The sequence below is a fragment of the Bos javanicus genome, chromosome 7 (assembly GCF_032452875.1).
Source record: "Bos javanicus breed banteng chromosome 7, ARS-OSU_banteng_1.0, whole genome shotgun sequence".
Taxonomy (NCBI): Eukaryota; Metazoa; Chordata; class Mammalia; order Artiodactyla; family Bovidae; genus Bos; species Bos javanicus.
This window is the reverse complement of record NC_083874.1, coordinates 97,580,468-97,724,646: the sequence shown is the minus strand read 5'-3', so window position 1 is coordinate 97,724,646 and position 144,179 is coordinate 97,580,468. Positions and strand designations below refer to the sequence as shown.

The 144,179-nt window shown below is 37.8% G+C and overlaps 1 protein-coding gene and 1 non-coding gene across 5 annotated transcripts; one reads left to right on the top strand and one right to left on the bottom strand.

The window, feature by feature from the left end:
* The first annotated feature begins 34,978 nt into the window (after positions 1-34,978).
* On the top strand, positions 34,979-105,744 carry CHD1 (chromodomain helicase DNA binding protein 1). Of its 4 annotated transcripts, none has more exons than XM_061424464.1 (36): positions 34,979-35,178; positions 58,678-58,879; positions 59,883-59,993; positions 60,989-61,053; positions 63,226-63,375; positions 63,513-63,787; positions 64,680-64,905; positions 65,068-65,168; positions 65,380-65,558; positions 66,414-66,541; positions 67,416-67,632; positions 68,283-68,372; positions 69,245-69,435; positions 70,122-70,310; positions 71,580-71,742; positions 72,604-72,756; positions 74,661-74,732; positions 75,536-75,685; positions 78,462-78,610; positions 79,000-79,096; positions 79,208-79,303; positions 80,736-80,912; positions 83,890-84,050; positions 85,316-85,357; positions 86,039-86,169; positions 87,278-87,416; positions 87,634-87,784; positions 89,071-89,193; positions 89,989-90,117; positions 90,561-90,824; positions 91,177-91,317; positions 93,171-93,349; positions 100,717-100,813; positions 101,765-101,813; positions 102,560-102,770; positions 104,207-105,744. In XM_061424464.1, the coding sequence occupies exons 1-36, from the start codon at positions 35,126-35,128 to the stop codon at positions 104,550-104,552; spliced, it is 5,397 nt and encodes a 1,798-aa protein (XP_061280448.1). In that variant the 5' UTR covers positions 34,979-35,125; the 3' UTR covers positions 104,553-105,744. The 4 variants fall into 4 exon arrangements, with proteins under 4 accessions (XP_061280448.1, XP_061280447.1, XP_061280450.1 ...); XM_061424463.1 differs by having other exon boundaries at positions 101,762-101,813; XM_061424466.1 differs by lacking the exon at positions 58,678-58,879 and having other exon boundaries at positions 101,762-101,813.
* Positions 105,745-135,295: 29,551 nt separating this feature from the next.
* Positions 135,296-135,509, bottom strand: LOC133252245 (small nucleolar RNA U3). Its single transcript, XR_009737861.1, has one exon. It is a non-coding gene; the product is annotated as a small nucleolar RNA U3 (small nucleolar RNA).
* Positions 135,510-144,179: the final 8,670 nt, after the last annotated feature.

Sequence of the window (144,179 nt, the reverse complement as noted above, 5' to 3'; positions counted from 1 at the left end):
GTGCCCCAGCTATCCCATTGCTGGTCCTCGTTTAGTGTTTAAATCTTCACTGACCGTCGGGTGTCAGTCAATGTGTGGCCAGGGGTCAAGGCAAAGACCCTGCTGGAGTGGCTGGGAAGGGGGTCTGGGGAAGGCTGAAGCTGATGACGCCCAGGAATGGAGAGCACCCTAGTCTTATGGCAGCCATTGGCCGCCCTGGAGCCGATCCACTCCCCAGGAGTCACTGTTCACCTTGGAGTGGATCCACCATCAGGAAGCCGCTGTCCACCAGAAATCCTGGAATGTCAAGTCAAGTGGGCCTTAGGAAGCATGACTACCAACAAACCTAGTGGAGGTGATAGAATTCCAGATCAGCTATTTCAAATTTTAAAAGATGATGCTGTTAAACGCTGCATTCATTGTGCTAGCAAATTTGGAAAACAGCAGTGGCCACAGGACTGGAAAAGGTCAATTTTCATTCCAATCCCAAAGAATGTTCAAATTACCATACAACTGCACTCATTTCACATGCCAGCAAGATTATGCTTAAAATCCTTCAAGCTAGGCTTCAGCAGTACATGAACTGAGAACTTCCAGATGTGTAAGCTGGATTTAGAAAAAGCAGAGGAACCAGAGATCAAATTGCCAACATACACTGGATCATAGAAAAAGCAAAGGAACTCCAGAAAAACATCTAGTTCTGCTTCATTGACTATGCTAAAGCTTTTGACTGTGTGGATCACAACAAACTGTGGAATATTCTTAAAGAGATGGGAATACCAGACTACCTTACCTGCTTTCTGAGAAACCTGTACACAGGACAAGAAGCAACAGTTAGAACCAGACATGGAACAACTGACTGGTTCAAATTGGCACAGGAGTCATCAAGGCTGTATTTTCCCACCCAGCTTACTTAACTTATATACAGAGTACATCATGCAAAATGCTGGTCTGGATGAATCACAAGCTGGAATCAAGATTTCCAGGAGAAATATCAACAACCTCATATATGCAGATGATACCACTTTAATGGCAGAAAGTAAAGAGGAACTAAAGAGCCTGTTGATGAAGGTGAAAGGGGAGAGTGAAAAAGCTGGCTTAAAACTCAACATTCAGAAAACTAAAATCATGGCATCTGGTCCTATCACTTCATGGCAAATAGATGGGGAAAAAGCAGAAACAGTATCAGATTACATTTTCCTGGGCTCCAAAATCAATGTAGACGGTGACTGCAGCCATGAAATGAAAAGATGCTTGCTCCTTAGAAGAATAGTTATGGCAAACCTAGACAGTGTATTAAAAAGCAGAGACATCACTTTGCCAAAAAAGGTCTGTATAGTCAAAGCTATGGTTTTTCCAGTAGTCATGGATGGATGTGAGAGTTGGACCATAATTTAAAAATAAAATAAAATTAAAAAAAAAAAAAAAAAGAATTGACACTTTTGAACTGTGGTGTTGGAGAAGACTCTTGAGTCCCCTGGACAGCAAGGAGACCAAACCAGTCAATCCTAAAGGAAATCAACCCTGAATATTCATTGGAACGACTGATGCTGAAGCTGAAACTCCAATACGTTGGCCACCTGATGTGAAGAGCTGACTGATTGGAAAAGACCATGATGCTGGGAAAGATTGAAGGCAGGAAGAGAAGGGGATGACAGAGCATGAGGTGGTTGGATGGCATCACTGACTCAATGGACCTGACTTTGAGCAAACTCAGAGAGATAGTGACAGACAGAGAAGCCTGGTGTGCTGCAGTTCATGGGGTTGCAAAGAATCGGACACGACTTAGCAACTGAACAACAACAAAGATAAAGAAAAGCTGATATTCCTACTGATTAGAAATAGACTATGATAACCATATATATAAAATATTCATTTCATTCTAAGAAATCTATCATAACAAACAACCATTCAGTCCTTGTTCGGTTATTCAACACTTTCGCAGCACTGTATATATATTTAAAGTTATTAGCCATTAGTCACTTAAACAAAGATATCTTCAAACTTATTCTTTTTACATTTAGAATGTCAAATATTCTAATCTTTAAATTGCCTATATTAAAATAACAATTAAAGGGAATTCTCTGGCAATCCAGTGGTTAGGACTCTGTGCTTTCAAGGTCAAGGGCCCAGGTTCAATCCTTGGCCAGGGAACTAAAATCCTGAAAGATACATGGCATATCCCCAAAAAAAGTAATTTAAAGAAATAATTTTTTAAATGAATTCAATTAAAAATTCTAAACTTCATTAGGTTCTTTCTAAAAAAAAATCTAAATAATCAAAATACGTGTTTAAGAAATCAAATAGTTTTGAAAGGCTAAAAATGGAAAATAATACCCTGGGCCTCATCTCCCTTCTCTCCATCTCTCATCACTGTTTCCAAGAAGCAAACACTTCAACTATGTAAAGCTATTTCTTCCATTAGCAATCTCCATTTTTCTAAATAATACATATTAATGTGTATATATATTATTTACATATTTTAAATATCTCTTGATTTGTTGTTAAGAGAGAGTTCGATTTCATCAGTTAGGATGCCTCAACTTCTAGTAATGCCAATCCCACTTGGTTTAAGAATTAAGAAGTACACAGATTCCCACAGTTAGAAGCCCAGAGTTTGTAGTCAACCTGAGTCAGCTTTCATTCAGTGGCTCCAGCTCCAGTGCTATGTGATTCCCTTGGTTCCATTCTCCTCTGGGTGATGTCTCCATCCTTAGGATGTCTCCATCCTTAGACTGCTTCTCTGGTGGTGGCAAAAACCCTGTTAACAGTTTCTGGTTTCACACTGACACACCCAAATCCAGAGAAAGAAAGAGGTTCATTCTCTGATCTTTCACATTGGAACAAAGAAATCTTTTTTCTGAATTCCTAGATAGTTCTGGGCTTCCTTTGGTGGCTCAGACGGTAAAGAATCCACCCACAATGTGGGAGATCTGGGTTCGATCCCTGGGTTGGGAAGATCCCCTGAAGAAGGGCATGGCAACCTATTCCAGTATTCTTGTCTGGAGAACCCCATGGACAGAGGAGCATGGCAGACTACAGTCCATGGAGTCGCAAAGAGTGGGACATGACTGAGCGACTAAGCACAGATAAGACAGTTTTACATTAGTACTACAAACTGGGTCACAGCTCATCCCCTGAACCATCCCGTATGGCCTAAGGAATGTCATGAATGTATTGGCTAACACCTGCCTATCTATAAATTTATTAGAGTGGCAAGGGGAATTAGGTTACATGAGTCAATTAGGATTAACCAGATCCACTTTTAAAGTTGAATTACATGACCATTAGGCAATAGGGGAAAGGTGGAATGGATGTTGAAGGACAACGCTGACTTTTGCTGTAGGCATTTAGTATTCACGTGTCACTTCTACCCTAAACACACTGAATTACAGCATCATATTTATTTAAAATAGTAACAGTGTTAACTTTATGATGATTCTGGAAAAGATGGCGATGAGTCCTAGGATTTTACTTCCTTTCTGTAGAACTTTTAGACTTTAACTGTAACTTTTTAGTTGCTTTAAAAAATTGTACAAAACTTACTGTTCACATAGCCTTTACTTTTCCAAATGTTTCACTGTGGCAGAGTATTAGGGAACTTTACCTTTTAGTAGGGGAGAAAGGAAAAGGCAAGTAAGACAAGTAAAATGAAGAAATTGTAAATCATGGTCATTGCTATGAAGAAAACAAGGTAACTAGAAAAGTCACTGAGGAAGTCTCCTTTAGAGTATGTTGTTTAGAAAACCGCTCTTAAGGATTTGAGAGACCTGAAGGATAACGCATAGCCTGCGTGAGAATAGCTGAAAGAAGGAGAACAGGCCTAGAAACAACCAGAGCAAAAGCCTGTGAGTGGAAAAGAATTTGGCAGGCGTTGAGGACAGAAAGGAGGCCAAGTGACTGGAACGTAATGAGTACAGGGGAGAAAAATGGGGGGTCTGGAGGCTCTGGAGAGCTAGACTGAAGTGAGATCATGCAAGCTCTTGGAAGACCACGGACAGGAGGCTGGCCTTTTCTGAAAGGGTGTTAAACAGAAGAGTGATATGGTTTATGTCCTTAAAGAACCCTCTGGTTGCTATACTGAGAGTGGCTGGAAGGATGGTGGCAGGGTAAGGCAGCAGTGAAACTAGGGAAAACAAGCAGGATACTGTGGTCACTCTCTTTCTAATAGTGATTCTACTGGAGTGTACTTTGTGTTCTATAAAGACAGTTTGTTTTTTTTTTTAATCTTTACATAATTGTATTAGTTTTGCCAAATATCAAAATGAATCCGCCACAGGTATACCTGTGTTCCCCATCCTGAACCCTCCTCCCTCCTCCCTCCCCATACCCTCCCTCTGGGTCGTCCCAGTGCACCAGCCCCAAGCATCCAGTATCCTGCATCGAACCTGGACTGGTGACTCGTTTCATACATGATATTATACATGTTTCAATGCTATTCTCCCAAATCTCCCCACCCTCTCCCTCTCCCACAGAGTCCATAAGACTGATCTATACATCGGTGTCTCTTTTGCTGTCTCGTACACAGGGTTATTGTTACCATCTTTCTAAATTCCATATATATGCGTTAGTATACTGTATTGGTATTTTTCTTTCTGGCTTACTTCACTCTGTATACTAGGTTCCAGTTTCATCCATCTCATTAGAACTGATTCAAATGTATTCTTTTTAATGGCTGAGTAATACTCCATTGTGTATATGTACCAAAGCTTTCTTATCCATTCATCTGCTGATGGGCATCTAGGTTGCTTCCATGTCCTGGCTATTATAAACAGTGCTGCGATGAACATTGGGGTACACGTGTCTCTTTCCCTTCTAGTTTCCTCAGTGTGTATGCCCAGCAGTGGGATTGCTGGATCATAAGGCAGTTCTATTTCCAGTTTTTTAAGGAATCTCCACACTGTTCTGCATAGTGGCTGTACTAGTTTGCATTCCCACCAACAGTGTAAGAGAGTTCCCTTTTCTCCACACCCTCTCCAGCATTTATTGCTTGTAGACTTATGGATTGCAGCCATTCTGATTGGCGTGAAATATGTGACTACTTAAAGTTTGATGTCCTACAGGTCTTCATAGTTCAATAAACATTTAATTTTAGATGACAGTACATTAATACTTAAAGCTGAATAGAAATTTTCAAAACTGTTCAAAATCCTTACAGTTTTGAAAATTTCTATTCAGCTTTAAGTATTAATGTACTGTCATCTAAAATTAAATGTTTATTGAACTATGAAGACCTGTAGGACATCAAACTTTAAGTATTCACACTTATTTTTCCTTCCATTGAAATATATCTATTAATCTTTGCTAATTATTTCAGACAAATCATGTATGCTCACTTTTTCTGAAAGTTTTGCTAGTGATACATATGAATTGATAGTTTCACGCAATTTTTACCTACATTTGTCTAATTAAAGGGATATTAAATGCTCAGAGGAAAAAAATAGGTGAACCACAGTAACAAGTAATACCAGAAACCACAGAAGCAAATTGATTTCTAATTTTTTTTGAAAAAAAGAAAAAACCTTTATTAAACTGTTACACCAAGTCTCCAAACACTTCAAATTTCAGGTTGAAAAATTAAAATCTATGGAGAATTTAAAATATGAAAAGAGAGAAGCTTCTAGCTAAATAAAACACTTTCTCAAATTTATAACTTATTACAAAAATTAGTATAAATGAAAATAAACACTTTTTAAAAGTTAGTGAGTGCTCACTCATACTCCTGAAATCACATCAGATTCCTTGCTGCTCAACAAACAGAATAAGTATACTCTAGCCTTATGATTTTTTTCCTCACTCTTCTACATGATGGAATACCTCTGCCCCTGAAACCTATCTGCAAGTCTCTCTTCTTTACTTCAGATGGTGGCTCACGTCTATTACTGTATCAGAGAAGCGCTCTGTGATTCTGTTTAAAGTACCATCTCCATCACCCTCTATCCCCCCCCCCATATATATTATATATTTTCTTCATAGCATGTACCACTATTAGGTATACCATATGTTTATTTTCTGGCTCCCCTCACAGGAATATAAGCTCCAAACAATGTGGGGGCTATTTTGGTTGTTGTTGATTGCCATATCTCAAAACACTTAAAACAGAAAGCAAAAAACACAGATGTTCAACACATAGTTGTTGAATAATAGTGTGTCCTTTTCAAACTAAGCCCTGCATTCTTTACATTAATAGAATCTAGGTTGTCTTAAACTCATAATGATTCAGCTGTATAATTTTTAAAGTGAAGACTTTCTTTGCTCCTGTATGATGAATTTCAGGGTTGGGACACCAGGTCCCAACCCTGTCCTCCTTGTCTCCAAAATATATGCTCCTTTGAAGCCAATGTTATCAGCTCTACCACAGGTCAGTCCTCTCTAGCTCTTCATTTCAGTTGCTCTCTTATGGTCAACTTTAGTTCCTGTTTACTATCATGTTTTCCCTTTTCAATACAATATACAGTCATTTTCATTGACTTAAAAAAAAATACATGTAGATGATCCATCCAAAAGCATACTCAATTTTGTGTCAGTGGGTTTTTTTGTTTGTTTGTTTTTGGTTTATCTCTAGCACTCCTTTTTGGTTCTTTCTTAGGATTTCCACTCTCTGCTTCCATTACCCATGTGTTCTTCCATGATGTCTACTTTACTAGTCAGAGACCTTAGTATACTAAACATAGTTGTTTTAAATTCCCATTCTGATAATTCCAACATCTTTGCCATGTCTGGGTTTGATGTTCTTTCTCTTCAAATTATGTTTTTTGCCTCTTGACATAACTGGTAATTTTTTATTGATAGCTGGATATGTTGTATTAGGTAAAAGAAACTGCAGTAAATAGATCTTTAGCAATGTGGCAGCGATGTGGGGGAGGGGAGGTCCTATGGTTAGGTATCAGTCTTTCAGTGAGTCTATGCCTCCAGACTGTGTACTTCATAGTGTTTCTCAGGTTTTTCTTTTTCTGCCTTCTTAGGTGGGACAGGATGGCTAGAGTGCACTGGAATTGGGTATTTTCCTCACCCTAGGTCAGTTAGGCTCTGATAATATCCTAGGAGACTGGGCTCTGGTTAACTAGTTTCCCCAAGGGCAGGCATTCTTTAGACCAGAGTGCTCTGAGATATTCCAGAATGGGTCCTTTTCCTCCTGCTGGAAGCTAAGGAAGATTTTTTTGTCAGATATTTACTACAGGAACTCCTGGAGGTAAATTTTACCATTTTGTCCTCCCTACCCTCCATGACTGAGCTCCCTGAAGTTTTTTAACTCTTTAAGAGTTGTCTGCACTGAGCTTCCAGCAATTCACAATTATAGTTCAGATTTTCTTCTCCTGGATGGTTCCCACAGTGGTTTATGCTCATCTCTACTTAGGTAAACTGTAACTACCAAAATTCTCCTGTCTCTCCAATCTGGGGACAGAGATCTGTCCTGAGTCCTCCCCACACTTATGGATCCAAGAAAAGTTGTTGATTTTTTACTCCATTAAGACAAAGTGAAAACTTGTAAGCTCTTTACACACAGAACCAGAAAAAAACGAAATTCTTTAACTTCCTCACCTCCAAAGACTATTACATAGCTTCAATTCATATCTTAGACTAACCCTAGACCATGTAACGGAGAAGGCAATGGCAACCCACTCCAGTACTCTTTCTTGCCTGGAAAATCCCATGGACAGAGGAGCCTGGTAGGCTGCAGTCCATGAGGTCACTAAGAGTTGGACATGACTGAGCGACTTCACTTTCACTTTTCACCTTCATGCATTGGAGAAGGAAATGGCAACCCACTCGTGTTCTTGCCTGGAGAATCCCAGGGACCAGGGAGCCTAGTGGGCTGCTGTCTATGGGGTCACACAGAGTCGGACATGACTGAAGCGACTTAGCAGCAGCAGCAGACCATGTAAGCCCTGATAACTGCACTACCCGTGAAATGTCAGTTTGGGGCATCTTATTGTCCACCGCCTCACTTTATACTGGCAATAAGCCTTTGGCCTCTGAGAGACATCCAGTCCACTGATGCCCCACCTCCCACCCCACTACTTTTTAATTATCTGTGTTTACTCCCATGTTTACCCAGGTTGGATTTCACGGTTCATCACTATATTCATTCTTTTTCAAGCACAGTAACTGCCTTGGCTCCCGTGTCTCTGTCTGTTGAATTCACTTAACAAAACCCTAAACCTGCTTGAACTCAATTTGGTTCTTTGTGCAGAAAACCAAGCAACTTAAAGAAACAATACAATGAGCTGAATGACTTCTCTTTAAATTCATAAGCACAGACTGCAAATTAGCACTCAAGACAACCTGGCAATCCGATTGTGCTTTCCTAGGGAATTCATGCTCACATTTTCTAAGGTAAAAATGTCATTTCCCCCCCTGTTATGTCAAACTCCTTTACTCTGCCTATTTGCAGTTGATGATCCTACTTCATAATTCATTATGAATACAGAAACCGTGAGAGGATTTACTTCATATTCACTCCAACAAATACTCACACCTCTGTATCTGTACTCAGCTTCTTAGCATTTTTTTCCGTTCAAAATTGAAAGAGTGTCATTTTTCCTATTATGGGCAATTCTACCTCTTAATACCTATAGTTTCTTTTCTTCTCAATATTTTGCTTCTTCAGTTATTCCATTTCACTACTGCTACTGCTGCTGCTGCTAAGTCGCTTCAGTTGTGTCCGAATCTGTGCGACCCCATGGATGGCAGCCCACCAGGCTCCTCCGTCCATGGGATTCTCCAGGTAAGAGTACTGGAGTGGCTTGCCATTGCCTTCTCCGAAAGAACTGAGGAGCTTTTACTTAAAACCAACACACTGTATGGTACATTTTTGAAAAAAAATGTTCAATGATGAAAAGATCCATTAAATCAAAATTTCCTTCTCTGCTTATTATTCATGCCAGTCTGCCAATGTACATTAGTATGTCCTACTTTAAAAAAAAATCCTTCTGATTTCCTCCATCGATAACACCTCTCTGACCTTTTCACAACAAAGGTTACACATACACTGCTACTGCTGCTAAGTCGTTTCAGTCGTGTCCGACTCTGTGCAACCCCATAGACGGCAGACCACCAGGCTCCTCCATCCCTGGGATTCTCCAGGCAAGAACACTGGAGTGGGTTGCCGTTTCCCTCTTCAATGCATGAAAGTGAAAAGTGAAAGTGAAGTCGCTCAGTCGTGTCTGACTCTTAGCAACCCTATGGACTGCAGCCTACCAGGCTCCTCCGTCCATGGGATTTTCCAGGCAAGAGTACTGGGGTGGGGTGCCATTGCCTTCTCTGACACATACACACATTTACACAATTTTTATAACAAAGAATAGCATTCCTCTCTCCCACTTCTCTATGCCCAACTATATTCAATATTTCTAGCAGTTTTATATGTCTCATTTCCAAATAACATGCTTGTATTGCTATTTATCAATGAATGGTAAATGAGGATCTCAAATGTTTTAACACTCCCAGTTTATCTTGTTTCCATCATGTCTACATCTCCAAAGCTAGTCCTCTGATTTTAACAGCCATTATACTTAGAGTAGGCTTCTAAGTGGACAGCTAGAGTGTGGAGAGTCACTCCTGCTACTACTACTGTCCATTTTCTACACAGCAACTAGAACAATCTTGTTGAAAGCAAATCAGATTATGCTCTTCTCTGGCGTGAAAAACTTTCAATGGCATTCTGTCATGTTTGGGATTAAAACTCAAGTGCTTTCCATGCCTACAAAGCTCTAGATCAATGGAGGTTCCTTGACTGTCTCTTCAATCTCAGGGTCAACCCAGCTTCAACTATGTTTTAGTTATATTCACCTCCTTCAGTCCTTCACATGGTAACAAACTCTTCCTTACCTTAGGGTCTTCGCACTTGTTCTCCTTCCTACTCTTCTCATAGTTCTTGCCACAGTACACTCCATCTTACTCTTTCAATTATAGCTTGAAGAGCCTTCTCTGACCACCCATTGCTCTTTCCATCTAAGCACGTCATTCTTTACTCTGATACTACACTATTTCTCCTTTATAAAATCCATCCCAATTTGTGAGCTTATTTCCTCACTCATCTCTCTCTCTTCTCCCCCTTTCCCAAACTGGAATGTCAATTCCAAGTAAGAAACCCTTGTTCACCTTGACACTATTTTCCATATAACTAACCCTAGGATAGGTATATAAAGATCATACAAGAAATACTTCAATTAAATCTGGAGTCTGTAGAATAAATTTAACTAGCTTGCTAAAGCATATACTGTACCCAGTAGGAGTGAGACAGAAAACTGTTGTTTAGTCACTAAGCTGTGTTTGCCTCTTTGTGACCCCATGGACTGTAGTCCTCCAGGTTCCCCTGCCCATGGGGTTTCACAAGCAAGGATACTGGAGTGGGTTGCCATTTCCTTCTCCAGAGGATCTTCCTGACCCAGGGATCTAATCCACGTCTCCTGCATTAACAGATGGGTTCTTTTCTGCTGAGTCATGTAAAGATGTGAGAGTTGGAACATATAAAGAAGGCTGAGTGCTGAAGAACTGATGCTTTTGAACTGCGGAGCTGCAGAAGACTTTGAGGGTCCCTTGGACAGCAAGAATATCAAACCAGTCAACCCTAAAGGAAATCAACCCTGCATGCTCATTGGAAGGACTAATGCTAAAGCTGAAGCTCCTTACTTTGGCCCCCTGATGTGAAGAGCTGACTCATAGGAAAAGATCCTGATGCTAGGCAAGATTGAAGGCAGGAGGAAAAGGGGATGACTGAGGAGATGGTTGGATGGCATCACTCACTCAATGGGCCTGAGTTTGAGCAAAGTCCAGGAGATGGTGAAGGACAGGGAAGACCAGTGTGCTGCAGTCCATGGGGTTGCGAAGAGCTGAACACAATTCAGTGGCTGAACACCATCACCAGAGAAGTCCTTGTAAACAAGAGGCCCTTGAAATCTTATAAGGCATGAGCTAATTGACCCACTGCCAAGTCAGTTATTTGAAAATCTGTCTTTACCCAATTTGAATTCTCTTGTACTGAGTCCTCCAGGGCCACTCTTGAGAAGGGACACTATGATTCTTCATCTGGTGTAAGGATACCCACTTCTAGCTGGTGCAGAATCTTTTGTACTGGAAAACAGGTGTTTGAGGGATTGAGGTAGTCTTGTGGTCCCCTGGTGGCTCACATAGTAAAGAATACGCCTGCAATGTGGGAGACCTGGGTTCAATTCCTGAGTTGGGAAGATCTCCTGGAGGAGGGCAGGGCAACCCACTCCAGTATTCTTGCCTGGAGAATCTCCATGGACAGAGGAGCCTCGTGGGCTTCAGTCCCTGGGGTTGCAAAGAGTGGGACACAACTGAGCGACTAAGCACTACAGTCTGTGGTCTGAGTCTCCTTTGGGATTTTATGGCATGCAACTGCTCTGCTGTGGAGGAGTGCCTAATTTTCTTTTATGAAGATTCCTTTCGTGTAGCTAGTGTGGAAGACTTTAGCGGGTCTGGTTTCTCCTTGTCAGTTCTTCTGGACTTGTTTCTTAGCAACAGTTGAGACTGTCCACCCCACTGTTCTCTGCTTTAGCCTCAAAGCAAACAAGAGAAGAAAACAGGCAAGGCAGTTTGCAGTCTGCCATTTAGTAATATACCCAGACACATACTGCAATCCAATCCTAGCAGCTAATGATAGGCAATGCAAAGGGTCACCACACTTTTGTGAGGCCTGACAGGGGATGGGAACTGGAAAATGTTTTGGAGGCAGCTGAGGAACTGGAGTCCTTAATATCACTTATTCTTCCATGAGAGTCCTATTCCTAAAGTTTCATTTTCTGGTATTCTAGCGTTAGAAACAGGTGGGAAAAAATTATGTTGTAATTCAATGAGCCCCTTCAGTCATTTCTTGATCTGGTTGTGTATTCTCAGACCAAAGGCAAATTGACTTCTAATAATTTGCTAAATTTGGCACACGTCAACTCCAATCTACTTTCATCTAGGAACTTTTTTTGGAATTCTTTTCAAATATACTTTTCAAAACTCTACACATAGAAAGCAATGCACCAGTGTGTTTTATATTTGGCTACCAAGATCTCCATGCCATACAACAGTGACTGTATTAGTCAGAGTTCTAAGACAATACCGGAGAAAGCCTGGCTAAAAGATTCACTGCTGTGTAACAGAAGCTAACAGTTTACCATCTTAAGGCAGGGAAGTCGCTATTGCCTGCAGCCCTACCTTGATTCACTCAGTTTTGGTTTCTCTGAACTTTGTTATTTGCATTCCCATTCAAAGTCAAATTAGAGCAGGATTCTTTCAGTTACAACTGGCTGATCCACTTGGGCAAACATGAAATTTTATTATAAGAATAAATTATGACAAATAATTCAAAGATAAGGAGCAGATTCCGCTTCACAAGGGACTATGATCAGGAACTGGAAAATTATCAGGAATCAAAGCAGCTATTAGGTCTGACATGTCAGCACTGCTTCGTGAAAACACAGACTGGAATCAAACTGCCTGGGTTTTATTTTAGCTTCAAAAAAAAAAAAAAAAAGAGAGAGAGAGAGAAAAGGAAATAAAAACATTTCATTTACTTCTCAGTTTCCTTACCTGTAGAGAACATAACTCTGATTCTCCACGTGCTGCTCCCAAAGTAGCCTTGGCCTAATTTTATGTTTCTCAGGAAAAGACCAGCTGTCTAATACTTTCTCAATCCCAATTTTAAATTCTCAGAACAACCTGATTGGTTCAGATAGGGTTCAGCTGTTCACCCTAGCTAAAGCTAGGATAGTGTTACTATGAAACATTTTGAAACCTAAATGATATAAAGGTAAGAAGCAATTACCTTAGGACACAACTTGCTAAGGGATGTACAAAATTAGTGGAAATAAAGCACGGATGCTCAGAGACACAGTTTGAAGTATGATGACTTGATGCTGAGAGGCTGAGTGTCTTCTCAAGGAAGGAGTTTAGAAGTGCCACTCTCGCTGCTCAGGGTACATGCCACCTGCTGTAATAGCTCACTACAAAACAAATGCTGAATGCTATTTTCACTTTTTGTGTTATTTTGTAAAAACAAAAATCCTCCTTGGATTTCTTTTGCTTAATGAAAACAAGCACCAAGGTACATTTTTCATAAAAGTGAAATGGCGTCAAGTGAGCTTTCGGAAAGCAGGGGATTCCTGTACATGTATATATAGCTGCCGAGGCCCACCCTGAACGTCTGTGGCTATTTCTCAGTAGTGGGGGATCATGAACCAAGCCTAAACTTTTTAAGAATTTTTTTTTTATATTTCTCCCAACTCATCCTCTGTTCTTCCAGTCACAAAAACTTCCAATGTAAGGGACTTGCCTTACGTCATATAGTAATAATGAAGCTGTGCTGCAAAATTAGGTCTGATTTCAAATCCAAAACTTATTTTCACTAACAGTGCACTAGAGTTGTTTTTACCTATTGAGAACTTGTTAGGGAGCCGGCCCTGTGTTTAACCAAGTGTTTTAAGATATAACACTTCAAGTAGTTCAAAATTAGGTTTCCTTATTTTTTTCCATAATTAACTAATTTTTAAAAATTGGGGTACATCACATGTAAAGTTCACAAAATTTAAATATTCAGCTTGATGAACTTCATATGTATGCTATCATTTAACAACCAGTAAGATCAAGATCCAGAACATTTCCATCATTTTACAAGGCTCTCTTGTGCCCCTTCTAAGTCAATACCCATGCCTAGAGAAGTAACTACTATCTTGACTTCTATCATCATGAATTAGTTTTGTTTGTCCTTGAGTTTCATATAAATGGAATTATATAATATGAATTGGTTTTTGTCTATTTCATTTAGCAAATACCTATGAGATCCATTCATGTTATGGTGTGTAGCAGTTTATTCTTTTTTATTGCTGAGTAGTATTCCATTGTACAAATACACTTCACTTTGTTCCTGTTTGAGGCCATAATGAATCAAACTACTATGAACATCCCTATATAAGTAGAAATCTGCACTCATTTTCTGAGAAATTGATGAATTAATGGCACCCTACTGCAAGTACTCTTGCCTGGAAAATCCCATGGACGGAGGAGCCTGGTAGGCTGCAGTCCATGGAGTCGCTAAGAGTCGGACACGACTGAGCGACTTCACCTTGACTTTTCACTTTCATGCATTGGAGGAGGAAATGGCAACCCACTCCAGTGTTCTTGCCTGGAGAATCCCAGGGATGGAGGAGCCTGGTGGGCTGCCGTCTATGGGGTCACACAGAGTCGGACACGACTGAAGCGACTTAGCAGCAGCAGTCCTAAATTCAACTGTAACGAATACTGTTACAGTATTCGTAAAATACATCAATTTTCCAAAGTGACTACAACCAATTTATACACCCAACAGCAGTAAGAGTTTCAGCTGGACTTTTTTTTTTAAAACAAACTAATGCTACCAGTCTATTGTGCTAGTCACACTGCTTAGTTCTACAAATGTATTTTATTTGAGGCTTTTTTGTTGCTGTGTGTAAGCAAGGCTAAGCTGTTAGGTACAGCTAAGTTGTCAGGTAGATCCTTCTTCATTACCATTCTTACTAAACCACAGGCCACACCTGTTAAGATTTTACAGTAAGTCTTCTATATAGGAACAAGTTTTGAGAGTGTATATTTTAAGTCCAATCTGTTTGTTAAATTCAACAAAGTTAGCCCAGGTACCCAACTAACACTACTGGCTATAGAGTACTGTACTCATAGTTTTATAATAGTTTTCACACACACACATTAAAAAAAACAAGCAAAAAATAAAACATTCTGAACCTTACAGCACAGTACCTTGAAAAGTAGTACAGAACACCAGCTGGCATGCAGGGACAGGTGTCAAGTGAACAGGCAAGAAGAGTTACTGCAGGAGGGAGAAAGGAGGTGGGAGACAGTAAAGCTGAAGGATCGTCAGCACCAACAGACGGAGGGCGAGCTGCGACTTCATCCACGCCGGATGTTGATGGAGCACACATTCACATCTTTGAAGGTTCACAACTTGGAAGGTTCATATGTAGGGGACTTAATGGCACTAAAAAAATAACTACGTGGCTTGCTATCCTATTTTATAGCAGGGTTTCTCAACAATAACCTATAGTCCTTTTGGGCCAGTTAATTTTTGATGTGGGGGGTTGTCCAGTGCATTGCAGTATCTTCAGCAGTATTGCTGGCCTCTACCCACTGTATAGCAGCAGCACCAAATCCCTTCCCGATTCCGTGACTACCAAAAATGTTTCCATATTTTGCCAGATGCCCCCAGAGATGCAAAATCTCTCTCCCTATTAATGATCACTGTTTTGAAAATAAGCAACTGGCCTCTCTGCACTTCATCTAAAATAAATGTTGAGTCAATGCAATATCAACAAGATGATGTGTTTTTAAATGCCAGTGATGCACTAGATTAACATTTTTTTAAATTTTGTTTTATTTTTAAACTTTACATAATTGTATTAGTTTTGCTAAATATCAAAATGAATCCGCCACAGGCATACATGTGTTCCCCATCCTGAACCCTCCTCCCTCCTCCCTCCCCACACCATCCCTCTGGGTCGTCCCAGTGCACCAGCCCCAAGCATCCAGTATCGCGCATCGAACCTGGACTGGCAACTCATTTCTTACATGATATTCTACATGTTTCAATGTCACTCTCCCAAATCTTCCCACCCTCTCCCTCTCCCACAGAGTCCATAAGACTGTTCTATACATCAGTGTCTCTTTTGCTGTCTCGTACATCAGGTTATTGTTACCATCTTTCTAAATTCCATATATATCCGTTAGTATACTGTATTTATGTTTTTCCTTCTGGCTTACTTCACTCTGTATAATAGGCTCCAGTTTCATCCATCTCATTAGAACTGATTCAAATGTATTCTTTTTAATGGCTGAGTAATACTCCATTGTGTATATGTACCACAGCTTTCTTATCCATTCAGAATGCATATGCCTAGCCCCCTCCTCAGAACAATGGAATGGAATCCCTTGAAGTAGGACTTGAGTAATTTTGTCATGAATCTCCTAAGGTGATTGTAAATTTTAGCACAGTTGAGAACCACTTTCTTAACAGATTACTTTCCCCATGAATATATGCTTTAAAATAGATTTCCATCAACTTTTCAAACACTAGTAGAGCATAAGGCATGTATTTGAGGAGTAGAAGGCTCACAGAAACTCTTAAATCCTAGCAATTAGGGACCACCGATAGCCCATAACCATAAACAGTGCTATCTAATGTTGTTTCTGATTGAAAAAAATTTCCTTTTCCTGAATCACTTTTAAAATAATGTAATTTATTTCTGAGTGATTATGTGGTAATCCCTCCAGCTAATTCTTGTAGCTAACTCATATATTCAATCTTTCTCTCATGAGGACATTTTCCGTTGTGTCTGAAACACTCTAAATCCCTCACCTAAAAAAAAAAAAAAAAATCATATTCCCTTGCAAGCCAAAGTCAAATCATCTGAAAGAGAAATTGAGGCTCACTTTTGCATTTATCACATTCTACTCCAATCTGGCTTATTATTCCAATAAAATGTTAATAGTTCTTGCTAAGGTAACTGATGACTGCCATGGTAAGAAATCCAGTGGATATTGTTCTGGCCTTATTTCACATCATGTCTCAACAGCACTGGACACTATTCACCACTCCTTCCTGAAGCACTTAGGCCTTTGTCCTCCACTGCACACCCTTCTGACATCTGCAACTCCTCATCCAGCTAATATTCCTCTACCTAGCGAAAAATTAACTGAAGTTCTTCATTATACACTCCAAGGCTGTCTTCCAAGCCGAGTTCACGTACACTAAAGATTTATCTACCCCCTACACACTTAACAGTTTCTATTTTCAGTCCAGATCTCCTCAGGTCCAGACTTCTATTGAAAAGCTTCTCGGATGACTTAAAAAGACAGGAGAAACTCAATTATAAACTAAATCATCTCCACACATACACATTTCTAAACATACTGCTATTCAACTTCATTCCACTGTATGTACAGCTTCTCTCCTTCCCCAACACAGAATCCTAAATGCATCAACAAATCCTATGGACACTTTCTCCCAAATCTACTCTCTCTACTTCCACAATATTACTCTGGTTCATTAAAGTTATTTCTAACCTTTTAGACTCCTAATTCAAGAATATTGTGACTGCTTTGATCTGCCTTTAAATTTTTTTTTTTAATTTACAGTTAAAATTTTCAATTTCCAAATCCTATCATTACCACCCAGTTTACAATCCTTCAAATGTTTATTCCAGGGAAATAATTGACTTCTTTCCCCAGCCTTTGAGCACTTAAATGCCCTGGCCCCCATGAGCTTCATCTTCCTCAGTTATTGCTCCAGCCGTACCGTATTTCTTGTAGACCCCTAGAGCAACAACGTGTCATCCAAATCAGGATACTTCTGAAAGTAAGAAAAGGTCTATCCTTGGCAACAAGGCATCAGAACAAGACCCAGTTTCCCCCTCAAATCAGTCTCTCCCATCAAGAAGCTTCCATAAGCCTCTTATCCTTATCCATCAGAGGGCAGACAGAATGATAACCACAATCACAGAAAACTAATCAAACTGATCACATGGACCACAGCCTTGTCTAACTCAACGAAACTATGTGCAATGCCGTGTGTGGCCACCCAAGACGGATGGGTCATGGTGGAGAGTTCTGACAAAACATGGTTAACTGGAAAAGGGAATGGCAAACCACTTCAGTATTCTTGCCTTGAGAACTCTATGAGCAGTATGAAAAGGCAAAAAGATAGGACACTGAAAGATGAACCTACCAGCTTGGTAGGTGCCTAATATACTGGAGATCAGTGGAGAAATAGCTCTAGAAAGAATGAAGTGACAGAGCCAAAGCAAAAACACCCAGTTGTGGATGTGACTGGTGATGGAAGTAAGCCCAATGCTGTAAACAGCAACGTTGCATAGGAAACTGGAATGTTAGGTCCATGAATCAAGGTAAATTGGAAGTGGTCGAACAGGAGAGGGCAAGAGTGAACATTGACATTTTAGGAAGCAATGAACTAAAATGGACTGGAATGTGTGAATTTAACTCAGATGGCTACTACTGTGGGCAAGAATCCCTTAAAAGAAATGGAGTAGCCATCATAGTCAACAAGAGAGTCCAAAATGCAGTAGTTGGATGCAATCTCAAAAATGACAGAGAGGTCTCTGTTTGTTTCCAAGGCAAACCATTCAACAACACAGTAATCCGTCTATGCCCCAACTAGAAATGCTGAAGAAGCTAAAAGTTGAACGGGGGGGCAGTCCTAAGATGGCTGAGGAATAGGACAGGGAGACCACTTTCTCCCCCACAAATTCATCAAAAGAACATTTAAACGCTGAGTAAATTCCACAAAACAACTTCTGAATGCTGGCAGAGGACATCAGGCACCCAGAAAAGCAGCCCATTGTCTTCGAAGAGGTAGGAAAAAATATAAAAGACAAAAAAAGAGACAAAAAAGGTAGGGATGGAGCTCCGTCCCAGGAAGGGAGTCTTAAAAGAGAGAAGTTTCCAAACACCAGGAAACACTCTCACTGCTGAGTCTATGGCGAGCCTTGGAAGCAGAGGGCAACATAACAGGGAGGAAAAATAAATAATTAAAACCCACAGATTACGAGCCCAACAGTAACTCCCCCAGTGGAGAAGCAGCGCAGACACCTGCATCCGCCACTAGCAGGCGGGGGCTGGGCAGGGAGGTGAGGGCTGCATTGCTTAGAGTAAGGATCGTACTGAATGCCCCGAGGGTAATCAGAGCGAACTAACTTGGGCTAGCAAACCAGACTGTGGGATAGATACCACATGAAAAGCTCTAACCTAAGACACCGCCAGGACCGCGCACAGAACAAAGGACTGAACAAAATTAGCCGGCTGCAGACCATCCCCCTCCAGTGACAGGCAGCCAGAGCCGGAAGGGGGCAATCGCAGCCCGAGACATTATCTACCAAACTGCAAGCAGGCTTCTTTGCTAACTAAGACTTCTTGGGGTTCTGGACAGTCATCATCCGCCTGAGAAGGTGCGCTGGTTGTACACCGAGAAAACCAAGCAGCAGGGACGGGAGAGGTGATGTCGCAGCGACCACGCTTGCCAAACACCTCATCACCTGAGCTGTTCGGACCTGGGAAGGGCACAAAATGCAGGCCCAACCGAGTCTGCGCCTCTGAGGACTACCCGAGTGCCTGAACCTGAGCAGCTTAGACCTGGGAGGTGCATGCAGCCCAGGGCTGGCCTCAGACGGTTCTCAGTGGAGCAACCTAGAACCTGAGCTGTGTGAGCAGGGAGGGCACACGCACCATGAGCGTGAGCAGGCCCAGTGTGGCTGAAACACTGCAAGCACACACCAGTGTTATTTGTTTGCAGCATCCCTCCCTCCCCACAGTGTGACTGAACAAGTGAGCCTTAAAAAAGTGTCTACCACCGCCCCCTTTGTGTCAGGGCGGAAATCAGACACTGAAGAGACCAGCAAACAGAAGAAGCTAAAACAGAGGGAACTGCCTTGGAAGTGACAGGTGCTGTAGATTAAAACCCTGTAGTTAGCACCGACTACATAGGAAGGGGCCTATAGATCTTGAGAAATATAGGCCAGACCAAGGAACTATCTGAAAATGAACTGACCCCACACTGCCCACAACACCACCAGAAAAAGTCCTAGATATATTTTTACTATTTTTATGATCACTTTTAACTTTAAAAAATTTTAAGTCCTGTATTACTCCTTTAATTTTCATTTTTATAACCTACTATTACTTTTCAAAAAAAGACCCTATTTTTTAAAGCAAACTTCGTATATGTATATATATTTTAATAATTTGTGACTTTTTTTTCTTCTTCTTTTAATATTGTATTTTTAAAAATCCAACCTCTACTCTAGATTTTTAATCTTTGCTTTTTGGTACTTGTTATCAATTTTGTACCTTTAAGAACCCAATCTTCAGTACTCATTTTTACTTGGGAGAGAGATTACTGGCTTGACTTCTCTCTCTTCCTTTGGACTCTCCTTTTTCTCCACCAGGTCGCTTCTGTCTCCTCCCTCCCTCTTCTCTTCTCTACCCAACTCTGTTAATCTGTGTTCCTGACGGTGGAGAACACTTAGGGAACTGATTACTGACTAGATCTGTCTCTCTCCTTTTCATTCCCCTCTTTTATCCTCCTGGCCACCTCTGTCTGCTTCCTCCCTCTTCTCTTCTCTATATAACTCCGTGAACATCTCTGAGCAGTCCAGACTGTGGAGCGCACATAAGGAAGTGATTACTGGCTAGCTTGCTCTCTCCTCTTTGATTCCACCTCATCTCATTCAGATCACCTCTAACTTCCTCCTCCCTCTTCTCCATGTAACTCTGTGAAGCTCTCTGGGTGTCCCTCACTGTGGAGAAACTTTTCATCTTTAACCTAGTTGTTTTTATCAATGGTGCTGTATAGGAGAAGTCTGGAGACTATTGTAAAAATAAGACTGAAAACCAGAAACAGGAGGCTTAAGTCCAAATCCTGAGAACATCAGAGAACTCCTGACTCCAGAGAATATTAATTGATAGGACCTCATCAAATGCCTCTATACCTACACTGAAAACAAGCATCACCCAAGGGCCAACAAGTTCCAGAGCAAGACTTACCACACAAATTCTCCAGCAACACAGGAACACAGCCCTGAGCTTCAATATACAGGCTGCCCAAAGTTACTCCAAACCCATTGACATCTCATAACTCATTACTGGACACTTTATTGCACTCCAGAGAGAAGAAATCCAGCTCTACCCACCAGAACACCGACACAAGCTTCCCTAACCAAGAAACCTTGACAAGCCATCGATACAACCCCACCCACAGTGAGGAAACTCCACAATAAAGAGAACTCTACAAACTGTCAGAATATAGAAAGGCCACCTCAAACGCAGTAATATAAACAAGATGAAAAGACAGAGGAATACCCAGCAGGTAAAGGAACAGGATAAATGCCCACCAAACCAAAGAGGAAGAGATAGGGAATCTACCTGATAAAGAATTCCAAATAATGATAGTGAAAATGGCCCAAAATCTTGAAATAAAAATAGAATCGCAGATAAATAGCCTGGAGACAAGGATTGAGAAGATGCAAGAAAGGTTTAACAAGGACCTAGAAGAAAAAAAAAGAGCCAATATAAAATTAATAATGCAATAAATGAGATAAAAAACACTCTGGAGAAAACAAATAGTAGAATAACGGAGGCAGAAGATAGGATTAGTGAAGTAAAAGATAGAATGGTAGAAATAAATGAATCAGAGAGGAAAAAGGAAAAACGAATTAAAAGAAATGAGGACAATCTCAGAGACCTCCAGGACAATGTTAAATGCTCCAACATTCGAATCATAGGAGTCCCAGAAGAAGAAGACAAAAAGAAAGACCCTGAGAAAATACTTGAGGAGATAATAGTTGAAAACTTCCCTAAAATGGGGAAGGAAATAATCACCCAAGTCCAAGAAACCCAGAGAGTCCCAAACAGGATAAACCCAAGGCAAAATACCCCAAGACACATATTAATCAAATTAACAAAGATCAAACACAAAGAACAAATATTAAAACCAGCAAGGGAAAAACAACAAATAACACACAAGGGGATTCCCATAAGGATAACAGCTGATCTTTCAATAGAAACTCTTCAAGCCAGGAGGGAATGGCAAGACATACTTAAAGTGATGAAAGAAAATAACCTACAGCCCAGATTACTGTACCCAGCAAGGATCTCATTCAAATATGAAGGAGAAATCAAAAGCTTTACAGACAAGCAAAAGCTGAGAGAATTCTGCACCACCAAACCAGCTCTCCAACAAATACTAAAGGATATTCTCTAGACAGGAAACACAAAAACGGTGTATAAATTCAAATCCAAAACAAAAAAGTAAATGGCAACGGGATCATACTTATCAGTAATTACCTTAAACATAAATAGGTTGAATGCCCCAACCAAAAGACAAAGACTGGCTGAATGGATACAAAAACAAGACCCCTACATATGCTGTTTAGAAGAGACCCACCTCAAAACGGGGGACACATACAGACTGAAAGTGAAGGGCTGGAAAAAGATTTTCCATGCAAATAGGGACCAAAAGAAAGCAGGAGTACCAATACTCACATCAGATAAAATAGACTTTAAAACAAAGTCTGTGAAAAGAGACAAAGACGGTCACTACATAATGATCAAAGGATCAATCCAAGAAGAAGATATAACAATTATAAATATATATGCACCCAACACGGGAGCACCGCAATATGTAAGACAAATGCTAACAAGTATGAAAGGAGAAATTAACAATAACACAATAATAGTGGGAGACGTTAATACCCCACTCACACCTATGGATAGATCCACTAAACAGAAAATTAACAAAGAAACACAAACTTTAAATGATACAATAGACCCGTTTGACCTAATTGATATCTATAGGACATTTTACCCCAAAACAATGAATTTCACCTTTTTCTCAAGGACACAGGAAAGCTTCTCCAGGATAGATCACATCCTGGGCCATAAATCTAGCCTTGGTAAATTCAAAAAAAATTGAAATCATTGCAAGCATCTTTTCTGACCACAATGCAGTAAGATTAGATCTCAATTACAGGAGAAAACCTATTAAAAATTCCAACATATGGAGGCTGAACAACACGCTGCTGAATAACCAACAAATCACAGAAGAAATAAAGAAATCAAAATATGCATAGAAATCAATGAAAAAGAAAACACAACAACCCAAAACCTGTGGGACACGGTAAAAGCAGTGCTAAGGGGAAAGTTCATAGCAATACAGGCACAGCTCAAGAAACAAGAAAGAAGTCAAATAAATAACCTAACTCTACACCTAAAGCAACTAGAAAAGGAAGAAATGAAGAACGCCAGGGTTAGTAGAAGGAAAGAAATCTTAAAAATTAGGGCAGAAATAAATTCAAAAGAAACAAAAGAGACCATAGCAAAAATCAACAAAGCCAAAAGCTGGTTCTTTGAGAGGATAAAAAAAATTGACAAACCATTAGCCAGACTCATCAAGAAACAAAGGGAGAAAAATCAAATCAATAAAATTAGAAATGAAAATGGAGAGACCACAACAGACAACACAGAAATACAAAGGATCATAAGAGACCACTATCAGCAATTACATGCCAATAAAATGGACAACGTGGAAGAAATGGCCAAATTCTTAGAAAAGTACAACCTTCCAAAGCTGAACCAGGAAGAAATAGAAAATCTTAACAGACCCATCACAAGCAAGGAAATTGAAACTGTAATCAGAAATCTTTCAGCAAACAAAAGCTCAGGTCCAGACGTCTTCACAGCTGAATTCTACCAAAAATTTAGAGAAGAGCTAACATCCATCCTACTCAAACTCTTCCAGAAAATTGCAGAGGAAGGTAAACTTCCAAACTCAATCTATGAGGCCACCATCACCCTAATACCAAAACCTGACAAAGATGCCACAAAAAAAGAAAACTACAGGCCAATATCACTGATGAACATAGATGCAAAAATCCTTAACAAAATTCTAGCAATCAGAATCCAACAACACATTAAAAAGCTCAAACACCATGACCAAGTGGGCTTTATCCCAAGGATGCAAGGATTCTTCAATATCCGCAAATCAATGTAATTCACCACATTAACAAATTGAAAAATAAAAGCCATGATTATCTCAATAGATGCAGAGAAAGCCTTTGACAAAATTCAACATCCATTTCTGATAAAAATTCTCCAGAAAGCAGGAATAGAAGGAACATACCTCAACATAATAAAAGCTATATATGACAAACCCACAGCAAACATTATCCTCAATGGTGAAAAGTTGAAAGCATTTCGCCTAAGGTCAGGAGCAAGACAAGGGTGCCCACTTTCACCATTACTATTCAACATAGTTTTGGAAGTTCTGGCCACAGCAATCAGAGCAGAAAAAGAAATAAAAGGAATCCAAATTGGAAAAGAAGAAAACTCTATTTACAGATGACATGATCCTCTACATAGAAAACCCTAAAGACTCCACCAGAAAATCACTAGAGCTTATCAATGAATATAGTAAAGTTGCAGGATATAAAATCAACACACAGAAATCCCTTGCATACCTATACACTAATAATGAGAAAATAGGAAGAGAAATTAAGGAAACAATTCCATTCACCATTCCAACAAAAAAATAAATTACTTGGGAATATATCTACCTAAACAAACTAAAGACCTATATATAGAAAACTGTGAAATACTGGTGAAAGAAATGAAAGAGGACACTAATAGATGGAGAAATATATGATGTTCATGGATCGGAAGAATCAATATAGTGAAAATGAGTATAGTACCCAAAGCAATCTGTAGAATCAATGCAATCCTTATCAAGCTACCAACGGTATTCACAGAGCTAGAACAAATAATTTCACAATTTGTATGGAAATACAAAAAACCTCGAATAGCCAAAGCTATCTTGAGAAAGAAGAATGGAACTGGAGGAATCAACCTGCCTGACTTCAGGCTCTACTACAAAGCCAGTCATCAAGAAAGTATGGTACTGGCACAAAGACAGAAATATAGATCAATGGAACAAAATAGAAAGCCCAGCGATAAACCCACACACCTATGGACACCTTATCTTTGGCAAAGGAGGCAAGAATATACAATGGAGAAAAAATCATCTCTTTAACAAGTGGTGCTGGGAAAACTGGTCAACCACTTGCAAAAGAATGAAACTAGAACACTTTCTAACACAATACACAAAAATAAACTCAAAATGGATTAAAGATCTAAATGTAAGACCAGAAACTATAAAACTCCTAGAGGAGAACACAGGCAGAACACTCTTCTGACATAAATCACAGCAGGATCCTCTATGATCCACCTCCCAGCATATGGGAAATAAAAGCAAAAATAAACAAATGGGATCTAATTAAAATTAAAAACTTCTGCACAACAAAAGAAACTATAAGCAAGGTGAAAAAGACAGCCTTCAGAATGGGAGAAAATAATAGCAAATGAAGCAACTGACAAACAACTAATCTCAAAAATATACAAGCAACTCCTACAGCTCAATTCCAGAAAAATAAACGACTCAATTAAAAAATGGGCCAAAGAACTAAATAGACATTTCTCCAAAGAAGACATACAGATGGCTAACAAACACATGAAAAGATGCTCGACATCACTCATTATCAGAGAAATGCAAATCAAAACCACTATGAGGTACCATTTCACGCCAGTCAGAATGGCTGTGATCCAAAAGTCTACAAGAAATAAATGCTGGAGAGGGTGTGGAGAAAAGGAAACCCTCTTACAGTGTTGGTGGGAATGCAAACTAGTACAGCCACTATGGAGAACAGTGTGGAGATTCCTTAAAACAATGGAAATAGAACTGCCTTATGACCCAGCAATCCCACTGCTGGGCATACACACTGAGGAAACCAGAAGGGAAAGAGACACGTGTACCCCAATGTTCATCACAGCACTGTTTATAATAGCCAGGACATGGAGGCAACCTAGATGCCCATCAGCAGATGAATGGCTAAGAAAGCTGTGGTACATATACACAATGGAGTATTACTCAGCCATTAAAAAGAATACATTTGAATCAGTTCTAATGAGGTGGATGAAACTGGAGCCAATTATACAGAGTGAAATAAGCCAGAAAGAAAAACACCAATACAGTATACTAATGCACATATATGGAATTTAGAAAGATGGTAACAATAACCCTGTATGCGAGACAGCAAGAGACACAGATGTATAGAACAGTCTTTTGGACTCTGTGGGAGAGGGAGAGGGTGGGATGATTTGGGAGAATGGCATTGAAACATGTATAACATCATATAAGAAACGAATCACCAGTCCAGGTTCGATGCAGGATACAGGATGCTTGGGGCTGGTGCACTGGGATGACCCAGAGGGATGGTATGGGGAGGGAGGTGGGCGGGGGGTTCAGGATTGGGAACACGTGTACACCCGTGGCGGATTCATGTTGATGTATGGCAAAACCAATACAATATTGTAAAGTAATTAGCCTCTAATTAAAATAAATAAATTTAAATTAAAAAAAAAGAAAAAGGACGCACTGGTCATAGTAAGCACCCTCTTCCGACAACACAAGAGAAGACTCTACACATGGACATCACCAGATGGTCAGTACCAAAATCAGAGTGATTGTATCCTTTGCAGCCAAAGATGGAGCTCTGTACAGTCAGCAAAACAAGACTGTGAGTTGACTGTGGCTCAGATCATGAACTCCTTATTGCCCAATTCAGACTTAAATTGAAGAAAGTAGGGAAAACCACTAGACCATTCAGGTATGACCTAAATCAAATCCCTTACAATTATACAGTGGAAATGACAAACAGATTTAAAGGATTAGATCTGATAAGAGTACCTGAAGAACTACAGACGGAGGTTTATGACATTGTACAGGAGGCAGTGATCAAGATCATCCCCAAAGAAACGCAAAAAGGCAAAATGGTTATCTGAGTAGGCCTTACAAATAGCTGAGAAAAGAAGAGAGCAAAAGGCAAAGGAGAAATGGAAAGATATATCCATCTGAATGCAGAGTTCCAAAGAATAGCAGGAGAGATAAGAAAGCCTTCCTCGGTAATCAGTGCAAAGAAATAGAGGAAAACAATAGAATGGGAAAGACTAGAGATTGCTTCAAAAAAATTAGAGATACCAAGGGAACATTTCATGTAAAGATGGGCACAATAAAGGACAGAAATGGTGTGGACCTAACAGAAGCAAAAGATACTAAGAGGTGGCAAGAATACACAGAAGAATTGCACGAAAAAGATCTTCATGACCCAGATAACCATGATGGTGTGAGCACTCTCACATACAGCTGGAAATCCTGGAATGAAAAGTCAAATGGACCTTAGGAAGCATCATTACGAACAAAGCTAGTGGAAGTGATGGAATTCCAGTTGAGCAATTTCAAATCCTAAAAGATGATGCTGTGAAAGTGCTGCATTCTCCAGGAAATTTGGAAAACTCAGCAGTGGCCACAGGACTGGAAAAGGTCAGTTTTCACTGACACAATTGCACTCATCTCACATGCAAGTAATGCTCAAAATTCTCCAATCTAGGCTTCAACAGTATGTGAACAGTGAAGGAAGTTCAAGCTGGATTTAGAAAAGGAAGAGGAACCAGAGATCAAATTGCCAACATCCGTTGGATCATTGAAAAAGCAAGAGTTCCAGAAAAACACCTATTTCTGCTTTATTGACTATGCCAAAGCCTTTGACTGTGTGGAGCACAACAAACTGTGGAAAATTCTGAAAGAGATAGGAATACCAGACCACCTTACCTGCCTCCTGAGAAATCTGTATGCAGGTCAAGAAGCAACAGAACTGGATATGGAACAACAGATTGGTTCCACACTGGTAAAGGAGTACGTCAACGCTGTATATTGTCACTCTCCTTATTTAACCTAAATGCAGAGTACATCACATGAAATGCCGACCTGGATGAAGCACAAGCTGGAATCAAGATTGCCAGGAGAAATATCAATAACCTCAGACATGCAGATGACACCACCCTTATGGTAGAAAGTGAAGAACTAGTCTCTTGAAGAAAGAGTGAAAAAGTTGTCTTAAAACTCAACATTCAGAAAACTAAGACCATGGCATCTGGTCCCATCACTTCATGGCAAATAGATGGGCAAACAATGGAAACTGAGAGATTTGGGCGGGGGTGGGGGTGGGGGGCTCCAAAATCACTGCAGATGGTGGCTGCAGCCATGAAATTAGATACTTGCTCCTTGGAAGAAAATCTATGACCAACCTAGACAGCATACTAAAAAGCAGAGACATTACTTTGCCAACAAAGGCCTGTCTCATCAAAGCTATGTTTTTTTCCAGGAGTCATGGATGTGAGTGTTGGACTATAAGGAAAGCTGAGTGCCGAAGAATTGATGCTTTTGAACTGTGCTCCTTGGACTGCACAGATATCCAGCTAGTCGATCCTAGGGGAAATTAGTCCTAAATATTCATTGGAAGGATTGATGCTGAAGCTGAAACTCCAGTACTTTCACTACCTGATGCAAAGAACTAATTGGAAAAGACCCTGATGCTGGCAAAGGTTGAAGGCAGAAGGGGACGACAGAGGATGTGCTGGTTGGATGGCATCACCAACTCGATGGACATGAGTTTTGAGTAAGCTTCAGGAGTTGGTTATGGACAGGGAAGCCTGGTGTGCTGCAGTCCATGGGGTCACAAAAAGTTGGACCTGACTGAGTGGCTGAACTGATCCTTGGCAGACTGGGATATTAAGTAGAAACCATCCCTCTGGCCCCAGAATTTTTTGCCATATTACCTTTACCTGTTATGAAGCTCTTCACTTCCCTTTTATCTAATTCACATTAAATACTTAAGTTCTCAAACCATGTCACTTCCTTTTCAGACTAGGGTTCTGCATTACGAATTCTCATGGCCCTAAATGTTTCTTCATACCATTTTTCTGAGTTATGATCTCCAAGCCTGATTGTTTCTTGCACTAGACTTTAACTTTTGTCTGTTTTTGTTCTATTATAACCCTCCTTCCCTGTTCCTGCAGAATGCCTGGTATGCAACACAGTGAATGAATGTCAATATAATGCGATGGGGACAGGAGCTCACACTGTAGTATGGAAGTAACTGTTTATTTCAATATAATGATACGGTGTACCTACAGAATACAAAATTTTAATGTCCTAAAAGGGAGGTGAGAGAGCTGCATTACATTTCTCATAGGGTATGAGAAATGTAATGCAGGGTACTGGCACAATTGTGACAGGGTACTCAACAGCTGTTTTATTTACACCTAAAATAAACTGATTCATAAGATAGAGGGACTACATCCACTTATGAGACTAATACCTTCCCAATAACCTGAAGAAATGTGTGGCTAGAATATTGTCTCCCAGGTATAATGGGATGCAATGCTGGAATCAGACTGTGAAGGAAGTAATTAAAATATTATGTATGGAAATACATGTGGTATTAAGTAGTGGGGATTAAGCAGAAAAGCTGAACAACAACATATATGAGGTAAAATGGACAATATACAAAGGATTTGGCAGAAAGGAATGATACCTTATCAAGGCACTAATCTGATATTCTGAAGCTAGCTACTTAAACAACTCCCTCCCACCACCACCTCTGCACACTTCAATTTTTAAGTAGAATCATTGAATCCACTTCAATACCTGTTTTATACACAGTTGCTTCTTAGTGTCATCTCCAAGAATTTCACATCTGAAATTTAACTATGATTTTAAAAATTAGTAAAATCTCCAAATACTGTGGCCATCAACAAGGTGGGCGAGCTGTTGGTGGTTATCAGAACAATCTAGTTTTTCCAAATACTACTTAGAACCTCGAAATTGTGCATTTCAGAAAGGGACAGTTTGGCACGTGTAATTAAGAAAAACTTCCCAAGGTGACTGACTCCTGTCCCTGCCCAACACTGGGAACCACGGCTCCTCTCCTGATTTTTATGATCAAGCAAACAGAAAATGTCCAGTAAATTTTCATTATGAGGTGGTTTGGGATTTCATGGGTTCTGTTTACGAAGGACTTTGTAAATTTAAGTATCATATTTGGAGGGCTCTTTCTGTTTGGCAAGAACATGGGGAACAATGTCATAGATTGAGATTCTAGGGTATTTTAATACTGTCCTGATTGTTTTAGCAGCTTCTTGTACACAAATCTTCTAAGCAACGAGAACAAATCTGGCATGTAAAACATCAACTGAAAAGCAAGAGTGCTCATTGTCTTTATGCTGTGCATCTCATAATTCTGGTAAGTGGCTTTCAATCTATTCCCATCTAAGGATACCCACTGGTAACTAGTCCTAGCAGAGCATAACAGAATTAAGAACCTACAAAGTGCTTTCCTAGATTGTGTAATATTCTTTACAAAGAATATGCAATTTCCCAAATGGAAGATCAGACAATAACAATGACCTTTTGTTAGTGTTAGTTCCTCAATCGTGTTGGACTCCTTGCAACTCCATGGACTGTACCCACCAGGCTCCTCTGTCTATGGAATTCTCCAAGCAAGAATACTGGGTTGGCATTCTCTTCTCCAGGGAATCTTCTCAACCCAGGGATTGAACCTGGGTCTCCTGCCTTGCAGACAAATTCTTTATTGTCTGAGCCACCAGGGAAGCCAAAGACCTTCTAGTTGATACTGATTTTCAGGGATTTTTGCTAGTCAAGTGCTCAGATTATTTACTGTTGTCTATTGTTTTTAGTACCAAGAGGTAAACACACAGTTTGTTTAAACAAAGTGAAAATGAGAACTTACTGTACAGAAAAAATGTACTTTTGCCTTTATTTACCAACCGGCTTAAAAAAAACTGTTTCAGTTTTCCACTTACCTTGTATTTCTCCACAGTCTCAACAATCATTGTAAAATTCTGTGGAATCATAAAGTATATTATGATTTTACCACAAATATAAATCTCCAAGGTTTAAGTATTTTATTACAAATTTGGCAAGGTTTTTTTTCCTGCAAAAAAAGGTGCCTCGAAATTATATGAAGCATATCATACTCAAATGGCAACTCAGTAGTTTAAAAAGGCTTGACATGAACTTTCAACAAACATATAAAACTCCATACATTAATCACTTTGTAAGACAATAAAATGCAGTACGGTTAAACTTGAAAACTTTATTATCCGAACCACACTCATTTCAAAAATCTGCGATGTTTTCTCAGGCTTTTTTTTTTTTTACTTACCACTCTAGTAATCCAATAAAGAAATTAGTCTGACCCCTTTATCAAATTTTTAAAGCATGGTATTAAAAATTAGCACTTAGTTCCTATTTCCAGGGAATTCGGAGGTGGAGATTTGCATGATCTTATTATTCCTCATAACATTACAGCAATTTAACAACTAGCAAGCAAAAAAAAAAAAAACCAGATCATTTTGTAATCTATAGTGGTGTTTCATTTTGTCACACTATTCATTGACCACACATTTTTTCCCCCCGAATAGACTATGTACCTGTTTGCCTTACAATACTCTCCAAGGGTAAATATACCTTTCCACATAATAAATATGCATTTGGTGTTATGTTTGGATATCTTCTTGAAGGCTGTGAACCAAACTGTTTAAATAGCAGACGAAAACTGCAGTACTTCCCATGTATGAAAACAATTATTTTGGGAAGCAGATACCGCCAGTTCACTCATCTGACTTGGAGGGCAGGCCTTTATCAAATAAAGTAACTGAAGAACGGGATATTAGAAAGTTTCAAAAATTATCATTAACCTGGAATGACTCAAGACTGATCTGTGGGCGAGAAAAAGAATGGAGCGTAAAAGAAGTCCAACTTTAAAAGAGGTGAAGCGGAACACTACTACCGGGATTGAAAAAGTGTTTCTTTGGGCAGATCTATTATAAAGGGGGGTGGGGGGCAGGGTAACGGAGGCCCGCAGTTACAGTTACGAAAGAAACCGTCAACTAAATTGCAGTTACGTTAACCTGAGACAGTTGCCAACGTCTCTCGTTGCATTTTTTTTTTTTTTTAATGTAGCGATCGGCGGCGCACCCTCCAGTACCCCGCCCTCCAGAGACCTGGAAGTTTTTTTCCTGAGTAAGGCATATAGGCTATACTACGAATGATTCCGGAAGGGTCACAGGGGGTGGACAACTCGGTCTGTTTCCCTCAGCCTTCTCAGGTGCCTGGTTTCCCCTCCACCCCTGCCCCCGAGGCAGCCTTTGTCTCAGGGCAACTAAGCCTAGGGAGCGGCGGGAGACCACAGTTGCCCAACAGTTGGGTTCCCAGGCTGCCTCGTGTGACGCAGCGCCCCTACCTCCGCCCCTTAGGGCGGGCGCTCAGAACCGGCGGCCGGCTGAGGCCCGGGCGACCAGACCCCCCACGCCTGCCCCAGCCCCCGCGACTCCGCCAAGCCCGCTCCGTCTTCAGCATCTGCCCACCTCCCCCCCTCACCCCCACCACGTTTCCCTAGTTCTTTCTCGGCCTCTTGTTTCCAGACGTCCTCACGCAACCGCCCGGAGTGACAGGAGCGTCCATACCCGCGAGTAGCGGGACTGCAGCTCCCACTTCCCGGACTTCAACTCCGGGACCGCTGAGATAGGCAGCCCCAAACCCAGGATCAGCGGCCCACCGCGGTCGCTAGAGTCCGGCAGCCTCTGCGCGGCCGGCGTGCGCGCTCCCAGCATCACGCGCGCGCCCTCCGCCCCAGTTACAGAACCAATCGGCTTCTTCCTAAGCCTCCCCCTCTCCCCCCCACCCCGTTCCACCCCCACCCCCGGCTCCAGGACGCAGCCCCGCCTACCTCCGCGCGCGCGCACGCGCCAGCCAGCCGGTAGAGTTTGGCGTGCGCGTGCCCGCGTGCCCGCCCGCCCGCCCGCCTCGCGCCCGGTGGGGAAGGGGAGTGAGCAGAGTCTCTTACGTCGCGGGGAGGCGGAGGCGACGGCGACCTCGGTGGCGGAGGCGGCGGCGGCTACGACGGAGACGGTTGCGCTCGCTCTCTCGGCGTCATGGCGGCGGCCGGGAGCCGATAAGCGGCAGGAGTGGGCGCGCGCGCGTGGCCGCGGGGAAGACGGTCGCTGCTTACTTGTCGCTTTCGCTGGCCCTCGCAGTTGTTCGGTGCTTCGATAATGAATTGATTGTTGGAGCCGCTCTGCAGGGGGATCGCGGCGCGTCGGAGCCGGCCGCCGGGGCTTTCCCTTCCCCTCCGCGTCCTTCCCCTTCCCCCTCTCCCTTCCTCGCGGACTGCTGCTTTACCGCCGCACCCCTCCACAACCCACACACGCCCCGGAGCCCCGAGGACGCCGACCGCGGGGCCCGGGCGCCGGGGAGGCCGCCTCTCCAGTCGGCTTCTTCCGCCCCGCCAAGCCTGCACGCCCTGCCGGTAAGAAAGGGGGCGGCGGGCGGGTCGGGATGTGGCAGGGAGGGAGGGACGGGAGCTGGCCCGGCCGAGGGCCGGGGCAGGGAGGGGGCGGGGGTGCCCGGGCGGCGGCGGCCCAGCGGGCCGGGACACCGTGGGCACAGGCCCGGGGGGCGCCTGCGAGGGCCGGCGGAGCGGGCCGGGCGCGCAGGGGGCGTGTGAGCGGCGAGCGCAGGCCGGCGCCACCGAGCGCGCATCCTCCGGGCCGGCCGGCCGGGCGGACGTGCAGCTGGCGGTCGAGCCCCGGCCTCCGTCGGCGTGGGGCCGGCCGGGCCGCGAGGCATGAGCGGCGCGGCTGGCCGGGGCGTGGGTCCGGCCGCCACCCCCGGGGCTCCTTCCCGGCACGTGGGGAGCGGGCCCGGCGGGGGGAGGGGACCCGGCCCGAGCGCGCCCGGGAGGACGCGGGCCGGGAGTGTGGGAAGTTTGAGGCGGGAAGGGGGAGACCCCGGGACTGGCGTGAGGAGTGGGGGGGGGTTGGGGTTGCGCCCCGGGGTCGGGGGGTGGGCGGCGCAGGCTGAAGGGAGCCGAGCGGCGGCGGAAAGCGCAGGGAGGGAGGTTTCCAGGCTCCGCTCGAGTCCCGCTTGGAAAACTTAGCCGGAGGAAAGCGGCCGTGAAGAGGCCGGGGCGGAGGACGGGCGCCGCGGCGAGGGCGACGGGATGAGGGGAAGCGGCGGCGTCGCGCCGTGTGGAGGGCCGGCGGGGGCCGCGGGCGCCCGGGAGCCTCACGGAGCGTGGAGGGTCTCGGCATGAGGACTCGACCGCGCAAAAAGGAAGACGGGGAGGAAAAAGGAAGTTAGAAAGTACCAGAGAAAAGCCATTTTGAGGGGGGCAAACGTGAAAGGTGAAAAGGAAAGAAGGAAAAGTGAACTTTTGTTTTTCCTCAGCGAAGAGAGACTTTCGGGAAAGAGATGCAGTTTGCTAGAGTGCCCAGATTTTTTTTTTTTTTTTTTAAGACCTGATCGTTTTAATAGGGAAGCTCTGGCCCGGTGGCCTTCATCTTTAACGTGAGGAACGAGTGTTGCGTGAAATAATTTTTTTAAGGGGGGAGGGGGTTTAACAGTTTGCTGCCAAGTCGACGGGACTCTAGTCCCTGGGGAATGAAAAACCGCGATCTCAATGCAGAGTTTGCGGTAATCGAGTTGGCAGCAGCCTGTTTCCCCCTCTTTTTTTTTTTTTTTCTTGCGGAATGGAAATAATCGTAGGAGTCAGTTTTGTGTGCTCATGTCGGAGGGGCAGCTCTGCTCTCAGTCGCCCGTCTCGGTCGGTACTTTCTGGCTGGGGAAGGATCTGACGTCTCCTTCCCCCCGCTTCTTCCTCTCCCTCCCCTGCCAGAGATCTCCTTTGTTTATTCGTCGTTGGCTTGTAGGTGACTCTCCAGTGTTGTGCTGGTATTTTGAAAGGTGGAAATGTTGGCTCTTTAGTCTGCGATTTCTGCCCCGTACCCTTTTACTTAAAAAAAAAAAAAAACAAAACACAGTGTTTATCCTATACCTTTTTTTCCCCCTCCAGTAGAATCTCTGCACGTCCGAACTGGATACATACTGTATTATTGAAACAAAACTCTGCTATTTAGTTTACCGGTAAATGTGAAAGAACACGTTTATTTTGATATGTACTTTTTTTTTTTTTTTGGCACAGATTATGTGATACACTTTTTACTATCCTGTTCTTATGTGAGCATTTTCAAAACTTCCTCACTCTAGTGTATGAAGCCCTTGGTGATAGGAATTAGTGCTGGATTAACAGTAACCTTCCTCCCCCCTCCCCCCGCCCCTCATTTATTTGTTTGACCAAGTATCTATTAAGACTCCGTTTTTCTATATTTGGAACTTAGGTAGATGTTAGGTACTACCACTCTGCTTTAGTTATTTGGCCATAATGTGTGGTGTATACTGTACATACACAGTTGCAGTTGGTCTGAAAGTTCTGTCACTCCACAAGCGTTTTCATTTCTTCTGTCAAAAATAAGCAGTGGTGTGTTCTATTCTAATAAGTAGTCAAGAATGTAGTTAATAGAAGCCTAGGTATTTTGAGAAAAAGATCCCTACCCATTCCTTGCCACATCTAATCTAATTGGTTTAGGTAGATTAGTATAAATTCTAAATAGACTTCTTCAGTGTTTTTCTCTACAGGCAATTTTCTTCTCACTGAATTTTTTTTTTTTTTTTTTTTAGGTGAGTCAAAAAGAGTCCTAGGAAACCTGTGAATGTTGAAGAAAATTCATCTGTGAATTTTTAATATTCAAAGAGGAGTCAGTATTTATACTCATCTTTTAAACTGGGAAGATTTATATTTTATTTTAAAACTTCTTGATATTTACAATGAATGGACACAGTGATGAAGAAAGTGTTAGAAACAGTAGTGGAGAATCAAGGTAAGCATGTTATTACCAAGTATTTATTATGACAACAATTTAAAACTTATGTGACTGTAATTTTTAGCTTTTCTAATAGGTGGCAGAGTTTTCAGATCAGATTCACTCTTAACTTTCCACACAGTAAAAAAGTTTCTAATAAATGATGCTTTGTTGAAAATACAGATTTTAACTATTTTTTCCATTGAGATACACAAAGGAAAATTTAGGTGTAGAAAAATTGGGATCCTTAAATCTCTTTGAAGGTTTATATTATTTGGTTTAATAATTGAAACTAGAGCAAGTAAAAGAAGACATTTAAATTGATTTGGCTGTTATCTGCATTTTCCAAATAAAAGGAATAAGAATTTCTTTACTTATTTTTTTCTGGCATTTTGTCTGCTATATGTGTGCTGTCCAGTGTAATAGTCAGTACCCATATGTGGCTATTTAAAAATTACAAAATGTTTCAAAATTCAGTACTCAGTCGCATTAAACACATTTCAAGTGCTGAAGAGTCACACATGGCTAGTGGCTACTGAGATGGAGAGACCAGAATAGAAGACATTCCTATCACTGCAAAGGTTGTTTTGAACATTTCTGTCCTGTATATTTGTTAAAGTGTTGCTGCAGCCCCCCCCCCCCCAATTGGTTTTTCAAATTTGAGTTTTAGTTATATATGAATGAGTTAAGAATTCTTATTTGGGCCATGTCTTTGCAAAGAAGATAGGATTTATCAGAGTAAGCAACCTTAAGGTATTTTAATGTGTAAGAAATGCAAAAACCTTTAAAATTCTTCTGTAGCACCCAAATTTTAAGTTACTGGCTATATTTATAATACAATCCATGTAGTTATATAGACTTATCATATAGGGAGATCAAGAATATGGATATTGGGGTCAGACTGCCTGATTATTTACCCAGTTGTACTTATTAGCTTTGTGAATTATGGCAGATTTTTTAACCCTCTCTGAAGCTTTGGGTTTTGTACTTAATAGGCATTATAGTATTATTTATCTTATTTGAAGTTGACGATTAAGTGAGATGCTGTATTTAAAGGTCTTAAAATATTTCCTGATATAAAGAGCACTCCAAATTAGCATCACATTTTTTATAACATAGAATAGTACATAACTGAAACATTAATTACCGTAATGGAGAAATGTGAAGGACAAGGAACAGGAAACCCTTGGCAGTTAAGAGGGCTTCAGAAAAATGTTGGGTAGAAAATAAAGCAGTGGTATATGTATTTGACCTGAGGCTTGAGGTTTTCTGGTTATGCTGGGTGTACTTTATCAGTTTGAAAGGCAGATTGTTTGAATAACAGGAACATCATAGAAAAAATGGAGCAGTTATGGAAAGCAGAATTATTTAGTAGGACAAGTATTGGTCTTAGGAGTTAACACACCCTGAGTTGACACTGTCTCTGTGCTAACTTAAGTTCTCTGAATGATTTCTGAACTGTAAAATAAGAGTCGAATGGAATAATGTTGAAGTATCATTCTGCTACTTAATATACAAAGTATTTAACAATGTAGTGTAACTGGAAGGACCAGAGTTGAGGGGTTAAAGTAGAAAACCTTTGAATTTCAGCTTTGATTCAAATCTCTACAGGTGAATTGACTGTAGTAAGTGAATAGGAGAGTCACATTGTCCACATTCTCTTATTCATTAGTGAACAATGAAATGGTTAATAGGTAGAAGTATCTAGAGGAAACACAGGAGCCTAACTACCCGTGAAATAGGAAATAAGACTCTTGAGAGTAAATTTTCTAGTTGAGTATGTAGAGAGATCACATACTTAACACATACTGAACCCTTGCCTCTTCCAATAATTCTGTGTATTTTGCCGTTGTATGTAAAGTAAAGGGGGAGTAGTGAATAAAATTTGATATTGTAGAGATGACAAAAGTTAAACCCTGTAAAGTCAGATTTACCTAAAGGAATTTTTGCAGTGCATACTCATTTTAAATAATCGCAAAGTATATTCTCTAATTTATTCTGAGTCATTATTTCTACCATATATGTTTTATGTACTTCTGAGAATTATGGCTGTCAAGTTATCTAGTTGTTGCAACAAACTACCGTGGTGTTTATCAGTAGAAGGGAGACCTGCCTATGTTTTCCTTTCATTTTCTTCCTTACTGCTGTTATGCTATGTCACTTTGCTTTGCTTTGCTTTACTGTTGTTACTAAGCCTCAGGGCCCCCACACCAAAAGTTTTCATAACAAGGCAGTACAGAGGAGGGAGATTGTGCCTAGTTAAGAGTGATGAAGTGAACTATATAGATGCAGGGAGTTTCTTGCAAAAAACAGAAGTTACCGTAACTATGAATATTAATATAAAATGATGAAGGGAGAAATATTTTTGCTTTTAAAATCAATATATGTTATACAATTTGATTGTTATTGGCTAGAAGTTTTTACATGTATTTTTGCTTCAGAGTTCCTCTTTTCCTTTGTTGAAATTTATGAAATGAAGTAGAATTAAGCAAGAAGTTGTTTGGCATTTTTAGTTGGTATAATTAACTTTCTACTCAGAAGTGTTTGCTTCTTTTCATGTGAAAACCTTTCTGTAACCATTGACAGAAAGGAAGAAGAATACACAGGAGAATGTCTGTTTGGCTATGTTATAACTGACAGTTTTGAAGCTTATTTACGAAGAAATGTGGGTCAGGATGCACCTGTACCTCAGTTTCAAGTTAGGGCAAAGTTTGTTGTATAACTGAAGTTAAGCTTTCTGAAGATAACTATTGAAAGATTTCAAAGCATCAGTTTTCAGCTATGTGGATTTGTTATTTGGAATGAAATTTAGACACTTTTTATCTTAAGGTTACCTATAATGATGATTTGCTCCACAGATAGATTTGTGGGTAAAGACCAGAAATACATAGTTACATTTTGCTGATTTTTGGATGATTGATAAATGTTTAATACTCAGAAGAATTTCTCTGCTTGCCTACAGATTAGATTTTCAATAATGCAAAGTTGTTCATGTAAATTTGAGGATTTATTTTAATCACTTTATATAGTATGCTCATGAAAAATTATTAGAGTGAAGGAAATTTTGGTGATGTGTTATGATGGTCTTAACTACTTAGAATTGATCCAGAGCTGATAACTATAACTACGTTATAGCTATGTAATGTTGAGCTGGTTCTAAAAGAATTCTTTTCTTTTTTAATTGTATTTATTTGTTATCTTTGGCTGCACTGGGTCTTTGGTGCTGTGTGCAGGCTTTCTCTAGTTGTGAGTGGAGGCTGCTCTTTCATGCTGTGTGCAGGCTTCCCGTTGTGTTGGCTTCTCTTGTTGTGGAGTATGCGCTCTAGGACGTGCAGGCTTCAGTGGCTGTGGTGTGTGGGCTCGGTAGCTGGTGCACAGGTTTAGTTGCCCCTCAGCATGTGGAATCTTCCGTGACCAGGGATGGAACCCGCGTCCCCTGCATTTGCAGGTGGATTCTTAACCATTGGACCACCAGGGAAGTCCAAGAATTCTTTACCTTGATATAGTGTACCTTTTTATACCATTCACAGTGTTTGACTTAATAAACTTATAAATACGTTTTAAATGTATATGTGTGTACACTTTACATTAGAGGAACTCTGTTACAATTAAATTTCCTTGGCTTATTCAAAATATTGTCACTGTTTTATGCTTCAAGAATCTTTGGATCTCAACTTTTAAAAGTGTTTCCTCAGTAGGAAATATGATCAATGGAAATATTTTAAGTGAAAATCTCAGTTTTAGAAATTCAGAATCTCTCAAAGACTTTTTAGAGGCTTTGAGAAAAAAGCCAGGTTAGTCTAAATGACCTGTTAAATTTAAAGAACACCAAGTCAAAGTTAATTTGAACACAAGGCCACATATCTCACCAACTATCTGTTAGTGTCTTATTAAAGACTTCTATGGGATGCCATTTTTGTAAGCATTGCTTTTATGTATACACGTACCAGAAAGATTTGTTGCCATCAAAATAAGTTTTTATAAATGAATTTGAATAATTTTTAAAGGCAATAAAATCGTGTTTCCTAAGCTTAATTTGAAGTTATCTCAGTGTTTTTTAAAAAAGGATGTTTATTCTTAAATTTCAAAAGTTTGTGCCAAAGAAGCATTTTAAGGAAGACAGGAAAATGTGCAATCACAAAGCCAGAATGGTTTGCAATCCTTGCGTTAAACCGATTTTTGAAATTAACTATGACGTCATTAATTGGGCTTCTCTAGTGGCTCGGTGGTAAAGAATCCACCTGCCAATGCAGGAGACACTGGTTCGATTCTTGGGTCAGGAAGATCCCCTAGAGGAGGAAATGGCAACCCACTCCAGAATTCTTGCCTGGGAAATCGCATGGACAGAGGAGTCTGGCCGGGCTGCAGTCCACGGGGTCACAAAAGAATCGGACATGACTTAGCAACTAAACAACAACAACATTAATTGTAGGAAAGTATGACTCTTTGACGTCTCTCTCTCTTTTTTTTGCTAATCCCTATTGCTTGATTCAGTATGTACTTTTTTTTTTCCATCTTTTCCTACTAGTTTTTTTCCCCTCATGTGTCTGGTATGAGGGATATCTAGGGTACCATGTTGCATTAGTTGTTAACACACGCTGCTGAATCTCAGATCACCTCAGGTCATTTCGTAGGCTTTGAAAATTCAAACTGTTAGGAGCTTTGGTAATGTGTTTCTCTCTCTTCACCGAATTGACAGAACTTCTAAGGTTGTGCTTAATCTATATCACTTTAATGTATTTAGACTAATTTTTAATTGGCAAAGATAAGAGAATTGTGTGTGATTTGATTTTTAGTGATGTTACTTTTATTCTCATTGGTGTGAGATAATGTAGGAGCAAATACTGACGTGTAGTTGCCCCTTTTTTATGCTGCTTATGTCATTGCTTATTTAAGATATTAGTGACCTGTGGGTTATAGTTGGTACAGTTCTCTGTTGAAAAATATGAGTATTTGTGGTGACGATATAAAAAATTGTTGGAGAAAACTTTTTTTTACATTTTTTATGAAAAAGTTTAAAACATTACAGAAGTAAAAATGTTGTAGTTCCAGTTGTGGTTCTTGGTCTAGCAGCATTAACATCACCTGGGAGCTTGTTTTTTTTTTTTTTTTTTTTTTTTAAGTGTTATTTTATTTCCTTATAAGTTATATGCTTTTTCATTAACGTGCATCATTTTGAAATAAGTATGCTATGTTCCTAGTCTATGGGTCAAGAACCATGGCATCAACAAGGACTTCTACTATAGACAAATACACCAAAAAGAGGTTCTCACACGGGCAGCAGTAACTGTCTCAAACCTGTTTAGCCTAACTGATTAATGATGCAGTATAATGTTCAACCTTGGGTCCCATCCCAGACCTACTGAATCAGAATTTCCTTTTAATAAGATTCCCTGGTGATTTGTATTTATATTAAGTTTGTATGTATTATATATGAAGCTGTTTGCATGGGGTCATTTACCACCTTTGTTACTTGTTATTGTTGATGTTATTACACATGCGTCCTATTTTCTCAGAACCCCCAGATAGCTGTGTCATAAGCCATGCAAGCAAGAAGCAGGGTACATTTCATTTCTCTAGAAGCAATAATGATGGCAGCTGATAATTATTGAGCTCTTACTCTGACTGAGCCATGGTGTATGTACATAGTGCATTACATGAGTTTATCCTAACTCATCCTTCCAAAACTCCTGTGATGTATACAGTACTGTGATTCCCACTCTCCAGAAGGGGAAACCAGATTTATAGCCACTTTAAAGTCTTAAAAACAAAACAAAACCCAGCAACTATTAACTGAATTCTGGACTTTAGTTGGATTTTATTGGTTTTTCAATTAATGCCGCCTTCTTATTCCAGATTAAATCCAGGATACCATGTTGCATTTAGTTGTTAACTTTCCCCAATGTTCTCTCATCTGTGAAAGTTTCTAAGTCCTTCCTTAATTTTTTCTATCAGTCTTGAGAACTACTGGCCAGGTATCCTGTAGAATGTTCCGCAATTTGAATTTCCCTGATTTTTTTTATTAGGTTTAAAGGTTAAAATAGGGTTATCAGTTTTTAGAGAGAGTGTCAGTGGAGATGAAATGCTCTGCTCATCACATTATATCGGGAGCATAATATCCACTTGTTGTTACTGATGATGTTAATTAACCTTTATCACTTGGCCAAGATAGTGTTTGCCAGGTTTCTTCACTATAAATTTACTGTTTTTCCCTTTCCATTCTATATTCTTTGGAAGTAAGTCACTATGTGTAGCCCACTCTCAAGGGATGTGGTAATTGGTCGGGTGGGTGAGAATTAAGTTCTGCGTCCTCCTGGAAGGGAGTATCTGCTGTGCTTAGTCGCATCTAACTCTGTGCGACCCAATAGGAGTAGCTCACCAGGCTCCTGTGTTCCTGGGATTCTCCAGGCAAGAATACTGCAGTGGGTTGCCATGCCCTTATCAGGGGATCTTCCCAACAACCCAGGGATCGAACCCAGGTCTCCCACATTGCAGGCAGATTCTTTACCGTCTAAGCTACCAAGGAGGGAGTATCTACTATCTACCTAATATTAAATGGAATTCTTCTATAAAGAAGTAATTTCTCCCTCATTAATTCCATTATCCACTTAAATAACCATGGACATGTATATTTTATACTTTGAATTATAATCCAGTAAGTATTTTACTGCTCAAATTGTTTTAGCCTTGCCCTTTGGGATTGCTTTCAAGTTGTCTTCTGTATTCATTTTATACCCTCCCATTCTTTTGTCCTAGAATCAGCCATTTCCCCAAAGAGCCCTGGTTCCTTATTGTTGGAGAAGAGGATGTTAGAAACCACGATTTGGGTGCTGAGTTGCTTCTCAGGTGTCACTGCTTCTAGGCCCTCTCAGTAGACAGAGCAGACAGAGCTAGGTTATACCAATCCATGTATGTTTATATATGTTAAACCATGTGTGTTTATAGTTGCTTCTATATCTGTCCATCTGTGTGCATAGTAAGATAAACATGAATTAGGACTGTTGTCTCCAACTCTGATCCTAGACACAGGATTCATCCTAACCCTCCTTTCTTGTACCTTTGTAACTTCCATCTGTAGTAAAAACCTTGCTCCCACTGTCTACCATCCACCATGCATACATTCCAACCTTAGTATACGAATGAAGTACTGAATAGTATTTTTAGGCCATACCCCCAGAAGAAGCAAATTTACCAGGCAAAATACAATAGCTTGTGTATGGTTCCTATTGTATATAGCCTTACGGTTTCAAGTCAGAGCACTGTTTTCCAAACTTTTTATTCAAGTTAGCTTTGCTCTTGTTTATTCCCTTCAGTGGGCTTTCCGTGTGGCTCAGCTGGTAAAGAATTCAACTGCAATGCGGGAGACCTGGATTCGATCCCTGGGTTGGAAAGATCCCCTGGAGAAGAGAAAGGCTACCCCCTCCAGGATTCTGGCCTGGAGAATTCTGTAGACTGTATAGTCCATGGGATTGCAGAGTCTGACACAACTGAGCAACCTTCACTTTCATCCCCTTCAGTGTGGTTATGTCATAAATTTGTAATAAAGTTAGAGTTATCAGTTTACATTTCATCCTCAATTACATGGGTTTCTGTTTTAAACTTGTATATGTTACATTTACTCTGTGATGTATAGTTTTGTGGGTTTTGACAAATGCACAGAATCATTTATCCTCCATCCCAGTACTGTACAGAATGATACCTTCACCCTAAAACTTGGCCTGTGTGTCTGAGGTCTACTGAATCAGAAATTTCGATTAAACTAAATTCCCAAGGAGATGTATGAGCATATCAAATTTATACACAAAGATATGAAACTGTTAACCTGGAGTCATTTAGTTTCATTTAGTTTTGAAATTATAAATTAAGTTGAAGAAAGATTATTTTGATCTATAAGTAAGAATGGAATGAAGTGAAGTGAAAGTCACTCAGTCATGGCCAACTCTTAGTGACCCCATGGACTGTGCAGTCCATGGAATTCTCCAGGCCAGAATACTTGAATGGGCAGCCTTTCCTTTCTCCAGGGGATTTCCTCAACCCAGGGATCGAACCCAGGTCTCCTGCATTGCAGGCAGATTCTTTACCAGCTGAGCCACCAGGGAAGCCCAGTAACCAAGTTTAAATACACAATCAAGATGCAGACTCATGATGTTGTATAGACATGCAAGTGAGGTAAAAGAAAAAGAAATTGGGCAAATTACTGGAGTGAGGAGATGGGCTGTGTGGGAAGTTTTTATGGAGTTTTGAAACTTCTGTAATCTTAACAGTGACCAGAAATGCTGTGATTTGAAAAGGAAAGAATAACAAATGGGGTATATTAAGTAAGGTGGAGAGGAAGGTTTTCACAAGGATCAGGATCCCCCCAATAAAGAAGTGCAAGTTCCCTAGAACAGAGAATGTGTTGGACATCTTAGCTTTCAGTTCTTTACCCTGAGGTTTGTTTATTGTCACACGGAATTTTTTGTATAGTTTAGTCCTGAGTGGAAGGAGGATAAAAGAAAGCCTAGCTGAATAAACACTACATGTATTAAGAGACATCCATGAGGAGGGACTGTATTTTCCATGTGAATGAACTGGTTAGACCTACTGGTTTCAGAGAGACTCTAGATATCTCTTGTAGCAGAATTAAGTTCTTACGTTTTAATGACTGAGAAAATAGCTGTTTATAATTACAAATACATTATCTATCATTGTGATATGAGGGGACTGCTTGGAAGCCTACTTTAAATAAATGTTTAACTGAATTTGAAAGTTTCTTCGCTGTGGATAGGTTGAGATCTCAGTGATTGAGGTTAAAGTGCAGAGACACATAGTTGTGGCCAAGCAGTACTGGCTTATGGGATCCACTGTTGACAGTGCCGGAGCTGTGGCATAAGCGCAAATGTGGTGGAGAGCTTTTTCCTTAATGAAACCATTCCCATTAGCTGTTTCACATCTCTCCTGTCACTGCATTTAGAAATACAGTTCTCTACTCAGATGGTTATTTAGTTTGGATTGTTGAGCAACTACTATGTGATGTTAAAATTTGAGATTTTTTTCTAAAGCTTAAAGTTGAGAAAGAGAACGTTTGAGTTGGGTATGGTAAATACAAGGAGAGTTTGCAACTCTTCAAAGGTAGAAGACAGGGAAGTTTGATCATAAAACAAATGGTTAATCTGTATATCATCAAGCCCAGTATCAAAATGAAGTTTTGTGGGTTTTGTTTATTTTTGAATTCTCATTTAAAACCCTGGTAGATATAAATTTTATGCATGTTAAATGTCTTTGTAATGTGACTTTTACGGTGGTAAAGATGTTTTGACAGACTTTGGCAGAGTCCCATGGACTACAAGGAGATCCAACCAGTCCATTTTAAAGGAGATCACTCCTGGGTGTTCTTTGGAAGGAATGATGCTAAAGCTGAAACTCCAGTACTTTGGCCACCTCATGCGAAGAGTTGACTCATTGGAAAAGAGTCTGATGCTGGGAGGGATTAGGGGCAGGAGGAGAAGGGGACGACAGAGGATGAGATGGCTGGATGGCATCACCGACTCGATGGACGTGGGTTTGGGTGAACTCCGGGAGCTGGTGATGGACAGGGAGGCCTGGAATCCTGGAGTCCATGGGGTCTCAAAGAGTCAGACAAGACTGACTGAGCGACTGAACTGAACTGAAAGAGTAATTTTTTATACCCAGGAAATACAGTGTTACAATACATTATGCTGAAGAACTTTTATGTAAAGGAGTGGGGCTGATGGAAAACAGTTAGATTAGTCTAAATTCCCTCAGAGAAGATGGTTCATCTTTCTGTGCTCTGTGTGTGCTCGGTCATTGTTTGACTTTTTGTGACCTCCATGGACTGTAGCCCACCAGGCTCCTCTGTTCCTGGGATTTCCCAAGAAAGAATACTGGAATGTGTTGCCATTTCCTTCTCCAGTAAATATCATTAAGTTTTGCCTACTGGTTATAATTATAAATAATAGGAGGGTTTTATCACATCAATAATATTATAACACATTTCATATGTGTTTTGTGAAACTATTGTAACTTTGACATCTATGTATACATAGTCTTGATTTCTAATCTGATTTCTGGATGCTTACTAGAGAAACTTTTGAGTTTACTGTCTTTATCTCAGATTTAGCATAACTAAACTTGATCATCTTTGAAATTAGTCTTGCTAAATGTTACCTTTCTTAGCATCTATTTCTGGCAGTTTTATTCTCATTTATTCAGTTAGAAACTTTAAGAATAATACTGTACTTTGAGTGTACTTTCTGATAGAATTTTTTGGGGGTTGGTAATGTAGAATGCTAAAAGGAGCTGTTGTGTTTGTCCTTTAGTCCCTAACAAAGGCGTTAACTGGTTTTCAGACCCATGGGGATGAATGCTTCACAGATTTTCTCAAATTTTGATAATTATTTTATGGCCTGTCGTAAAGGATTTGGAGGATAACATTTTAATACAATGTAATTTTATAGAACTTAAAGGTGGTCTGATCTTAGTTAGCATCTAGGTGAACCCTTCTCATTTTTAAGTGACTTATTCTAGGCTAATATATTGTAAATAGTGAGTTGAAACACACATTAGAGTATCATAATTGGATTTTTAAATGAAAGAATAATGTAAGCTAATAGTGTTCTTTTGTAGAATATTATTTCATCAAACTTTTGTTATGTTGCATGTGTGCACTGCATCAGTATATAAAATGTATTATGTAAGTCATGCCCCCAAAAGTTTGAAAGCCTTTGACTTCTAATTTAAAAAAAAAAGAATTTTTTAAGTACTCAATATCTGCTAATTTCCATATTGTTTCTCTAGGCCTGTTGAAGTGGATAATGGTCTATAAAAATAACTACAGGCCCCAACTTAATGAATTCCAGGATGTAGTTAGAAGAGAGATACATGTATAAGCATAATTGTGATATTGTGAAGGAATTATTAGTAACATATGAGCAAAATATTGTGAACACATGGGCTGGAGCAATGACCTATCCCTGGAGATATTGGAGAGGGTTACATGAAGGATAAGATATTTTTGAGTAATCTTAAAGAGTGAGAAATTTTATCGGTTGCTTCAGAGAGGAAGTGTTTTCTAAAGGGCAAGTGTGAGAATACACCAGTAGCCAGCTCTAAAGTTGCTCCCTCCCTGAAGCCTTACCCCTAGTCTCATTTGCCCTACCTCCAGTTCCTCCATCAGGAACCAGTACATCCTTGTATCTTGCCCTCCCTGCCTCCCCAACTTTGTCCTTATATCTCTGATTTCTCAAGTTTTACTTTTCCCATGGCATTTTGTCCTTACTAGAAACTCTTGCTCAATACATGTTAGTTGAAGAGATGAACAAATGAATTCAAATTATCTGTGTACAGGTCTTATTTCAAAAAAGTTTTTTGCAAAAACATCATTGTAGCAAATCAGAGAACCAATTAAAGTGATATATACTAGAGTCTTCAGAGCCCAGGGTCTCAAAAATGTTACTTTTTTTTTTCAATAATTAAACTATTATCAAGTGACTAAGCTCTACCCCTTGACATTACTCAGGTGCTCAGGGCTAGTGGGACAGCTTTGTTAATATGTAACATACAGCTTATCTTGCCCCAGTGATTGCCAGCAAGAAGATGGATGGGAGTGCGGCGGGTATAAGGCAAACCAGTTAATGCTTAAGGCTAAGGTGTAAAAATTTCACATCACTTCTAGCTGTAATCCCTTGGCCAAAACCTGTTCACATGGCCACACCTAGCTGAAAGACATACTGGGAAATCTTTAGCTGGGTGGACGTGTGCCGTTTTACACTGGAGTGCCAGTTATGTAATACCAAAGGGCAAGCCAGTGGATGCTAGGTAAGTGAGGGGGGCAAGCAGACAGCATACATATGGCACACAAAGGATTTTTATTTTAAAACAGTTTGTATCATCCTAAGAATTTAGTGGCTTTCATTTTTCTGAATTTTCTTTCAATTCTTCATAATATTAGTATTTGTTTCTTCACTTAGCCTTCTTTGAACCTCAGCTTTGTTATTTGAAAAGGAAAGGATGAGACAAGAATCCAGTGTTTGGTACATAGTACCAGTTAGTAATGACCATGTCTCCCCCCACCCCCCCACCCTTTTTTGTATTTTAAAAATCAATTTGTTTGAAAATGTTAGTATTTCTACAGGCTTCATTCATAGATAGTTTATGAATTTATACTTATAATTATGACAGTCCAGATAACACCTGAAACAAATTTTGAAGTAATGATTCTGATCTTGAACTCCAAAAAAAAATATCATTTTTTAAATTCTAAAATAGATATTAATATTGAGCTCCTGGAGAAGGCAATGGCAGCGCACTCGAGTACTCTCGCCTGAAAAATCCCATGGATGGAGAAGCCTAGTAGGCTGCAGTCCATGGGATCACTAAGAGTCAGACATGACTGGGTGACTTCCCTTTCACTTTTCACTTTCATGCATTGGAGAAGGAAATGGCAACCCACTCCAGTGTTCTTGCCTGGAGAATCCCAGGGATGGGGGAGCCTGGTGGGCTGCCGTCTATGGGGTAACACAGAGTCGGACACGACTGAAGTGACTTAGCAGCAGCAGCAGCATTGAGCTCCTAGTATAGGTCAGATATTATGCTTTACATTTTTTAAAGATCTTCACAGTAATCCTTAAGTATGTTTATTATTTCTGTGTGGTAGAAACCTAAGGCTTATCTAATGGGTGTTGTTGTTCAGTTGCTAAGTCGTGTCCGATTCTTTGCTACCCCATGAACTGCGGCACGCCAGGCCTCCCTGTCCTTCGCTATCTCCCTGAGTTTGCTCAAACTCATGTCCATTGAGTCAGTGATGCCATCCAACCATCTCACCCTCTATCGCCCCCTTCTCCTCTTGCCCTCAGTTTTTCCCAGCAGAAAAATACGGGTGTACATATATAAATATAATGAGACAAAAAGGCTAGGAGGCTAGAAGAAGAAAAGTCGAATTTCAGAATACTGTCAAGTTTCGAATTTCCTCACAAATGTCTGTCAAAAAATTCTTTCAAAAACTCTCTGAAAGATGTCCTTTTGAATGTTTTTGATGTTAAAGCAGTAGTTAAGGTGGGTGGCAGAAAGGCATAAAGTGAGAATTTAGTGCAGGATACTTGTTCTTTAGAGTAGTAAATACAGTTTTTTAATTGTAAATACAGTTCTATTTATTGTAATTTAATATGTAAATTATTACTGTAAATGTCAGGCACACAATCCTCTATTATAATAATCTGTCTAAAATCCATTACCTTCTGTTGATGTATCCTGTAACTTTTCTTCCCCTCCTCCCCAGAGTCTAATTTATCTAAATTCTACCAGTTTAAAAAAAGGGGGGGAATGGGATATGTATTAGAAAGCAAATGTTTATTAGGAAAGAAAGACGTACATAAATGGATGCGTTCTTAAACTGAAATCGTTGATCCTAAGACTTTGATACAGGTAGTCTAACTTACATAGGATGTTTAAATAGTCTTTTTTCTTCTTCATTAGTGCTACTGTTTTTGTTTGTTATGAACATTTATTTGTTTGATCTTTCCTTGTGGTACAGGGCCTCTTACTGTGGTGCGTGGGCTCCGGAGCATGCAGGCCCAGTGATAGCGGGGTGTGGGCTTAGTCGTTCTACAGCACGTGAGGTCTTCGTTCCCTGACCAGGGGTTGATCCCGTGCCCCCTGCATTGACGGCATTGAGTCTTAACCACTGGACCAACCAGGGAAATTCCAGCTTTACTTTTGATTTTTCTATCTTTTCCAGGATTTAGCCGGGCTATTTCTTCTGTTGGTGATAGGAAAGCAGCTGTCTACTGTTAACCCTTTCTTAGAAGGTCATTATTTTATTCATTCTTCCTTTATGTTCCATTACAGACTAGTTTCCAATATCTGTGATAAAAAAGCTTATTTTTCTTTGTAACACAAAAGACTCTTTGTTTATTCACTTGAGAATACATCATTCTTAAGTACCCAGTATAGGTGTTAGTGTTTTCTTTAGTTCCCAGGATTGATTAGAGTATAAAGTTGAATATAAAGAAAAGGAGGTATTGGTATTCTGCACAGGTGGGGCTGAGCTAACATGGACTTGCACTCCAAAGCACTTCTACCCACAGACACATGAAAATGCTAAATAATACAGGGCAAAGGGGGGAAGAGTATATGTGCTGCTGAACTTTAGAGAAAGCTTTGATGTGCCAGGCACAGAAGGGGACTCAGAGCAGTAAATTCTGAGCAAATGTCACAACACAGGACATTTGGAAGGATACAGACTCTCCAGACAGGATGCTGGGGTTGGGATCAGAACTTAGTATTTGACTACAGAATTAAGTCTACTTATTGCTGGGTCCTTAGAAGGGTTGTCTCCTCTAAAAATGGTCTATAAAAACTGTGTGCCTTCAAGGACATTTTGTTCTTGTTGTGAGGATAAAATGGATTTCAGTACCAAAATATTTTGAAAGCTATAAAAAGGTATTAAAAATTTTGTCTTAATTGGAACATAAATGAGAAACAGCCAAAGGGCCAACAGATAACATAAATGTATGAAGCTCTCCAGGTATAAGACATTTGTTTAGGGGAGGCAACTGGCTGAATTGGAGGTCAAATCCTTCATCAAAAGGAACCAGTGCTACTTAGATATAAACAATTGTGACCATGTGGGAAGTGGACCTAGTGTTTTCAGATCATCTGATTCTTAAAAAGAAAGCTGCTTCTTAAAATTATTTTCCCCCAAACACTTCTAATTAGATGACTTGGAGGAAGAAAAAACCCAAAAGAGAAAAGTAAAGACAGAGAAATCAGAAGTAAGAACAAGAAAGTTTCTATGGAAGACTTATGCTATTTTTGAAGAAGTAATGAGAAGGTGGTATTAACCATTTATTAATTCACAAATACATTTTCAGAGTACATGTCAGGTAGAGTGCCAGAAGGTAGGGATACAGTTGTTAGTATAAACTGCAGTGCACATACTAGCTTATGTTCAGCGTGCACTCTGCCAGATACCATGCTGGGTGTCTAATGCAGTCCTGGGGGAGAGGTCTTGAACTAGGGACGAAGGTGGGACGGGGATTAACAAGTTTCCCAGGCCTATGAGGTGAGAAGGAAATGGCAACCCACTCCAGTGTTCTTACCTGGAGAATCCCAGGGACGGGGGAGCCTGGTGGGCTGCCGTCTATGGGGTCGCACAGGGTTGGACACGACTGAAGCGACTTAGCAGCAGCAGCAGCAGCATGAGGTGAGAAGGTGTGGCAGATTCAAAGACTGAAGGAAATTAGCGAGCCTAGGGTGCAGAATGAAGTGAAATGAAGTGAAGTCGCTCAGTCATGTCCGACTCTTTGCGACCCCATGGACTGTAGCCTACCAGGCTCCTCCCTTCACGGGATTCTCCAGGCAAGAGTACTGGAGTGGGTTGCCATTTCCTTCTCCAGGGGATCTTCCTGACCCAGGGATTGAACCCAGGTCTCCCGCATTCCAGGCAGACGCTTTAACCTCTGAGCCACCAGAGAGATGTTTAAGATAAATTGGAAAGGTAGGCAGAGGTCAGATTTTAATCATTTTATCCCAAGAACAAAGGTGAGCCATTAAAACCCCTTGAGGTGTGACCAAAGCCTCTGAGATGGGACCAAAGCATGCATAATTGTAAAGTCAGAGAGGGATATTCATTTTGATGTTTGTTTGTTTGAAAAGCATTTCTCAAAGCTAATCCATAGATACAGAATCATAACATTTTAGTTATGTGGAACTCATGAGGAAGTACACTGTAGATGATAGTGCGCTAAAGCTCCTAAAAATTTAACTTGAAAAAACAATTTAAAAATGGATTTAATGTCTTACTGAACAGAGTACTAATTTTTTGTGGTCACTCAAGTCATTAAAAACACTGATGTACCATAACCTTGGGAACATTGGGAAAAAATGTTGGCTTTTATACTAAAAGAATCTGTGCAGATGTGAATTTTGAGCACTTTCCCTCCTGTCAGACAGCTGGAAATGTTGGAGGCAAACAAGGGCCAAGGAAAGGGAGCATCTCCTAGCTGAGTCAGCCTGCTTGAGTAGCCTTCTGGGAAGTACAGCCCAACATTTCTGCTTATATCTCATTTGTTGAAACTTTTAGCTAATAGCCATACTTTGCTGCAAGGAGCTTGTGCTATCCACTTTTTATACTGGGTGGACCTTAACCTTGAGATTTCTGTTACTAAGGAAAAGAAGACATGCTGAGTTAGGCGATCAGCAGTTTCTGAGGCAGCTGTTGGAGGCAGTTGGTTTTTAATCTCCCCTTCTTGGTATTTTTACCTTTTCATATCTCTTAAGGAAAAGCTTTAGGTAGTTTTTATATTTCTACCTGTACAGCTTAGCCATTTTATTGACTAAATTTTTGATACTTTTATTTTCCATGCTACTGAATGTTTACTTACTTGCCTATTTCATATGCATTTGGCTTCTGCAGCTTTAAAACTTCCTCACCTTTGTAGCTTTTATTATTTAAATATGAGATTTCACAATATTGAATATTAGTGACCAAAACTTGTGGTGTTGGAGAAATTTTTTTTTATTAACATTTTAATTTTGAGTTAATTTCAAATTATGGAAATGATGAAAGAATAGGTACAAGAACTTCATGTGTGTACTCTCTGCATGCACTGATTGTTAGCTTTTCCACTGTTCCCTTTTATCCTCACCCTTCATACATGTTTATATATATGTAATACATATTTTTCCTGAAGAGTTTAAGAGTAGGTTGCAAACATTATATCTATTTATGCATTAATACTTCAGTATATGTGTGTGTGTGTGTGTGTGTGTGTATATATAAAAGCCCAGGAATTCCCTTATATAAACCCTGTATAGTAGTTAAATCCAGGAAAATTTATGGTAATATACTCTAATGTTTAATCTGTATTCCAGTTTTGTCATCCCAGTCATCTTTCAGTACAGGGTTCTGTCTAAAATTGGATTTGGTTGTTACGTCTCTTTAATCTCCTTTAATCTGAAGCAGTTCTTCTTTGTCTTTCTTGACATAAGCATTTTGAAGGCTACATATAGGCTAGTTATTTTATAGAATATATTTCACAATTTAGATTTTACTTGTGTACTTATGATTTGATCCAAGTTATACATTCCCTACACTTGGGTCCCCTACCCTGGGCCTCTCCTACACTTGGATTCCCTGGCTGAAGGACTGTGTGAGTGACAATACATCTTTCACAAGGTATCAAATCTGGAGGCTCATGATGTATGTCTGTCCCTATTGATAAAACTAGTTTTGATCACCAGGACAGGGTAGTATCTTTTTTTTTCCCCCACTGTAGTTTCTAATTTATCCATTAATATAGCTAATAAGCAATTTGTAAGAAGATACTTTGAGACTGTAAATATCTCATCAAAGCCTCCTCCCCGCCTCCCCCCACATTTAGCATCTTTGGTGGTTTTTGCCCAAATCACTGTTTTCTATGATGATTGCAACATGGTAGCTTTCCAGCACTACCACACTGTCCACATTACCAGCTGACATTCAGAATTCTATCAGCCCTCCCCTGCCATCTGTCTTTCTCCCTGTCTACCTGTCGTCAGCACGGACTTGAGGATTCCTGTTTTATTTACTAGGTAATTATCTTTTACTATTTGTTTTGATGCCCAAATCAGATTTAGCCAGTGGAAGCCCTTCAGATTGGCTCCTATATCGTGTTTTTTTGTTCTGTTTGTATTTAGTATTTTGCTTTTTGGCACAGCAAGCTTATTTAGTTTCATCTGGTACCTTCCGTGTCCCAGCCTTAGAATCTGCCATTTCCTAAAGGACACCTAGTTTACTAAAGTGTGGATTTGTATTTTGGAATCAAGATCTGGGTGCTAGCTGATGATAAGTTTAAAACTTCAAAGGTGGTATATTTACATTGGTTGATAAATAGCAAATACGGTACACTGTCATAAATGCAAAATGATACATAGGGTTTTTTTTATATCATTGTGGTATCAAAGATTGGTTCATCTTTGAGGGACAGGTTGAAACTATGTTGTTTCTACAAAATGGAGAATATGCAGTTGCATAAAGGAGAAGGGAGTATATCTACTGTACACTGTTGTGCAGTGATCTCCAGGATACAATGTATATACAATGTGGCATCGATTATTTAAGATTATAAATAAGTTAATAATCATTTATGAAAGGGGAATATAAAAATACTCTTATTTATAATTTGCTTTTATCGATAAAGGAAAAATAAATGAAACTTAAAAAATAATTACTGTAGTGGGAGGAAGGTCATGATGTAGAGAAGATAAAAGATAAAAGCTAGATTTTGGATTTTAACTTTTGTACCTTTCAAATTGAATGTAAGTAAATAAATAAAGCAATGTTAAATCAAAGTGAATAAAAGCAGTTCCTAAAAATGAAGTAAAAGCAAATGACCCTAATTAAACAAAATTAGTGACCATACGGAAATAAACAATTTTAGTTGGCTTCAAAGCAATAGTTTAATAGTAAGGGTGAGTATTCCTGAAGGCCAAGAAGAATTGTGAAGAAATATTAACTTTTAGTAATCATATAATAATGATATTACTGTTTTGCAACTGTTATGTGTATTCTAAGATAAAGCAAATAAATGATTTTACTAGTGTCATTTGGAACGAAGAAACTGAACCCAAGTGATGGTATAAATAGAAAAATCAAAGAAGTAAAAGACCTACAAATTTAAATTGAAAATATTGGTATTAATCCTTAATACATTGTATCTAAAAATACACATATCCTAACTCATCTTATTAAAAAAAAACTTAAAAGCTATAACCAACCCATTCAGGTTGCAGTTTAATTTCTAACATAAACAGAAGCAAGGCTTTTTGATGAAATGCCTGAGTTACAATTTGACGCAAGAAATACACAAGATGAGCCTGGTTCATCTTGTCAGACCAGAAAGTGAGGAAGCTGTCAGAGACAACTTGAGGTCTTGTGAAAAGGATTCAGGAAGTAATAAAGGGTTTCCTCTTTGCTAAAGAGGGGACAGTTTGGGTATTAATGATGATAATGGATTGTTAAAACTCATCAAATAATTTCAATCCATGAGTTCATAGTGAGATTTAGAACATTACTGGTCTTCTTACCTTGAAAGGATGCTAGCAATTTAGCTCATTTTGAAAGCTGGAAAAGAAGGAAAATAAATGAAAATGCCTTTCCTGTATGAACTGTACCTCAAAGTTAACAAATATAATGAGGGAAAATTTCTCATTATATTAATAAGTATTCCACCTATTAGTGGAGAAATGATATAATGGGTAAGTAAAGAATGACAATATCACCATTTTACTGCCTTTAAATAAATAGTGAATGAGCTTGTGTAGGGCTTATGAAGAACTATGTAATGGAGGAATAAGGCTGAAAATAACATGAGCACACACATCAAACAACCTCACACAAAAAGAGACAACCAAACATTGTTTTTTTCTACTAGAGGTCCACAGCAACTTTTCAAACATGTTCTTGCCAAGGAAAACTGAATTAAGTCTGAGCCTCTAGGTCTGACAATTTATAAGAAACACAAGGGACAGAAAAATACGTCACATAATACCACAGAAGTGCAGTTAGTAAAATCTGGAAAGCAGGAAGCGTCTGTAGGGAAAACTGCCTAATTTATTCCACAAAATAAATTGCAGGGGAAAAAAATAATTTCATATTTAACATTACAAAAATGTGATTTTTTAAAAAATATGGTACTAGTTTTGTGGATGTTTAAAAATAGTGGAGTTTTTATTGTTTGTTTGTACATATAAGTACTAAACTATTTATGGATGAAATTTCAATATGTTTGAGATTATGTGTTTGTGGAAAGCTGGATTATTTGAAACAAAATTGTTATGAGTTGATAATTGTGAAGCTGGTTGATAGATAAATGGTTATTTGATTGCTCTTGTTTATATTTGAAATTGAGCATAAAAACAATCTTGAAAAGAAACTTTAATTTGAATTGCTGTTTTCTCTTTTAAATGTATTTTTTTTAACTTAATTTACCCTAAGAAAACTCTTTTATCTAAGTACCCATATGATGAGTTTTCTTTTGTAAATTGAAAACGATAAGGGAAAGAATTAAGTATTTTTAATAATCTTCTGCCTTATACTATTGGGCTATTGAGATTTAATATAATTCATAAGGATAACTTGTAAGTGGTATACAGATACTATATTAAAAAATCAGTGGTATTGGTTACTACCTAAATAAATAAAATGCTAATTAGACCTGAGAAATATTTTTATAGTCCAAATCTATTTGTGAATTTTATATAAGATATTATATCCATAAGCATCTTTGATTTGTTTGCTTATGTATATATCCATCCACTCACCAAACATATGTTGAGCCCTTCATTTAGTGTTCAGCATACAAAGAACAAGTAAAAATTCCAGCACTCTAGGAACATATGGTAGAATACCAAAAAATAAAACAGAAACTACAGTGAATATTACATTATGTGCCTATAGCTAAGATAGTAATAGGTACAGGATATTGTGGGAATACTGAGGTAAGATTTCCTGCTTTCATACTGTGTGTGTGTGCGTGCGCGCGCGCGCGTGGTGGTTGCTCAGTCATGTCCGACTTCGTGACCCCATGGACTGTAGCCCACCAGGCTCTTCTGTCCATGGGATTCTCCAGGCCAAGAATACTGGAGGGGGTTGCCATTTCCTTCTCCAAGGCATCTTCCTGACCCAGGGATCGAACCCTGGTCTCTAGCATTGCAGGCAGACGCTTTACCATCTGAGCTACTAGGGAAGCCTTCTATGGAAGCTTTAATGTTGGGTTGATTTGACTTTGGAGTCAGGAGAGATTTGTCAGAGAAGTATCCATGAAGTGAGGCTCAGGTAGAAATTATATAGTGAAAAAATCTTTAAAAAGGAAGTAATTGTGCAAAAGCAGAAAGTGGAAAGAGAAACTCACTTTCTGAGAATTACAAGTAGTATGCCATCACTAAAACTAAGGGTTTAGACAGGAAACTGGCTGGAGATAGGTTGGCAGAGACAGATTCCTGCACCTCATAGATGTTTTACTTTTGTTACAGAGCCACTGAAGACTTACCCATTGAGGGCAGGTTTGATTTTTATTTTGGAAAGAGCATATGCAACAGTGGGTTGAAATAGAACTACTTCATTACGGAGAGGCTTTTTACCTGTTTTTCCTCAGAATTTTATGTCCCACTGTTCTCCAATCCCCCAAACCTATATATATATTTATCTCTCAAGTGTTAGAATTTCCTTTTAAAATAAATTGTGTAAAACATTTGCATGGTTCAGAAATTGACAACTCATTTCAATCCTTGTTCCTTCTGCTTTCTTCTTTCCCCTCTCTTTGTAGGTAACCATTTTTAACTTAATTGTTTTATACACCATTATTGCTTTTGAAAAAAGCATAAGCAAATATGTGTAAACATTTCTCCCTTCATACACAAAGGAAGCATACTATAAATGCAGTTTTGTAGCTTGCCTTTTTTTTTTCACATAACTCTATCTCATTCTATGGCAGTATATAAGGTATTCCTTACTTATTCTATGTATATTCTTAGTCCTGCTATGAACAATTGAAGTGAAATAAATATTTCATGCTTTTAATATCTAAGGTGAAGACATTCTGATAATAAGCCTATTTGCCTTTAGAGTGGTGTAGGCTCAGGCTGTTTGCTTTTTTCATCAGGCAGAACTACTTTCACCTAAAGATTATGAAAGGAAGATTTCCTGCATTCACTTAAGAATATTGATACATTAACAAGGAATCTTGATACATTAAGAAGGAATTTTGACTAGCTATTTTCTCAAGATACAGTTAAGAATATAGGCCCATGATAGCTCCCAGATTCAATTATCCATCCATTTACTTTTCAGGTATTTACTGAGCATCCACCAGTGTAAGATACTCTGGGGAAAAAAAACAGTACCTTCAAGAAGCTTATAAGCAATTAAAATGATACCCCTTCTACTTAATTCCTCTTTCTAAAGGATTAGTTCATCTTCACTTTCTTCTAAATGTTCTCCAGTTACTGTGCCTGACTTGTTTGTGTTCTTCATACCTCCTGGTTGAATTATTTTAAATATAGCCCAGAGAGGTATTTATTGGTTGACATGACTGTCTTTCCATACTAGGTTAGATGTTCTTATAATGGTAAGGACTTTTTGTCTCATCTCAGTCTTCCCAGTGCCTAACAAATGATAGTTTTTGCTAAAGTAATAAATGAAAAGTGTTGCTTGCCTAGTGGGTTAAGGGAAAAATGAAATTGTGTGTTAGGAAAAATATCTTCTCTGATATTCTTACTGAAATTTCAAGGGCCAAAATAGAATGCAGAATGGTCACTTTTGCTTTTTAATTAAAAGGCACTATGCTATTGAACCATGTGTCTGGAGGGTAGAAACTGGCAGAAATGGTTTTGATATAGCCTTTAAGATGGAACTTTTTGTTTACTCTTTCTATGAAGAAAAACTTATTCCACTAGATTCCCAAATTTTAAAAGTAGGTGTATGTTTGTTCACATTGTAAGCAAAACTTTTAGAATCAGATGTCTTCTTGAAAACATATATCTGTGTTTCCAGGTAGAAACTATTAATGCCTTGCTCTCAAAAATTACTTTTAGGAAGGGTTACTGTTCGATCTTGTAGTTTTTGTAGAGTAATACCTCCATCTAGTGATGTTTTTGAGAACTACAGCAAGAGAATAAGAAGCTTGAGTTTTGCTCCGTGTGTGTGACATTACCTTATTGTTTCTCATAAAGTCGGTTAAAATTACATCAAAAGCTGAGTCTGCCACATATTTAAAAAATTTAATGCCTTGGTTTTCAGCAATCCAAATGTAAACACCAGTTAACAAATGGCCTTTCGGATAATATTGATTGACACAATCAATTAGGTATAGACCATTTCTAGACTACTTTGGACAGGAAATAAGTGCTGGAAAGTGTATGTGTATGTGTACAGAGGCTAGGAAAGATTGTGAGAATTTACTATTTCAGACGTATTACTATGGAACCATAAAAAATTGAATAATTTTCTCAGAAAAGAAATTAGTAATCTTATTTTTTAGTAAATTGTACTTTATCATAGCTTAGTTGTAATAAGTTACATTCCTCTGAGATGCTAGAACATAGATGTGGACTTGCAAACAAGTTGAAACTCAATTTAATTCGTTTTCTACCTTTTACTAAATGAGAATTTTTATCACATTTTTTCTTCACACAATTTCTTCTTTATGTTCACTATATCAAATGACCTTTTAAGAATAGGGACTGTGTCTTAAACATTTTGTTATTCTAAGTTTCTAGCCCAGGATTCTCTGCCTGGTAGGTTTTGTTCATTACCCTTGGAGGAAGATTGTGATATAATTATCTTTTAGCCCAGGCTACTAAATTTATCAAGTCAGTTATTGCTGTAGATTAACATTAATTCCTTTTTCTATTTGTTTGGCTATACATGGTTGACATACTAAACAAACAAGGCTTAATGATGTGGAGCTTTTTGCTGAGTTAAGAAAAGCTAAAATTTGAATTAATTTTGTTTGAAATCTATTTATTTTTAAATTGTAGCCAGTCGGATGATGATTCTGGGTCAGCTTCCGGCTCTGGATCTGGTTCGAGTTCTGGAAGCAGTAGTGATGGAAGCAGTAGCCAGTCAGGTAGCAGCGACTCAGACTCTGGATCCGAATCGGGCAGTCAGTCAGAGTCTGAGTCAGACAATTCCCGAGACAATAAAGTTCAAGCAAAACCACCGAAAGTTGATGGAGCTGAGGTAATGAATAACGTATCCAATGACAGGTAGATTTCCTGTATTACTTTGGGAAAATGTATAGCATTGGTTTAGAGCATTCTTGATCTAGCTTTTAGAAAAAGTTGATTTTAAGTATTAAAATGCACTTTAAATTGTTCTCGAACTTGGTGTCATCTGTGGACTAATTGGCTTGAAAGAGAAGCAGTCTATAATTATTGATGTATAAGACAAGTATAAAATGAACATACATGAAACTTTCTCTTTTTGAAGCACAAATTGTTAAATAAATACTCAGGGTCTCATGGATAAAAATGTAAGGCTTTTGAGGTCTTTTTGTTAATTTTACAGTGTTATCTCTACTTTCAAGATCTTCAGAGGATATAATGTATTGCCAATAGGAGTATTTAATAGAATTCTGCTTCCTTGAAGATACGTGGTAGAATATGCCAAGGGCCATTCTGTTTTAAAAAAGCAATTGTAAGATTTAGTAAAACTTGTCTATACATCAGAATGGTATACAGAGTGTTACTTAGAGTACCAGTCATGATAAGATGCTTGGGCCAGAATATACAAATAGTTTCCTTCATGTAGGAAGTTTTGCTACCAGAAACAAAAAAGTCAGTCGAACTAAAACTGTGCTTAGTTAATTTGCATTCTGACTCTAGCTCCTCATCTTCACCTCACACCAGTTTAAAGGATTGGTAGCCACACTTTGAATAGCACTGGTAGCATATATTATCCTGTTGTTTTTGACAATAGTCCTAACACCAAAGAATACATTGATTAAGGCTGTCTGTCTATGAACCTCAACACACCATAAATTATTTATATACATCTAAAGCTCAGCATTTATTTTAATTATATTGCAGCAATATTGTTTTACATATATGTGAGTAAGGAAAATAGTCTTACTATTATTTATTATTTGGAGGCAGTGAAAATGTTGATATTGGTTTTCAATAGATTATCCTTTTTCCACTTTTCTCAAAACTTTGTTCTTCACTTGTGTATATCTCTATTACAGTTCTGGAAATCTAGCCCTAGTATTTTGGCCGTTCAGAGATCTGCAATGCTTAAGAAGCAGCAGCAGCAGCAGCAGCAACATCAAGCTTCATCTAATAGTGGATCAGAGGAGGTGACTATTCATTGTGAAAGCTATTATCTGAAAAGTAGTCTTGATGCCTAATTATTTAACTGGGGGCTGTTTATGAAATTATTAGAAACAGTAAGGATATTAGAAGGATAGGAAAATAACTACATTTAAATGTGCATCAATAGCCTTGAAGTGTAGACATACTTTTATTATAAACAGTGTAGTTCGTGTGTACACATGAGCTTGCATGTGTGTGTGTTTGCACAAAAACATTCAGGAAGAACTGTAGGTTTCCCCACCTATCCGAAAATGGAATGTCCTTTTTCCTGAGCTAAGGGGTATGAAAAAGCAAGGAGGCTGCTTCCTTAGGCCACATCTTGGTAACTGTCATGGGCAAAGTGAGGAAAGCACAGATGCTCACAGGCACAGTTCAGAATCCTGGCAGCTCAGTGCTGAGGATAGTTCCCAGGGAAGGAGCTTGAAGGGGCTGCTCCACGTGCTTGCCACCTCAGTAGCAGCTTGCTGCGAAACAAATGCTGAGTGCTCAGAATTGAGTTTTGTAAAAGTGAAAATTCTCTTCATATTTGTTTCAGTTAGTGAAAACAGTTACTGGTGTAGGTTCTTTTGTAAAAGTGTAGTGGTATAAATTGAACTTTCAAAGATTGGGGGGGTATCTGTATATCAAAAACTGCCTATTGAGGAAGAAAAATACTAAATGAGAATTTGACATACCAACAATTAGGATTCCTTTTTGAGGTCTTACTAGGCAACAGTAGTAGTATCCAGAAATGGTAGATTATAAGATTTTATACAAAATGCTGACCTTGTGATGTTTACTTAATTTCACTGGCTGTTAACATATTTGCAGTAAAAATGTAATTACTTTATATGCTAATTTATGGTATAAATGTAACATGGAAAAAAGTCTTTAGAGTTTTATTAGTAAAGTGAATGTTTAATAGTATAACAAGAAAAAATGTTACTATAGTTGAATTCTAATCATTAGCAGCCTTAACTTTGTATATTTTTCTGTACAGGATTCCTCTAGCAGTGAAGATTCCGATGACTCATCCAGTGAGGTCAAAAGGAAAAAGCATAAAGAGTATGCCATTTTGTTCAACTGGTTGCTTTTATATCAAGAAAATCCTAATGATTTATATTTCTTCCTTTATGACCAATTGTTGCCAGAAGTGAACTTCTTGGTTCATGGCATTCTATTAGGTTAATTTAAACCATTAATTCTTTTATGTTTCTGTGACAACATGGGTTTTTTTTTTGTGCCACTTGTTTATCTCCTATAACACCTCTCCTGTATATTTTTTAAACTTCAAAGATCTTAGTCACAATATCAGAAGATCTTAATAACTTGAAAAACTTATATAGAAATGTTGGGACTAAAGATGTTGGATTTCAGATAGTTCGGATGTTAATAGTTATCCTTAATTTGTCTGCACATGAAATTTACTTCCTTTTTAGAACTCATTTAGCAACTCACTGTAATTTCCCAAAGATCTTGACCCAGGAAGTGTTAAAAAATACTTCAGGTCTCAGTTCTGATACTTTAGATGGTCTGAGTTGTTTTCTCTCTCTCATTTCTTCAAAAACATTGTTCCACTGTCTTGTCTTGTACATCCAGCTTTGGATTTGTTATTTATTTATCCCACTTAATGGAGAAGGCAATGGCACCCCACTCCAGTACTCCTGCCTGGAAAATCCTATGGACGGAGGAGCCTGGTAGGCTGCAGTCCATGGGGTCGCTACGAGTCGGATACGACTGAGCAACTTCACTTTCACTTTTCACTTTCCTGCATTGGAGAAGGAAATGGCAACCTATCTAGTGTTCTTGCCTGGAGAATCCCAGGGATGGGGGAGCCTGGTGGGCTGCCGTCTATGGGGTCACACAGAGTCGGACACGACTGAAGTGACTTAGCAGCAGTAGCAGTATCCCACTTAATGCACTTTACTTTATGCATCTTTAATGTGAAGATTCATGAGTTTTACTAGTTTCTAAAAATTCAGTCATTGCATCTCTTGGCATTTTCTCTTTTTCATTCTATCAATTTGTGTTACTACAGTTAACAGATATTTTATCTGTCTTGGATCATACCTATTATATGTCTGTTGGATCATCCTTCTGGTCTACCATGAGTCTTACTTTACCATGTGTTTTATCCTTTTGTTGCTGTGCTGTATTCTGGCTGATTTCTTTAGATCTGTCTTTTGTTTTACTGAGTGTATTTTCAGCTACTGTGTCTTATCAGCTGTTCAACTTTTCCACTGAATTAGTAATTTCTAAATTTAGTATGAGTGCAAGCAAAGAATATTTTTAAAATATGAGTAATTTAAGATGATGGATAGATTTTGTTGGATATAAAAATGATTATAGTACTTACTATAAAAGTATAAAATGGAGATTTTTTTTCATATATGCTGCCTATTGCTATGTCTCATGTGCAAACTCTGAAAAACAATCTCAAGATAAAAAATTAGCTTCTCCCATTATGGTTTTTTTTTAATATCATAAACCAGATTTTAGCATGTGGCTTGCTTATGCAACCCTTAACATGACATAGTTGTAATTGGTATAAGCTGTGCAGAGCACTGGAGTAGAAACAGTGCCTTTAATATAGAATGTAGTGTATATGTAAGAACTTAATGTATATCTTTCATTTAAAGTTAATACTATGGTAGAATATTAACAGTGAATCCAACATTTTTTTCTTTCCATGTTATTTGAAATTAAATAGACTAAAAATAGTAATAAGGGTAAGGTAGTTACTGAATGTTGGTTAAGATGGAATGTTCTTATTTTTTCTTCAATTTTTTGATACCTTATTTTAAGTTTCTTAATGTATAGTATTTTAAAATTTTTTTAAAGGGTATGTTTTTAAAAATCACAATCTCCACAAAATTAGAATGAAAGGAATTATTATAGAATCTGTTTTGAAATGGCAAGTATAATTAGACAGAATTTTCAAAATTAAGCACTGTGACTCTAAATTAGCATACTGTGTTTTCACCTAAACTCCACTTACTTACGTTACATTTTGAGGTATGATTAAATGATTAACAAAAAATTCTGTAGTTAGAGAAATCTATGAAGAATATTTTCCAGCATTTTCTTATTCTACAGATATTTGAATATTTTTATAATGAGTGAAAATGATATTTTTTATATTAGCTGGAATGTAATTTAGCTTGATTATTTTTATATTTTGTCAGACAAAATTTGCTATATATGTATAAGTAAACATATTGTATATTTTATATACAGTGAAGATTGGCAGATGTCTGGATCGGGATCGCCCTCTCAGTCTGGTTCGGATTCAGAATCTGAAGAAGAAAGAGATAAAAGCAGTTGTGATGAAACAGAATCAGATTATGAGCCAAAAAATAAAGTTAAAAGTAGAAAACCTCAAAATAGGTAAGTATAGTATGTTCTTGGTTTGATTCTGAAAAATGTTGGTTATAGGAGGTATTCATTCTTTTTCTTAGAGTTTCTCAAATCTTGTTTTATGTCAGTATTTCTGTAAAATACCTCTTTCCTTCACTTTTCCCTAGATCTAAGTCAAAAAATGGAAAAAAGATTATTGGACAAAAAAAGAGACAGATTGATTCATCTGAGGAGGAGGATGATGATGAAGAAGAATATGATAATGATAAAAGAAGCTCTCGTCGCCAAGCAACTGTCAATGTTAGCTATAAGGAAGATGAGGAAATGAAAACAGATTCTGATGACCTCCTGGAAGTCTGTGGAGAGGATGTTCCTCAACCTGAGGAAGAGGAATTTGAAACAATAGAACGGTTTATGGATTGTCGGATTGGAAGAAAAGGAGGTATTTAAAGAAAAAGAAAAGAAACCTTCATTTTTGGTTTTGTTTTTCACTAATATTTACTAGAGTGAATTTTTTCCTGAAGACTTTTCAACTTTGAAAGCTGAGGGTGGAATTTTTACGTTTATACTTATTTGCTGTAAAATAGACCTTGCTTCTGGAGAAGGGAATGGCAACCCATTCCAGTATCCTTGCCTGGAGAATCCCATTGGCAGAGGTCCCTAGCAGGCTACAGTTCATGGGGTTGCACAGTCAGACATGACTGAGCGACTAACACACACACACACACACACACACACACACACCTTGCTTAGGGTTTCCCTGGTGGCTCAGTGGTAAAGAATCTATTTTGACCACTTCATCATACTTGTCCTACCTCTGATAAGTTTGAATCTGATCTCTCAGTCAGTGAATTCCCCCCTCCCTCCTTCCCTTTTCCATATATGTGTGAACATACAGTTTATCTTTCTCTTGACTTATTTTACTTAACACGATGCTACTGAGGTCCATCCATGTTGTTATAGATAGCAGATTTCCTCCTTTTTATGGCCAAATAGTATTCCGTTGTATATGTATGTACAGTGTTTTTTGTAATCCAGTCATCTGTTGGTGGACGCTTATTACGTGTTATAAGTGATATAACAGTGAACATGGGAGTGCAGCTATCTCTTCTACATAGTGATTTCAAATACGTAGTTTTTAAAGGTGATTTTTAATCTTTCTGTTCTAGAATTCAGTTTCTTTTATGAATGTATAATGTAGTTTCCTATAAACTCATACCCTGTTTGTTACTTATTTAAAAGAGTATATATTTTTCTGTTTATATTCTTGAAATTTTGAGTTGAAATACTTCAATAACAGAATCACATGGAAGTATTGTACTATTTTTTTTCAGCTACTGGTGCTACTACAACCATCTATGCAGTTGAAGCAGATGGTGACCCGAATGCAGGATTTGAAAAAAACAAGGAACCAGGAGAGATCCAGTATTTAATTAAATGGAAAGGATGGTCACATATCCACAATACTTGGGAGACAGAGGAAACCCTTAAGCAGCAAAATGTTAGAGGAATGAAAAAATTAGATAATTATAAGAAAAAAGATCAGGAAACAAAAAGATGGTATGTTTTATGTTGGAGTTAAAAATTAGTGATGCTTAAATTTGTTTCAGTTTCTTCATTATTCAAATTGATTCACATTTGAGTGACAAGATGGGAGATTTTGTGCACAGATGGGATTTAGGGGAGATTTTTAACTTTGTTCTTGGGTTAATAATCTTTCAGGTTGAAAAATGCTTCTCCAGAAGATGTGGAATATTATAATTGTCAGCAAGAACTTACAGATGATCTCCATAAGCAGTATCAAATAGTGGAGCGAATAATTGGTTAGTAATAAATGATTCTAATTAAACATTTATCTTTCCATGCTTGAAGTCATCTGAAAACTTAAAGTTTTGCCTACATATCAAATAAAGTAGCTTGCTTTTATAATAATAATAGTGTAAACCAGATGGCTTATTTTTACTTGTATAGTTTTTACCAAGAATTATTCCTTAGATAAAATTCAGTGTAAAATATATCTGGTTTATCTTACAGCTCACTCCAATCAGAAGTCAGCTGCTGGCTATCCTGATTATTATTGCAAATGGCAGGGTCTTCCATACTCAGAGTGCAGCTGGGAAGATGGCGCTCTTATTTCCAAAAAGTTTCAAGCATGCATAGATGAGTATTTCAGCAGGAATCAATCAAAAACCACTCCTTTTAAAGACTGCAAAGTGAGTATTGTTTGCCATTTTAAATTATTGAAACTGTATTTATGCATCATAAATACTACAAGCCCCACACAGAGAGTTGGATCCTGATTTCATACAGGCTACAGGAAAGAACTCTTTGGATGGTAGGTCCTACAGGAAATGATATTCCTGTAATTGCTGTGCCATTTTAGATATGGCACTGTTTTCTAGCCTTGGTGACTGAAACTTGTGTCAGAAAGATAATAAATTGGTGGTGGCAGTTGTGGGGACTGGGTTAGGAAGGTCAAAAATGGAAAATTTCTTGGAAACTAGATGTATATGCTTGATTTAAAAGGTGGTGAATATTATCATTGATGATAGGAAAGGAAAAGAGGGATGTCCCCATAAGAAAGTATCAAGGACTGCCTTGCCTAATACTTAAAATTTACTACTAGTAATAGTTTGGGGTCTATGTACTACTAGAATTTGTTTTCTTATTATAAGATTTAATTAAATTCATAAGGGTAATTTAGAAATGAGAAATCAGATGGAAAGTTAAACCAGTTTTATGTTTTATTTCTAGGTCAGGGCTGGAACTGTGGTAAAATGAATGAATTTAACATAGCTTTTACTTGAGAAACATGTGAGATCCAAGTATTTCAGCAAAAACTCACTTACCTCTGTCATTTTTTGTTCCGAAAAGAGACCAGAATATGTCACTGTACATTGTTATAGAAAACAGACTTCTTTCAGTCCTCATGTATATTTTGTCATGGAATTTCTGAGTGTGATGATTTGAGATGAAATTTTAAAATTTATGGTAAAAGCTGAGATCTTCATCTTTTAATATGATTTCTTATGTTTAATAATTCATGTTAATATTTGTTTCTACAAAAGGTATTAAAACAAAGGCCAAGATTTGTAGCCCTAAAGAAGCAGCCATCCTATATTGGAGGACATGAAGGATTAGAATTAAGAGATTATCAACTGAATGGTTTAAATTGGCTTGCTCACTCTTGGTGCAAGTATGTATATTTTGAATTGTTTATTTAAGAGGATAAATTTTTACAAATATGGGGTTTGGAAAAGATTTCCATCAGCATAAAGGATAAGACCCTCTGGTATTTATATATAGGTCTTTGAATTTCCTATTATATAAACAGTTGTTTAGTTGCTCAGTCATGTCTAATTCTTTGTGACCCCATGGACTAGATAGCCTGCCAGGCTCCTCTGTCCATGAGATATCCCAGGCAAGAATACTGGAATGGGTTGCCATTTGCTTCTCCATGGGGATCTTCTCTGCCCAGGGATCAAACCTGTCTCTGCTGTCTTGGCAAGTGGGTTCTTTAGCATTGAGCCACCAGGGAAGCCCTATATAAATAGTACTTCTTATATTAAGAAGAAAAAGAACCTTTTGATTGTTGCAATATTTAAAAATGTTTTAATTGGAATAAGAATATGTATACATTGTTTCACAGTGTCCTGGACTGTCTCTCTTCCAGTTATTTCTAATAGCCAGTTTGGCTTCTGTTTTTCTCTTCCTCTCTCATGTGTTGCCTACTCTCTTTTTGGCAGTGTAGGTGACTAGGGTGCAGTTTTTTTGTTTTTTAAACTTGAACGTAGCTGTAGTTTTATCCGGACTCTACCACTTGTAGATGGATTGTGTCCTTATCTCCATAACTGACTGTAAATAATTCTGTTAATTTTTAAGCTGCTTTTATGTTCTAAAATCATAAACTCTCTTATACTATTATAGTTAATAAAAATGCATATTGTAAATAATACCTATCAGATTAATCTGATTTAACTTCATATAAATTTTTACATGGATTATGTATAAAGGTTACTTGTAAATTTGAATCGTTATTGCATACATGATTTTTGTTTTTCATTTTGCAGAGGTAATAGTTGCATACTTGCTGATGAAATGGGCCTTGGAAAAACAATACAGACGATCTCATTTCTGAACTATTTGTTTCATGAACACCAATTATATGGACCTTTTCTGTTAGTAGTACCACTCTCCACTCTCACTTCCTGGCAAAGGGAGATTCAGACATGGGCTTCTCAAATGAACGCTGTGGTTTATTTAGGTGACATCAACAGCAGAAACATGGTAAGTTGTTTCGCCACAAATTTAGAAATTTAGACAAACTCATCTTTGAGGACAAGTCTTTGATTGGTCTTTATAAAGTCTTAGTTTCCAGCATGAAACTTGTTACAGAGTAAGATTCATCACATGTTTGATTGGCTTAATAGTTAATTTTTGTTTTAGTGTTATATATATTTTTTTCCTGCCTTATTATAAGTTTCAAATATATATGAAAGCCTACAGAAGAATGTAATAAAATCTCCATGTCCTATGTCCAACTGCACAGTTTTAACTCTTGCCCGTTTTGTTTCATCTGTCCCTCTACATGATACTTTCCTCCCAATTATTATTGTGAAGCAAACCCCAGACTTATTTCATCTACAAAAAGGAAATCACTTTTGTTTGGTCAAATGAGAAGTTCCTTCAGTGGAAAGCATATATTAAAAATGTGGCTTTTTTTTTATAGAAGATTTTGATATGCTGGAGTATTTATATTTTACTTATAAGTAAGATCACTGTAGCTTGTACTGTATAAAGAACTGTTAAAGTTTTTATTACAGAAACATATAGACAGGTTTTTTGTATTTTGAATGGATTTTAGTTCAGATACTCAAGTAAAAGTATTCTTCTAAAAAAATCTTTGTTTTAAAATTGTCTTTGAAATTTCTTGATAGATAAGAACTCATGAATGGATGCATCCCCAGACCAAACGGTTAAAATTTAATATACTGTTAACAACTTATGAAATCTTGTTGAAGGATAAGGTATGTATTAATCTGTTTTTCTGTTTGTTGTATATCAGTTTTTCCTTTACATTGTGGATAGGATGAAAAGATAAACATAAATCAGTGGTCAGCAGATGCAAAGTCTCTGGGTCAAGTCCAGCTTCTCTATTTATTTTTTTATGATCCTTGAAGTAAGGTTGATTTTTACATTTAAAAAGTGTTGTAAATACAAACCAAAGGATATGAAACCAGCTTGGTATAGTGTCTTGATTTGTAAGGTCTTTAAAGAGGAGGAAGTATCACACTACCACTGGGTAAATGCTTTATAGCTATTATCTTAATTCTTTATAATTACTTTATAATACACTTCTGTCCCTGTTGTGAAAAAAAGTCAAATCTCAAAGAGGTTGATGAACTTGCCTCAAGTCATGCAACTTTTAAGTAGCAGAATCAGGCCCGTCTCCATAAGTCAAACTAAGACTTTATAAAGTTTATGTATATATTGTAAATAAATAATTCATAAAAATCATAGCAGTTAATTGTAACTATACTTGGAGTTAGATACTATTCCAAATTTATTTTCTCCAAATTAACATTAATGAGGTTTCTACTGGACTTATGCTGTAAACATTGTGAAATTTTTAAATGACACTATAGTTTTTATTTTCAGTATGTAAGCTAGTAAAAACTTTCACTGGATAATTATACTGTTTTTCTAATGGTTGAGTTAGTCATGGAAGGAACTTTGTTTTTCATTCTGAGTTACTTGATTTGAAGATTCCAATAAATTTTAGAGTAGTACATAATTTGTATTTGAAATATTGGACATAGATTTAAATTTGCCTCATTTTAATGATTTGAATTACATTTTTCTCTCAAAATATTAACTACATTCTTCTGTTCATTTTAAGGCATTCCTTGGAGGTCTGAATTGGGCATTTATAGGTGTGGACGAAGCACATCGATTAAAGAATGATGACTCTCTTCTGTATAAAACTTTAATAGATTTTAAGTCCAATCACCGTCTCCTTATCACTGGAACTCCTCTGCAAAACTCCCTGAAAGAGCTCTGGTCTTTGCTACATTTCATTATGCCAGAAAAGTGAGATAAATTAAGATACAATTTTAATGTTTCATTTGCTAAGTTTAGCAGGAAAATAATTAGTGTAGATAATAAGGTCAGAAGGAGGTTTTATTGTCCCAAACATTGGATCAGAGATTATTAAGAAGAAAAGAAATGGGATGGAATAGAATTCAAAATAATATTTTTATTTTTCAGTTTTGTAAATAAATAAGCTTGAGCCATGGATAATAAATTAAAACAGTTGATTTGCCTGTTGTTCAGAATATCCATTGCTTAAAAATGGAAATAGTATCATTCTTAAACAGTAGTAATAACAATAACAAGGTATTGTTAGAAAATTCCATTTTCTAATAATTTTAGGAAAAGCACACTAAGATAAGTTGTCCAAGGTCATATACATATTTTCTTTCAATAGATGTATAACTTTCTTTGAGAAATATTTTAGTGATAATTACTCCCATACTTGAAAATATTTCATCTTTATTTAACTCAAGGAAAGTAAACAATTTTTCATAAAATAGCTTATATTTTACATCTGTAGATATACAATAGATTTCTTGGAAGGATAGCTATTAGAAGTAATTAATTTTAACTAATCCCCCCCCCCCCAAAATCTATGTTTTGTTTATGTCTGACTATCCTGTAAAATATCAAATGCAATTTGACTTCTTTCACTGATTCTTCCATTTGCTTAAATTTTTAAGGTTTTCTTCCTGGGAAGATTTTGAAGAAGAACATGGCAAAGGCAGAGAATATGGTTATGCAAGCCTCCACAAGGAGCTTGAGCCGTTTCTGTTGCGAAGGGTTAAGAAAGATGTGGAAAAATCTCTTCCTGCCAAGGTTGAACAGATTTTAAGAATGGAAATGAGTGCTTTACAGAAACAATATTACAAGTAAGCTGTAAACAGAGAACATGTTCTGAGGTGCCCCTTAGCCCTGATTGAGTCTTAGAGAGCAGTAACAATTCTTGAATTTTAGAATAGGTTTATTGTATGGCATAGTGAGGCAGAGAGAGATTTAGTGGCATGTCTAAGATCACAGGTGATAGAAGACTAATTCACCTTATAGCACATCATTAATTGTGTTTATTTTGTACTATGTTACATTATAGAAGGTTTCTTTTTAAGTTTTAAGATTGCCATGATACCAAGGAATTATTACATAATTCTGATGTTTATGTTCTTGACAGGTGAAAGTAGAAGCCAGAGAAACAAACTTAGAACAAAATTTTAGGCCCCTCTGCTTTTTGAAAAATGTTAATAAATCATATTTTGTATAATTTATGTATGTTTGGATCTGTATAGTAACACTTCAAAGAATCAAAAAGAAGTGTCCATCCTAGTTTCTGTTCAGACATTTAGTTGCATAAAGCTCTGCTTCATGCATTTGAACTCTCAGAAACATATTTTATGATAAGTGTATAAGTGCCATTCACTTTAAAAATACATTTACTACATAAATTTTACATTTTTGTTATGGAAAACTTCAGACCATATACAAAATAGGATAATATAATAAATTCCATCACTCGAGCTTGGTCTTCAGCTCATAGCCAACCACCCTCACTTCCCCTGTTCTGTTGTTTTGAGACAAATCAGATAAAATTGTTTCAAGTTCCTTCCAAAACTAACCTTGTAAAAAGGAAGAAAATAAAAGATGTTAGACAAGGTAAGTCATGGTGAGAGGAAATGTTACGCATAATTTGCACTAATAAAATAGCCACTTATAATTTATCTCTTAAGTTGCATGTGTATTGTGTAACTATTTTAGACAAGGCAGTTTGGCTAAACCAGGTATCCTCGTGAGGTGTGAGGTATCTGCATTAATTGCCCAGCATAGCAAAATTTGTTGGAAAGTTAAGATAGATTATAAAGTTGACCATTTTAAAAATAAATTTTGGGGTAAAGGATTAATGCACTATGCAGTATTAATTCACTATGTTAAGCCTTTACTGTGTATAGTAATGGTTCAAATAACAATGTGTTGTCATGGTCTTATGAATGAGGTTCATTTAGTTTTGTGAACAAAGTTTAGTCCTTTGTCTTTGGAGTTGAACTTCATAATGGTGCAGTTTTACTTTGGTACTTAATTTTTTTAGTGATTTTAGAATTCATCCTGGTAATTCTGCTATATCATTTTCATAATCTTTTTTTTTTAAACAGGTGGATATTAACTAGGAATTACAAAGCCCTCAGCAAAGGTTCCAAGGGCAGTACCTCAGGCTTTTTGAATATTATGATGGAGCTAAAGAAATGTTGTAACCATTGCTACCTCATTAAACCACCAGATAATAATGAATTCTATAATAAACAGGAGGCCTTACAAGTAAGAATTTTAAAATTTTATTACTTCATGGTAAAGCAAAATTTTAAAAATGTTTATTTCAGCTTTAAGTGAAAATACCACAATGTTCTAATATATTGGTTAGATGTTCCTTTTGGTTAAAGATGTATTTAAATGATGGTGCTGTTTATTTTTTAGTGTTTATAAAAATATTTTAAAGTTATAATTTATCCATTTAGTCATTTTGATAAATTTTTTGAAAAGCTGATCTAACCATGATCTGTCACACTTTATCCAGCAAAAACCCCTTAGTGTATTTTTTGTTGTGAAAAAAATTTCACTAATAGTGATTTTGCTGAATTTGTGACATGGCAAATGGTAGTCTTAAGGGCATCTGGACCTTAGATCTTCCTCTTCCTATCACTTCTGGAAGACAAATGAAGAGTGTAAAGAAGGCACAATACTACATCCAGCTGTAGTATTGCTTTGAAGTGCTGTCAGTGACATATAAATTAGAAGACACTTCTCACTCTTTCAAAACCTTTGATTACTTAGTTGTTTCTTCTTTCAGTGTATTGTCGCTTAGTTGTTTTCAGCTAAGACTTTTGGAGAAATGCTGTGATATCTAACAAATAGAGTGAAATGGTGCTTTTTTTTAATTTGGTCTCCAGAAAATGCAGCAAAACCTAGGTGCTAAATGGCAAGGAAAATGTAGCTTAAGTCATAGAACAAATTGGTCAAGGTTCTAAAAAATTTTGAAAACGTAAATAAACTATGTCAACATTATGAAAATTAAAAATCTTAATTTAAGATGAAGAAACTGAAGTGTTGTGAGACATTTGTTTCATTAAATACAGCTCTTTTAACATGTTATAACAATTATAATTTATTGTTTCCTTATAGCACTTAATCCGTAGTAGCGGAAAACTAATTCTTCTTGACAAACTGTTAATTCGCCTAAGAGAGCGAGGCAATAGAGTTCTTATTTTTTCTCAAATGGTGCGGATGTTAGATATACTTGCAGAATATTTGAAGTATCGTCAGTTTCCCTTTCAAGTAAGCATTTCATTTTGTCTTTTTTGTTGATTTAAATTTTGTCTAATCCCTGGGCATGTTTGAAATTCTTTTGTAAATGAAGAGTAGATTTTATATAACCTATACTTTTTTTAAGAAAATAGATCTGTTTAAAAATTTTGTCATTATTCCTTTTCTTTTTCTTCTTGACTTTACATTTAACAGCAAAACAGTTTTTCTTTGTGTTTCTCTTCTATGTTCAAATTAAAGGGGCAGCCTTATGTATTAGGCTTTAGTCTGAGGAAGGATAGGAGAGAGCAGCACTTCTGGTGTTACCTGAACTGTTGCAGATTCTGAAAGTTGTATGCTCATAGTTATTCTAGTGCATAGTTTGCTGAATAAAAATACATGACTTTAGAGAATATACCAAAGAGCAAAAAGGGCTTATATTCCATCTATTCAATATTTATTTTGAAATTCATTCAATATAATTACAGCTAATATGAATGTTTGGGCTTCCCTGGTGGCTCAGTGGTAAAGAATCCTCCTGTCAGTGCAGGAGATGCTGATTCAGTCCCTGGGTTGGGAAGATCCCCTAGAGAAGGAAGTGGCAAGTCACTTCAGTATTCTTTGCCAGGGAAATCCCATGGACAGAGGAACCTGGCAGGCTACAGTCCATGGGGTCGCAAAGAGTTGCACATGACTCTGACTTAACAAGAGCAAATGTGATGAATATTTAATAGAGTCAGTCTTAGTACTTTACATCTAATTTATTTAATCCTTAGAGCAATTTTATGAATAATACCTGAAACATAGCAACTAGCATATTCAGCTAATAAATGGTGTGTATTTAGTGCAGACAGTAAAGTAGAAGTAGAATTACAATGATGAACCTCATCATGCATAATCCCTGCTCTGTTGGAGCTTACAGTCTCATGGAAGACAGACATTAAGCAGGTAATGACAAATAAATGTAATGTTATGACTCTGGTAAGTGCTATGAAGAACAGATGTTGGGTGATATCAACATGATTGAGATACATCTAGTCATTTAGGGGGAAAAGTAAAAAGAGTGAAAGGTTTTACTAGTTGCAATTTTTCATGAAAAACAAACTTGGTACTTTAAAAAAGCTTTTGATTTTGGACTTTTCTTGTTTAGCTGATGTTTAGTAAACACTTAACATAGAATGGGTCAGACACTGTGCAAAGTGTTTTACTCTGTTCTCTCACTGTATGAAGGAAGTAGTACTTCCTGTGTTCATTTACTGAGGAGGGAAACTGACAAGGAAAAAAGGCAAATCACTTGCTCAAGGCACTGGTGAACAGTAAAGATGCTCAAATGTGGGCTGTTCAACTAGAGCCCATGGGGCCCTGAATCAGTGATTCTCATATTTTAAAACAAAGGGCTTTTGCTGAGTTCCTCTTATAGTTTCTGACTCAGTAAGTCTGAAATGGGTATCAATAATTTGCATTTCTAAGTTCTCACTGATGTGTGGGTCCATAACCACACTGGACTCAATCAGTGCTTTTTTTAAAAACTATGGGCTCTAACCCATTAATGGATCTGAGGATCAGTTTAATGGGTTGTTCAAATGTTGTACTAAAATTTTTTTTTTAATGAAATAGATAATAATGAGGGTATTTCACAGTACACTGTGTCATGAAACTTGCTTTGAGTGTATACTGTGTACTCATTCACATGTAAAACATATTCTTATAGTGGGTCTCAGGTAAAGTGACGGTCAGTGCTATTATTTACTATTAGCAAAAGTAGTTCCGGTGGTTAAGAACACAGACTTGGGAGACAGAATGCTTAGGCATTGCTTTCCTACCTGTAAGTACCTTCTGGTCTTATCAAAAGTAGTGCTGCTTTTTCATACTTGGTTTTAATTGCTTTTTAAAGTTTTGATTCTGTTACAATGTAGTATTTTAATGTTTTATTCTAGAGATTAGATGGATCAATCAAAGGGGAGCTGAGGAAACAAGCTCTAGATCATTTTAATGCTGAAGGATCAGAGGTATGAATGCTTTTAAAATTGCAAATAATTGTTTCAGTCATTATTTTAGTTATAGTTTTTTAAGAAAAGTGTTATTGGTGATGGCCAGTTTTGATTTACAAGTGAGGTTTTAAATTCCATATTATCTGTTAAATATGAGGAATTTTACCCTTTTGTATAAATACTATTTCAATATAGGACAGTTAATTTGCTTCTAAATAAACTAGCCTGTTTTGATTTAGAATTCTTTATGAATTGTTGTTTATTATTCCCATATATATTTGTATTTGGGAGTCTTGTTTATTGGTTTTGCTAGATACATTTTATTAGCAATTTTAAAACTATGTTTCACTTTTGTTGGTAAAATACCTTTTAAAGAACTGTGTTAATTCAGGGCAGTGTTGGGCCTTCCTTGCTCCACATGGGCTTTCTTCAGTTGCAGGAAGCACATGCTGCTCTCTCGTTGCAGCTCACGGGCTTCTCCTTGCAGTGGTTTCTCTTGTTGCGGAACTGGGGCTCTAGGTGTGCAGGGTTCAGTAGCTGCAGCACAAGGGCTCAGGAGTTGTGGCTCACAGGCTCTCGAGCACCGGCTCAGTGCTTGCGGCACACAGGATTAGTGGTCCCACAGCATGAGAGATCTTCCCTCTCCAGGGATCGAACCCATGTCTCCTGCATTGGCAAGTGGATTTTTTTTTACTTCTGAGTCAACAGGGGAGCCTGGTAAAATATTTTTAAATTCAGGAATTCAGTTATAAAATTCTCACATTGATTATTCACAGTCACAGTTAAGAATTTAAAATTGTGCCTTTTATATTTCCTTATAGGATTTCTGCTTTTTGCTTTCCACAAGAGCTGGAGGTTTAGGAATTAACTTAGCCTCAGCTGACACTGTTGTTATATTTGATTCTGATTGGAATCCACAAAATGATCTTCAGGCACAGGCTAGAGCTCATCGAATTGGGCAAAAGAAACAGGTATTTTTTATCCTCCTTATTTTACTATTTCAGAGTCTTTTTTATCATCAGTGTTTAGAATTTATTTCAGTTTATCCTTCTTGTTGAAACATGCATATTGTTATTGAACAGATAGAGTGCAGAGGAGCTTGAATTTATCAGAATCACCTGGAAATTGACAGAACTGAGAAAACTATGCCTGAATAGGATCATGTACTCTTTTTTTGATCATAATTCTGTTCACAGCTGTAGAATATAATGTGTTTCATTCAGTATATAAATATATATATTTTAAAATATCTTCATATACTTAACTACTGAAAGGGATTTTGCTTCATACGTTGTTCTTTTTTGTTAGCCGTGTACCCATAAGCTTCTCCTTGCAAAATAGCCATTCTCATAATTTTTGTATAACTCTCTGGAACAGTTGTAATAGCCCTTGAGAAAAACCATCTGTCATCTTTTTGATATCTTGGTCCTTGTATTTTAATTACATTTACCTTCATCTGGGATAGTGCCTGAAACTTCTTCAAAGCAGTAGGTGATGAACAAGTAGCACAAAAAGGCTTAGAACATTTTATTTACTTTGTAAATATTCATATTTTCAACTGAGAAATCAATCCATAATATAAAATGAAAAAAATGTTTTACCCGAATAATTCTCATAAAAGAGATGGAAATTTGAAACAGGGATAACAATAAGCCAAGACAAATTACAGACTGTTGAAAAACGAGAAAATGAGGAGATAGGATATTCTTTCAGGTGAGCTGGGCCTAATGTATTTGTGAAGAGACAACATATTTCTGTGTTATGAATGAAATGGGGGAAAGTGATTAATTGCACTGATAGGCAGCTCCTACATTGAAATCCTCAACACATGGCTAAACAAAACATTCCACTTATGCTACTTAAAGACTTCGGCCACCACATCCTCTAATACAGGGTAGAAGAAAGAGGAAATATTAGGAAAAGAACCAGAACCAGTAAGACAAAATACTATAGAAAGCTGTGTGGTAGACCTCTGGGATGAATACCTGAATATAATCACAAAATAATGCAGTCAACTTTCTTTTCATTGTGTTAAAATTCTTTTTTTAAGGTAAGTATATGTATGAAGTATATTTTCATTACTAATGAGGTAGATTCTTGATTATTTCATTATTGATGACGTGTAAGATTCCTATGGTTCATGTACTTGCTATTTTAGTAGTCAGTCAGTTCAGTCAGTTCAGTCACTCAGTCGTGTCCGACTCTGCGACCCCATGAATTGCAGCATGCCAGGCCTCCCTGTCCATCACCAACTCCCAGAGTTCACTCAAACTCGCGTCCATCGAGTCGGTGATGCCATCCAGCCATCTCATCCTCTGTTGTCCCCTTTTCCTCCTGCCCCCAATCCCTCCCAGCATCAGAGTCTTTTCCAATGAGTCAACTCTTCACATGAGGTGGCCAAAGTACTGGAGTTTCAGTACTTTCAGCTTTAGCATCATTCCTTCCAAAGAACACCCAGGGCCGATCTCCTTTAGAATGGACTGGTTGGATCTCCTTGCAGTCTAAGGGTCAAGAGTCTTCTCCAACACCACAGTTCAAAAGCATCAATTCTTTGGCACTCAGCTTTCTTCACGGTGCAACTCTCACATCCATACGTGACCACTGGAAAAACCATAGCCTTGACTAGACGGACCTTTGTTGGCAAAGAAATGTCTCTGCTTTTGAATATGCTATCTAGGTTGGTCATAACTTTCCTTCCAAGGAGTAAGCGTCTTTAAATTTCATGGCTGCAATCACCATCTGCAGTGATTTTGGAGCCCCCAAAAATAAAGTCTGATACTCTTTGCACTGTTTCTCCATCTATTTCTCATGAAGTGATGGGGCCAGATGCCATGATCCTCGTTTTCTGAATGTTGAGCTTTAAGCCAACTTTTTCACTCTCCTCTTTCACTTTCATCAAGGGGCTCTTTAGTTCCTCTTCACTTTCTGCCATAAGGGTGGTGTCATCTGCATATCTGAGATTACTGATACTTCTCCCGGCAATCTTGATTCCAGCTTGTGTTTCTTCCAGCCCAGCGTTTCTCATGATGTACTCTGCATACAAGTTAAATAAGCAGGGTGACAATATACAGCCTTGACGTACTCCTTTCCGTATTTGGAACTATTTAGACTCAAGATAATTTAAAACAGTTTTAAAAAATCATTTGGAAGGCTTAAAGGACACAGGGTTATTTGTCATTGTGCTAAAATGTCCAGTTTAATGAGGAATGCCTGATATTCCAGGTCCCAGTGCTCTAAATGCTGGTGAGCCCAATCATTGAGAAAACTAACAGTGGTCCCTGAATGGGAGTATTGTGTGATATAGAACCACTGACTTTGAGAAGCGGGACAAAATCACTACTCATTGAGTTCTGTCTTTTGCAAAGCTTTTTGTTGTTGTTAATGGCAGAGCTTCATCATTAACTTAAACAGTAATTTGTGAAATTTTAGACTGTATAGAACGATGAAACAATCAAAATTAAGGGAACTGGTATAAGTTTGTCATAAGTTTACCACCACCCCCTTTCCCCGCTGAAATATAATTTTAAAAATTACTGTCATTCCTTTAAAAAAAGAAAAAGCAAACTGACCAAAGTATAAGGAAGGACATAGTCTCAAATAATCTTTAAATTGAGGAAGCTTTTTTGCTTTTCACCAGTCAAAATTTCATGTTGGATGAATTCCCGACTCTAACCAGTATTTGGGCATTTATCATTAGCAGAATGAATCATTACTGTGCTTTAAATTCCATTGTGTGTATCTTTACAGGTGAATATTTATCGTCTGGTTACAAAGGGATCAGTTGAAGAGGATATTCTTGAAAGGGCCAAAAAGAAGATGGTTTTAGATCATCTTGTGATTCAAAGAATGGACACAACTGGGAAGACAGTACTACACACAGGTTCTGCCCCTTCAAGGTAGTTACTTTTCTCTAAAATAAAAAAAAGTTGTTACATAATCATACTATGCTTATTTTTCCAAAATGTTACATAGTGTAAGCAGATCGCTGAAGTACTGTGTTTAGTGGTGTTCTTCTGTGTTTCAAAGCACTGAGGTAATTCCCGGTCAGTGGCATACATTCAGTGAGTGCATGGTTTCACCATTCTAATTTTGTAATCTTGGGGGAAAGCCCTAGGCTTCAAGTTCTTTAGTTTTAAAATAAGTATGCTAGTAATCTTTTCACTTTTCTAACTATGTCATATTAACTGTTATAAAGGTGACTGTGCCAATAATTCATGAAAGTGCTATGTAAATGTTAAATTTGTGACTGTTAGTATTAAGTAATTTTTGTTTTTTCTAATTTTAGTTCTACTCCTTTCAATAAAGAAGAATTATCAGCCATTTTAAAGTTTGGTGCTGAGGAACTTTTTAAGGAGCCTGAAGGAGAAGAACAAGAGCCCCAGGTAAAGAAAAAAAAAGCTTGTCTCAAAATGTCTCATTTTTAAAACTATAAATGTAAAATGTATATATCTTAAAACATAAAGCATATTTAAAGTAAATATTTCTTTTTCTAGGAAATGGATATAGATGAAATCTTGAAGAGGGCTGAAACTCATGAAAATGAAGCAGGACCTTTAACTGTAGGAGATGAATTACTTTCTCAGTTCAAGGTAGATTTTCTTTTTGAATTTTTCTTCATAATTATATAAATGGAGAAGGTGGGATTTTTCTTTTGTCATTTAGTGTTTTATTCATCTTTTTTTAGGCAGGATCAGCAGGGTAATCTTAAAAAATGTTAAAAACATCTTTGTCTTAAAATTTGCAATGATGTATAAAAATTTTTCTTTCTTCTTCTGACAAACTAGCAGTGAGTGACATGATTTGAAATCATTTTCATAACTGAAGACTTTTAGCTGATTTTTATTGCAGCAGTTTTTGACATTAGATTAAGCATTATCCCAACTAAGAAAACACAAGTAAATCAGACAGAGTAAGCAGTAATACTGATAGATACCCCTGGGTTAGGTGGTTCAGTTGCTAACTCGTATCTGACTGTTGCAACCTCATGGACTATACTGACAAGAAACCTAAGACTAGAGTAGGTATTCATTTCATTCCCTTCTTCAGGGGATCTTCCCGACTCCAGGATTGAACGTGGGTCTCCTGCATTGCAGGCAGCTTCTTTACCAACTGAGTCACCAGTGAACCCCACCCCAGGTTAGATGCGAGCTAAAAAGATTGCAGGGAGTCCTAAAGCAACATAAGTCAACCAGCCCCAGAGTAAAGTGTGTGCCAGTTGTTTAGCGTAAAAAAGCAGATTTCTCTGCATCCTAACCATTTTCCACAAGGAAATGGCTTTTTAAGGATCAATTAATGTCATTCCTTCATTCAACAAATACTTACTGAGTACCTGCAATGTGCCACACACACAGAGCATAGTTTTCTTGTCTTTCCAATTACCTGTAAGCTTTAATGTCCCAGTATTGGCAGTTAACCTTAAAGAGTGCTTTCTGTATAACAAACTCTGCACACTTCTTTAAATGTATTGTTATTTAATCCTCACAAAAGTTAGTATGCTGTTACTAGCTTTCCTTTTTTAGAAATGAAGAAACTAGCACTTAGGGAACCTAAATAAATTTATCTATGGTCTCTGAGCTCCTTGTGTCTTGTCATCAACTCTTCAGGTATTTTTTTTATGATCATAAAAACAAGAATATTGGGTTGTTTTATAACACTTTGTGTTTAATGGACCGGTGTGGTTATTACTACAGAAGGTGATTTAGTGTGATATTCTATAAATTTGTTGTTACTCTGTTAACTTCCTCTAGTTCTATTATAGTAATAATTTTGTTGATCAGCAGGGCAAAAGAGAATCATTTCTGGAAGATAATTCTTAGAAGTCGTTTGGTTTGATGTACTTTGACCTCATAAAGAAATAAACTCAGCTTAGCTATCATATTTGGTTTAACCTATAGTCATATTCATTATCCTAGGGCTATTTGTTATCTTATTCCTTCCTGCTTCCTTCCTGCTAAGAAAGAAAAAAATGTAAGGATGAATAGTTCTTTAATTTTATTCTGCTAAAATTCTGGAATTTATCAGGTGGCCAACTTTTCAAATATGGATGAGGATGATATTGAGTTGGAGCCTGAAAGAAATTCAAAGAACTGGGAAGAAATCATTCCTGAAGATCAAAGACGGCGATTAGAAGAAGAGGAAAGACAAAAGGAACTTGAAGAAATTTATATGCTCCCCAGAATGAGAAACTGTGCAAAACAGGTGACTTTTTAATTTAAAAGCTGTTTCTGTACTATAAAGAGTATTTATTTACTCTTGGACTACCTCTTTTATGAGAAATACTGGTACTTCTTTTCTTGTAATGACTTCCTCGGATTTAATAATGCTTGTCTCATAAAATTAGTTGGAAAGTGTTCCTTCTTAACTATAACCTAAATTTTATAAATATACAACTATCAATATATTTTTCAAATGAGTGTGGTTGGTTGTTTCAAGAACTTTGTTCATTTTATCCAAGTTGTTGAGTTTATGGGGCATAAAGTTATTCATAATAATACCCCCATACTATCCTTTTAGTGTTTATAGGATATTTAGTGATTTCCCTTTTTTTCATTCTGTTAACAAAATTAAAAGACACTTACTCCTTGGAAGAAAAATTATGACCAACCTAGACAGCATATTAAAAAGCAGAGACATTACTTTGCCAACAAAGGTCTGTCTAGTCAAGGCTATGGTTTTTCCAGTAATCATGTATGGATATGAGAGTTGGGGTGTGAATAAATCTGAGTGCTGAAGAATTGATGCTTTTGAACTATGGAGAAGACTCTTGAGAGTCCCTTGGACTGCAAGGAGATCCAACCAGTCCATCCTAAAGGAGATCACTTCTGAGTGTTCATTGGAAGGACTGATGTTGCAGCTGAAACTCCAATACTTTGGCCACCTGATGCGAAGAAACGACTCATTTGAAAAGACCCCGATGCTGGGAAAGATTGAAGGCGGGAGGAGAAGGGGATGACAGAGGATGAGATGGTTGGATGGCATCACTGATTCAATGGACATGAGATTGAGTAAACTCCGGGAGTTGGTGATGGACAGGGAGGCCTGGCATGCTGCGGTCCATGGGATCACAAAGAGTTGGTCACAACTGAGCAAATGAACTGAACTGATTGGCATTTTTTTTTCTTGATCGTTCTAGCTAGAGGTTAATTTTATTCATCTTTTCAAAGAGCCACCTTTTGGTTTTATTTTTTTATTTTTCTATTTTAAGTTTCATTGATTTCTGTGTTTTTTTTTTCTTTCTTCCTTCTTTTGCTCTCCTTATAAGTGTCTAAAGATAAAAGCTTAGATCATTAAGACTTTCCTTTTCTAGTAGCTTTTTTTTAAGGTCCTGCTTTTTCTGTGCCCCGTGAGTGTATGTATGTATGTATGCTGTGCTGGGTCTTTGTTGCTCTCAGGCTCTTCCCCCTTTGTCACAGTGCACGGGCTTCTCGTGGTGGTGGCTTCTCTTGTTGTGGACCACAGGCTCTAGGGTGCTTGGGCTTCAGGAGTTGTGCCACTTGGCCCATTGCGTGTGGAATCTTCTTGAACCAGGAATCGAACCTGTGCCCCCTGCACTGGTAGACACAAACTCTGGACCACCAAAAGTCCCAACATTTGCATTTGATGCTGCAAACTTCCATTAACCACTGCCTTTTCTGAATTTCCTAAATTTTGAGTTTGTTGTGATCTCGTTTTCATTTATTTCAAAATACTTTCTAATATCTTTTGTGACTTCCTCTGTAACCCATAGGTTTTTTAAGAAGTGTGTTGTTTAGTTTTCAGACATTTGGGGGATTTTTCCAGGGGTCTTCATTGTTGATTTCTATTTTAATTCTCTTATGGTCAGAGAACATACCCTGTATGATACGAATTTTTAGAAATTTGTTGGTGTTTGTTTTATGGCTCAAATGAACAGAGTGTTAGATTTTTAAATAATGGTAGCATATTAAATGGAAGTGCCATGCCAAGCTATATTGGGTCCTGTGGCAAGAGGAAAAACTCTGCATTAGCTTCTGATTTTTTAGAATACTGTTGTATTTCAAGATTATGTCTTGATTGTTGAATTTTTTGTTATCTCCTTAAATTTTGAGTCTGAGGCAAATGAACACACCCCAGACTCTGCCCTGCCAGGTTTGGTTTTTCTTTTCCTACAAGCATATTAAATCTTCTATGTCCTCAGTTCTGTAGGTGAGAAAGATCTGGCCAGGCTTCCTGACTGTCCCCTCAAAGGTGACTCTCTTTCTCCAGGCCTTCACCATGAGGGAAAGTTTTGTCTAATTTCCAGCCCCATTTCCAGTCTTTCTCATGAGCCCCTGGTGTGAGTTGGTGGAGGTTTGTGAAGTGCCTGCGAGTGGGTGGGTGCAGGTTCTCCCTGTGTCTTTTGTCCCTAGGAATCCTCTCTTCTCATGGCAGCTCAGTCTTGAGCAAATGTTAGCTGACTTTTCTCTTATCTTCTTGTGTGGTACTTGACGTCTACCATTCATCCTCTTCACAAGTAAGCCAGTGTTCAACTTCCACCTCTTACAATCTGTGTTTCCTTACTTTTATCCTATTAGATTGCCTTGCGATTTGATGTGTGTAATAGAAGTTAATGTTTTGTAGATTAGATTTTTTTACTTTTATGATAAAAATGGCTTTATTGGCTAGTGTTCCTTTTTATTTCTGCTATCACGAAAAATAGGAATGATATTGCTGGGTTAGCAGAATGATCATTTTTAAGACGTTTGATGCAATATCAAATTGCCTGTTGTATAAATACCCATCAGAGGTGTTTGACTCTGTTCTTCATTACCAGTACCAGTATTGGCTAGTATTAGTGAGTATTGGTCAAGTTGATGGAGTAACTTTAATTACACTGCATTGTTACTTTAATTCATGTTTTTAAAAATATACCAGGAAGTTGTATAATTCTGTTTGTTATTTAATTAATCACTATTAATAACCTTTCACATATTTTTACAAAAGGACTATGGATATTTTCCTGCTGGTTTACGAGAATGTTCTAAGCATTAAGACTATTAATATAACTCTTTGACGTTAATCTGCTGTATTTTTTGGAGTTTTTTTTGCTTTTTAATTCTGTTTATAGAATATTTTTTATATGTACATGTTAATTTTGTCAATCATAATACTTTCGTTGCTCTTAAAACAGAAGCCTGTTTTACCTAAACATGGGCAAAATTTTGTTTTCAAATTCCAGATTAGTTTCAATGGAAGTGAAGGGAGGCGCAGTAGAAGTAGGAGATACTCTGGATCTGATAGTGATTCAATATCAGAAAGAAAAAGGCCAAAGAAACGTGGAAGACCACGAACTATCCCTCGGGAAAATATTAAAGGATTTAGTGATGCAGAAATTCGGCGGTAAGATGACATAAGACCATTTTTACTTCAGCTTGGTTTTAATAGGGGGTAAAATTAAAACAGAAACTCCACAAAACATAAAGTTTTAGAAGAGGCAAATATAATTGTGTGGGGATTGGGTGGTTCTGATTTTGGTTGGTATGAGTAAAAGATGAGTTTGGCATCTATGCTGTGTTATTTATTGTTACTCTATTTGGACTGCTAAATTATTTTGGTTTTATTAATGTGGTTCAGAATAGTGGTCCTTTTGAATGATGAACGTATACTTCAATACAATATTTATTAAAAATTCTCACTGTATATGACTCCCAACATTACTCTTTATGTGGGAGTAATTTAGTTCCATATTTTTCTAGTTTTTTTACAGTGGGGTGATTGGTTTTTGAAAATAACCATGTTAAAAGTGTTTGATATGTCCAAATAGGAACTGAGGTAAGATTGGCCTTACAGATAAATTGTAGTTTTCTTTCAAAATATATTTATTTATATATATATACACAGCTTTATTTATGGAAGATGGGATAACAGCTTATTTTGTTTACTGTGTAATATTTTTGTGTATGAAATTTGTGAAAGGTTGTTCATTGTTGTATTTTCAGAGTTTGTTGTTTCTTTCAAACTATTGTAACTCATTTCTTTTAAATCATAGACCTGTCTGATAAAGTTCTTCCTTATTTTTTTCTACCAGAAAACTAAATATATGTTAGATTTTATTTAGGGTACTTTTATGGCCACCTGATTTGCTGGACTTTCTGTCTTTAGTTGAAGAGACAATGCAACTTCTACTTTTCCTGGATATTTTCCCTCATCCATCAACCACTTGGGTAGCTTTGTTCCTAAGTAATACTTATTTTTCCACTGTTGGTATAATGCCATATATCTGATTTAAAACTATATTCAGTAAATTTTTATCAACACTTGAAATGTGAGGTGGTGTAATATGATTGAGAATTCTGGAGACACTTCCTCTGATAGCCTTGAACCTTTTTTGTCCTGTGAAAATAATAAAGTAATTTCTAAAATAAAATTTAGCTTCTATTGTTTTATTTATATTGGTTTCTAAATATCATCCTGGGTGTTAAAGTATGTCTTATCTTTATTGATATCTAACCTCTTAACATTTTGATTCTAGCATAGCTTATTCATTTTTGTTAGTAATAGTGCCTTGAATTATTGATAATATTTACACTAACAAGTATTATTTCTGTATATCTATTTTGTAACAAATAGTGAAGCCCACATTTAAACCCATTATTTTCTGTTAGGTTTATCAAGAGTTACAAGAAGTTTGGTGGCCCTCTGGAAAGGTAAATACATTTGTCATTCTCAATAGAATTACAGAATGTGTCACATGCTATCAGTTTTATTTATACTATTCTTAAATTTTCTGCAACAAGTTTTTACAAAATTAGCCTGTAAAAAGCAAATTTCAAATAGATTTTTTAAAGTGTTTTAGTACTATCCTTTATTCTTTCTGGTCTCTAAAATTTTATCTACAAATGTTTTCTATAAAATACATGGATTATAAAACATTTGCATTTTTATAATTATACTTTTCAAATGCTTTTTCTTACCTTTTCCTTACAATCTTATAAAAATAGCAGATTCATCCATAGAGAGGCTAAGTTGCTAACCTAGCCTCTGACTTCAGAGACCAGACTTATCAGTTATTCTCAATAACTTCTGTAACTACTATCTCAGGTATAGAGTGTCAGAGACTCAAATTGGATTAATTCTATTTTTCTCCCCCAAACTCCACCTTAAAATGGAATATTTTCTATTTTATTTTGAGAGGACCTGTATGAGGTTACAATGGAATACTTACATAATTATTTTAGATGAAGAAAAAAATGTTTTGAACATTTATCATTATTTATATTATCTGCTTAGTGTCTAGTAATAAAAAATTATAGAACTTTACTCTTATGTATGTTAAATGGCCTCATTTTTTCCTGCATTTACCTGAAAATTATATTATTTTATTACAGATTAGATGCAATTGCTCGAGATGCTGAATTAGTTGATAAGTCAGAGACAGACCTCAGACGACTAGGAGAATTGGTGCATAATGGTTGCATTAAAGCTTTAAAGGACAGCTCTTCAGGAACAGAACGAACAGGTGATATTAAAATGAAAGTGATTTAAAGAAAGAGAAATGGACTTGTTGAAATCTGCTTTTATTGAATTTGGTTGATAGTATGTCTTAAGTTACCTATATATTAGTCTTAAAAGATGCTTTATAAAACAAAGTAAGGCCATTTCCGGGTAATAGAAAATGGGGAACAGAACTGTATTATTGAAGGCAATAGAAACTATCTGCCTGGTATATTTTCTTGCTGGGAGGTAACATCAGAAATTGTTAGTTCTACTGTATTTTTAGTATATATGCAAAGTCACTTCAGTTGTGTCCGACTCCTTGCAACCCTGTGGACTGTAGCCTGCCAGGCTTCTCTGTCCATGGGATTCTCCAGGCAATACTGGAGTGGGTTGCCATGCCCTCCTCAGGGGATCTTCCTGCCCAGGAGTCAAACTCATGTCTCTTATGTCTCCTGCATTGGCAGGTGGGTTCTTTACTGTATTTTTACTATAGTATAGATGAGATATTATAAGTATACACATGTGATATTGGTTTTAACATAGTTACTTCATTATACTTTGTAATTCATCTTAGATAAGATTCAATAATGAGATGTACTGAAAAAAAATCATACTGGAACTCTTATTTAGAATGACTGACATGTTCATCCCAGGTCGTGCAGTGGTAAAGAACCCGCCTGCCAATGCAGGAGACTGAGGAGGTGTGCAGGTTAGATTCCTGGGTCAGAAAGATCCCCTGGAGGAGGAAACGGCAACCCACTCCAGTATTCTTGCCTGAAAAATCTCATGCACAAAGGAGCCTGGCGGGCTACAGTCCCTGGGGGCTACAGTCCAAGAGTTGGGCATGACTGATAACTGAGCACAGCACAGTACATGTGTTTGCTGTAGTATGTGAAATGCTTTTTGTGAATCTTCTTGCGCTGTATTATAATCACTAGTATGTAGTGAAAAGACTTAGAGTGAAATTTAAGGTTTGCCAGCAAGCCTCTCCCGTTAATGCAAATAAGTAATACTTAAAAATAATAGGTAAATAAATACTACTACTTTTTTATATAAGTAATAACATACATTGCTTTGTATTTTGTGGAATTATATATTTTATACTTTTTGATATTCTTTTCCAAATATAGGTGGTAGACTTGGAAAAGTAAAGGGCCCAACATTCCGAATATCAGGTGTACAGGTGAATGCCAAGCTGGTCATCTCCCATGAAGAAGAATTAATACCGCTGCACAAATCCATTCCTTCAGATCCAGAAGAAAGAAAGCAGTGAGTTATTTTTTTCTGCTGTAAAATACTTGTTACTCAATAATTTGGACATGAGTGTATGTTAGAAGTGGTTTTTATTCCATGGCCAATTTGAATGAAATGTTTTTAAAAATAAAATAAAGCGCAATATTTTGAAGTTCTAATGATCAAACGTGGTTTTCAAAATTTTTCATGAGGCAATTATAAACCTGACAGTGGTTTTTAACTTTAATGATAGGTATATCATCCCATGCCACACGAAGGCAGCTCATTTTGATATAGACTGGGGCAAAGAAGATGATTCCAATTTGTTAATTGGTATCTACGAATATGGATATGGAAGCTGGGAGATGATTAAAATGGATCCTGACCTCAGTCTGACACACAAGGTACTGCAATACTTGATTCTGTTGACCATTCTTGTTAAATTGAATTTTTGCTTTTAAATTATATTAGAAATAAAGTCAGCTCGGGGTCAGGAAAGTTAGCTTTGTGATCTTGGCTTCTTTGGAATTCGGTTTTCATGAAGGGATTGAATTTAAATGATGTCTATCTGCTTTACCTCTGAAATTTTGTTTCTGTTATTTTCACAGTATCAGGTTAAAAAGTAAGCCTCTCATTTAATCATTAACCATCTATATTAATCAAGAGCAGAAAAGGATTGTTTTGTGAGTGTGTGTGCGTATATATTTGAATACCAGTGTTTAGGATTTTTGGTGATTTGATGCTACCACACTTGTTATGGGCTTCCCTGGTAGCTCAGCTAGTAAAGAATCCACCTGCAATTGAGGAGACTCCAGTTCAATTCCTCGGTCGGGAAGTTCCCCTAGAAGAGATAGGCTACAAACTCCAGTATTCTTGGGCTTCCTTGGTGGCTCAGATGGTAAAGAATCTGCCTGCAATACAGGAGACCCAGGTTCAATCCCTGTGTTGGGAAGATCCCCTGGAGGAGGACATGGCAACCCACTCCAGTATTCTTGCCTGGAGAATCCCCATGGACAGAAGAGCCTGGCGGGCTATAGTCCGTGGGATCACAAAGAGCTGGACACCACTGACACAACACAGCACACAGTCGTTATAATCATTTCTTTGCCTGGATTGGGAAACACTGAAAGCTTGCCCAATTCTTATAATTCATCTTTTTATATTTTACTTCATGGACAAGTGGGAACCTTCAGCTATTTGTCATTTGCTACTATGAAGCAAAATTAGTTTATATTTTCATTGCAAAAGGTTTCTCACAGTGCCATCTTCTAGATGGATGATACTTTATATTCTAGGTATTTTTGTATACTTCATAGTTAAATACACTGTTTAGAAGGAAGGAAATCTAAGAATACTATGATTTTAATGACACTGACTGCTAATACACCATTATGTATTTGAAAGAAATTTCTAACCTCATACTATGTAATCTCTTTATGAATAGAGGGATAATTTTCTTGTGTATTTAGAATTCATTTCTAGAGAAAGAAATCTTTGTGGCATAGGTATAAAAAATGTATTTTGCATTCAATGTTGTTTATTCTTTTAAGATTTGTAACTTGCCAGCACATTATATGTGTTTTTTTTTTGAGAAGGCATTTTTATTTTATTTTTTTTTGAGAAGGCATTTTTAAATGATTATTATTTCTCATGTTATTTATTAAAGATGAAAAAATTAATTGCTTTTCAGATTCTTCCAGATGATCCTGATAAAAAACCACAAGCAAAACAATTACAGACACGTGCAGACTACCTCATCAAATTACTTAGTAGAGATCTTGCAAAAAAAGAAGCTCAGAGGCTTTCTGGTGCAGTAAGTTAAAATATGATGCTTAAGAGCACTTTACTTTTGGATAAGATAAACCTAGTTTACCCCATCACCCTGGATTCCTGTGGTTAACATGGGCTCATCATTGTGTTTATCTGTAATTTAGTAGCTTTGTTTGAATACGGTAGTATTTTGCCTTAACAGCATTCATGTTGAAACTCCAGTGAGTCATGTCTTTCAGAAGAAGAATCTCTTTTTTCCTAGTATTTAGTATGGGAGCAACTTTTGGAGTGAAATGGGGTGTTTTTTGAGAGGTCAAGCCTCCATTACTGGAGACAGGGCAGTAATTGGATTTGGAGACATTGGGCAGCTTAAGGAATAGAAGTATTGAAGATCACCAAGCTTATTTATTGATTGTGTTCCACAAAAGAAGGAAAAAGGCAGTAAAAGAGAGGTGATTGGAAACTAAAGCAACCTTTGAAAGTTTACCTGTGACCACAGTGTCAATAACTACCTCTGTACTATTTAAAATAATTTCTAATGCTATCTCTGGTGGCATTGTTTAGCTGAAGACAATAATTTAGGATTGTGAACAGCCTTCCTACTTCTCTCTACTCTTTTTTTTTTTTTTTAAGGAATAATTACAGTTGGTTAGCATTTATTCAGATTAATTTGCATTTGATTAAGCTATATCACTTTTGTTGATAATTTCTAAGATTGGTGTACCAACAGACTAAGGATTGGGTAGGAATGTGTGTTCTTTTAGCATCATAGATTTAGTATTTAAGATTTTTTAATGGAATCTGTGGGGTTGGTGAGAATAAAAATAATTATTTTTAGGGAGGTTCAAAAAGGCGAAAAGCAAGAGCTAAGAAGAATAAAGCAATGAAGTCTATAAAAGTGAAAGAGGAAATAAAGAGTGATTCTTCTCCCTTGCCCTCAGACAAGTCTGATGAAGATGATGATAAGGTAAGAATGTGTTTTAGAAAAGCAACCTGTTATCTATAGAAAAGGGCACATGGCATGTTTTCAGTATGCTTTACATTTGAAATTTGAACTTAGGCTTAAAATTTTACTGCTAGATACTGAAGTCCTTGTTTATAGTTTGTTGTGTAGTTTCATTTATAGAATAGAATTCTGCCATCCAGTAGAATATCATCTGTCACTAAAGGGAGAGAGCGAAGGTCCTTCCTTTTCAAACATTTGCCATTTGAAGACATTGTCTCATTTTGTTATGAATTTTGAATGGGATTGGCTTATCTTAGTTTTTATTGCATGTATCATTACTAATGGGATTCTGGATTATTTCTCTCAGAATCCACATACATGCAATCAGTAGTCATGCAAAGAAAAGAAATTAGTCTTTGTCAAGATTTGGTTAGTAATACATTGGCCATACTTGCACTTTTCAGGATGAAATCACTTCTGTGAAACATCCAAACAAAAAAATTAAAACAGAAAGAGACAGTGAAGAAAAAACTGAGCCAGATGTTTGTATAAAGAAGGAACCAGAAGAAAAGAGGGAAGCAAAAGAAAAGGAAAATAAAAGAGAACTTAAAAGGGAGATAAAAGAAAAAGAGGATAAGAAAGATATAAAGGAAAAAGATTTTAAAGAGAAAAGAGAAAACAAAGTAAAAGAAGCTATACAGAAAGAAAAAGACATAAAAGAAGAAAAGGTATGCAAATCATAATATAAAATTTAGAAAGTGACACAATCAGCATATTTACATTTTAGGAGAATAAACTGCCTGTCAGCCCAGTTAATCTCAATAACTGAGTTCTTTAAAAATACATATGCATATCTAGTAGAGTAGAAAACAGGTTTAAATCCTTTTTTAGATGCCTTACCTAATAAGTAACATCATAGGATAGCTTTATTTTTGGTTTTCCCAAGTGGGGAAAAGATAGAATACATAAGACTGTTAAATGTGAATAAACTTTATAGACTACAGTGAGAGTAAATTGTCTTCTGGAGGTGTTAATCACTTTTGCCTTTGTTGTTGTGTATTTGTTTTCTCCTTTCACCAGCTGAGTGAATCCAAGTCTGAAAGCAAGGAAAGATCTAAGAAATCTTCAGTGTTGGATGCTCCAGTTCACATCACCGCAAGTGGTGAACCAGTGCCCATAGCGGAAGAATCTGAAGAGCTGGATCAGAAGACATTCAGCATTGTAAGTAGTAAAGTTTCTGGTTATTTGAAAAATACCTGTAACATTTGAGTTTATATTCATCTTTTAAAACTTTAAATTTAGAGATGTATTTGAATTTGATAGTACTGCATTTCATAGTACTGGAGTTCTTTCTGTTCCTTGAACATGTCAGACAAGTTATAGGATGTTTTTACTTGCTCTTCCCTTTGCTTGAAATGGCTTACTCCTTCGTTTTCTTTAGGTATCTGCTCAAACATTACCCTTGTCTGAAATCTTATATAAGGTAGAAAGCTCCCTGCCGTGTCTTACTTTTTTTTTTAAATCATAGTTGTCACCATTTTAAACACTGTGTCTTGTTTATTTGTTGGCTCTATTCTCCTACTGGAGTACAAGCTCCATAAAAGCAGGGTCTTCATTTTATTTACTGCTCTATTTTCTGGGTCTAGAACAATGTGTAGAATATAGTATGTGTTCAGCCTACAAGGGGCTTCCCAGGTTTGTGCAGTGGTAAAGAATCTGCCTGCCAATGCAGGAGACACAGGAGATGCAGGTTCAGTCCCTGGGTTGGGAAGATCCCCTGAAGAAGGAAATGACAACCCACTCCAGTATTCTTAACCTGGATCCCAGGGACAGAGGAGCCTGGCTGGCTACAGTGTGCAGCATTGCAGAGTTGGATGCAACTGAGCATGCACCCAGCTGAGTCTGAGCAGCGAATATAAACTACCAAAATTGAACAAGAAATAGAAAATGTAGAGAACAAATATGAATAACGTAAAAATTAGAAAACAAATGTTTTCCCTTTTTAAAAAAGTCAGGCTTGGCTGAGTTCTAATTTTAACTATAGAATACACAATTCCCAGTGTTCCCAATGTTATTTAAATTATGTCTGACAAAAGATGGAAAGTTTCCCAACTGATATGAAGAAATAGGTCAATAAAACAATAAAGTACTCAGAAACAGATTTTCACATATAAGGTAGACACCTGATTATAAGAAAGGCCTTCACAGCAGGGATGTGAGGATTTCTGTTTTTCAAATAAATGGTGGCATTAGGTCAACTAAATATACCGTCTGTAGTTGACCCATCCTTGCATACCCAGAAGTAACCCTACTTGCTACTCATGGATATAGTTACTATAAAATTTAAAGTTGTTTTTGCATTTATATACAATAAAATTTATATGTAGTTTGATTTTCTAGCAATATTTTTAGTCTGGTTTTGGTACAAGGTTGATAGTTTTTATTACATAAATTGGACTTTATTGAATGGTACAGTTGTCCATTATTGAATGGTATGTTGTCCTTTTACTAGCATTCTAGTGATATGTAGGCCAAGGAAAAGATTAGTTTCTATCAAACACCCTGACATCCCTGACTACCTGCAATAGGATAGCAGCAAAATTCATCATTAGCTACTTTGTTTTGTCCTAAGGAATTAGAAGAATAGACAGTTTATACTTGTAGCTATATTGAAGTTATAGCTTTGCCAGTGTATTATATAAAGTTTCTTTTACATTTTATTCTGTATTAGAGCCAATATAGAATATTTAAGTTATACTCTGAAATATTTTATCTTTTAACATTAAAACTGTTTAGAATGGTGTGCTACAGTGTAGAAAGTAACTGCTTTTGTAAAAAGTTTAAGTAAAATCCAAGGCTTTTACTTACACAAAGATTGATTTTTAAATGATAATGGAAAACCTTGCTTTCTGAATAAAGTCTGAGGGGAAAACTCTTGACATTTAAGAGCTGTGAGGTGAGGTTTAACACTCATTTCATGCTACATTTACTCATGTAAGTATCACTGGAAGAAGTAGCTCTGTGTTGAATTCATGCCTTTAATACGTAGTTCTGCTCTTCTGTTCCTATTTAAGTGTAAAGAGAGGATGAGGCCTGTCAAAGCAGCATTGAAGCAGCTTGATAGGCCTGAGAGAGGCCTTTCGGAAAGAGAACAACTGGAACATACTAGACAGTGCTTGATAAAAATCGGAGACCATATCACAGAATGTCTGAAAGAGTATACAAATCCTGAACAAATCAAGCAGTGGAGAAAGTAAGTGACGTATTTTTCAGGACGTGTTAAATTTGTAATTGTGTAACCGTCTATTTGTCTCTTACTTGTGTTTAGGGCTTCCCTGATAGCTCAGCTGGTAAGGAATCCGCCTGCAATGCAGGAGACCCTGGTTCGATTCCTGGGTCAGGAAGATCTGCTAGAGAAGGGATAGGCTACCCACTTCAGTATTCTTGGGCTTCCCTTGTGACTCAGCTGGTTAAGAATCCTCCTGTAATGTGGGAGGCCTGGGTTCGATCCCTGGGTCGGGAAGACACCCTGGAGAAGGGCAAGGCTACCCACTCCAGTATTTTGGACTGGAGAATTCCAAGGAGTTGGACATGACTGAGCAGCTTCACTTCACTGTTTGTCTCTTGCATTTCGGTTTCTTTTTCACCTCCTGAAGTTTAGGTCACAGAATGTTTACAGAGGGAGGCTGGATGTTTTCTTTTTCACCTCCTGAAGTTTAGGTCACAGAATGTTTACAGAGGGAGGCTGGATGTTTTCATTTTTTTCCTTTAAAACGTTTTATAAATAAGTGATTCCTTAATTATGCATAATGAAAAACCACAGGTGGCATCTCTGCCTTTAAATAAATAGTGAAAAGTGTTTTGTTAAAATTCAGATTGCATTTTATTCTTAAAAATTTCCCCAATTTACCAAATTATTCTCAGTAATATCCTCAAATGTTGGTATGCCAATTTGTTACATAAATTTAGCAGTTCATCTTCTCAGTATGACTGTAAAGCCTTGTAAAAATAAATGTCCTCAAGCAGTGTAAAATGCAGACTCTATTTTCCCCTTCATTTTAGAAGTAGCAGCAACACATTTGATCTTAAAATCATAAATCTGAACTATGATATGATGTGATAAGTGATACTATAATGTGATAAGTGGTATTAATCACTTAATGATTACCAAATCCAGGTCACTGTTAAGCCAGACTACTAGACAGGCTAGGAAAACAATAAAATGAGCACAAACTAGTTATTGACAACTGTTTATTAACCTACTGATTTCTTTGCTACATGCAGTGCAGCTGCATATCAAAACAAAACATTTTCATGACACATTTCTGCAGGAGGCATTATGATTTCACTAAATTAAAAAGAAAACTATCCTTATCCCCTTCTTAAACTCAACCAGGACTCATTTTAGAAAGAGGAGATAGGAAGTTGATAATGATCACAAGGCTTTTGTAAACAAGTGAAGCTGAGCTTATGTCTAAAGAAACTGAAGCCTTGCGTGGACGTAGTAGAGTCGAAAGCCATGTGCCTGTAATGACGTGGAGTGGTCACTGTGGTTGGATCACAAGACATGCATAGTTAGTTGCAACTTGCCTAATTTTTGACTTTATGACCTTGAACAGTTACCACTATGTATGAGCCCCCAGTATTATCACCTGTAAAATGCTAAGACTGCATATTTTTCAGTTACTGAAGAATAATTAAAGATTTTTTACGAAGAGTGTGTCTGTATTAGTCAGTCATGTTTGACTGTTTGCGACCCCATGGACTGAGTCCTTCCAGGCTCCTCTGCCCATGGAATTCTTCAGTCAAGAATACTGCAGTGGGTGGCCTATCCCTTCCCACAGGTCTTCCCGACCCAGGTATCGAACCCAGGTCTTCTGCATTTCAGGCAGATTCTTTACCACATGAGCTACCAGGGAAGCCCTTTTATGAGGAATGAGAGGCAGTCATTCTCAAGTACTGTATTCATAGTGTCTAGTTTAATATTTTATTTATGATTGGAGTATATATACTAGAGCTTATTGCTTTCCTAAATACCATAAAAGAGATTATTCCATTTTTCTCAAACTCTTACCTACTCATACAGTGACCTCTAAAGTACAGAACTACAGGATAGGAATACAGTAGGAGTTCGACTATATATACCAGGATTAAGTGAGAATATAGTCACATTCTCTGTCTTTTCATATTTAAGAGCCAAAGTTAAATTTTCTGTGTCATTGACTCCTGAACATATTGATATCTTGATTGTTATTTGAGATAAAATTAGAAAATAAAAGAAATGCAGTGAGTTATCTTTAAAACTGAATTTAATTAAAGGATTATATTAAAATTATTTCCTGCCTTTAGTGTAACAGGAGCTTAGTTTCTCTCTGAAAATAACTTGTGTACTATATACCAGTTTTTAAACCTTCATGTAATTAGAGTTTAGATTTTTAAGTTTATGAAGAAGGCAGAGTATCGATTTTACTGGCTTTTTAGATTAGAAATGAACAGCATCTTGTTGAAATTACATGTTGACTAATACAAGTAGTTACTTCCGGTTTAGTTACTAGGAAAGGGGGAGGAAAAAACCTCTAGAAGAAGAGAGACCAAATAGCCAAGAGACTTTTGTGTTCACCCTTAACTTCCGAGGCTTTATTCCTCTTTCTACACAGCTGGGCAACTTAAGTTTTGTTTTCCCTCCCACTCTCATCTACCTTGATTTCATATTCCTTGGTACTTATTCATGCTGCCACTGCCTCTGATTATTACCAGATTCCCTTAAATGGTAAAGGAGAACAGAAAGACCCTAACTGAGAAATATTTCAAAAGCAAATTAGTTTTTACTCTGCTGTCTTGGAGAAAAATTGGGGGAAAATGTAGAAGCAAGGAAAAGAGTCCCTTGTATTAAAGGTTGAACTTCTGATCACCTGACCCTGCCCCCACTCCACCCCACAGAACACAGCTACAGTTACTGATTCTACAAAAGGAAGAACTATCAAGACCTTACCTGCAATTGTAAAGATAGAGACTTGATCCATGATTATACTTTAAGCAAATTTTCATAGTAACCATAATTTTATAACCTGCTTTATTTCTTACGGATGTTTATATACAAATATTTTGGCTTGTATATAAACATGAATAGTTGATGAGGAAATACAACACTAGTTTTAGTTTTTTATTTAAAAATCACTTGTAATCTAGTGATAAGCATAATAATGCATATTTGTGTTTCACTTGTACTTTCCTATGCTTCATTCTAAGATCCCTTTAAAAATGCTCTGTTCAGGAAGTCTTGACAGTTATTAGTTCCACTTTACAGAAGAAAAAAAAATGGACTCAGGTAAACCACCTTGAAGGGCTAGGACCTGGGGTATGGCAGAGGAGGCATGTAGCGTGAGCTTTAACAAGGCACTCACTCTTGCACTAGCTCCAGGTCTGGAGTTTTGCCCAAGATCACACAGTTTAGCAGGTGATTATAATTAGGACCAGAATCTAATTTCAACTAGATTTTTTTCTACAGAAAAGATATTTTTAAAGAGAAATTACTAACAAAAACACAGTTTATTAATTCCTTATCTCTTTACTCTTTTCACTCTAGAATGGCAATAGTTGATAAATTCATTTAAGGGCTAGTTGAATTTTCTCAGCTGCTATGGATTTCATTTCAAGGTTGTCCCTGTGGTGGACAGGGAAGCCTGGTGTGCTGCAGTCTATGGGGTTGAAAAGACTCAGACACTACTGAGCGACCAAACTGAACTGAACTGAAGTTTGCTTATAAATTTTATTTCAAGGTTAATGTCATACCTATAGTGAACATTTCAATATCTTCTGATGACCATTTCCCTAACACAGTATTCTTAAAAACTTAAAGACATGCTGATACTCGTGGGGAGGGGGAACATAAAGACATGCTGATTCTTTTTAGCCTTTTGTTGTAATAAACAACAAAATGAAAACTAGAATGTGCTCATTATCTTTAATGAATAACTCAAGTACTTTATACATTAATAGAACCCAATAACATTAGTCACAATTTTAATTTCATTTATTTTTAAACAAGACAAAACTTGCATTTTACTTTATTAAAGTATAGTTGACTTCCACTGTTAGTTTCAGGTATACAACATCATGATTCGATAGTTTTATAGATTAGGTACCATACAGTTTTATACTATTGACTCTATTCCGTGTGCTGTATGTTACATCCCAGTGATGTATTCATTTTGTAACTGGTAGTTTGTACTCTTAATGCCCTTCACCTGTCTCACTCATGCACTTGTGCACGTGCCCTCTGGCAGCCACAGTTTGTTCTCTGTGAGTCTGTTTCTGTTGTATGTTCTACCCAACTGGAGTCCGTCCATGTTGTCCTAAATGGCAAGGTTGTATTCCTTTTATGTCTGCGTAATATTTGTGTGTGTGTGTGTGTGTGTGTGTGTGTGTGTGTGTGTGTGTGTGTGTGTGTGCGCGTGCATGCGCACGCGCACGTGCGAGAGAGAGAATTCTACTTCTTTATTCATCCATCTATGGATGGACACTTAGGTTGCTTCTTTGTCTTGGCTTTTGTAAAATAATGCCACAGTGAACTTTGGGGTGCATATATCTTTCTGAATTAGTGTTTTCATTTCCTTCAAAGAAGTACAGAGGAGTAGAATTGTTGGATCATATGGTAGTTCTATTTTTAATTTTTTGAGGAACCTACATGCTGTTTTCCATAGTGACCATACCAATTTATATTCCCAGCAACAGTGCATGAGGGCCCCATTTCCTTCACATCCTGGCCAACACTTGTTTTTCCTTTTTTACAATAGCTGTTAGGTGTGAAGTAATACATCTCGTTTTGGCTCTGATTTGCATTTCCCTGATGATTAGTGATATTGAGCATCTTTTCATGTACTGTCAGCCATCTGTATGTCTTCTTTAGAAAAATACTCAGGTTCTCCACCCATTTTTTTATCAGTTGCTTTTTTATATATTTTAATTTCAAAATAAGCTGTTTTAGTTTAATGTCAAACAATGGATAAAAATAGGATTTGGCTAACTAGTATATAAATTACAAAGATTTTAATATATTTAGTATTGAAGTTGTTGAATGGTTTGATTTTCCCAACCGCTATCTGATATCTTTCATGACTTGATATTAGCTATTTTTTCTTTCTTTCATTTCATTGATAATTGATTACAGAGAATAGTATTGTCTAAAGAATGTTCAAATAAAAAAGCTGAGTAATATTGACTCTACTTAATGAAGTGTTTAGGGGGAGATACACTGATACCTATACTTTTTCTTTGAAATGCAAACAAAAATTAGAGCAATTGAGAGGGATGGCTATATGGAATGATATGTGATGAAGCAGGCACAATAAAATGCTAATAAGAGAATCTAGGTGTTAAGTATATGGGTGATCATTGTAAAGTTCTTTTGTATCTTTGGATATATGAAAATTTTCATGTTGAAAAATTAACAAAATAGTTATGCATGTGTATTATGAAAATGTTCCATTAATTTAAATTAGCCTGCTAATATTAGTCTTGATAACTTGATAAGCCTTGTTAATATATTTTACTTAAGTAGCCAAAATTTACAGGCTATATGAAGTATTACTAGAGAAACAAATTTTGAGAATATTACACATATATATGCACATTAAATATAAGGGTTTGAGTGACTGCTCTTTAAATTGCAATACATTTTTGTAGTTTTTGTAAAATTATAGACCCAAATATTGATGAAGAATAGGTATCATCTTATACTGCAGTTAAGCAAACAGCTGTTCCAAACTAAATTAAAAAAGAAACGAAAGCACTTGAGAAAGCCACATCTGACTTAACAACACTGCTAAGAATTCTTTTAGAAATCACCAGTTATCCATCTCTGTATGCACATATGCTGGGATAATTTTGTAGTTATTGCATGACACAGATTTCTGATTTCCAGAATTTATTAACATTTAGCAATTTAGTAGTTTACAAGCAAGCAGCTCTTCACACATATCTGTGTTCAAAATCAAAAGGCTGCGAATGTTTGATCTTAGTGGAAAAAGAATTAGAAACCTTGTCCTTTGGCCTTACCTAGTCACTTAGTCTCATTACCCCATTTGTTTATTTTAAAAATTCTCTGCTACATCTGACTGTGCCTAACTGAAGGATGGTGCAGGTTAGGTACTTTACACAGTTAGCTCATTGAAGACTTCCTGACAGTGTATGTTTTGTAGTCCTGGGCAATTGATGCTTGGTAGTTGAGAGAAATACGTCTTGGCTATTAAGAAATACCCAAATTAAGTGCTGTATAATTTTATTTCTCCCATAAAAAGGAATGAGAAAAGTTATTTTCTAGCTAAGGATTTTTGCTTTTTTAGACTTTCTTCTGTACTATTGCTGAGAGATGACTTTCTTTGGGGAAGTCATTATTCACACATACAGGGTTTTATTATTTTTTTAAAAATCACATAAATGTGGACTTGTGCCTCAGTGGTAAAGAATACACCTGCCAGTGCAGGAAACATGAGTTCAATCCCTGATCCAGGAAGATCCAACATGGCCTTGGCGCAACTAAGCCCGTGCGCCACAGCTATTGAGCCCATGCTCTAGAGCCCGAGAACCGCATCTGCGCCGAGCCCGTGTGCCACAACTGCTGAAGCCTGCACACCTAGGGCCTGTGGCTCTGTAACAAGAACCCACTGCAGTGGGAAGCGCACCTGTCACAACTAAAGACTAGCCCCCATTCACCGTAACTAGAGAATAGCCCACGTAGCAACGAAGACCCAGCACAGCCAAAAAAAAAAATCACTTAAAATCTGTTGCTTGAACTCAGTAAAGATATTGATGTTAGGTAGTCCACTAAACCTCCATCGTTGGCTCTTTAGTAATTTCTTTACTCTGTTTATGTACGCAAGATTCAAAATCTTTAACATACCTACTGGAAAGCTAGAGGGTCAAGAAAAATTGTAAATATATGAAATTATTACTTTTATAGTGATGGCAGACAGACTTCGATTCACATGTCACTGATTTGTAGTGGCTCTGAAGAAGCTCTGTTGAGACGAATCCAAAGACTGCATCTGAATTTGTGAAGGAATACCATGGTCAATTACTAATCCTAATCCCAGCATTGGGATGGGAAGAGAGGCGTAAACATGGAATACTGTCCTGGGCTTACAGTGTCTGATCATGTTACTCTTATGACCATTACATCACAATTATAAAATGACAGAAGCCTTTTAATGCATTATTCAGGACTTCTCTTTCACAAGCTTAATCCATGTTTTCTGATGATATTTTACTTGAACTACTAACATAGTTTATTCCTTTTATATCTAATCTGAAACATAATATGAATCCCTTCCTAATTTGTAAGTTTACTTCTCTTTAGTTTCAAATCTTCAAATCCGAAGACTATAAAATGAAGGAATTTGGAAGAGAAGTAAAAGTTAACACTGTCTAGTTTTATTGGGAATCTTATCCACTTACGAAGGTTTTTTTGTTGGTTTCTTTTTTTTTAATGCTAGAAATAATATCCTGAGACTTTTTTCCAGAGAGGGCTAAGATGTGTGTGTTTCTGTGTATACTAAAGGGATTTCATTAAAAACTAAGTATTTTCAATCAGACTAATTAATTTGCCTTTTATTCTTCTAGAAACCTGTGGATTTTTGTATCTAAGTTTACTGAGTTCGATGCAAGAAAATTACATAAATTATATAAGCATGCTATTAAAAAACGGCAGGAATCCCAGGTAAGTAAATGCATCATTTTTCTTTATGTAATTAAAACAGATATTCTTCCTTATACAAGAATTCAGCTAATAAATGTAGAAGGAATAAGGGAAATAGAAAATCTCTATTAAAGTATTAATACCACAGTAAAAATTGCTGCAGGTGAGAGCTTCCAAGGAAAGCTAAAAATTAGTGGGCAAGAAAACAAGACACTAGCATAGTCTGAAAGTATCTCCTCCAAGATCTTTACTGATTACAAAGAGAAAAATCATAGCTTTGTAGAGGAGAAACCTGCCTTAGCTGCCTTAAACAAGCAGTTAAGATTAATGTCACCAGTCATAAGACATAGTGACACCATGAACCCCCTGTATTGTGTACTGAAAAAGGTACATCACTTTGTGGAATTCTTGGCAAAAAGGAATCTCATGAGTCAAATCATGAGAAAATATCCCATAAACCCCAGTTGAGAAATACTCTGTAACTGTCTAGTACTCATCAAGTGTCAAGGTCTTAGAAGACAAGAAAACTGTCCCAGATTGGAGGAAACAAAGAGGACCTGAGTCCCAGATTGGGTTCTGGAGAAAAAGAACCTTAGTGGAAAAATGTGAAATCTGAATAAAGTCTGTAGTTCAGTTAAGAGTATTGTACTAAAGTATAAATTTTTTAGGTTTGATTATTATACTGTGGTTATATAAGAAACATTAAAATTAGGAGAAACTGGTAAAAAGCATATGGGAACTCTCAGTACTATTTCTGCAGCTTTTCTCTAAGTCTAAAGTTATTTTGTTTTTTTTTTAAAAAAAAGTCATAGGACCCATAGTTTCTGCTTTTAAAAAATATCTGTTAATGTTACATTTATAGATTCTAATAGAGGAGACCTTCTTTTAGCATCAGGATTTTCTTTTTCATGTTTTACAATGTTGTTTGACGCCACTTAAAAGATTCTTACATATGTGTATTTATTTTAGCAGAATAATGACCAGAACAGCAGCTTGAATACGCAAGTGATTAGAAATCCAGGTAAGTCAGTCTTATTAATTGTTTTGGAAAGTCAGTTTAAAAACTGGTCTTTTTTTTTTTGCTGGGAGGGTGAGGTGTTTTTGATGATATATGCCCATGTTAAATTTAGTATCTTAATAATCCTTTTTAGCTTATTAACTTTTCATAAATCACTATTACCAGTTTCTAAAAAATATAGAATTGTTGAACATATTTCAAAAAAATTATTTGGAGTATTAACAGATTAGTTAATATTAATAGATTAATTATATTAATCTAATTAATTGAGTGATTAATTGCTCTGTGCAAGAGTCATAAAAGTATAGTCTGAGAAGGAAATGGGCCTTAAATTTTTTGTTGTGATTCTTCACATTTCAGATTAAAGTAAACCTATTCATAAGCCTTAGTATGACTTTTTATAAACTATTTTCTAAATGCTTTAACTGCTTGTATTTGGGAACTGGACAGTCAAGAATCCGCCTGCATTACAGGAGACTCAGGTTCAGTCCCTGTGTTGGCACGATCCCCCTGGAGAAGGGAATGGCTACTCACTCCAGTATTCTGGCCTGGAGAATCCAATGGACAGAGGAGCCTGGTTGGCTGCAGTCCATGGGGTCGGACAGGAGTGAGTGACTAACACTTTGACTTTCTCACTTTCGTTGGTTGGAGCTGAAACAGGAGTTCTTATAATCTAGCAATTAAATTATTTTGTTTACCATGTATTTTTTTAAGTCATTAACAGAGGTTGGACACTTTTATCTTAACAGATGTAGAAAGATTAAAAGAGAATACAAATCATGATGACAGCAGCAGGGACAGTTATTCGTCTGATAGACACTTATCTCAATATCATGATCATCATAAAGACCGACATCAGGGAGATTCGTACAAGAAAAGTGACTCTAGGAAGAGACCTTATTCTTCTTTTAGTAATGGTAAAGATCATCGTGATTGGGATCACTACAAGCAAGACAGCAGGTAAACTTGACAATTTTAAAATTTTGCATATTGATGTCTTTATTTGTTGTGTTTGACTTTATTGACCAATTCAGTTTTCAGGTAATCAGAACACGTCTCATGTAAAATAAAGGTTAAATAAGAAAAAATAAATCTCTCTATTAAAAATGGGTTTTTAATTATAAATTTAAGGTCAGAGTATACAATAAGAAAATATTTAGTGTAGGGAGTTCTATAATTAGTCATGGGATTCATTGTTGGTTTGGCGAATATGGGCTAAAATACCTTTCAAAATATAGTGAGGTAAAATAAAAGATTGATGAACTGTGGCTGAAGTGCGATGGTGAATTCTACATTCCATTGCATTAAAAAAACCTAATTTTTGTTTGAATAATTAATTTATGTGAAAACAACTCATTGAGGTTAAATTTAATCAAAGCAATCTGAAGATAGTCCTGAAATCACGAAGTTTTCTCCACATATTGTTTTTTTAAAGTCTAAGTAGTAAACAACTGGAATATAATAACAGAATACATTTTACTCCTGTTGATAAGGGGATATTTTCATTTAATAAACCAAATAAAAATACCGAAAAGAGTAAAAGATCAGAAATTAAGAAATTAATAGGTTTGTTTGTATTTTAGTTGTGCTCACTAAAATTTCTTCTGAGACGCACAGCCACATTATAAACTTAGAAAAGCACACAGTGAGAAAGAAAAGCCATATTTGTAGTGGTATATGTTTATAATTTCACAGACTTGCATAACAGTTTATATTGCTTATAATAAGGACCTTTTGTGAACAAAAAAACATCAAATTATATTTGATGTATTTTATTTGAAAAGGCTAACATCTTAGAAATTACTTTTCATTAAACTCCCATAAATTTTTAGCAGACTGCCACATGCTTATGTGTGGAGTAAATTTCACAATGATTTGTATATCAGGTCTTCCTATATAAATAATCAGATTAAGGAAGCTTTCAATAGGCATCACCAACCAATAAAAGTTCTCTTTTATAGATATATTTCATAGACTGTTTTAGAGGTTTTTATTTATTTTTCCTGCTGTAGACTCAAAAGGCTTTGATTTCAAGGGTATTTTAGATGGATATAGTTGTCTTAATTCTAATTAATTACTTCCAATAAAGATGCATTAAATACAAATGATGCACAGAAGAAAAAGTAGCAACCAATCTTAAATGGCCATGTGAAGTTAGATGCCATCTGAAGTGCTTTGTATGGTTTCACTTTAGTTTTATGAATGGAATAGTTTTTCCAAAGACATGCAGAGATAATTTTTCAGTGATTTTTAATGAACTCACGAAATTTTATGATGAAACACTGAATTTGTATAAATTAGAAATATGCATTATTTTTGTTTTATTTTTAATAAGATTTATTTGGAAACATTAATTAGCATTGCTAATTTAAAATTCCTGATTTCTCTTTTATTAGATATTACAGTGATAGAGAGAAACACAGAAAACTGGATGATCACAGGAGTAGAGACCACAGATCAAATCTGGAAGGAAGTTTAAAAGACAGAACTCATTCTGATCATCGTTCTCATTCAGATCATCGGTTACATTCAGACCATCGATCAAGTTCTGAATATACACACCATAAATCTTCCAGGGATTATAGGTATCACTCAGATTGGCAGATGGACCATAGAGCTTCCAATAGTGGTCCCAGATCTCCACTAGACCAGAGGTCTCCTTATGGCTCCAGATCTCCATTTGAACACTCAATTGAACACAAAAGTACACCTGAGCATACCTGGAGTAGTCGGAAAACATAACGAAAACTGATACTGTCTTTCTGGACTTTTCTTTTAGCCATATATCATAAACCAACACAGTAATTGCCTTACATGACTTGAAAGATATAAACAGATCTTCTGTCAGTAGCAGTATTGTTACTTCTTTCCAGGATGCAAGGTCTATTATCCCAACAGAAGAGAAAATATTTTTATATTTAAGGATTATGCTGCACTGTACTACAAATATTGTAGTACTATTTTTTTTCTTTTTTAAAGAAATGGAAAATGTTTACTATTACAGGGACCTCAACACTGCCCTTCCATGTAGGCTGGATGAAACTGTTTTTAAGTCAGTGATTTTAGACTGACGTCCATTTAAATTATGTTTGTATATGAACTTTACTCTTACCTGTGATCATGTTTCAGGAAGGAATGAAAGAGAGTTCTTTTCTTAATAAAGAAAACACGCTCAAGGACTTTATTCACTTTCCAAAGCTACTTGTTTACATTGTACACTGCGACCACCTTGCCGCTTTTCATCACAAGCTTGAATATTTAAATTCTGTACTTATATCTGTAAAATAGCCAGGAATTTCCTGTTTGTGATCTATTATTATGCCTTTTTACACACACACAAACAATGGCTGTAAATTATTGTAAATGAATTAAATGAGCTTTCCTTACTTCCTTCCCCTTCTCAGGCTTTTTTTGACTGTTCCTTTCCCTACCAACTCAGGCCTTCTTATTGTTTAAATATATATATATATATATATATCAGTGTAATAACACTTTTTAATGATTTATCTCGATGGAATCATTGTTTAGAATGTAAAAAAATGGGGAAAGGGGCCACTTAATTCCATTATAGTCCTTTTTATATTGACTATTTTATTAGATACATGTTATTTCTTTCCTTTTCCCTTTTTTAGTCAATATTGTGTATCAGAATGGTGAGATGATCTGTAAAATCTAAACTGCATGCTCTGGAAACATTTTTTTCAGATGCATTTGGTTTAAAAGGGTAGGTCTCTGAACACTTCCAGAATCCAAAAGGCCAAAAGTTATTGTAAATCCATTTGTTTTCCTTTCATGTGGGCAATAATGTCAAATGTGCTATGCAGCCAGGTAACATTTTAGATAAACTTGATTGACTTTTAATAAAAACTGTTACAATGCACACTGATTGTATATAAAAACCTTATATATGACAAATTAAATTTAAGAAAAAGGATATGTGGGCTCCTGTAATTTTCTGCTGCATTCTTATTCCCTCAAGCACCTAACTTCTTTTTTTTTAATACTAACATTTAGTTTCCAGAAAAGAGTATTTTGGTAAGCAGTTGAACATTGTTAATTTGTGGCACTACAATTAAATCTATTTTGAAGAATATATGAATATATGAAGTAAAATTTAGATAATAGAAATCTTTGCTGGACTCTTGATTTTCTGCAGATATTATTTTAGAATGCCTTATATTTATTTACAGATTTTTTTTTATTTTGTTATATTCAGTGGGAATTTTTAAATCTTGTAGCATACACTCTTGGATGTGTGCTGTGATATAACACATTTGAACCTTAACTTTGACAAATATAAGTATATTGATATATTCCTATAATATTCTTAAATGTGTCTGTAGATTAGCTGTGGGAATGATGTACAGATATTTGTCTATAGATATATTTTTAATATTTTCCTTTTATCCAGTTAGGTCTAAAATTTACACTATGTGTACTAAACAGAGCTTCTATATCCCCCCAACCCTTTTTTAACAGCAGTGATTCCTGTTTAGATAGTTATCTTGAATGTCATTTCCTGGTATGTCAGATAACTTGTGGAATAACTCAATTTTTATAAAAGTGATAAAACAATTTAATGCTGGTATATGTTTTTGTAAGTTATTTTTTCCACTATTAGTATAAATGATTACTTTATTCCACAATATAACATTTAATAAAAAATTTGTAATGCTTATTAAAGTCATATTAATACAGCTAACAGATCAGGGTTGACATTTTCCATTCATCACTCTGTAGCTGGGACATTCGCATTATATCCTATTGTGAAAATTTCATAACTCAATACTACATTTTTGAGACAAATGAAATGGACTCTTAGCTTTCTTAACAGTGCTATGTTGAGTATTTCAGGCAACTAATCAGCTGAGTTGAATGAAAAATCTACAACTGTATGTAACATTTATTAGTTGATGGCAAATACGTTCATTATTTGTAAGAATCAACAATTACGTAGAAAAGGAACAAGCCATACATTTTAAAAGACAAAATGGAGAAAAACATCAGTACATACGTATGACAGGAAACATTCTCTATAAAAATATGCCTAATTTTTGTCTTTTTACATGCTCATTCTGATTTGCCATTTTTATTCATTTGTGTTTAATTTTTTAAGAATGAGGTTATGCATAGTACTGTACTAATTAATCCTCCACCTTAAAAATATACAATAAATGATTCTTATTAAAAGCAATGGTCTGCGTATAAAGAAAATATTCTTTGTTTAGGGTATCTTAGAAAATAATTTTCAGACTGGAAAGCTGTGAAAAACGAGTGTGAATGATTCGTTTGTTAATTTCAGAGTGAGTGGGTTAATAAAATGAGAACCTTTGAAGTTGCATAAAATGTAGACTACACATGTAATTTCTCTTGAGCTCTGTCTTTGAGGTTAACTAATGGAAGGTTTGTGTAGATTATATGTTGGTTTACCCAGATTTCATTTCCTTGAGCTTTATCCAGAATATACACAAAAGGTAGATGGCATAATACTATCTGCACCACATACTGCTGCTGACTAGAAAATGATCACTGGACTATCAATAACTTTGAGTGTTTTTAAGGTGGGATTTGAAAAAACAAGTTTTTTAAATTTATTTATTTTAATTGGAGGTTAATTACTTTACAATATTGTATTGGTTTTGCCATACATAAACATGAATCCGCCACTGGTGTACACATGTTCCCCATCCTGAACCCACCTCCCTCCCTGTACCATCCCTCTGGGTCAAACAACTAATCTTATATACGATTTTTTCCCCTAGACTTTCCCAGCTTCATCTGAAACAGTATGAATTGGTAAATGTGACTGTACTGTTAAAAGTTTCTGCACTGATATATTTAAGCATGTTAACATAGATACTTCTATTAAACATTATTTATATTCAAGGCTCGATTTAAAAATGCAAACTGTTATATATTATTGTGGCACTTTATGCAAGGCTGATGGATGGAACACATTTAAAAGGAAGCAACTAGGTAATAGTGCACCAACAAAATATCTTGAGAAAATGGTAAAACTTCTGTGTTAAAATTCTTAAGGTGTTTACTTTTAGACATTTAAAATAAAGTTCAATTAAAATTCTATTTTATCCTGGAAAAGACTACGTTGATAGTGATTTTGCAGAATGCTTTATGCTAATTTTTTACTTATTTTAGCACCTACCTAATAGGTTGATTTTATTACAGATAATCTTTGGATTCCTTATAAAGAAAGACCTAGATTTAAGAAATAGTACTTATGTTAAATAATGAAAGATGAGATTACTTGGTAAAATAGAATTTAAAAAATAGTTTCAGATTGTTTTCAAGTCCCTATACAAGGTCTCCAGGGGGGCTTCATGTGCCAGATTTTCTATTGTAAAAGGCCATTAGCCACCCTGTCCTTCAGTTAAAAAAAAATTTACCCAACCTTTACTTGAAATGGAATTGGTAAGTCAAACTCCCAAATGAATGAAATGTTTAATTTTAGTTTCATGTTCTCTACATTTGAGTTTTGATCTAAATATTGAAGTATAAACAGTCTCAAGGAATTCCCTAGCTTATAATGATCCTATTAAATGATCATTACCTGCATTGATGACATACATATTAACACTTCACATGCAGAAATGTGCATTGCCTTGTAGTTTCATACTGTAGGCTGCTGTTAGATTTCCAGTTTGTAGAATGAACTGTGGAGTCGAACTGGCACTTGTTGCTTGTGTTATCCTCTTTTTAATTTTAAAATCTTAGCTTTGCCTCTGGTGGTATAGTTTGACTGTGCTAAGTCTAGGTGTGGTGTTTTTTTTTGTTTTTTGTTTTTTGGGTTTTTTTGTTCAGGTCTTGCCTCTGCCCAGTTGGTTTTACTTTCTGGAATTCCTATGGTATTCTAGCCTGTGATTTTTGAACTTCAGTTCCCTATCTCAACAACTTTACTGTTTTTCCTTCTCTTTCCATTTCTGTGCTAAGTATCTTCAACTTAACCACTCCCCATAAAGTCGTCTCCACTTAGATATCTAATGTGTGTGTGTGGTCAGTCATGTCCAACTTTTTGCAACCTTATGGACTGTAACCTACCGGGCGCCCCTGTCTGGAGTTTTGCAGGCAAGAATACTAGAGTGGGTTGCCATTTCCTCTTCCAGGGGATGTTCCCAACTCCAGGATAGAACCTGTTTGTCTCCTGCATTGGCAGGCGAATTCCAAAGATTTCTAATAGATACCTAATTTTAAAATAGTAAAACTTGATTCAACACTTCACCAATGACGTTTAAAAAAAAAAAGCTTCCAAATGTTCCATAATTTTTGATGAATATACTCTGCATTCACAGCTCTCTATTCTATGACACTTTCCCTGTAGCTACTTCTGTTTGTTTTGCCTCACTCATGTTACTCCCATTGTTTTTAGAATACACCCAAGAATAGTCTTGGGTCTTTGGATTAGAGCGTTTTCATCCCTGATTTGCAAGAAACATGTTCCCTCGCCTAATTGAAGTCTCAACTTAAGTATCATCTCAGGTCTCTATATTTAAAGTACCCTGCCCTTATTTTTACATTCCTTATCTTGCTTTCTCTTCTAGTGCCGAACAATTATTTGACTTTTTTTTTGCTTGTTTGTTGTTGGCTGTCCCTTCACTAAAATGTAGTTTTACTTTATTTTGTTCACTGCTGTATCCACAGCACCTGAAAGAGTGCCTCACATATCAGTTCTATTTTTTCTTCATTATTTTGATGTCTCCCAGAAATGCTGTGCTCCATAAATGCCAGCTTTATCAAACTTTTCTTTCTTGCCACTGTTACACGATAGGTTAGTATCAACAGAAACTTGTGTGTGTGTTACCAGCATCTCTATTACTAGTCTGTTTACTATCTTTCAGTTTTTAAACCTAATAAAAGCATCTGAGACATTTGAGAAATATAGAAACAACTAAGTCTCATTTTCTATGAATTAAAGTTGGTAGAGAAGGGCCCAAGTAATATTTATAGGGATTTTAATATTTATTGATGTGAATAACAGGTTAATTCCACTGTTACAAATAAGCATGCATATGCTTACAAATAAATGAAAATTTGGTTTCTGGAACTCATGGCTCCTTAGGAAATCTAATGATACTTTGTGAAGAAATGTTTAGAGATGTGGTATGTAATAGGAAAATATAAGACATTTTAATGTATATTTCTGAAAGGAAATGTTTTTACGTGGCATGCCACTATCTTTTCCTACTGACAAGTAAAGAACAACTTGTAAAGACACTATAATGCAAGAGAAATAGGTTGCGTTTGCAGTATTTTTAAAGTGAAATACAAAAATCCCCTTTTTATTACTGTGTAACATTTCTTGTATTGGATGTACTACAGTTTGTATCCATTCACCAACTGGGTTTTCAATCTTTGGGTTATGAATTAAGGTGCTATAAACATTTCATACAAGTGTTTCTGGTAGACATATTCTTATCTTTCTTTGGTAAATACCTTGGAGTAGGATTGCTCGGTGGTATGGTAAAACATATGTTTAACTTTACAAAAAACTGCCAAATCATTTTTCAAAGTGGATATACCATTGTATATTCCCACCAGATGTGAGTTATTACTCTATTCATGTTAGTATTTTGTAGTATAGGTTTGGTTTTTTTGTGTGTGTTTTTAGCCATTCTGATAAGTGTGCAGTGATAATTTGCATTTCCCTAATGATAAGTGGTAACAGCTTTTAGTGTCTTTATTTGCCATCCTTATCTCTTTCGTAAAGTATCTGTTCATGTTTTTGTTCCAGTTTTATGAAACTTGATACAAGTCATCTATTAGATAAGTTTCAAAGGTTTTCTCCAGGTGTATGACTTGTGTTTTCATTTTCTTAATGATCTCTTTTGAAATGCAGACTTTAAAAAAATTCTCATAAATTCCAGTTTATCCACTTTTTTTCTTTCATGATTCACTAATTGTGTATAGAAATCTTTGCCTAACTCGAGGTCACAGAGATTTTTCTATGTTTTCTTCTAGGAGGATTATACTTTTAAGTCTATGATTCATTTCAAGTTGATTTTTATATGTATTATAGTATGAGTATGGATCAAAATTGTGTGGGGGGTAAGTTTTCTTGTTCTTTGTTTTTGGAATATGTGTATCCCATTTTTCTAGTACCACTTGTTAAAAAGACTGCCCTCTACGTGTGGGTCTGTTTCTGGGTTCCCTGTACTGGTCTATTAGTTCATATTTCTAGGCTAGCACCACACTACCTTGGTGACTTTATAGTAAATCATGAAATCAAGTAGTAGGAACTTTAAATTTTGTTCTTTTTCAAAATCGTTTTGACATTCTAAATTCCTTTGCTTTTTTTTTTTATGTATATTTTAGGATTAACTTTAATTTCTACCAGGAAGCCTGCTCGGGTCTTCATTGAGATTATATTGAATCTATAAACTATTTGGAGAATACTGACCATTTAACAATAATTGAGACTTCTAACTTATTTACACTTGATGTATCTCCTTTGTTAGGTTTTAATTTCATCAGGTACTGTGATTTTTTTTTTTTCTTTACCATAATACAATTTTTATTTTATTTTATTTTAATTAATTTTATTTTATTTTTAAACCTTACATAATTGTATTAGTTTTGCCAAATATCAAAATGAATCCACCACAGGTATACATGTGTTCCCCATCCTGAACCCTCCTCCCTCCTCCCTCCCCATACCATCCCTCTGGGTTGTCCCAGTGCACCAGCCCCAAGCATCCAGCATCGTGCATTGAACCTGGACTGGCATCTCGTTTCATACATGACATTTCACATGTTTCAATGCCATTCTCCCAAATCTTCCCACCCTCTCCCTCTCCCACAGAGTCCATAAGACTGTTCTATACATCAGTGTCTCTTTTGCTGTCTCTATTATACAGAGTGAAGTAAGCCAGAAGGAAAAACACCAATACAGTATACTAACGCATATATATGGAATTTAGAAAGATGGTAACGATAACCCTGTATACGAGACAGCAAAAGGTACTGTGATTTTTCAGTGGATAAATATTATATAGTTAAATTTACCCCTTAGTAACTCATATTTTTCTGCAATTATGTTTTATTTTAATTTCAGTTTTTAAGTGTTCATTGTTTTGGGGATTTAACCTTTACTCTGTGACCTTGCTCTCCTTCATGGATCACAGCCTAGTCATGGGGAAGGGGCTTACATAACTCACTGAAGCAGTGTAGCCATGCCTTGCAGGGCCACCCAAGACAGACAGGTCAAAGTGAAGAGTTCTGACAAAATGTAGTCCACTGGAGAAGGGAACAGCAAAGCAGTCCAGTATTCTTGCCACAACAACCCCATGAACAGCAAGAAAATGCAGAAAAATATGACACTGGAAGATGAGCCCCAGAGGTTGGAAGATGGTCCAGTATGCTACTGAGGGGGCTTCCCTGGTAGCTCAGATGGTACGGGTCTGCCTGCAATGCAGGAGACCTGAGTTCAATCCCTGGGTCAGGAAGATCCCCTGGAGAAGGAAATGGCAACCTACTCTAGTATTCTTGCCTGGAAAATCCCATGGACAGAGGAGCCTGGTGGGCTACAGTCCCAGGAGGGTCACAAAGAGTTGGACCCAACTAGATAGCATATTCAAAAGCAGAGACATTACTTTGCCAACAAAGGTTCATCTAGTCAAGGCTATGGTTTTTCCTGTGGTCATGTATGGATGTGAGAGTTGGACTGTGAAGAAGGCTGAGCGCTGAAGAATGATGCTTTTGGACTGTGGTGTTGGAGAAGACTCTTGAGAGTCCCTTGGACTGCAAGGAGATCCAACCAGTGCATTCTGAAGGAGATCAGCCCTGGGATTTCTTTGGAAGGAATGATGCTAAAGCTGAAACTCCAGTACTTTGGCCACCTCATGCAAAGAGCTGACTCATTGGAAAAGACTCTTATGTTGGGAGGGATTGGGGGCAGGAGGAGAAGGGGACGACAGAGGATGAGATGGCTGGATGACATCACCGACTCAATGGTCGTGAGTTTGAGTGAACTCCAGGAGTTGGTGATGGACAGGGAGGCCTGGCATGATGCGATTCATGGGGTCAGCAAAGAGTCAGACACAACTGAGCGACTGAACTGAACTGAACGACTTCACTTTCACTTTCACATGCTACTGAGAAAGAGCAGGGGGCAATTACTAATAGCTCCAGAAAAAATGAAGTGGCTGAGCCAAAGCAGAAACAATGCTCAGTTGTAATGTGTCTGGTGGTGAAAGTAAAGTCCTATGCTGTAAAGAACAATATTGCATAGGAACCTGGAATGTTAGGTCCATGAATTAAGGTAAATTGGAAGTGGTCAAGCAAGAGATGGCAAGATTGAACATTGACATTTGAGAAATCAGTGAACTAAAATGGACAGGAATAGGAGAATTTAATTCAGATGACCATTGTATCTACTACTATAGGCAATAATCCCTTAAAAGAAATGGAGTAGCCTTCATAGTCAACAAGAGAGTCTGAAATGCAGTACTTGGGTGCAACCTCAAAAACAACAGAATGATCTTGGTTCATTTCCAGGGCAAATTATTCAACATCATAGTAATCCAAGTCTACGCTTCAGCCACTGACACTGAAGAAGCTGAAGCTGACTAGTTCTAGGAAGACCTATAACACCTAGAACCAACACCAAAAAAGAGAAGTCCTTTTCATCATAGAGGATTGGAATGCAGAAGTAGGAAGTCAAGAGATACCTGGAATAATAGGAAAGTTTGGCCTAGGAATACAAATAGAACAGGGCAAAGGCTAAGAGTTTAGTCAAGTGAACACGCTAATCAGAGCAAACCCCTTTTCCAACAACCCATGAGACGATGCCATACATGGACATCACCTGATGGCCAATACCAAATCAGATTGATTATGTTCTTTGCAATCTAAGATGGATAAGTTCTATACAGTCAGCAAAATGATGACCAGGAGCTGACTGTGGCTCTCATCATAAGCTCCATATTACAAAATTCAGACTTAAATTGAAAAAAGTAGGGAAAGCCATGAAGCCATTCAGGTATGACCTAATCAACCCCCTTATGATTATACAGTGGAGGTTACAAACAGATTCAAGGGATTAGATAGAGTGCCTGAAGAATTATGAGCAGAGGTGTGTAACACTGTACAGGAGGAAGGATCAAAACCATCACAAAGAAAAAGAAATGCAAGAAGGCAAAGTGGTTATCTGAGGTGGCTTTACAAATAGCTAAAGAAAGAAGTGAAAGGCAAGGGAGAAAGGAAAAGATATATCCAACTGAGGGCTTCCCAAGTGGTGCTAGTGGTAAAGAACCTGCCTGCCAATTCAGGAGACCTAAGAGATGCTGAGTTTGATCCCTGAGTTGGGAAGATCCCCTGGAGGAGGAAATGGCAACCCACTCCAGTATTCTTGTCTGAAGGACCCCATGCACAGAGGAGCCTGATGGACTACAGCCCATAGAGTTGCAGAATCAGATACAACTAAAAGAACTTAGCACACATGCATGCATACCCAACTGAGTGCAGAATTCCAGAGAATAGCAAGGAGAGCTAAAAAGGCCTTCTTAAATGGACAATACAAATAAATAGAGGAAAACAATAGAATGGGAAAGACTAGAGATAACTTCAAGAAAACTGGAGATATCAAGGGAATATTTCATACAATGATGGGCATGATAAAGGACAGAAATGATAAAGATCTAACAGAAGCAGATTAAGAAGAGGTGGCAAGAATACACAGAACTATACAAAAAAGGTCTTAATGACCCAGAAAACTAGGATGGTATAGTCACTCACCTACAGCAAGACATCCTGGAATGTGAAGTCAAGTGGACCTTAGGAAGTATTACTATGAACAAAGCTAGTGGAGCTGATGGAATTCCAGCTGAGATATTTCAAATCCTAAAAGATGATGCTTGCACTCAATATGTCAACAAATTTGGAAAACTCAGCATTAGCCAAAGGACTGGAAAAGGTCAGTTTTCATTCCAATCCCAAAGAAGGACAATGCCAAAGAATACTCAAACTACTATACAATTGTGCTCATTTCACATGCTAGGAAGGTTATGCTGAAAATCCTTTAAGTGAGTCTTCAAAAGTATGTGAACTGAGAACTCCAGATGTGCAAGATGGGTTTAGAAAAGGCAGAGGAACCAGAGATCAAATTTCCAACATTATCTGGATCATGGAGAAAGCAAGGGAATGCCTTCAAAACATCTGCTTCTGCATCTTTGACTGTGGGGATCACAGCAAACTGTGGAAAATTCTTAAAGAGATGGGACTACCAGACCACCTTACCTGACCTCTGAGAAACCTGTATGTTGGTCAAGAAGCAATAGCCAGATCCTGACATGGAACAACTGACTGGTTCAAAATTGGGAAAGGAAAATGACAAGGCTGTATATTGCCACACTGCTTGTTTAACTAATATGCAGAGCACATCATATGAAATGCCGGGCTGGGTTAATCACAAGCTGGAATCAAGATTTCCAGGAGAAATATCAACAACCTTAGATATGTATATGATGCCACTCTAATGGCAGAAAGTGAAGAGGAACTAAAGAGCCTCTTGATGGGGGTGAAAGAGGAGACTGAAAAAGCTAGCTTGAAACTCAACATTCAAAAAACTAAGATTAAAAAAAAAAAAAGCTAAGATTATGGTATCTGCTCCCATCACTTCACTGAAAATAGATTGGAAAAAGTGGGAATGGTGATAGATTTTATTTTCTTGAGCTCCAAAATCATTGTGGAGGGTGACTGCAGCCGTGAAATTAACAGTTGCTTGTTCCTTGGAAGGAAAGCTATGACAAAACTAGACAGCATATCAAAAAGCAGAGACATCACTTTGCTGACAAAGGTCTGTATAGTCAAAGCTATGGTTTTTCCAATAGTCATGTACAGATGTGAGACTTGGACCATAAAGAAGACCGAGCACCAAAGAATTGATCCTTTCAAACTGTGATGCTGGAGAAGACTCTTGAGAGTCCCTTGGACAGCAAGGAGATCCAACCAGTCAATCCTAAAGGAAATAGACGCTGGATATTCATTGGAAGGACTGATGCTGAAGCTCCAATACTTTGGCTAGCTGATGTGAAAAGCTAACTCAATGGAATAGATGCTGATGCTGCGAAAGATTGAAGGCAGAAGGAGAAGTGGGTGACAGAGGATGAGATGGCTGGAAGGCATCACTGATGGACGTGAATTTGAGCAAACTCAGAGAAGGAGTTTGGAGGAGAGAGAAGCCTATCATGCTTAAGTCCATGGGGTTACAAAGAGTTGGACACAGGTTAGAGACTAAGAAACAGCTAGAGTTTAATACTTAAATTAAAATTAATAAAATCACCCAGTGGTGATTATATTTTTATTTATTTACCCACTCTTTTTTGTCTGACTTTTGTCTCTTTTGTCTGTTCCACACAGTGTTTTTAAGATTAACTCATGTTGTTGTATGTATCCGTGCTTCCTTCTTACTGCTTTGTAAAATTCTGCTGTATGGCTGTATTGATCAGCTCACAAATGAGTTTCCAGTGTTTGGCTAATACATGGAACACAGACTGGTTCCAAATAGGAAAAGGAGTACATTAAGGCTGTATGTTGTCACCCTGCTTATTTAACTTATATGCAGAGAACATCATGAGAAACGCTGGGCTGAAGGAAGCACAACCTGGGATCTAGATTGCTGGGAGAAACATCAATAACCTCAGATATGCAGATGGCACCACCCTTATGGCAGAAAGTGAAGAACTAAAGAGCCTCTTGATGAAAGTGAAAGAGGAGAGAGAAAAAGTTGGCTTGAAGCTCAACATTCAGAAAATTAAGATCATGGCATCCAGTCCCATCACTTCATGGCAAATAGATGGGGAAACAGTAGAAACAGTGGCTGACTTTATTTTTCTAGGCTCCAAAATCACTGCAGATGGTGATTGCAGCCATGAAATTAAAAGACACTTACTCCTTGGAAGGAAAGTTATGACCAACCTAGATAGCATATTATGACCAACCTGGATATTAAAAAGCAGAGATATTACTTTGTCAACAAAGGTCCATCTGGTCAAGGCTATGGTTTTTCCAGTAGTTATGTATGGATGTGAGAGTTGAACTATAAAGAAAGCTGAGTGCCGAAGAATTGATGCTTTTGAACTGTGGTATTGGAGAAGACTCTTGAGAGTCCCTTGGACTGCAAGGAGATCCAACCAGTCCATCCTAAAGGAGATCAGTTCTGAAGGACTGATGTTGAAGCTGAAACTCCAATACTTTGGCCCGCTGATGCGAAGAGATGATGCAATGGAAAAGATGCTGATGCTGCAAAAGATTGAGGGCAGGAGGAGAAGTGGGTGACAGAGAATGAGATGGCTGGATGGCATCACTGATGCAATGGACATGAATTTGAATAAACTCTGGGAGTTAGTGAAGGACAGGGAGGCCTGGAGTGCTGCAGTCCATGGGGTCGCAAAGAGTCAGACATGACTGAGAGACTGAACTGAACTGAACAGTTGTCTTCTAGCACCCTGGACTCTGTTTAATTTAGCAACCTGAGTTCCTTCCTCGCACCATTTCTCCACACCTCAGCTCCTGCGTAACTTATTTTCTGGTCGGTAGAACTCTAGTTAAGAAAAGTTTTACTCTAATTATAAATGATGTGAAAATAAGACAAACAAAAACAAAACACCACCTCACCTATATTTCTTCTGTCATTTTAGCTTCTGTATAAGTATTTTACATTTAGTATGGAATTCAAGATAGTCTTTTCCCATTCCAGAAGGAAGAGGGAAAGGAAATGCTTTACTAGTGACCAGTTGCTGTCAGAAAGTTAGGTCGGATTCCTTCCTATTCCTTTCCTTGGGCTTCTCACCTCTTTGCTCCATTACAATGATCTTTTCTTATACATGGAATATCTTTTGAAACTGTCCCCTCTTCCCTGCTCCAAGAATGCTGAGGGTTCCGAAGTATTTTCCCCATTTTATTTCTAGCTATAACATGTCATGGGTTCACAAAGAGTTGGACACTACTGAGCGACTGAACTGAACTGAAAACATGTCAACACTGATAGGCAAATTCTTTAGAGATTGAAATTAAATTATGTAACTAATACTTGAATTTATTTGAGTTGATGACACAATAGTAAAGAACACATGCTAATATTTAACATTGCTGCTGTTGCTGCTTAGTCGCTCAGTCATGTCCAACTCCTTGACCCCATGGACTGTAGCCCACCAGGCCCCTCTGTCCATGGAATTCTCCAGGCAAGAATACTGGAGTGGGTCGCCACACCCTCCTCCAGGGATCTTCCCAACCCAGGGATCGAACCCAGGTCTCCCACACTGCAGGTGGATTCTATACCATCTGAGCCACCATGGCAGCCCAAGAATATTGGAGTGGGTAGCTTATTCCTTCTCCAGAGGATCTTTCTGACCCAGGAATTGAACCCGGGTCTCCTGCATTGCAGGTGGATTCTTTATCAGCTGAGGTACCAAGGAAGCCCCATTGTAACATTATTGTTGGTCAGTTTCTACTTGAGCAAACATAACTGGTTATAAAATCTGAGATTATATGGTAATCCTAAATATTATACAGCTGGGCCACTCTGCCTTTATCTTGTGTTCTAAACCTGCTCTCCAACCATAGCAGAGACTCCTATGGTCAAGTTTGTACTTTGTGATTGTTAGTCAGGATTCTCCAGAGGAAAAAAATACATTTTCTCTGTCTCTCTCCCTCTCTCTCAGAGATTGGTTTATTTTAAGGCATTGGCTTACATGATTGTGGGGCTGGCAAGTCTAAAATTCCTATGGCAGGCCCACAGCCCGGAAATGAGTTTGGGTTTCTCTGTTGCAGTCTGGAGGTGAAATTCTTTATTTTTGAAACCTCAGTCTTTGCTCTTAAGACCTACAACAGACTGAAAGAGGCCCACCCACATTATGGGGTTGGTGGAGGGAGGGTCATCAGCTTTACTCAAAGTCTATTGATTCAAATGCTAATCACATCTAAAAGTATGGCTTCCCTGATGGCTCAGTTGGTAAAGAAGCCGTCTGTAATGCAGGAGATGTAGGTTTAATCCCTGGGTCAGGAAGATCCCCTGGAGAAGGAAATGGTAACCCCACTCCAGTGTTCTTGCCTGGAAAATCCCATGGACAGAGGAGCCTGGCAGGCTACAGCCCATGGGGTTGCAAGAGTCATACATGACTTAGCTACTAAACCGCCATCACCACCACATCTAAAAAATACCTTCACAGCAACATCTAGACTGGTGTTTGACCAAACAACTGAGTATGGCAGCCTAGCACAGCTGACACATAAAATTAACCATCACCGTGATCCTGCCACTCCTTGGCCATAGCTAACTGAGAAAAGATGCAGGACATTTTAAGCAGGACTGATCAAGTTTCTCTCATGGGAATTCATTATGAGAGATTTAGAGAGACTCTTGTGGGTCTTTGTTGATCCCTTGACCTAGAAAGGTATATACACTGGTTGCCTCAAAGAAGCAGAAGAATGAAACAGACATGCAGAGAGCAGCAAAGACGGGACATCAGAGTAGCCTAGTGTGTTATCTTATGGGGCGTCAGCTGTATTTATTGCTCTTATTTTGTAAGACAATGTTAGGTCTTTTTCCAAACAAATCTATTTTTTATTAAGTTTGACTGAGTTTACTTTTTTACCACAAAGTCATCCCTAAGATATCATTTTTACATACCATGTTTTTTTCTCATTTCTGTGGTCAACTGTCAATAGCTGTTAAATTTAGAGAAGTTTTTGATTTGGTAATAGAGAATTAAATTCCTGACATTGACAAATCTCAGCCAAGTGAAAGGATATTAATGCAAATGGAGAAGGATATTAATGCAAATGAAGAAAGCATATGAGGTGTGGAAATAGAAACTGTGATGCACAGATATTTTCAAGAAATTCAATGGTAAAGGGGAACAGAGAAATAGGCCACTATTTACAGGGTTGGTTATATGAAATGTGAGGAAATTTTTTTTCCTAGGAACAGAGGTTGCTTAAACGGGAGGCAGATACTTGAGGGTATTTTTCATTTATGGAAATGACCCAGTAGAAAGAAAAAATATGACGCAGAGGAGAGGGGATAACTGCAAGGATCATGCCTTTATAGAGGTGGGAGTTTATGAAGAGAGAGCTTCAGAACACAGGGGAAGGAGGTGGTCCCTAAGAGTTACTTTCCACAGTAAAAGAAGAGTGAGCCGTGTGTGGCTGGGGTTGCTCACAGGCCGGTAATTCTGGGGACTGCGTTTATTTTCTCACTGCTACAAACCAAGTTCAGTCACCTAAGAAATGGAGAAGAGAGACGTTTAATAATGATGAAAAATGGAGAAATGTTTCTCTTAAAGGGAAAGAAAACACATAAGGAAGATACATGTAATGGCACTGCTGTAACTAAAAATGACCAAGACACCCCAACAAGTGACTCTCTGTGACTATATTTTTTATCCTCGAAATGGACAGGCCTGCTTATCTTTCAAATGTATAAAACAGGAATGAGAACAGTTGATTGCTCTTATTGAGCACTTTACATGTATGCTTTCAGGTTTTCATGGCACCTATGAGGCCTGTAGTTTAACCATTTTCCTGTTGTAGAAACTGACCAAGAGAAGTTACTTCTCTCAAGATCACGGCTAGGGATGGCGGGGGATAAAATCCAGATACAGTTCTTTCAAGTTTCACCATGTCCTGCTCTTTCCACGATGCCACACTTTCTCGGTAATGTGCATAGCATTTACTGACAGCCTCAGAGTATGGAGTCTCCCGGGGCACAGTCTGGCACGCTACAGGGAGACTTAAAGGTAAAACTCCCCATTTGCATTGAGTTAGTTAAACGATATATTTTTTTTTAACCCTGAACTTATGGGCTGATTTTACATTCAGCTGATGGAATGTCTGTATCACATCTAGGGACCCTTGAATATCCTCTGGGTATCTCTGGAAAGCAAAATATCTTGCTTGGTGGGTAAGCTGATTTTTTTTGATTCACTGAGCTGTCACATCCTAATTTTCAGATCCTGTCACGAGAGCCACATTTCATTAAAAAAAAATTGTGAGAATATGTGAGATGTAGTCATCTCTACAACAAATGGCTATTCGTTCAGCAAAAAAGTAAATGGAATTCTAACATGCCACATGTCCAAATATGTACTTCATGTGTTCCAACCATTGGCCACCAGAGGGCAGTACGAATCCGCCCAATAAACGGAACCACAGAAAAGACTCGACAGGCGTTCTGCAAAATTTTGCTTGGAGATTCTTTAAATTTTTTTTTTTAAGAGTCATTTCAAAAAGTTTAAGTAATATTTAATAAATTTCAAAATAAGGACATAATTTTTGTAGGTTATAATAAAGGATATAATTTCACATATATTTGAAATGCATATATCCAAAGGCAATAAAATACCATGGCAATTTGATACACATTATCCTCCATTTAAAAACAGTGAGTGGAGGGGAGGGAGGACCCCAGGTGGTTCCCCTCTACCTCTGCCCAGCCTGGTCTTATCCTTGTATTTAATTAATTAAACAATCTCTCTTTTTTTAACCCCTAAAAATTTTACATGGAAAATGCTTTCTTAAGCAATTAGAAAATATATATTTTTCTATTTTCTAAATGAATTTAAATGTAGATATTAATGAGAAGGATGAGGATATATCCATTTTAGAATAAAATAAATTCAGCATCAGTTTTATTTTTATTATGCTGACAAACTCAATCACATGATTAAGTAGTAGATGGAAAAGGAAGGATTTTTGTTTTGGCAATGTCACAAAGTTATTTGAATCCCCCCAGGTAATGTGAGGAAAGTCACATAGTTACTGATCATTGAAATGTTTTAATGATCTAATAGTTGATGACTGATTTAGGTCTTCCTAATTCGTGGTAAGAAAGAACTGAAAACTATTTGATTTGCTTTTTGCAAATGGTGCAACTAACAAGGGATTAATCTCCAAAATGTACAAACAGCTGGTGCAGCTCTATGTCAAAAAAGCAAACAACTCAACCACCAGATGGACAGAAGATCTAAAGAGACAGTTCTCCACGGAAGACATACAGATGGCCAAAAAGTACATGAAAAGATTCTTAGCCTAATTATTCAGTTCAGTTCAGTCGCTCAGTCGTGTCCGACTCTTTGTGACCCCATGAATCGCAGCATGCCAGGCCTCCCTGTCCATCACCAGCTCCCGGAGTTCACTCAAACTCATGTCCATCGAGTCGGTGATGCCATCCAGCCATCTCATCCTCTGTCGTCCCCTTCTCCTCCTGCCCCCAATCCCTCCCAGCATCAGAGTCTTTTCCAATGAACTCTTTTCCACCTCAACCCTTCTCATGAGGTGGCCAAAGTATTGGAGTTTCAGCTTTAGCATCAGTCCTTCCAAAGAACACCCAGGACTTATCTCCTTCAGAATGGACTGGTTCGACCTCCTTGTAGTCTAAGGGACTCTCAAGAGTCTTCTCCAACACTACAGTTCAAATGCAAATCAAAACTACAATAAGGTATTACCTCACACCAGTCAGAATGGTTACAAAAAGTCTACACATAATAAACATTAGAGAAGGTGTGGAGAAAAGAGAACATTCCTACACTGTCGGTGGAGATGTAAATTGGAACAGCCACTGCTAAGAACAATATGGCAGTTCCTTAAAAACCTTAAAATAGAACTACCAGATGGTCTAGTGATCCCACTCCTGGGGTATACCTAGAGAAAACCATAATCTAAAAGGATACCTGCACCCTGATGGTGGATGCAGCACTATTTACAATAGCCAAGACAGGGAAGGGATCCATCTACAGAAGAATAGATCAGGAAGATGAGGTACATATATATCAGATCAGATCAGTCGCTCAGTCATGTCCAACTCTTTGCGACCCCATGAATTGCAGCACGCCAGGCCTCCATGTCCATCACCAACTCCCAGAGTTCACTGAGACTCACGTCCATCGAGTCAGTGATGCCATTCAGCCATCTCATCCTCCGTCGTCCCCTTCTCCTCCTGCCCCCAATCCCTCCCATCATCAGAGTCTTTTCCAATGAGTCAACTCTTTGCATGATGTGGCCAAAGTACTGGAGTTTCAGCTTTAGCATCATTCCTTCCAAAGAAATCCAAGGACTGATCTCCTTCAGAATGGACTGGTTGGATCTCCTTACAGTCCAAGGGACTCTCAAGAGTCTTCTCCAACACCACAGTTCAAAAGCATCAGTTCTTCGGCGCTCAGCTTTCTTCACAGTCCAACTCTCACATCCATACATGACCACTGGAAAAACCATAGCCTTCACTAGAGGAACCTTTGATGGCAAAGTAATGTCTCTGTTTTTGAATATGCTATCTAGGTTGGTCATAACTTTCCTTCCAAGGAGTAAGCGTCTTTTAATTTCATGGCTGCAGTCACCATCTGCAGTGATTTTGGAGCCCAGAAAAATAAAGTCTGACACTGTTTCCACTGTTTCCCCATCTATTTCCCATGAAGTGGTGGGACCAGATGCCATGATCTTCGTTTTCTGAATGTTGAGCTTTAAGCCAACTTTTTCACTCTCCACTTTCACTTTCATCAAGAGGCTTTTGAGTTCCTCTTCACTTTCTGCCATAAGGGTGGTGTCATCTGCATATCTGAGGTTATTGATATTTCTCCCGGCAATCTTGATTCCAGCTTGTGTTTCTTCCAGTCCAGCGTTTCTTATGATGTACTCTGCATATAAGTTAAATAAGCAGGGTGACAATATACAGCCTTGACGAACTCCTTTTCCTATTTGGAACCAGTCTGTTGTTTCATGTCCAGTTCTAACTGTTGCTTCCTGACCTGCATACAGGTTTCTCAACAGGCAGGTCAGGTGGTCTGGTATTCCCAGGTCTTTCAGAATTTTCCACAGTTGATTGTGATCCACACAGTCAAAGGCTTTGGCATAGTCAATAAAGCAGAAATAGATGTTTTTCTGGAACTCTCTTGCTTTTTCCATGATCCAGCGGATGTTGGCAATTTGATCTCTGGTTCCTCTGCGTTTTCTAAAACCAGCTTGAACCTCAGGAAGTTCACGGTTCACATATTGCTGAAGCCTGGCTTGGAGAATTTTGAGCATTACTTTACTAGCGTGTGAGATGAGTGCAATTGTGTGGTAATTTGAGCATTCTTTGGCAATGCCTTTCTTTGGGATTGGAATGAAAACTGACCTTTTCCAGTCCTGTGGCTCACTGCTGAGTTTTCCAAATTTGCTGGCATATTGAGTGCAGCACTTTCACAGCATCATCTTTCAGGATTTGGAATAGCTCAACTGGAATTCTATCACCTTCACTAGCTCTGTTCGTAGTGATGCTTTCTAAGGCCCACTTGACTTCACATTCCAGGATGTCTGGCTCTAGGTCAGTGATCACACCATCATGATTATCTGGGTCGTGAAGATCTTTTTTGTACAGTTCTTCTGTGTATTCTTGCCATCTCTTCTTAATATCTTCTGCTTCTGTTAGGTCCATACCATTTCTTCCTTTATGGAGCCCATCTTTGCATGAAATGTTCCTTTGGTATCTCTGATTTTCTTGAAGAGATCCCTGGTCTTTCCCACTCTGTCGTTTTCCTCTACTTCTTTGCATTGATCGCTGAAGAAGGCTATTTTATCTCTTCTTGCTATTCGTTGGAACTCTGCATTCAGATGTTTATATCTTTCCTTTTCTCCTTTGCTTTTCACTTCTCTTCTTTTCATAGCACAATGGACTATTACTCAGCCATAGAAAAGAATGAAATAATGCCATCTGCAGCCACATGGATGGACCCAGAGATTATTAAAGTAGGTAAAGTAAGTCAGACACATGGCATATACACTCATATGTGGACTCTAGTTTAAATGAAAAGATACAAATGAACTCATTTACAAAACAGAAGCAGACTTACAAATACGAAAAACAAAACTTATGGTTACCAAAGGGGAAAGGTGGTGAGAGGAATAAATCAGGAGCTTGGGATGAACACATATACACTACCATATGTAAGAAAGATGACCGACGAGGACCCACTGCAGAGCACACAGAAATCTATCCATGTTCTGCGATAACCTATACAAGAAAAGAGTCAAAAAAAGAATGAGGATATGTATAACTGAATCACTTTGTTGTATACCTGAAACTAATATAACATTGTAAATTCACTATACTCCAGTAAGATTAAAATATTAAACAAAGTTCCATAACAAAAATAAACTATTTGATTTGCAAAATGACTGTTACCTATTCATTAGAGTCATTCACTTGCTTAAGTAATATTTTGAACTATGCCCGGGCTTGACGCTACAGAAGTTTTTCAAATCAGGGCATTGTTTCATGGTAAGACAGGATAGTAGAGGGATATGCATTTCACATGTTAATTGGGAGAAGAATGATTACGAAGAGGCAGTGGGCAAGAAGAAACAACATGATCTCCAGCTTAAGGGAGGGTTTCAGCCAGAATAGTTCCAAGAAATATTACCTATGAAACAAGAGGACCTGGAAATCATATGTATGTATGTCTTAGAAAGTTTGCATTCATCAGCTGGAAGATTATTGTCCTTACTAACTTAAAGCAAAATAAATCTCACCTCCGGATATTTGCAATCAGTTGAGAGAATGTGATGAAAACTGAGAAGCACACACAAAATCTGATTTTTATCTAAGTGCATGGTGGGCTGCCGTCTATGGGGTCGTGCAGAGTTGGACGCGACTAAAGCGACTTAGTAGCAGCAGCAGCAGCAAACATACTCTTTTAAAGCCCAATGAATAAATTGTTTCTCCAAATCAAAGTGTTTTATTAGTCTATACCTTCTTCTAACTCTTGTTCCTATCATCATAGATGTGACTTTGCATTCTCCATTTTATACTGCTTGAAATATACTTTTTTATTAAAATTAAAAACTCAAGCTATAAACACAGAGACACCTCCACAAAGCTTTTATGAAGAAGAAGAGTTGGGTCTTACCCACTTCCCTCCAGCATCGTTTAGCTCCCTTTTTAAACTCTTGGTCCATTTTACGATTGTAACTGACATATACTGAAATTTACCATGGGTATTGCTACTGCTCAATCTTACAGTTGTAGGCATTAACTATCATAATTTTCCACTATGAAAGATGAGAATTCAGTTCGATTTTGCTTCCATCTGTGCCCTGCAGAGTTCCCAATCGTTCCTGAGTAGATACAGCTTTAAAGGGAAGCATGTGAAGTTCCCACATTATGAGAATCATGTAAACAGTCTGAGTCACATAGGCAGTATCCTCTGATGACTCTGGCCTGTACAACATTTTATTTTCCTCAGAATTTTTAATAGCTTTCTACCTACTCCATTCAGTTCCAAACTCCCTGAATTATATAAATCCTCAGTTAATATGTTCGGACATGTTAGGTTTGAAACAATTTCATCGTCTTGAAGAAATCTCTTCCGAAGCCTTCTCACCTTTCCCATTTGGGGTGGGGCTGCCTCTAGCCTGCTGCATGGCCGCGGCCTCATTTATGAATCCTGTTGGCTTCTTTCCTGCGATAGATCCCCTGGCTCCTGAAACCCCGAGTTCCTCCTGGGTCAATCCCCTTATTCGGGTGGAACATATTCTCCTGTAGCATTCTGAGAAAAAAAATAAATAAGAGTTAAGTTTTTGAGAATGCATTTCTAAAAAAATTTTTTTTTCTTTTTCCAAATCTGCAATGTAATTGATACTGGAGAAGGCTTTAAAAATTTAGGTTTGAACTTAATTTTTCTTTTTTCAAACCAGTGGTTTAGTAGAACGTGTTGCTTTCCAATCCTTATCCATATGTGGAACATCTTCTTGTGCCAGACACTTACAATCTGACCTGGAAATTCTTTAAGGTCATATATGCTTCTACCTTTGGAATGAGAAAAAGCTCAAAAACTTCAAAAATAAATGGAATTTTCTAAGTCATCACTGAGGAAACAAAGAATTTCCCTGTGAATCACCTTTGCAGTCATTTTCCATTTCCCATATCCTAATTTCTCACTCTCAGAAACTGGTCTACTCACCACCCCCAAACTTACCTTATTTTCCATACGTTTGCATGTATATTTTCTGGGCCCTGAAATATATCTATTAGCAGTCTTACTTGTCCTTCAATTCTCACTTTATTTCCGATTTTCTTTGAGACATTTTCACCATTTACTTGTTAAAAAAAAAATACTTATTCCATTTCGAACATTTTATGCAACCTAACAGTGGCTGTGGGCCACTTTATATGCAAAGTTTAGCCACTAATTTTCAGGCAGATCAAAAGGCAAGAATTTATCACCCTTTATAAAAGGGGAACAATACTGAAGACATTAATTATCGTTGCTTCAAACCATGGGGGACAATGACAGCATGTGCAGTCTTCACAAAGCAGCACAGTGAGGCTCCATATCCAGGGTGTTTCTCCTCTTGATCTCTATTTTAATTGAATTAGAAAACCACATTCATGCATCATTAAGAATGGGAGAAACTATTTGATAATAATCAGTTTTCCATGTTTGTGTTTGCATATAAACTGAAGTTAGAGAGACTGCTCACTGAAAATGACTTTCATCACTTTGCTGGCCTGTAAATGAGTTATCACGCGGAAAACAACAACAGCAACAATGAAAACCTATAAAGCTGACGGCTTCAACATAAAAAGGTGAGCCTGTAGGTTTCACTTAGCTCTGGGACATTTCTTCAAGCTCTGTCTTGGCATTTAGGTGGAGACAGGTTTACACTATAATAGCTCATTAATTTCATTCTCTGAAGGATGAAAAAAAAGTCAAGTGCTTGCAAAGAGTCAAATTCAGCAAAGCAGTGATTTGAACAAAAATTTTGTCTTAGGAAAATTTATCTTCAACATTATTTTCATTCAAATGCCTATTTCAACCTTAAAACTTGTGCAATTTTGGTCTTGACTTATTAGATTCTGGCTATTCACTAGAGTAAAAATACAACATGAAAGTAAAATACCACCATTATTGGTATTTCATGGTCACGATGAAGTGTCTTACTTTACCTCTTCTTTAAAAAACTCATGAGAGCAACTTTTCTTTCAAAAGCCAGTTTACTGTGATATGTAAAAGTTGAATCATCTGCTTATTATTTCGTCACATAACATGAAGAAAGCAGTTATACTCATCACCACATTTAATTACATTAACAGTTTTCACAACTTCATTTAGTGTGAATCATGACTGCATGTTGTATTTTCTACATAACTGCTCTCTATAAATAAAGCAGTTGTAAATTGGCATTAATGTATAAATTATTTGCGATTTATGTGTCTTCCCTCCTGCATATCAGTTGGAGTGTTTTGAGATACATTTATAGTCAATGTATGGCAACCTTTTCCTATAAATGTCCAGAGAGAAAATATTTTAGGTTTTGCAGGCCTAAATGTAGCATCAAAGTAACATTCACAATATAAAGACGAAAGTGCCCATGTTAAAAAAAAAAGTTCTATTTATGAACACTGAAATTTTAAGAAATTTACTCTTAAGTTTTTGTTTTAATTTCACATATCAGGAAATTTACTCTTAAGTTTTTATTTTCCCATGTAAAAATATAAAAGCTACTGTTGGCTGGAGGCTAACAGGTGAAGACGAGTCAGACTTGGCCTGATAGTATGCTAACCCCTGGCCCATATCACAGCTCAAAGAGAAACCAATTAACAAAACAAAAAGTCAGTTCTTCCGTAGCCTGGGTTTTCAGTAAAAAGCAAATAAACAGTAAATCATCAAATACTTCTACCTTATAAGTTCTGCATCGAAGCCTAAATCTATGGTCATATTTTGACCACTGGCGATTAACAATGAAGCAAATGATCAGCTAGCGCACAGAAGAAAATGACCGCTCTCCCGCATTATACGCCATTTATATTACATAACATCTAACAGCGTCGTCTGAATAAGGAATTTTACCAGTAGCCATTTGTTCACTGGCGGGCACATAACAACATTCAGTTGTTCATATTCAGGTTTCATAATACATTTATTACACACTTGTATTCTTTTGGAACAAATTGTAGCCAAAAAGATCTCAGCTCAAACATAACTGCTCTTTAAGAAAAGTGTGTATTCGTGAGAATTCAAGAGAGGGTGTGCCTTGATTTAAGTCTTGATTCACTTCTTTCGTCAGTTTTAGAAAATCTTCAGCCATTATCTCTTTGAATATATCAAACATTTCCTCTGGAACTGGGTTTTACATATGATGGCCCTCACAGTCTATCAGCCATGCCTCTCTCTTAAGCATTCTTTAATCTGTTTTGTTTTTTTTTACTATAAACTATTTTAAGCATAAAATAGAGAAATGATAGAAAACAATATAACTTACACCAGTAAGTCAATTTTGTCAGACCACAGCATTTTGCCATACATGCTTAAGTTATATATATTGAAAGATAAACTATTATAGCTATAACTGAAAACTCCTGAATACTTTCCCAGAATCTTTCCCTTCATTCCTCTCCCAAGTTAATAATTAATCATTTTTTAATATTTTTGTACACAAAGATGTTCTAAAATTTTCTATCAAAATTAAATAGTTCAGATGTATCAATCTTTTTTCATGTAGTTTGCTTCTTGTGCTCTTAGTATATGGTTTAAGAAATTCTTAAGGTTGTGAATCAATCTATATTTTCTTCTCAAATTTAAAAAGTTTTTTCTTTTGACATTTATGTCTTTAAATCATCTGGAATTTATTTTTGTCTAGAATGATGTAGATGAAAATAAATTCCAGAATGAGGACTTTTCTGGTGGCAGTGGTAAAGAATCTGCCTGCCAACACAGGAGACATGGGTTCAATCCCCTAGAGAAGCGAACAGCAACCTACCCCAGTATTCTTGCCTGGGAAATTCCATGGACAGAGGAGCCTGGTGGGTTACAGTCCATGGATTTGCAAAAGAGTCAGACACAATTTAGCACTAAATGACAACAAAGAATTAGGTAAGATTACAGTGTCTTCTTTTGATATGAATAAGCAGTAGTTTAAACACATTTTATCAAGTATTTCATTCCTTTCACACTGATTTGAACGATAAAGTCCACTATATATCAACTTCCTATTTATGCTTGGGTCAATTTCTGGCCTCTATTCTGTTTTCCTAGCTTATTTTTCTCATTCAGAGGCAGTTTCACACTGTTTTGTTTAGTGTTATATAGAGATACCTAGTGATCAGGCTGTTTGAACATATTTTTCTTCAAAATTATTCTGCTTTCTTTCCAATAAAGCACAAAACATTGACCTTTTTTTGGTTTTAAAGTCTTCGTAGCAATAAAGGGAAAGAGATATATAAACATGAACAAATATCAGTCTGTCACATTGGTCATTTATCTGCCCTTAGGAAAAAAAATCCAGCAGTTTATGTAATGAATAGTATTCTTTTGCATAGCTCTGTAAAACTGTGATTGATTTTACAAGCACCGTCATCGTGCCAGAAAACCTCTAGGGCTATACGTCACTATCGACAAGTGTTTTAACAGGTAATGCACTGGGACTGGCGGCAGTGAATCAATTTTCCAATAAAGTCCATTTATCTTATATTCATCATCGCACTTAATCACGCGCTCCTTAATTGGCTGCTTGTGCAAAATCATCACATGTTTAATTCCCCCTACTCTAACCCCTGCAAATTCACATCCTGTATTTACCCTGGAGTTCTGTTCCCTGTCTACATTTTCACTTTTGTTCTTACTTGCAGTGTGCACACTACATTTTCATCATTCTTTTTTAATGATCTATTTTTAAGCTATGGATATACTTTTTCTGAATTAGAGTAACAGCAATAAAAAATGCAAATCTAACAAATTTAAGTAGTGATACTTAATTGACTTGAACCGCTGTGAGCACTGAGATAATATTTCAGTTTCGCTGAATGTCAAGCAAGAGTTTTTGATCAAAGAGTCCATATAGCATACGTACAACCTCTAAAAGTTTAGAAATCATTAGAATGTAATGAGATTTTAGCAAAAATTATGATTAATACTACATTTCAAATTTATAAAATATACGCAAACAGTTGGACTGTGTTTCGGAGAAGTGGAACTTTAACAATTTGAAGATAATGAACCCAGATACCAATAAGATCCCAGGTCTCCACTCAAAAACTGGCTCAGAGGGATAGCTTAGGATCCCCCAGGCCTTTCTCGATATCTGGTTTCTCTATTCCTGAACCTTTCAGATGTGCTGCTGGTCTAACCAAGGAGCTTCCCACTGGTATCTGCCTTTATCTTTATCTCCACTGGGTGTCTTCACTCTGGTAGGTAACAGTCCCTCTGTTCACTGATGACTTGGGCTTCCCAGATGGCTCAGCGGTAAAGAATATGCCTGCAATGCAGAAGACACAGGAGACCTGGGTCCGCTAGGTTTAGAAAAAATAGATTTATCTTAGTATCATCAAGAACTGTGCTTCTGTTTCTTTTCTGTTCTCATTTTTGGGCTGATTTTAAAGTGGATAACAGAAAGATTTTTTTTTGCCATTTTCTACCTGGGAATGAGATTAGTCTTCAGTTCAGTTCAGTCGCTCAGTCGTGTCCCACTCTTTTCGACGCCATGAATCGCAGCATGCCAGGCCTCCCTGTCCATCACCAACTCCCGGAGTTCACTCAGACTCACGTCCATCGAGTCAGTGATGCCATCCAGCCATCTCATCCTCTGTTGTCCCTTCTCCTCCTGCCCTCAATCCCTCCCAGCATCAGAGTCTTTTCCAGTGAATCAGCTCTTCGCATGAGGTGGCCAAAGTACTGGAGTTTCAGCTTCAGCATCATTCCCTCCAAAGAAATCCCAGGGCTGATCTCCTTCAGAATGGACTGGTTGGATCTCCTTGCAGTCCAAGGGACTCTCAAGAGTCTTCTCCAACACCACAGTTCAAAAGCATCAATTCTTCAGGCTCAGCCTTCTTCACAGTCCAACTCTCACAACCATACATGACCACAGGAAAAACCATAGCCTTGACTAGACGAACCTTTGTTGGCAAAGTAATGTCTCTGCTTTTGAATATGCTATCTAGGTTGGTCATAACTTTCCTTCCAAGGAGCAAATGTCTTTTAATTTCATGGCTGCAATCACCATCTGCAGTGATTTTGGAGCCCCAAAAAATAAAGTCTGACACTGTTTCCACTGTTTCCCCATCTATTTCCCATGAAGTGATGGGACCGGATGCCATGATCTTAGTTTTCTGAATGTTGAACTTTAAGCCAACTTTTTCATTCTCCACTTTCACTTTCATCAAGAGGCTTTTGAGTTCCTCTTCACTTTCTGCCATAAGGGTGGTGTCATCTGCATATCTGAGGTTATTGATATTTCTCCTGGCAATCTTGATTCCAGCTTGTGTTTCTTCCAGTCCAGCGTTTCTCATGACGTACTCTGCATATAAGTTAAATAACCAGGGTGACAATACACAGCCTTGAGATTAGTCTTATCTGAGATGATAAAGCCTCTTTCAGCCTCTACACTGTCCAGAGCCAAATGCAAGGGTGCGTATCAACCCAGCACTGCCCTTGGGGAGTAAAGGACTCACTCAGGTTTATTTAGCTAGTCAACCCGGATGCCCATGATTTTCAATAATTCAAGAAACAATTTACAGCACACTGCACTAAACACCTCAAAAAGAATCCCTGAAACAATCATGGAGAAGCCCTTCCTCAGTTCTCAGGACTCTTGGAGACTTGGGTTACTTATTCTCAGGCAGTGCACAGCACTATTAACCAATAAGATGTATGACTGAGGCCATTCACCAGGGCCAGCATGAACTACAGCCTGCTAAATAAAGAGGTGGGAAACATGCCCCACAGAAGGCCAGGAGGAAGGTGTGCCAGGGAGCGTCAGATCACCAGTGATTTCCCACCCAGGTTTAGCTGTCAGTGGCCTGGTTAGATCACAGTGTGTCTTAAGAACCTGAAGAATCCCATAAACACTTTCAAATCACTTTAATGTAAGTATATACATTTCTATGTCTGGTATATCTGACCATACTGGGAAATAAAGATGCGCATTTAAGTAAATGTTCCAGTTAATTTTACGAGCTAATTGTTTATGGATTGCAATATATTTTCTTATTTTCCATAAAGACTTTCTGTAGATTAAGAGATACATATGATAGGGAATCTCTCAGTGCCAGCTTTTAATGATCTGTAAATGGATAGTGCATGCATAATTATGAGAAAGAAGTGAGTTAATATTTGTAAAGGGCTTAGAATAGCATCCAGCACACGGTGACTTCTGTACAAGCTTAAAAAAAATAAAAATAAAACAAACGATAGGCTCAGTAGGTAAGAATCTGCCTGCAATGTGGGAGACCTGGTTTCAATCCCTGGGTTGGGAAGATCCCCTGGAGAAGGGAAAGGCTACCCACTCCAGTATTCTGGCCTGGAGAATTCCATGGACTATATAGTCTATGGGGTCGCAAAGAGTCGGACATGACTGAGCAACTTTCACTTTTAGAGCAAGAAGATATACATTCAAAATGAGTGAGATGGGTGAGGCAAGTGGAAAACAAAAGGTACAGAATCAGAACACAGGGTGCAAAATAACGCCCTTCAAGTCCCTTCAGTGATGAGAAGTGGATCACAGTCTTAGCTTGTGCCTCCAGGTACCAAGGCAAAGGCAAGTTCTATGACTCACAAAGCCTAGAACTTAACAAGAGACAGCCTTATTCTCTACATTAAGAACAGAGACAATGCATCCCCAGGTCTGAATATCTGTTGTTTCCACTAAGTGTCTCCCAGTTAATGAAGCCACAGGTTTCAGACAGATCACACGGTTCCCTGAGAGCCGTCTGGGGCTGCAGCAAACCTGCAGGAGAAAGAGCACTGGGGTGGTGACTCCCTATCTTTATGGCCTGGCTTAATCTAGGAGTAACTTTGAGAAGGTCATTAGGATTGAGCAGATTGCTTATCTTCCAAGCTGCAGTTATCTAAATTAAAAAAAAAGAAAAAGCAGGGGATGAAAGCCTCCTTGGCACATGGTAAACAGTTGATGTCTATTTCATAAAGGAATGAATGAAATCCTTTATTTTAGCTATTTTCATTGGAAAACTTTATGTGATGGGCAATACACATTCTGCCTTCTTATCTGGAATTCAAAATAATAGTTTAACCTTTTCCGGATGACTCAGTTCCACTGGGAAGTACGGCAGTGCTGCCTAAGGGGATGTTGTGAGTCTCTCACACTATGATGTATAGTGATGGCTCCTACATTCTGTTGTACATTTTTGAAGTTCTCACTTTTGCATCCAAAGCAGTTGTCAGGTTTTTTTTTTTTTTTCCTGGTTATTGCCAGTGTACCTGTTTTCCAGCCATCTTTCTCCGCTCTGCATATTTGCTGCTTTTCTTGTGATGCTACACAGGAAGTTGGTTGAATGGCATGTCCGACTTGTATGTAAAGTGGGAGTAACTAAGCCCTGAGTTGGAGATTCTTCTCTGAGCAAAATGAGCAAGATTTTGTGTACACATTCTGTTAGTTTCCCTTAGTGGCTCATTGACTTTTTATCTTCCCATTTATTCTGGCCTGTGTTCGGAATAGTTGAGTTTGCCAGATCACTGATCTTGGGACAGATGCAACATTCATCTATATAGGAAACAATATTACGCTGACTAAGGTGTCAAAGGGAGAGCTGACTTGCAAACACCTTTGTGAGAAAGAGATTGCAGAAGTGTTGCTTGGAAAGCCATCTGCTGATACGTAATAGATTAGTTAAGCAAGAGCGGCATGTGAACAGAGACCAGACAAACCGGACTGTAACAGTGAGTTAGTCAAGCACAGGAGACAGAGGCGTTGAAGGCCCAGGGCTTGAAACTTGAATGTCCCAAACACTCATCTGTGTCCATCTGCAACTTCACCTGCCTGTCCCTGGAGCGAGAGGGTGGGCTTAGTCAATGCCTCTCTTGGTCACTTTCTTACTCCCTGGGTAGAGCGAAAAGAACACTCCTTTCTTATCCGAGATTTGAGCAAGTTGCATCTAATTTTCATTTAGTGATTTTATTATCTACCCTAAACATTTGGGAGTGGTACAACAAAGTACATGGATAATGTAACACAACACAATCTTCAGTCACTCGGTCGTGTCCAACTCTTTTCGACCCCATGAACCGCAGCACGCCAGGCCTCCCTGTATATCACCAATTCCCAGAGTCCACCCAAACCCGTGTCCATCGAGTCAATGATCAAGTCAATGATGCCATCCAACCATCTCATCCTCTGTCATCCCCTTCTCCTCCCACCCTCAATCTTTCCCAGCATCAGGGTCTTTTCCAATGAGCCAATGAGTCAGTTCTTCGCATTAGGTGGCCAAAGTATTGGAGTTTCAGCTTCAACATCGGTCCTTCCAGTGAATATTCAGGACTGATTTCCTTTAGGATGGACTGGTTGGATCTCCTTGCAGTCCAAGGGACTCTCAAGAGTCTTCTCCAACACCATAGTTCAAAAGCATCAATTCTTTGGCACTCAGCTTTCTTTATAGTCCAACTCTCACATATATATGTGACTACTGGAAAAACCATACAATCTTAGGAAGTCTATTTTTAGTAGCATGAACAAGGATATGGGAGGTCTATGTAGTATTTTTTTTTTTTTTGACCACTCAAACTACACTCTCTCCCTCTTACTCTCCAAAAGGAAGAGAAGAACGATTATCAGTGGCTAATAGCTGCAGAAGCAATACCGAGCCGGCTTCACACTCGGGAGAGAAAGCTGCATCTCCTTCTCATGGTTTCTGGTGCTCTGCAGGTTCAGAGAAACTTCTCCAGTAACGAACTATAGAAATGATCCCTGAACATATAGTTTATTTTTACTTTTTTTTAGTAGATCAGTGTAATTCACAAGAGAACAAGGGGGTGTATAATCTGTGAAGAATAAGCACATCCTTGAGATTTTTTTTTTTTCTGGCAAAATGTTACCCAACATACTACTGATACCATCAGAAAAGAATGCATTGGGAGTATTTTAAATCTTATAAAATGTATTATACCTACTTGGGCATATTCTTCTTGCCATTTTAATCAGATAATCATTTACTAGCAATTGAGTTTGTTGATACCATTGCCAACTTGATTAATGAAATGGAGTGTCTGGAACATTGACCTATTTATTCCTCTAAAACACAAACCATTTATCTTTGTTTCTGAAAATTTCTTCCCACACATCCACCACCACCTTGGTCCCTATCTAGATCTTTCCAAAGACTTAATGCATCTTTTTTCCTGTAAAAAAAAATGGGCTTAATAGTTGGTGATCACTGCATTGTCAATTGGCTTGTTCAATTCACTTTAAATTCAGGTTAAAATGACATGGTTCCAAATATAAATAAATTGCTTAAATTGAGATCAAAGGCAGCTCAGGGAAGTAAACCTTCTTCACTGAGCCGCCTGAGCCCACTCCCAGAATTCACTGACCTACCCTCACAACACGTGTCCGCAGTCGAGTCAAAGTGCTCTCTAGTGAACCAGGCTCCTGAGACTCCGTAGCCTCATCATTCAGAGAAGCTGGGGACATCGGGACTATCCCTACTGATGAGTGGCAGCAAGGCGCACGCTAAGGTTGGGAGCTGGAAAGGACTGAATCTTTGCTCATGGAGAGTGTGATATGAAGGAAACCCGCCCCTCCACTGGACCAGAGAGTGAGACAGGAGGAAGATCTTGTCAGGAAAAACTGCGGCTTTCTAATACCTTTGTCACTGCAGATGGTGACTGCAGCCATGAAATTAAAAGACACTTACTCCTTGGAAGGAAAGTTATGACCAACCTAGACAGCATATGGAAAAGCAGAGACATTACTTGGCCAACAAAGGTCCATCTAGTCAAGGCCATGGTTTTTCCAGTGGTCATGTATGGATCTGAGAGTTGGACTAGGAAGAAAGCTGAGCGCCGAAGAATTGATGCTTTTGAAATGTGGTGTTGGAGAAGACTCTTGAGAGTCCCTTGGACTGCAAGGAGATCCAACTAGTCCATCCTAAAGGAAATCAGTGCTTAATATTCACTGGAAGGACTGATGCTGAAGCTGAAACTCCAATACTTTGGCCACCTGATGCGAAGAACTGACTCACTGGAAAAGACCCTTATGCTGGGCAAGATTGAAGGTGGGAGGAGAAGGGGATGACAGAGGATGAGATGGTAGGATGGCATCACTGACTTGATGGACATGAGTTTGAGTGAGTTCTGGGAGTTGGTGATGGACAGGGAGGCCTGGCGTGCTGCAGTCCATGGGGGTCACGAAGAGTCGGACACGACTGAGCAACTCAACTGAACTGAATACCTTTGTTGCTCTTCCTGGCATGCCAGAACCTGTGTATTTACCATCTGGGATTTGCTGAAACCCCACTTAGGTAAACTGTCTTTTTAAGAAGACAAACATGCAGAGGCACAGACATTTTTAAGCATTGGGAGAATATTTTGGAGTTTCCCAAGCCTATCTAAATGACCATATTCAAACATGAAGAGTTGCTGACAGTTTAAAAAATGAATTTATGTTCATTTTTTTGGTGGAAATTGTTCATATTTCTCTTTTACATGCAGTGCTACAGAATCACGCTGAGATTTTTACAACAGTCTCCACTGATGGGTAAGCAAGAGATGCTTGAACTCATTTCTAAAGTAATGCAGGTTAAAAGGCAGCTTATGAAAAGTGAATTCTGAATTTTGTGCAATTTATTCTGGTAGCCATTTGGGGTGGGGACGGCGGGGGGGTTGGGGGAAGAGCCAAAAGAGAAAAACACATGATAACAAAGGACACATCAGCTGCTGCTGAGACTAATCATGAAGAAGGGACAACATTTCCCTGCCCTTTGGCGTAAGTTGTAAATTCCAGAAAGACATGGTTTCTGGATTATAAGCTTTTACACAGCCTAAAACACTTAACAGTATCATATAGATAATTTCAATAGATTAACGTCTGCTTGAATTGATGAAGAGCTGAAAGGACATGACACTCATAGATAAGCATTTCGATCTGTTATCACTGAAGACTGTCTGGATTTATTATCTTGCCCTGGATATTAAACACATGTTTCTGTGCTACATGGGGTGTGGGGGGTGTGTGGTGTGTCTGTTAGAGCCGAACTAGTACTCGACTCAGCATTAGAGCGGCATTCTTTCCCCAAATGTGGCATTTCCTTCTTTCCCTGAGGAAAGTGCAGACGGAAATAACCTTGCTTGCCAGATAGATATGATGATTTACTGCATTTGAAAGTTTTAATGCTTGGTTACAGAAATTTGAAACGAAACATTGCTCAAAACAATGGCTTTTCTCTCCGTGGCAGATGATGCTTTCCATAACTCTAATCCCACATTATCTTCTGCAATGTGGTTGTGATGTCCCTCATCCAGAGATGGTTTATTTCTCTATGTTCCTGAGTTTCGGCAGGTCCTGTGACTGCTTTGACTTGTGAAATACAGCGGAAGTTAACGCTGTGCTCGTCATTCCTGGTGCAGCCCTTAGTTGTTCTTGATTTATCGTAGCTGCTTTTGCATTATGTTCCCTCTCTCCGTGTTCCCTCTTAGAGCCGCCATCAGTTCAGTTCAGTTCAGTTCAGTCTCTCAGTCGTGTCTGACTCTTTGCGACCCCATGGACTGCAGCACACCAGGCCTCCCTGTCCATGAGTAACTCCTGGAGTTTACCCAAACTCAATGAGTCAGTGATGCCATCCAACCATCTCATCCTCTGTTGTCCCCTTCTCCTCCTGCCCTCAATCCCTCCCAGCATCAGGGTCTTTTCCAGTGAGTCAGCTCTTCGCATGAGGTGGCCAAAGTACTGGAGTTTCAGCTTCAACATCAGTCCTTCCAGTGAACATTCAGGCTGTGCATGAAAAACCTGAGTCAAAGCCGCATGGAAGGCCCTGTGCAGGTGTTTAGTGCCTGGCCCAGCTCACCTCCCGCATCTTGGATGTCCAGCCCAGCTGAGCTTTTTGATCACTGCCCCTTTAACCTTTTTCCTAATTTGATTTATCAAAAAAACACTTTTTCTCAGGATAGTTTTTTTTTTTTTTTTTAATTGTAGCACAGTACCATGGCTTCCTTAATGACTTACTGGTAAAAAAAAAAAAATCCACCTGACACAGGTTTGATTCCTGGGTTGCGAAGATTCCCCCGGAGAAGGAAATGACAACCCACTCCATTATTCTTGCCTGGGAAATCCCATGGACAGAGTGGCCTGGCAGGCTACAGCCACGGGGTCTCAAAAGAGTCAGACGCGACTCAGTGACTGACCATGCATGCGCCGCCCGAAGACGGCTCACCACCACTGCATGGGAGATCCAGGGAAGAACCACCCAGCTGAACCCAGCAAATCTGTAGAGCCATGAGAGAAAGTACTTTATTGAAACTGTTGGTTGATACTATAGAAAGAAATTGCACTTGCTGTATGAAAAACATATTAGCCCTTAAGACTTTCATTTAAAGTTGAGCACTGAGCGACATGATTGATCACAGTCCTGCCTGAAACCTTTACTGTAGCTTTGTGAGATCCTAAGCAAAGAACTAAGCTTTAATCCTAAGCTTCCCTGGTTGCTCAGAGGGTAAAGCGTCTGCCTGCAAGGTGGGAGACCTGGGTTCAATCCCTGGGTCGGGAAGATCCCCTGGAGAAGGAAATAGCAACCCACTCCTGTACTCTTGCCTGGAGAACCCCATGGACGGAGGAGCCTGGTGCATGGGGTCTACAAAGAGTAGGATATGACTGAGTGACTTCACTTTCACTTTTTTACTTTCAAGCAGAGGACACAATTAAGCCATGCCTAGACTCCTGGTCCACAGAAAACGTGAGAAAATAAATGTTGGGTTATGTAGGTTTTTTGTTAACAATCTTATTCACATGTAATACAACTCACCCATTTAAAGTGTGCAATTCAACCGCTTTTATTCTCTTCAGAGCACTGTGAAACTATCACCACAATCAATTTGTAATATTTTCACCACTCCCAAAAGAAAGCCCATATTTTTTAGCAGTGACTCACCATTCTTCTATTTCCCCAGCCGTGGGCTACCATTAACCTACTTTCTGTCTCTATACATTTGTCTGTAGTAGGCATTTCATATAAACGGAATCATACAAAAAAAGTTCAGCACTGAGGGTTTCCCATAATATTCCTTTTTGCTAAACTGTAAGTTCCTCTAGGTAAGGAAATATGAATATCTGGACTTGAATCTCTAGCATTCAACAGTATTTACAATTTTTTTTAATTGGAGGATAATTGCTTTACAACTGTTGTGCTGGTTCCTGCCATACAACAAGGTGAAGCAGCCGTAAGTATACACGTGTCCCCTCCCTCTTGAGCCTCCCTCTCACTTCCGACCCCATCCCACCCCTCTGGGTTGTTACAGAGCACAAGGCTGAGCTCCCTGTGCTTACAGCAACTTCCCACCAGCTGTTTTACAAATGGTAACATAAATGTTTCAATGCTACTCTCTCAATTTGTCCCTCCCTCTCCTTCCCCTGCTGTGTCCAGAAGTCTGTTCTCTATGCCTGTGTCTCTATTCCTGCCCTGCAAATAGGTTCATCAGTATCGTTTTTCTAGATTCCACATATATGTGTTATTGTATGATATTTATTTTTCTTTTTATGCAGTTCAGTTCGGTGGTTGAGTAGTATCTGACTCTTTGTGACTCCATGGCCTGAAGCACGCCAGGCTTCCCTGTCCATGGGACTTAACTTCACCCTGTATAACAGGCTCTAGGTTCATCTACCACAGTAGAACTGACTCAGATTGGTTCCTTTTTATGGTGAGTAATATTCCATTATACATACATGCCACCACTTCTTTATCCATTCATCTATTGATGGACACCTGCGTTGCTTCCACGGCCTAGCTATTAGGTTGGTACAAAAGTAATTGCGATTTTGGACCATGAATTTTAAATCATTTTAACTAGGCTCAAACACATCTTTATTAATCAAAATAGGAACCATTACAATCAACACATTTTTGCCAACTAGAAATAAGTTCGTTTATTTCTGAAGCATAAAAACCTGTGCTTCAGGATTTGATGAACTCGTAGAAAGCATTTTCTGCCTGCTGCTGGTTGTGGAAGTGTTTTCTCTGAAAAAAGTTGTCGAGATGCTTAAAAGAAGTGGTACTCGTTTGGCAAGAGGTCAGGTAAATATGGTGGATGAGGACTACAAAGAAAGCTGAGTGCCGAAGAATTGATGCTTTTGAACTGTGGTGTTGGAGAAGACTCTTGAGAGTCCCTTGGACAGCAAGGAGATCCAACCAGTCCATCCTTAAGGAGATCAGTCCTGAGTGTTCATTGGAAAGATTGATGTTGAAGCTCAAACTCCAATACTTTGGCCATCTGATGCAAAGAGCTGACTCATTTGAAAAGACCCTGATGCTGGGGAAGATTGAAGGCAGGAGGAGAAGGGGATGACAGAGGATGAGATGGCTGGATGGCATCAGCGAGTCAGTTGATGGACATGAGTTTGAGCAAGCTCTGAGAATTGGTGAAGGACAGGGAGGCCTGGCGTGCTGCAATCTATGGGGTCACAAAGAGTTGGACACGACTGTGTGACTGAACTGAACTGAATTGAGGTAAAACTTCATAGCCTAACTTGCTCATCTTTTGAAGCGTTGGTTGTGCGATGCGTGGTTAGGCATTGTCATGGAGAAGAACTGGGCCCCTTGTGTTGACCAATACCAGCTGCAGGCATTGCAGTTTTCAGTGCTTCTCACTGATTTGCTGAACATACTTCTCAGATTTAATGGGATTCAGAAAGCTGTAGTGGATCAGACTGGCAGCAGACCACCAAACAGTAACAATGACCTTCTTTTGGTGTAAGTTTGGCTTTGGGAAGTGCATTGGAGCTTCTTCTTGGCCCAACCATTGAGCTGATGTCATATATGATGACATTGCTGGTTGTCATATAAAATCCACTTTTTGTTGCAGATCACAATCCAATCAAGAAATGGTTCACTGTTGCAATAGAATAAGAGAAGACACTTCAAAATGACCGCTTTGGTTTTTTTTTTGGGGGGGGCGGGAGGGTCAGCTCATGAGGCACCCACTTATTGAGCTTTTTCCACCTTTCCAATTTGCTTCAAATGCTGAATGACCATAGAATGGATGACATTGAGTTCTTTGGTGACTTTCTCATGTAGTTTTAAGGGGGTCAGCTTCAGTGATGGCTCTCAGTTGGTTGTTATCAACCTCTGCTGGCTTGCAGCTATGCTCCTCATCTTCAAGGCTCTTGTCTCCTTCAGAAAATTTCTTGAATTGTAGCAGAGTACCATGAATCACCACTTCTTCAATCACCACTACACTACATTTGCTAGCCGTTCCTGGGCCAAATGTGTTGATGATGTTGCGAGTTGTCTCTGCAACTTTACAACCCATTTTGAGCTCGAATAAAAAAAATCACTCGAATTTGCTTTTTGTTTAACATAATTTCTATAGTTTAAATATAAACAGCAAGTAATAATTCATTAGCAAAAAACATAAAGCAAGAAATGTACATTAAAATGATGTATAAAATAACCACATTTCTTTAAGAATGTATTCCAACATCAAACGGCAAATTTCAACAATGCAAAACCACAATTATTTTTGCACCAACCTAATACTTCAACAGCATTTTGCATTTAGTAGATACTCAGTATACATTTGTTAAATGAATAGCTCTTCCTTTTCATACTGCACTCAGTCCAATTTTCCTTCTCATTAAGATTCCTCTTCAATGACAGTGAGTTATTTTACAAATTGAATTCATAATCCTGTCCTAGAATTGCCAAGGAATGTGGTTCTGATGAGATGACAAGTTTTGGCACTTTTTCATCAGGTGATTAGTAATGTTGAAACTTATATAAGGTTTTATCAATGTTATACACATACATATGTGTTTATATAGGTATTTACACCTAAAACATACAAAGCATTCTTTAATTTTTGATCCCACTGATTCAAATAAGGATGATAAACTTCATTTTTGTAATAATTAAGTGAAATGTTTGACAAATAAGGTTATAGAGGTACTGTTTACCTTCTTATGACAATATTCTCAAATATCTTAGGTGCCTCATCATTAGCAAACAATTAAAATAGTAATTTTTAGTAGTTTGTTGTTGGTTAGTTGCTCAATTGTGCCAGACTCTGTGACCTCCTGGACTGTAGCCTGCTAGGTTCCTCTGTCCATTGGGTTTTCCAGGCAAGAATACTGGAGTGGGTAGCCATTCCCTTCTCCAGGGGATCTTCCTGACTCAGGGATCGAACCCAGGTCTCCTGCATTGCAGGCAGATTTTTTTTTACTGCTGAGCCACCTGGGAAGACACATAATTTGTAGTATTTCTATTCATAAATGAAAGTGTGAGTTACTCAGTCGTGTCTCACTCTTTGCAACTCCATGGACTATAGCCCACCAGGTTCCTGTGTCCATGGAATTCTCCAGGCAACAAACAATACTGGAGTACATTGCCATTCCCGTCTCCAGGGGGTCTTCCAGACCCAGGATGGAACCCTAGTCTCCTGCGTTGCAGGTGGATTCTTTACTGTCTGAGCCACCTTCGCTATTCATAAAAGAACGTTTGTTTAATAGACTATTTAACCTGATGTTGTGAGCATTTCCCTTCAAGCAGGTACTATAACTGAGTGTAAACCATAGAGATTACATACAGAGGGCTTTCCAGGTGATGCTAGTGGTAAAGAACCCACTTGCCAATGCAGGAGATGTAAGAGATGCAGGTTCGATCCCTGGGTCGGGAAGATCCCCTGGAAGATGGCATGGCAACCCACTCCAGGATTCTTGCCTGGAGAATCCCATGGACAGAGGAGCCTGGGGGTGAACAGTCCATAGGATCACAGAGTCGGACACGACTGAAGTGACTTAGCACAAACCATACAGTAACAGTTTAAGATTATTGGGCTCATCTCACTGGCAAGCATGGGCTTTCTGGTCCCAGGGAGCCTGGATGCTAATCAGCTCCACCTCTCATGGCTTGGTGACCACAGTCTAACAGCTCAACCTCTGTCCTCAGTTTTCTCACGTCTCATAGAGTTTGCAAGGTGCCTGCCTTGTGTGGGGTCATAACAAACGATCAACAACCTCTAGACCTCTGTGGGACACAGGATAAGTCCAGTTCTAGAACTAGCTCCTCCCCTTTCACATGGCCTCCATCTCAATACTCCTAATAGATGTGTCAGGAAATGGTTACCATCTGCTTGAGGTCTTGCTGATTATAACAATCTTGTCTTACAGCTTGTTCTCAACTCACCCATTTTTTATCTCTTCTAATTCCAGTCCTAGCTCTCCTCTTGAGGGATCATAATGTTGAATTTCAGCTTGTCTTCTCTCCTCCTTCCCTCTCTTCCTTTCTCCCTTCCTTCCACAGATATTCTATTAATATGTGCTGGGCACCATGGTCTTCTCTAGGGACAAAATAGTAAATAGGAAACAAACAAACAAACAGAAAAACACCTCTGTCCTTATGGAGTTTACATCCTAGCAGGGGAAGCACAATTAACACTTAAACACGAAACGCAGTAT

Bases quoted from the DNA above. Each gene is read 5' to 3' on its own strand.
- CHD1 (XM_061424463.1), top strand. From the start codon at position 35,126: ATGAATGGACACAGTGATGAAGAAAGTGTTAGAAACAGTAGTGGAGAA. The intron at 66,542-67,415 runs GTATGTATATTT...TTCATTTTGCAG, and splicing joins CTTGCTCACTCTTGGTGCAA to AGGTAATAGTTGCATACTTG. The intron at 80,913-83,889 runs GTGACTTTTTAA...TTCAAATTCCAG, and splicing joins TGAGAAACTGTGCAAAACAG to ATTAGTTTCAATGGAAGTGA.